Here is a 139473-nt window from a genome sequence, read left to right on the forward strand (position 1 = left end):
CCGGTCTTCGGGGCTTTTCCTTGGGGCCCGTGCGCCCGCCTCCCTCCCGGGCTTCCCCGAGGGCAAGCTATCTCGGGCTCCCCCCACTGCCACCCCCCCTCAGGCCACCTCCGGGCCGTGTCCTAGCGCTGCCCTCGGGCCGGGGGAGGGGCTGCGGGGGGGGGGCGGGGAGGACGCGCGCGTCCCGGCGGCGGCGGGGCTCCCTCCCTCCCTCCCTCCCTCCTTCCCGGTACCCGCTCCGGCGGCCGCCCGCCCTTCTTCCCCTCCCCCGGCCCAGCCGGCCGCCCCCTCCCCCCGACACTCACGCCCCGCCTGGCAGCTGGCGCCCCGGGCCTGGGGCCGCGGCGGCGAGAGGGGTTTGCAGGGAGGGCGGGAGCGAGCGAGCGAGCAAGGGAGGGAGGCCGCCCCCCGCGCCCCTCCTCCTCGCCCTCCTCCGCGGCCGCCGGTCCCTCCTCCCGCCGCCTCCCTCCTCCCTCCGCCCTCCCTCGCTAAGACATCCCCGCACGGCCCGGCCGCCGCGGCCACCTTCCCTGCCCGAGCTGCAGATGTGGCGGAGCGGCCGGGCGCCGGGCGGCCGTGCCAGGGGAGCCCGCGCCCCGTGAGCCTCGCGCCCCGGCCCCGCCCGCCCCGGCCCCTCCCCCGCTCGCCCCCTGCCGCCCCCTGCCGCCCCCTGACCGCCGGAGCCCGCGAGCCGGAGCCCCACCGCCCCGCCACCGAGGTAGGAAGCCCCCGGGGTGTCGCGCCGTGGGGACCGGGACCGGGCAAGGGGCTCACCCGCCTGCCGCGCGGGGACTGCGGGGCCGGTGTGGCCCCGAGGGTCGCCTCCCCCTCCCGCGTCCGCGCCTCGCCCCGGGCCATTGTGAGCCCTCGCCGAGGCCCCTGCGTTCGCTCGCTCGCTGGCTCGCGCGCTCCCTCCCTCGCCGGTTCCCTGGCCCCGTCCCTCGATCGCTCGGTCTTTCTCCTCCCTTCTTCCCTTCCCTCGGTCCGGAGGCCGGGCCGAGCCGCGTCTGGGTCTGGGGCGGGCGCAAACTTCAGCGGGGAAGTTAGGCGGCCGTGGTGGGGGCGCGCTGCGAGGTGAGAAGAGGGCACCCGGAGCCTGGGCACGAAGTTGTCTGGGCACCAGGCAGCTGCCCCTCCCCGGCTGTTTCTAGGAAGAGGTTTGAAAGGTGCCTCCCTTGTCCCGAAACGTCTCCCCACTACTGCCCATAGCAAGCCCCGGGAAGGGCCGGGAAGCGGGGGCTGTCCTCGGGTCCAGGGTTTGGTCCTCTCCTACCAGTCTGGATGGAAGCAGGTGAGGGGCCCGGCAGGCTGGGAAGGCGAGGATATCTAAAGGCGCCCGAGGGTGGGTCTTGTGGAGGCGGAGGAGGGGGCCAGGCAGGTGCATCCCCGGGGAGGGAGATGCCAGCGCCTGCTTCTCAAGGCCCCCTGGGATGGGGCTGGAATCCAGGCTGGCACCTGGAGGCCTTGGCACACTGCCCTGCCCAGCAGGGTACTCAGGCTACAGCAGGGCAGCATGCCGCCTGTCTGCCTGTCCAAGAGGGCCCGCCCAGCCCAGCCAGAGGGTGGCCGGGAAGCAATGGTTGCAGGGAGTTGCCCAGCCCTGCCCCGGGGCCTGGGAAGCTGGAAAGGATACTGGGAGGAGCCCTGGGCCCCCAGCCATCACAGCCCAGGATCTTGGCTATGGAGGGAACGCCTGACACCAAGGGGGCAGCCAGGCCAGCCAGGGACCTGGCCAACGCCTGAGCTCCCGTGGGTCTCTGTCTGGGCCAGGGTCAGGGCCTGCGTGGTGTGGTTCTTGGAGGCTGGCACCCTGAGTAGTAAGCAGTCATCCTGTTCTCCTGGCATCCTGGAAGGGAGGCGGGGCTGAGCTGGTAGCTGGGAAAGACAGCTGTGCTCCTTGCTGGTCTTCCAAAGCCCCCAGGCTCAGGGAATGGGAAAGTGGCCCCTTCAGACCGCCCACTCCTCTCCAGGCCTCACTTCCATGGCATAGCCCCACAGCTGTCCCAGCCCAGCCCACACATCCCTCCCTGGTGACCTCGAAGCCCTCCCCCAGCTCCTTCTTCTCTTGGGGCCCAGGGTGGGCCTCCCAGCTGGCCCTGGCCTGCACTGGGGGAGGGGCTGCACCTGGGAAGCCCCTCCCAGGACACCCCTTGCAGAGCTCCAGCCCAGCCCATTTCTCAACCCACCCGCAGCCAGTCTTGGCTCTGTCTGCAGCCAGCCAAGCAGGAGGCAGTGGCACTGGATTGGAATGGTGGTTTTTTGGGGTGGAGACCCCTTGGAAGCCTCTCTGTTTTCTTAGCCTTTTCCCCTCCCCCTCCTTTCCGGAGCTGCCATTAGCGCTGACCCCTTGACCCCCTATGCTTGCCTGCCCTTCCCTGTCTGTGACCTTTGACCTTTGGTTCTAAATCCCTCCAGCTGGGGCTCTTTGGCCCCTGAGTGACCCAGGCCCAGGTCCCCTGGGGGGGGGGTGGCCTCTCCCTGCTCCTGGCTCTCTGCACAGGGACACCTGCCAGTCCCTCTGTCACCGATAGGGAGGGGGTACCCTGGGAAGCCAGACAGTGAGTCACCTCACTTCCAGGCACCACTGCTTTTGGGGTCAGTGGTTTTGGGGATTTGCTGGAACCAGGCCACAGTCTGTAGGGTGAATGCAAAAAGTCCCTGGCCTGGAATTCTGATGTCTTGGGTTCAAGTATTGGCACCGTCACCAAGGAGCCTTGGGTCTGCACCTCCTCCTTCCAGGTCTCACTTTCCTTATCTGTAAAACCCAGGGGCCAGACAAGGTGAGCTTCCTGAACTCTAGTCTCTGAAAAGACTAAACGACTGGGCTGGAGCTTGGGGGAGGGGGAGAGGGTAAGTCCTACAAAAGCCAACTCTCAATTATCCGTGGGTGGAGTCAGTATGAATAACTGGATGCCACAGACATCCCAAAACCTCATTTTAAACAATTGTGTGGACTGCGTCCCCCCAAAGCTTTTGTTTCTGAAAAGCCCAGCTGCAAACTGGTAGCCACAGCCGTTTCTTCTGTCCAGGCTCCCCTCAAAGGGAGCACAAGTGGGGGACCAGAAGCTGAATTGGCCGGTAGGAAAACAAAGGTCCCCCAGGGCCCTCTCCAGGGCCTGGAGAGAGGCTGGGCCCCACCTCTGCTGCCTGAAGCACCCTTCTGCCCTCATTTGCTGGCTGGCCTTGGCCCTGGGTGGTGGGAGGGTCTTTGGGCCACCAAATCCTTCCAGGATCTGTGCTGGCTTCCGTGTGGAGGGAAAAATATGTTTTCCTGAGACATTTTCCCATGTGCATTTCCATCCCCAGCTGGACTCGACTAGAATCTGAATTTCCCACTTGGGCCAGGGGTTGGAATCTGTGCTGGGCAGTGTTTGGGGCAATCCCAGGATCAGGGAGGAGGGCAGCAGCTGTGGCTGGGGGACCAGATGTTAGGGCCTGGGTTTGCAGCTCTGTGCTTTGGGAGGTATTTGGGATGGGGCTCATCAGGAGTCATGCTGGGGGCTGGCTCCCCCAGTCCCACTCACCTCTTCAGGTTCCTGCATCCCAGGGAAGGCCAAGGAGGCCCCTCGCCCAAGTGGGAAATTTGGATTCCAGCAGAGAGGCCCCAAGCAGGGTGGAATGAAGGGGGGGTGCACTGCCTTTTCTGAGGCTGCAGAGTGCCCCCCAAAACCTTTCTATGAGGCTATGATTGTGATTTTGTTTCACAGTAGACAATAGAGGTCAGAAGGGACCCTTGCAAGGTACTGGGGTGGGGGGGTCTACCCTTATGTAAGTGCCTTTCTCAGGGGCAGGGGGCAGCCCTGGCTGGCAAGGCTATGTATTGAGCAATGAAGGCCCCTCTCCCCAGCTGGTAAGAGGGTCTCTGGGACCAGCCAGAAAGATGGGCTCTCTCCTAGTTTCTTCCTCTCCCAGGGGCTGTGAAGGGTCCCCAGGGATGGGCTAGGGCTCCAGCCAAGTGGGGGTGATATACCCATCCCTGTCCCTGCCTGCTACCAGCCCTAGGTGCAGGGACCATGGTCCTGGCAAGATTCTTGGGACATAGTTGCAGACTCAGTTGTTTCTTAGGTGTCACCCTGGTGACTTCTAATTCAGGTGTGGCTGAGGTCAAGGACTGGGCATTTCAACAAGCACCAGTAGTGGCCAGAATTGGACCACTGCTTTGATCCCAGAGACAGGAAAGGACCTGCTGGTGCTGGTTATGGTGGTGTTGGTAGGGACACCTCCTACAAAGGACCCTTTGTAACAATCCAGTCAACACAAATGCCTTCCACCTCAGGGGTCATACCCCTCACCAATGCCAGGTGATCTTGTGAAAGAAACCCAATTATCCCTGTTTGACAAGTGGGGAAACTGAGGCTCAGAATGGAAGGGGGCCAATGGACACTTGGGCCTGCTGTGGCAGGTGGCCTATTGGCCAGTTTCCCAGCCTGGGAGCAGCAGGGGACTCTGTCCTTGGGGTGCTGTGTGCCCTGAGCGCTCTCACCCATCCTTCCTCTGGAGCTGTCTCCCTCTCCTCCACCACCCCCAACTCAGCTCCAGGCCTCCCCATGGGGGTTGAGAGGTGGGAGGTGAAGCCTGGCCCCTCCTTTCCATTCTTGCTTGGAGCTCAGAGACCCTCCCAGGATACCTTCAGGAGCTTCTTTAATAGCCAGTCCCCAGGGAGTCCAGAGGTCCAACCTGGGTGACCCTTATCCTGACATTCCACCTGGGACACCTCTTATACACGTCCCCAGGCTGGGAAGGCACAGAGGTCTTGGCTCTGGCTTTTCACTCCCTACCCTCAGGGTTGAGGGAGGCTGGGAGGGGCTTGAGGGGCTTAAGCTGGGAAGTGATTCTGATTGAGGAGGGGGGCTTTCCTTCTGCTCCAGAAGCTCTGGTGGGGGATGGTGTGGCTGGCGTCTGGCGGCCTGGACTTACTACACCCTCTGTCTTTGCTGCCTAGAGGCCAGGTAGTACCCGCCACAGGGAAGCACCCAGCCTTCCATATTGACCTGTTCGTGCATACACTCCAGCCTTGGCAGATGGCCACTGAGGATGGGACTCACACCCAGCCCCTGGTCCCTTCCTCCAGTCATAGCCAAGGGCGGGTAGGAAGCCAGCAGAGGCCCCAGGAGACTGCTGAGTCTACTGAGTCAGCCCCAGCTGGGAACCTCCAGGAAAACAGTCCGTCCATCAGATAGGGTCTCCAGACCAGCATCCCACTGGGACCCTGAGGGGGGCTGGTGTGGGAAACTGAGGCTCCGGAAGATTTAGGGGCTTGGCCTGAGGTCACTTGGAGTTGGGAGGGACAGAGGGGATCCGGCCTCTAGGACTGTCTGGCCCTGGTCCCTGAAATTTCATTTTAGCCTAGAATCCATCTAACTCCATTGTTGCCCACCACACACTGTAGCTGGTTTTTGTGGGGGCATGTGTATCTGGAGGAAGCCTCTCTCCCTTGCTGCCGTTGTCCCCAGATCTAGCTGACAAGTCTCAGCCTGCTTGGATTAGTTCTCCCCTGGGCCATCCTCTCCTTCATCTAGAGCCCCTACCGTCTCCTCCCATACTTAGAGCACAGTGACTCCAGCTGGGGTGCCCCCTTCACCCAAGGTTGCTGGGTCCTCAGTCAACTTCCTTGCCATTCTCCCAGTTCCCATGCCCCTCCACCCCAATACTGCTGGCCTTCAGCCTGGCAGCTCTGCCCTCCTACAGGCCATGCCCCAAGGACAACCCACTGGTCACCCTGCTGGGTCCTTATGGACCCTGGGCCCCCAGGGCCTAGAATATGCTGGGCCTGCTCCTTGGCTATTTCCCTTGGGAAGGAAGAGGACAAGGATGGGTTTGGAGGCTGCCCTGGCTTCCAGATTCACTTTGCTGTCCAGAGTGGGTGAGGAGGGGAAGACAGGAGGGGAGGCCAGAGTTGTGTGGTATCCTTGCAGTGCTTGGTCTTGCCGAGCTGTCTGGGGCTTTGGGCCTGCTGAGGGTGGAGTGGCAGGAGATGAAGCTGGGAGCTAGGCCCTTGTAGTCATCCCAGCTGACCAGAAGGGGCCATAGCACTCCCCCAGTTCCCCTGGCCCTTGTCCAGGTCTGTATCTGGGTTCCTTGCCCCGTACAGGAGGAAGAGACATCTTGTGTTGGGGGATTAGGCCCTGCTTCTGACCTTGACCTTGGGACTTCACTTCCCTCTTTAGCCCTCAAATTCTCCCATAACTACCCATTTCACTTGGATAGTGGACACAAGAAAATTTCATTCATTCATTTATTCACTCACTCAAACACCCACTGAAGATCAAGTGTTTGGGAGAAGTGAAGGACATGGGGTAGCTCCAATTCCACTCTAGCCCCATCCTTTCACAATAGGGAAAATGAGGCCCAGGACCTTGCCCCATGTTAAGTTGGGTTAGACCTAGTTTTATGACCCCTGGGTCCTGGGTACTTCACGTTGCTGCTCCCTTCACTCTGGTGGGAAGGATGCGGTAGGAGCAGCGGTTTGCTCTATGCTGTTCCCTTTTTTATCCCCAGTGGCTTGGAGCTGCAAGGCTCCAGTCCCTGCCCACTTCAGGCTTCCTTGGAAGGAAGCTCCCAGTGCTGGGAGAATGCCTGGGTCCGAAGGTCATCAGCCAGTGCTGTAGAACACTGCAAGAGCCAGCCAGCCATAGCATGCTCAAGAGATGGTGACGGGGGAGATGGTTGGGGCAATTTAACCATTGTTCAGTGTAAGGCTATTGGGAATTGGCATAATGAATCCCCCCTGTACAATGAATATATGCTAATAAAAGAGGAAAAGAAAAAAAGGGATAGTGACATTGTAGCATTAGTGATGAATTAGGGAGGACTTGGACCCAGGGCTGCTGTTGAGTGAGGCACCTTACCTTCAGTATGGGGAAGGAGGCAGATCCTTGCTCAAATAGCTCTCAGGCACCTGGAAGGACATAGCTGGAGGAAGGGGCTGCAGAAGAATACCGAGGTGGGGGTGGAGAAGCTTGTGAAGCATGAGCTGGTGTCTGAGAAGTGAGCCTCAGGTTCTAGGGAGACAAGGATGCTGAGAAAGGGAGAGCCCCTAAGGACTGAAGTCTGGACGCTCTGGGCTGAAAAGGCAGGTGGCACTCTTCTGTGTAGAGCACTCTGTGATTCCCCAGTGTCCTCCAAGTTGTAGCCTAGAACCCTCCTCCTCCCCTTGGGCCTCTTCCTCTACTCAATAACAGGCACACTCACTTCAGGCCTATGCAGCCTTGGGCTCAAGAGGACTGTGCTTTGGGGAGAGGAGGTGAATCCCAGCTGAGCTGCTTATGAGCTCTGTGACCTTGGCCTTCATCTGGAAAATGGGGAGAATAGCGCCCTCATTCACAGGGTGAGCCATGATGGTATGTAGGAGGCATGTCAGCTGGTCCTAGACCTTGGAGGACCCCATACTCCCTCTGCCCAAGACTTTTCCCTATGCCTATGTGGCTGACTTGATTTGCCCCCAGTCCTCAGCACACTAACACTGCCCGTGTGTCTGGGCACCCTTAGGGTCCTGTTCCATCTGAGTTACCCGTGAGCCCCCTGGAACCCAATGGAGGGCCTGGTGTTGGAATGCATGACTGAGACTGGGAGGGAGGGAAGGACCAAAGTCCAGAGCCTGCCTCCCCCTGCTCTCTCCTTTGGCAGGTGCAGTTGTTCACAGTGCCCTGGCGCCTGCTCCAGGGGAGTGTGTGTGTGTGTGTGTGTGTGTGTGTGTGTGTGTGTGTGTGTGTGGTGACACACAGGCATAGACCCCCCTAGACTCCAGAGGTACCCAAGGGGTCCATGGCCAGCTGGAGGCTTGGTTTGGGAAGCACAGTTTCCTTCCCTTTGAGGACAGGACCACCCCAAGCAGAGGCTCCTGAGTCTTGGATCCTCACACTAAATTAAAAAGGATGACCTTCGTGTCCTGTGTATGTCATGTTTGTACACAGGTGTGACATGTGCTTATATATCTGGAGGTAGTCACCTCCACATTCTTTGGGACAGTGGCCAATGCCTGTACTGGCCCCAGAGAGCTCTGCTGAGTGCCCAGCCCTCTTGCCTCTCTGAGAATGGCAGTGCTGCCTGTGCCTGGTCTTGCTGGGTGTGTGTCCCTGTCTGGCTCTCACTGATGTGGACTCCTCCCAGGGATTTGGGCGGCCTGGCCCAGCCCTGAGTCTCTCCCTTCCAGCCAGGCAGGCGGTGTGGGGGCTGCTTGGCGGGTTCGCCTCTGGCTGAGGCCCAGGTGCAGGCAGTGTTCATGGCCCCATGCACCGCCCCCCCCACAAAGCTGGGCAGACAGGAAAATACCAGACATAGTTGTGCAAAGGTGGCTGCAGGCCGGCAGGCAGCTGGGGGTGGGGGCCACCGATGGGGGCCTGGAGTCACCAGGACATGGGGAGGCCTCTGTGCCAGGCCGGCCCTGCAGCTGGACAACCATGTATGTGTATGAATGTACATGTACACCTGGGATCCCTGGATCCTGTGTCATCCTCCCTGCTGACTGGGACTAGGAAGTGCATCTGGTGGGGGCTGTTGAAGAGTGTGGGGGGAGCCAGCTTTCCTGCCTTCCCAGTTTCATCTCTGCCTGAACTGTCTGGGTGACCTTGACCAGATCAAGTTACTTCATGAGGTACCCCCAGCCTGGGCTGGAAATGGGAATCCTCAGGGCTACCAGTTGCTGGCAGGCACTGAGCCAGGGCTCTTCTGCAGGATGTCTTGAATCCCTGGGGCCATTATCACAGTGCCTGAGGAAGCCAAGGCTCAGAGAAAACGACAAGAACCTGAATGAGGCCAGGGTTGATACAATAGGCTGAAAACAAGTAGCCTGACTCTGGTCTTGCACCATGAACTTGGCTGTATCTCAGGTGCTGCCCAGCTGGGGACTTTCCCGAGGCCCACATGGCAGACAACGGAGTTCATACCTGGCTGGGTCACCTGGGGACACTTGTGTTCCCACTGGGGTATTGTGTTGGTTGGGTGTCCCTCTTAGGATGGGGAGGGGCTGTCTGCCTAGACAGAGATTCCCAGGGAAGACAAACCCCAGGCCCCTCTCCTGGGCCCTTCTCGGCCCAGGCCTCTCGATAGGCCTTTCCCCCTAGGCCTGGGGGAGCCTCTGCTTCCTTCTTACAACGCCTCTGAGTGCTCAGTCAGGCTCTGCAGGGTGGCTGGGGTCCACTGTGGTCACTCTGTAGGATAGCAGAGGCCCATGGCTCTCTGGTGGGTACAGGGCAGCCTGTAGTCTTGGCAAAGCCAAAGTTCTCCTGGTTTGGGGTAAGACAAAGGCTGGGGACTCAGCAGTTTTTACTAAGTTTTACTAAGCACTGACTATGTGTGCATGCCCGGCTCTGTTTTAGATGTCGAGTATAATGTACTGATGGGAAGCACTAAGTAGTGACTGGATGTGAGCACTGCATTGATTTCTCACCAAGACTCCACTGGGGTCTTCCTCCACCATCCCACTTTAGAGGCGAGGATGATGAGGCCCAGGTGACATGGGCAGAAGGCTGCAGAGCAGGGTTGAGGCCTCAGGTGGTTGACCCATGTCTGGAGCCCTGTTCTACTGCCTGGTTAGGAATGGGGCCCCCAGAGGCCCTGCCCCTGCCCTCCAGCCCCCCTTGCTGTGTGGCCAAGGAGGGTGGAGCTCTTGGCCAGAGCAGGGAGCTGCAGCCAGTTCCCAGGAATGTGGGGCTGTGGGCCGTTTGCTTTGGCAGCAGCTCTGCCCTCAGCTCTCCAAGCCTCCTGGTGGGCCCCCCACCTCAGTCAGCCCCTCCAGCGCCCACCCACTGCCTGCCCTGCAAGCCCCAGAGTGAGGAGGTGGTGCCCAGCCTAAGCCCTTTGTCTGCCTCTTCTAATGTCCAAGGGCACAGGAAGGACTAAGAAGCTCTGCTCTGCCACAGACAAACCCTGTGGTCCTGTGTCTCAGTCTCCAAGTCTGTAAAATGGGAATGAAACAGCACCTGACTTCACAGGTGTTAGATTTATCAACAATTGACTGTGGATACTGTCATCGTGACATGTACCCATTACCTCCTGTCCTGGGTTTGCCATCCACCCACTTATGCAAGTGGCCCTTAGTTTCCCTGTCTGCAAGAGCAGAGACTGATGGTCCAAGTCACCAGACTTGGAGACATCCACAGAGAAGGGCCCAGTGGACAGGTACACGAACTTGTTTCCCCTTTTGTTCAATAAGAAGACCATATGAATTTCTGAGAGTGCATCTTGGGCCTTGTCCCCAGATCCTAGACTGGACTTGACACAGCAAGTCAAAGGGGCAGTTTCAGGACTACCCCAGGAATACAGGGTCCCTCAGTTTCCCCTTGGCTGGCACTGGTACAATGGTGGCTAATGGCCTGGCCCCATACTGCCATGGGGTGGGCAGGGATGCAGCCCCCCCATCTTATAGAGGGCCTGTCCTCTTTGCTCCTGCCAAGGACACTAAGTCCCAGTGTCCAGCAAACAGCCCCCAACCACTCTGTTCCTCTACTCCTCCCTCAAGTAGGAACTCTAGCTGGCTTCTAGTAGCCTGGTGATCTTGAGCCTCAGTTTCCCCTATTGGGCTGCAGGAGGGCAGGGGGTGGAGGCAGCCCTGCCCAGACCCTCCCATGGGGGAGGAGGTAGCTAGTAGGTCTTCTGGGCCGCAGGCGCTGCAGCTGGGGGCCGGCTGTGCATGGCCGGGGGCACACAATAGCTGCCATTGTTTCAGCCTTGCCAGCGGGTGTGGGGGGGTGCCCAGCCCACCCTCTGTGTGACCCCCACCCCGGGGTAGGGGAGGGATTAGGGGAGGGCCTTCAGCAGGCAGCCCCCGCCAACCCGGTGGTCCCCGCAGCCACCCCCGCGTGCTTCCTCCCTCACTGCCACTGCTTCCTCCAACTCCCTCTGTTCTAATTAGTTCCTTTTGCAGCTGAAGGAGCCGCTGGGCCCTGGCAGCGCGACCACCACGGTGGGCCCTCGAGGTGGGAACACTGCGCATCCCAGCTAGCAGCTCCATGTGAGCCCTGCTCCTAGACGCAGCCTTTGGTTGCTGATCACAGCTGTACTAGCGACAGGCAGGAGCGAGCTAATACCACTAATCCAACTATCAGGGAAAATGAGTGAGGCATGGGGGGTTCCAGTTGCAAGGTTCAAAGGAAGCGATGTCGTTGGAGGCTCATTCTGTTCCCTCAACCCCATGGCATTGCACCCAGGTGCACTGGGCTGGGGGCAGGGCTCCTGCATCCATGAACAGAGCACACCAGGGACTGAGGGTCTGGAGTCCAGCTCAATGAGCAGGACCTCTCAGAGCAATTAGGCTTCTCCCTCCTGAGGGTCACCATACCCCTCCCTTGTCCTGAGCCTTAAATCTGGTTATGGTGTGCTTGGCCTGGGAGGGGCTGGGCCTCACGCTTTGAGGAGAGCTGGAACCTGGCTCTCCCCAGCCCTCTTCACCCAACCCAGGAACAAAGTGCCAAGCTGAGCCTAGGCTGGCTGCTGCCGGCTGGGGATAGGAGCAGGGAGGGGACAGTTTGAGGTTTGCCAAGGTCAGAGCATGAGTGGCGCCACAGGCCATCTTTTCCCTGGGGGACTGCTGCAGAGGAAAACCAGGCAGGGACCGAGTGGAGATGCTGGGAGGTATGGGCTTTGGGGTGGTTCTTTTCTCCTCCTTTCCCAGGAGGGGGAGGCAGCACCTGGGTTAGGCTCTGGCTTCTGTGGAATGAACCCATCTCCCTGGGCAGAACCAGAGGCAGGAAGTGGGGGTGGGGTGGGGGGGGTCCCTGGGGATCTCGCCTGCTGATGAGTGTGTGTGTGTGTGGGGGGGGACTGGAGTCCTTCCTCCTGCTTTGGAGATGTGCCTGGCTCTAACTGGGGTGATAGGCTCCTGCTGTAACCCTCCCCAGTCCTAGGGAGAGGCAGTGTCCCCTGCAAGTCTCTAAGAACAAGGTGATCCAGGACCATGGCCCTGCTCCAGCTGTGTCTGGTGTGTGTGGGAATGGAATGAGTAGTTGGGCAGGTATTGAAAGATGTTGCTTGGGCAGCACTGCTGGTAAGAGTCGGTGTCCACAAATTCTCAGCTCTGGATCCATCCTGCCTTGTGGTCCTCTTCTCCAGAAAGTCGGGGTGGGGGCGCGGGATGAGGGTTAGAGAAAGGCTGTGGGGAGGCCTGTGGCCCTAGGCCAGCAGAGGGACCAGGCCACCAGCCCTTCCTGGCTCCTGAATTCTTAATCAGCATAAATATTTACTTCCTTCCTCCCCTTCCAGGCTCCCAGCACAGAAGAGCTTCAGGGATGTTGGACTGAGCCTGTGTCTAAAAATAAACAGGTGGAAGGACAGGCAGACAGACAGACATGATTGGGGGTGGGGGGTCAGGCAGAGGGCAGCTCCCTGCCCAGAGGAATGGAAGCATAGACCCAAGGTCACCCATCACTGTCACTATGCCCTGTTATCCACTCACCTGCCAGCCAGGGTATGAGACTACTAAGGAGAGAGTGGCACTCTGGTCCCCATTCCCTTTGCATTGCTGGAAGCCTCTGGTTCAGGCATGGCCTGAGGGAGCACATCCAAACAGATGTGACAGCTCCAACAGGGACAAATCCAAGACCTGGATCCCACAGCCAAGAGTAGCCGCCATGCACCAATGACCTGGTTCTGCAAGGGTGGGCAGCTTCCCTGTTCTAGAGAGTCCCTATACCCATGGGTGGGTAGAGCCTGGCCATGTGTCCCAACAAGCAGAATGGCTCAAGTCAGCGAGGGGATGATCTTGTTTCCAGTGTGCTTGGGAAGTCTTGTAGAAGTTTGGAGTTTTGGGGGGTGCAGGGGAAGGGATGAGTGAGGATGCAGCAGCTGTCCTCCCTGCCCCCCTCTTGGGCAGCTCTGGATCCCAAGGCCATACCCAAAGGCTACACTTGCCGAAATGTCCCACATACTTTCTAGGCACTCTGTCCACCCTTTTGTCTTAAATACAGAGAATCTCGAAGTGTGATTTGGTTGGCAGAAATTTTCAAGGTGTGATGTGACCATGACCATGACCAGAGGCCAAGTGGTTGGGGGTGTTTCCTGCATATGCAGAGGTTGCTTCTGGAAGTGCAAGTTTGGGGGAAGAGCCGATGTTTTTCTTGGGTCAGTGGGTTCCTGTGAGTCCATTTATATGTGAAGAAAACTTCTTAGGAAACAGAATAATTCTGAGAAGGATGAACACTACAGCATGGAACTCGTAATAGCACATTATCACCAGTAAATACGATTATATGTAAGTTTGTAGCTGGTCTACTCCTACAACCTTGCCCAGCTGGCCTGGCCACAGACCCCACTGCCCCCTGGTGGCAGCCCAGAGCCCTGTTTCCTGGTGACTTATGGATACCTCTTGTCCCTCACCTGCAGATGGGGTTCCCCTGCCTGTGCCCCCACTCCTTCGTAGTGAAGCTTCCTACTTACAGATGAGTGCTGGGCACAGCGAACACTTAGCAGTGGGTCACTGAGGAATACTAAGGGCCACCTTGGAGGACACTTGTTCTGGTTTGCTTCTGGGTCTTCATACTCAGACTAGCAGGCTTCCCACGCATGGCTGCCCATCCCATCAGAACCGATTGTCAGAACTTGGCTAGGCAGCTCCTGGGAAAAGACCTGGCCTTGAATGGGTGCTCTGCTACATCCTAGCTCTCTAAATTGAGGCAGCCTCAAAAATAGTTTCAGGGTTGGAGATATGGCTTAAGCCATAGAGCGCCTGCCTTGAAAGTTTGAATGCCTGAGTTCTGCAAAGAAAATCAAACCAAACTAAACCAAAAAAGCCTCTCAGTTTCAGTTGTGTATGGTGGTGCATGCTTATAATCCCAACATCAGGTGGCTGAGGTAGGAGGATTGTGAGTTCAAAGCCAGCCTAAACTACATAGTGAGATTCTGCCTCAAAAAACCCCCAAAAAACTACCACCCAGTTTCATGGCAAAACAGAGACATGAGCTTTGCCTTCCCAAAAATCTCATGGTAAGTGAATGTAGAACCTCTGAGTAGGTGGTCGGCTACTTTTTGTGATACCTCCTGGTCTCACTACCCACTCCTCTCTGCTCCTGTAGATATTAGTGGGGTCACACTGTTACAGCACAACTCCTGTTCCTCCCCAGGTTCCTGCCTGAAGATCCGCTGGGCACTACCTTCTGCCTGCTTCGCCTTCCCACAGCAGCCCCCATCACCATGCATTCTTTGGACGAACCGCTCGACCTGAAGCTGAGCATCACCAAGCTCCGGGCGGCGAGAGAGAAGCGGGAAAGGACACTAGGTGTGGTCCGGCACCGTGCCCTGCACAGGGAGCTAGGCCTAGTGGATGACAGCCCTACACCTGGCTCCCCGGACTCCCCACCCTCAGGTACCACACCAGGCAGGAATGGGACTTAGACTGAGCCATGAGAATAGGAGTAGCCAGGGTGTGTCCACCAGCATGTAGCCTGAGCCCCAAGTTTCCACCCCAACACTTGTCCATTCCTTCATTCTCCTAGCAGGGAAGGAGGGAGCTGAGACCTGCCTGGTCAGTGTAGCTGGTACACACTGCCAGGATTCAGAAGTCCTCTGGAATTGAAGAGGGGTGTGGAAGGGTCCAAAAGTAAGCAAAAGTCCTACACCTCACCTCCTGAGCTTTGAGGTGGTGCAGCCGGTCAACCAGAGTGGTAGAGATTGGGGATCAAGCCCAGCAAGTGCATCTCAAGGGGTCTTGTCACTCAGGCCCAGTGGCAGTCACTCATGTGTTCTGCCTCCAAGGGGACCCTGAAAACAGGATTTACCACATCAAGGTGGGAGGCTCTGGCAGCAGCTCAGCCCAAACCTCCCATTTTACAGAAGGAGGGAGCCTGGGCAAAGTGTGAAAGGTCCCCACGCCTGCTCAAGCTTATAATCCTAGTTACTTTGGAGACAGAGATCAGAAGGATTATCATTCAAAGCCAACCAAGGCAAAAAATTAGCGAAATCCTATCTCAGCAAACGGCTGGACATGTGGCACATGCCTGTCATCTCAGCTATGTGGACAGCATGAATAGGATTGCAGTCCAGGATGGCCTGGGCATAAAATAACCAACACAAAAAGGGGTGGCAGAGTGGCTGAAGTGATACAGCGCCTGCCTAGCAAGTGAGAAGCCCCGAGTTCAACTCCCAGTACCGCCAACAACAAAAAAAGGGAAGGTCCCCTCCTGCCAGTCTGACAGGGAGCCAGGAGTCCTCTGTTCAAGTTCCTGTCTGCTATTTCCCTGTATGCCAAACCAGTCCCATTTGTAAGGTAGGGGAGTCCCACTTCTTACCTTGCACCGTGGCCGAGTTCTCAGGGTGGTATAAGGGTCAAACAAGATTCTGTCACATTGTCAGCTGCTTATTAGATATCGGGGTCCCAAGATTTTCAGGGGGAGGGGAGAACATGGCTCATTTCTGTGTCTAGGCTGATAGTGGGGACCCTGAGGTGGTAGGACCAGGTTTCACTGGGACTTCTGGGTCTAGCTCCTCCCCCCAGTAATGACATTCCCTTAGGCTTTCTGCTGAACCCCAAGTTCCCAGAGAAGATAGATGGACGCTTTTCTTCGGCCCCTCTGGTAGACCTCAGCTTGTCACCACCATCTGGACTGGACTCACCTAATGGCAGCAGCTCACTGTCCCCTGAGCGCCAGGGCAACGGGGATCTGCCTCCAGTGCCCTCTGCCCCGGTAAGGAGCGGGTAAGGGTTTTTGAGCAGAGGTGCGGGGGTTTCCTGGGCTCTATAACAAACTGCCACAAAACTGTGTGACTTAAAGCAGAACCCAGCTGGAAGCATGGCTCAAGCAGTAAAGTACCTGTCTGGCAAGCTCAGTACCACCCCAAAAACAACCCCCCTACCCAAACATGTATTCTCTCACTGTCTGGAAGCTAAAGTCTGAAGTCAAGAGGTTGATAGGACCACAGTCCCTCAAAGGCTCCGGGAGAGTCCTTTCTTGCCTCTCTTAGCCTCTGGAGGTTCCAGCTGTTCCTTGGTGTCCTTGTCTGGTAACCACACCCCTCTAATCTCTGCTGGCACTGTCACCTGGCTTCCTCCCATTGTGTGAATATGTCCAAACCTTCTCCTTTCTCCCATAAAGACACTGGTCGTTGGATTTAGGGCCACCCTAATCCAGTAGGATCACATCTTAACTAATTATGTTTGCAAAGACTGTTTCCAAACAGGTTACATGCTCAGGTACCAGGGATTAAGAGTATCTTTTTGGGGGGACACCCTTCAACCTACTCCAGAAGGGGGATAGGATCTAGGTGTACCTGGCAGGGCACTGACCAGCTGTCACCCTAACCCTTGCCCCCAGGACTTCCAGCCACTACGCTATTTGGATGGTGTTCCTAGCTCCTTCCAGTTCTTCCTGCCCCTGGGCTCTGGGGGGGCCCTGCACCTGCCCACTTCCTCCTTCCTCACCCCACCCAAGGACAAGTGCCTCTCGCCAGAGCTGCCCCTGCCCAAGCAGCTGGTGTGTCGCTGGGCCAAGGTGAGTGGGGGCCAGGAAGAGTGGTGGGGGCCTGGGGCAGGCACCCTGCATGGGCTCAGAACCCTGCCTGGCCCCACAGTGTAACCAGCTCTTTGAGCTCCTGCAAGACCTGGTGGACCATGTCAACGACTACCACGTCAAGCCTGAGAAGGATGCGGGGTACTGCTGCCACTGGGAGGGCTGTGCTCGTCATGGCCGGGGCTTCAACGCCAGGTGAGGGAGCAGGGCGAGGCCAGGAGGGAGGGGCCAGGTGTCCAGCAAGCTGAGTGTGCCCCCTCTGTCCTCCCTGGAGCAGGTACAAAATGCTCATCCACATCCGCACGCACACCAATGAGAAGCCGCACCGCTGCCCTACCTGCAACAAAAGCTTCTCCCGCCTGGAGAACCTGAAGATCCATAACCGGTCCCACACAGGTGAGCCTTGGTCCATAGAGGGCTGGGCAGGTCCCAGGGGGCAGGGGACTCTTAATGAAGGACTGGGCCTTAGAGATAAGGGACAAGTCTCATTGTTCATGCACCCCCAGCCCTTTTTTTTTCTTTGTAGTACTGTGTTTAAACTCAGGTCCTTGCACTTGCTAGGCAGGCACTCTGCCCCTTGAGCCATGGCCTCAGCTCTCATGGCCTCTCTTTGAAGGCCACTGGCTAAAGAAGCTCTTCCACTAGTTTGATTAATATGACCTCAGGGATGGCAGAGTCTGGGTCTGCTTTGCTTTTCTCTGCATCTTGAGCCCACAATGCAGTCAACTTTGGCTACCAGAGCCAAAGACCTAATTGTAAATCCCCTAATCACTGCATTAAAAAGAGCAAAAATCAGGTCAGGCACAGTGGCTCACACCTGTAATACCAGCCCCTCAGAAGGTAGAGATCAGGGGGATTGCTGATTGAGGCCAGCCAGGGCAGAAAGTTAGTGAGATCCTATCTGAATTAAGTTGGGCCTGGTGGTTAAGCACCTGTAATCAAAGCTACATGGAGGCACAGGTAGGCCAGCCCAGACAAAATGTGAGACCCTGTCCAGAAAATTAACTAAAGCAAAATACGACTGGAGATGTGGTTTGAAGTGGCATAGCACTTCCCACTTAAAGCTTGAGGCCCTGAGTTCAAACACCCCGGATAATCCCTCTCCCCCAACAGATGAAATTAATTATAATTATATAGTTATATATTATATATTTATTTCATCTGTCTCCCAAAGTGTCACTTCCATGTTTAAAGAAACATAATATTAGGGAGACACTGAAGGCCCCTATTTCAGTCTTTGAACTCTGGTGTGTATTTTTTCTGATGTGTTTTTTACCTTCAGAGCACATCTCCATTTGAAAGGCCACAGGTGGCCCCTGTCCTGGCCAGTGCCAGCCAGCACTCACTGTGGGCCAGGCCTATCTATATGAGGTGCTTCATGTAATTACAAACTGTCCAAGGTAGTATTTTGCCCACTGAAGTTCACATAGTCTGTGGTAAAGGAACCTGAGAGGTGTACACCAAGGCCACAACAGAGCTGCGGCCTGACAGGCTGAGTTCTGCCTGCTGCCTCCACTTGGATCAGATTTCATGTCAAGTGCTTGGGGACACCCCCCAAATCAGAGTCCATGCTCTCTGGGCCTGGGAGATGCTGAGGGGATGGGTAGGGAGACCTGGGGGGAGGGGTCAATACCCCTCACAAGGCCCACCTCGGCAGGTGAGAAGCCCTATGTCTGCCCCTACGAGGGCTGCAACAAGCGCTACTCCAACTCGAGTGACCGCTTCAAGCACACTCGCACCCACTACGTGGACAAGCCCTACTACTGCAAGATGCCTGGCTGCCACAAGCGCTACACGGACCCCAGCTCTCTGCGCAAGCACATCAAGGCCCACGGGCACTTTGTCTCCCATGAGCAGCAGGAACTCCTGCAGCTGCGCCCACCTCCCAAACCGCCACTGCCTGCCCCTGATGGCAGCCCCTATGTCAGTGGGGCCCAGATCATCATCCCCAACCCTGCTGCACTGTTTGGAGGCCCCAGCCTGCCTGGTCTGCCCCTGCCTCTGCCCCCTGGCCCCCTTGACCTCAGTGCCCTGGCCTGTGGCAATGGGGGTGGTATTGGAGGAGGGGGTAGCATAGGTCCAGGGCTGCCAGGCCCTGTCCTGCCCCTCAACCTAGCCAAGAATCCGCTCTTGCCCTCACCCTTTGGGGCTGGTGGACTGGGCCTGCCTGTGGTCTCCCTCCTCGCTGGCTCCGCTGGCGGCAAGGCTGAGGGGGAGAAGGGGCGTGGGTCAGTGCCCTCCAAGGCCCTGGGCACAGAGGGCCGCAAGACTCCCCTTGAAAGGACAGAGAGCAGCCGCTCTCGGCCAAGCCCAGATGGACTCCCCTTGCTGCCAGGCACTGTGCTAGATCTGTCCACGGGTGTCAACTCAGCGGCCAGCAGTCCAGAGGCACTAACCCCCAGCTGGGTGGTCATTCCACCAGGCTCTGTGCTGCTCAAACCAGCTGTGGTGAACTGAACCACCTACCTACCAGCTACAGCAACCCAGCCAGCAGCTGTGGGCCCCATCCCTGACGAACAGAAACTCTTCTGCGAATAGCAATAATCTCCTACTGCCATGGGGACTGGGCGTCTGTGCTCCCCTGGCAACTGCAGCCCCAGATGACTTGGGCAGCAAGGATGGTGCTAGAAGGTCATTGCTGGCTTCCCGGCTTCTGAGTGAGACTTGGCTTGGAGAGCTGTGCTTCTGGGTGCTAAGGCCTCACTCACTCCCATCTCCCTGCCCCGTAACTTCTGTAAGGTCCTCTGTCCTCCACCAGACCCTCAGTCTTGCTTGGCATCCTGCCTTGGAGCCTCCCCCATCTATGGCTAACCTGGGCAGGCTGCCCTCCTTCCCTCCCTACTTTCCTCATGTGATCCCCAGGGATCAGAGGCTCTACCCCCTTCCCCTTGCCTAGGTTTGTCTAGCCTCTTTTCTGAGGCTACTTAGACCCTCTTCCTTCTGACCCACCTGCAAGTTATGCAGGTCTTGGCTAAACTACAGGAAGAAGTGTGTTCACCCTGGCTACCCCTATGACAAGGTGCCTCCCTACTTGGTGAAGTGAGGTCCCGCTCTGTCAGCTGCCCCCATCCCTCATCCATTCTGAATCAGAGCACTGCTGGAGGATCAGCAACACTGCAAAGCAAAGGGATGGCTGACCAGTCACCTGCCCCTCCAACCATGGGAATGTGTAGTAGAGACCCAAAAGATCCCTGTGCTATGAACAGGTGCCAGATAGGCAGCCCTGGTGCTAGGATTCTCAAGTGACCCAGGCCTCTGGTCCAGCCCAGGCTCAGGGAATAGGGAGAGTTGGGTTCGGACCAAACTCTATCCTCCTTACTCCAGCTGGGTCCAACCTGGTTAGTACCACCTTACAGAGGCCTGTAAGGGCATCAGTCTTGCCCAGGAGGTGGGAGATTGGCTGGGGATGTCCCAGGCTGTTGGGCAGCTCCTGGCATAGGGCTAACCAGGTCACAGCATTTTGGGAGGGCCTAGGCTGTGGACTGAAGGCCCTGAGCTTGGCGGGATGAAGGGAGGCAGGGCAGGGAGGGGACACAGCCACTCTGCTTGGAAAAAGCTGGCTGGAGGAAGGAACCTGAACTTGTGACAAGGTTACTTCTGGCTTTTCCCAGCTGAGCCCTTCTAGAAGCATGTTTCCTTCACCCCCACTCCCAGCCAACTCCCCCAGGGCCTATGCTACTCAGAACAGGGACTAGTTCTTTTGCTAGAGCCAGAATAAGCCAAGGACGCTGGAGACCTACATGCTCCACAGCCCCACCACGAAATCCCAGGAAACTGGGCTCTCCACCCAAGCCCTACCCCTCCACCCCACCCCTAGGCCTCTCACTGCTCCCTTCTCTGCCAGCAGCTTCTAGGCCAGCTGTCACTAGGCTGCAGCCCCCTCCACCCCATCTCCCCATCTGTAGAACAAACGGGCTATCAGATGGCAGCAGGGTCTTTGGCCCTACAGTTCCTCTGAGCAGCTCTGCTGACCCCCACCCTTTCCTGGACTGCCCTTCTGTCAAAGAGGGGTGACCTTGACTCTGACCTGGCCCACCCTGCTGCTGGGTTCAGGACCCTGGCCCTGACAGGACCCAGCTGTGCTGGCTCTGCCCCTTGAAGGGGCTGTGAGCAAGGTAGAAGGGAGCTGGTCTCCTTTCTTTGGGCCCACCCAGGACCCAAGCACCCCACCCCTTGCCCCATTAGGGCCCTAGGCCTTAAGTCCCTGGCTTGGGGGTTTTGGGTTTGAGACTCAAGCCCAGGAGCAGAGGAACAGGGCACTGGAAAGTGACATTAGCTCAGCATGTGACTTGGTGATAGACCAGGCTTAGAAGGGCCGGTATACTTGTTGTCAGTTTGTTCTTGCACATTCCAGGATGTCAGTATTTTAACAGGTTCTAAGTGCCTTTCTATTGTAGCTTATGTTTTTCCTCCTCTTGGCTCCATTGCTGTTAGCATAGAATTTTTAAAGAAAGAGATAAGCTAATGACTATAACAATATATTCCTCCATGTGAGAGGAAATTTATAAAGAAACAATAAAAGTTGAGTTGCAAAGATGGTTTCTGTGTGGTGGACATGCCAGAAGCTGGGCTGCCTTACCTTAGGCTACCCCTCCCTATGCCTGGCACCTAAAGGTCCTGATCCAGGACTTTTCTCCTCAGCCCTGCGGGGAACTGAAAGAGGATGGGAAGGGTAGGTACGGAGGGGAGCGAGTGGAGATGAAGATTCTGGACCAAGCATCAGAAAGTTCAGGTCTGAGATCAGCCGCTGCCTGCTGTGTCTGGTGAGTGTACCTGGGTTCAGTTAAAGGCTGACCAAGGCTTCTCCCAGCTGCACACAGGAGCCTTCTGCTCAGCTCACCAAGATGCCAGATCCAATTCCATCCAGGGAGCTCTGGAGCTAGGGACCCTTCACCCTGAGGGAGGGCAGGGGCAGACCTGCAAGTTTCTGGCATTTCTGTCCAGCAGGACACACAGGAAGGAGCAGGAGCAGCTGTGTGACAAACCCCAGCACAGGGTTGCTCACCAACCCATCCATCCCCCTACAACCCTCAGGCTTCAAAGGCTATTACTTCCCCTTCCCCACAACAACTCTACAATGGGCAGGAAGGCAAGCCTACCTCTGGAATTGGGATTCATGCACAGGAGAAATGCGGAAAAGACATTTATTAGCAAGCTATAAATTATGAGGTGGCGGGTGGGGGTAGAGAGAGCTGAGCAGTCATGTTTTAGGCGGCTGCCCTTTCTCTCTGTCCTCCTGGGCCTGGATTCTGAGTTCCTCATCTAGACGCTCCTTTGCACGGACCACCTGGGGAGAGTGGGAAGATCAGGCCCTGGCAGAGCCTCTGCCCTTTGCTCCTTGCCTGCACAGAAAGACCTCTTCCTGTCCCAGGCCCAGACTGCCTCTCTGGAGGGCAGTGGGCAGGCAGAGGATCCTGGAGGAGGCCCATCTTCCACGCTAGCCCAGCCCAGACATCTATACTGGGGTCAGAGCACAGCACCACCAAGTGCTCCTGTTCCTTCAAAGTCCTTGCTGTTGAACTGGGGCAGCCAGAGGAATGGCAATTTGGAAGGAAAGCCCTCCCTGAGGGTGGACACCAGGGGAAAGCCTGCCACAACTTTCTACCTGCCAGCTGCCCTCCAATGAGGAGAGGAGATTCACAGCTTATCCTCCTCACAGAACCAAAGAATACTCACCTTTGATTGCAGGTAGAAGGAGCCGCCCACAGATTTATCATTCACCTTAAATAGGTGTTCATAGTTCTGCAGGGGAGAAAGAGTTTGCAGTTTTTGAGAGAGGTATCAGGATTAGCAGACAGGGAAGCGAAGCTAAAGGGCTTGACCTCTGACTCGCATGCCATGTTGGGCAATACAGGAGGCTACTGTAATCACTGAGGTACAGGACAGTACAGGTGCCACAGAAGGACAGCTCATATGCTGTGGCCACCTGCCTGCTGGGAGCCTAAAACTTCACAAGCAACAGTGGCTCCTCGAGTGTGAGTTAGGCTGACTGCAGCCAGAGCTTCCTTCCCTTTCTGCCAGGCCTCCCCACTCCCACCTTCCAGGAGTGTCTGGTGGCCTCACCTTCTGTACCTCCTCGGGACTCAGCTTAGAGATGTTCAGAATCTGCTGGGCTTCCTGGAGGCTGAGGCCAGAGAGGTTGGATGCAGCTGCAGACTGGTGCCCTGCACGTCCCCGGGCATCAGCTGCTGCCCGGCTGGCTGTGTGGACATGTGGGTGATCGCTCAGCCCTCGGTGGCCCAGAACTCCCTCTGGGCCTTCCAAGTGGGTGGCTCACCCCTGCCAGGTGGCACAGAAGAGACACAGGAACAAAGGTGGCCAGAAGTAACTTCTTTTTTGGGGGATGGAGTGGTGGACAGACATGTCTCATCACTGGAGGATAAACGCAGGGTCTAGCCATCATATCTGGCTACTGGTCCCCAACCTAGACCATGATGACTTTACCCTCCACCCCCCCACATTCCTTTTTTTGCAGGGGCAAATTAGAGAGCTTTAGGCTACTCTGAGGAACAAAAGGAAGCACCAGGCACAGTAGGAGCAACAGCTCTGCCAGGACCTGGCTGCCCAGCTAGTGCTCAGACCACTAAAGCAAGCTACCATGAGTGACCACTTTCCTTTCAATGACCAGGACTTTTCCTTAAAGGATCAGGGAGTAAATATTTTAACTTTGCAGCCAATTAATCTGTGTTGGAATTATACAGTTCTCTTTTTTTTTGCAGTGCTGGGGTTTGAACTCAGGGCCTTCACCTTGAGCCACTCCATCAGTCCTATTTTTGTGAAAGGTTTTTCGAGATAGGGTCTCACAAAGTATTTGCCTGGGCTGGCTTCGAACCATGATACTCCTGATCTCTGCCTCCGAAGTAGCTACTGGTGCCCTGCAAAAAACTATGATTTATTTTTTTGGGTGGGTACTGGGGCTTGCTAGGTAGGCACTCTACCACTTGAGCCACTCTATCAGCCCTTACTTAGCTCTTCTTGAAAGCACTCAGAGATGTGGCTGTGATTCAGTAAAACTTCATTTAAAAAACAGGTGGTGAGCTGGGCATTGGTGGCTCACACCTGTAATGCTAGCTACTTAGGAGGCAGAGATTAGGAGGATTGTGGTTTGAAGCCAGCCTGGGAATAATAGTTCGTGAGACTCTATCTCAAAAAAACCAAAAACCCCCAAAAAAACCATCACACAAAAGGGCTGGTGGAATGGCTCAAAGTGAAGGCCCTGAGTTCAAGCCCCAGTACTGCCAAAAAAAAAAAAAAAAAAAAAAAAAAAAACCAACCCAGGTGGGCCAGTTTGCCAGTTCCTGTCCTGTACACTCATGTTAATCAGGTCTTACTGGAGTAACCCTCTCCCTTACATAGATAGGAAGGTCCCAAAGTCTGGCACTGCCCCCTACCATGGAAAAATACCCCAGGCTGCCCATGCTGCAGAACCCAGCCCACAGGATCCCTGAATTCACAATTGGCATGATCCATGGGCAAAATGTAACCTGGGAAAACATGATGTGGCCAGGCCAGGGGGAGGGCAGGGGTCCATGCTTACCTGCAAACTCCTGCCGCAGGGCCCGAGCAAAGGCTCTGCCCACCACCTGCACACCCATCACAATGATCTGGGCCAGGTACTTAGCCTGTGGGCAGAGCAGGCACCTGGTCACCAGGGTGCATCACCAGAGCCTGCAGATGTGGGACCCTGGAGATGGCTGCTGAGTGACAGGCTGCTGGGGAACTGAGGGCATGGTGCAGAGCTGCAGCCACAGGCCACCTCCTCCAAAGTGCCTTGCTTTGGGTGGCTTCACTCAGTGAAGTACCCAGAGGCAGACTTGTCCTTCCTTGGTCTTCAGAAGGGCACAGAGAAGCCAAGGCACTGACTTTAGGAACAAACACTGTGGCCTGGGAGCCAGAATATCCCTGCCCTCAGAGCTGACCCCATGCTGACCCATCAGCCTGGCAGGGAAATGAACTCTAGCACAGCAAAGCTATGCAGACCCTAGACTGTATGATTCAATGCTCTGGAGACGTGACCAGAAACACAGAGTCAACAGAGGAGCACTCAGGAATGGCATGAAAATTCTAGAAGATGCTATTTCTCTTGGGCTGGGTCCTGAAGGGTAGGTAGAATTAAGGCTTTCTAGCCAGAGGGGAGGAGAGAAAGCCTAAGGGATGTCCTGGGAGCAGTCTGTGGCTTATGCTGGCTGGAGGTAAGGCTAGGAAGGCAGATGGAAGGAAAAATGTCATTGAGATTACATGTAGATAACGTGTAAAATCAACTGCACATTTGTGCAATGATACAGAGTCGGGGGACATGTGCTAAAAGGGTGCTCCCTGTGGGTTAGTAGTGTAGTAGTGCTCACAGGGCAATTTGCCCTTTCTTCTTGGGGTTTGGTAACTGTCTGGTACTTGGGAGAAGGCGGCAGAGAACAGAGAGCTACAGCGCTGTTTGCCAAGGCATCTATCTCACAGAGGATCCCAGGGTCCAGAAGAGGAAGACAGCAAGCTGACTAGTATCAGTAACCCAATCCAGGCCCAGGAGAGGCTATGATTCCAGTGGAAACCAGACTGGAGAACTGGCCCTATTTGGCTTCCAAGGACCTGCCCTTCCCTGACAGCCAGGACAAGACATGAGTATGACCCATTAGGGAATTAAGTAAACAGAAGTGAGTTTGCCTTACGAAAGTAGGTGAAAATTTCATAAGCCTTGGATTTCATACCATAAAGGAAGCTCAGAGAAGACCCTCCTGTGATCCAAGTCATAGCTGGCTGCAGCCAGCTGTAACAGAGTGTTTGCTGACTAGGTAATCTCACCTGACTTCTGCCCTCCTTGTCTAAAGCTACTGCCAAGCGTGACAGAAGGCTGTTCTGTCTGACATGCCAGTCAGTGACTCCAGAGGATTCCCTCAGCCTACAACATTCCAAGTGACTTCATCCACATGGAAAGCTGCTGTCCCTCTACTGCCACACCCATCAAATGGCTTTCTAATCATGGGTTAATTTTTCTACTGAGGCTAATGACTAGTGGTACATAATGTACATTAAGAACCGAGCTTGTAAAAGATGTGAAAGACCTCTACAAGGAAAACTATACACTTCTGAAGAAAGAGATTGAGGAAGACTATAGAAAGTGAAGAGATCTCCCATGCTCAACATAGTAAAAATGTCGATACTCCCCAAAGTAATCTACATGTTTGATGCAATTCCCATCAAAATTCCAATGACATTCATTAAAGAGATTGAAAAATCTACTGTTAAATTTATATGGAAACACAAGAGGCCACGAATAGCCAAGGCAATACTCAGTCAAAAGAACAATGCAGGAGGTATCACAATACCTGACTTCAAACTATATTACAAAGCAATAACAATAAAAACAGCATGGTACTGGCACAAAAACAGACATGAAGACCAGTGGAACAGAACAGAGGACCCAGATATGAAGCCACAAAACTATAACCAATTTATCTTTGACAAAGGAGCTAAAAATATACGATGGAGAAATAGCAGCCTCTTCAACAAAAACTGTTGGGAAAACTGGTTAGCAGTCTGCAAAAAACTGAAACTAGATCCATGTATATCACCCTATACCAAGATTAACTCAAAATGGATCAAGGATCTTAATATCAGACCCCAAACTCTTAAGTTGATACAGGAAAGAGTAGGAAATACTCTGGAGTTAGTAGGTATAGGTAAGAAGTTTCTCAATGAAACCCCAGCAGCACAGCAACTAAGAGATAGCATAGATAAATGGGACCTCATAAAGCTAAAAAGCTTCTGTTCATCAAAAGAAATGGTCTCTAAACTGAAGAGAACACCCACAGAGTGGGAGAAAATATTTGCCAACTATACATCAGACAAAGGACTGATAACCAGAATATATAGGGAACTTAAAAAACTAAATTCTCCCAAAACTAATGAACCAATAAAGAAATGGGCACGTGAACTTAACAGAATTTTCTCAAAAGAAGAAATTCAAATGGCCAGAAAACACATGAAAAAATGCTCACCATCTCTAGCAATAAAGGAAATGCAAATTAAAACCACACTGAGATTCCACCTCACCCCTGTTAGAATAGCCATCATCAGCAACACCACCAACAACAGGAGTTGGCGAGGATGCGGGGGAAAAAGGAACCCTCTTACACTGGTGGTGGGAACGTAGACTAGTACAACCACTCTGGAAAAAAATTTGGAGGCTACTTAAAAAGCTAGACATGGATCTACCATTTGATCCAGTAATACCACTCTTGGGGATATACCCAAAAGACTGTGACACAGGTTACTCCAGAGGCACCTGCATATCCATGTTTATTGCGGCACTATTCACAATAGCCAAGTTATGGAAACAGCCAAGATGCCCCACCACTGACGAATGGATTAAGAAAATGTGGTATCTATACACAATGGAATTTTATGCAGCCATGAAGAAGAACGAAATGTTATCATTCGCTGGTAAATGGATGGAATTGGAGAACATCATTCTGAGTGAGATTAGCCTGGCCCAAAAGACCAAAAATCGTATGTTCTCCCTCATATGTAGACATTAGATCAAGGGCAAACACAACAAGGGAATTGGACTATGAGCACATGATAAAAGCGAGAGCACACAAGGAAGGGGTGAGGATAGGCAAGACACCTAAAAAACTAGCTAGCATTTGTTGCCCTTAACACAGAGAAACTAAAGCAGATACCTTAAAGCAACTGAGGTCAATAGGAAAAGGGGAACAGGTACTAGAGAAAAGGTTAGATCAAAAAGAATTAACCTAGAAGGTAACACCCACGCACAGGAAATCAATGTGAGTCAATGCCCTGTATAGCTATCCTTATCTCAACCAGCAAAAACCCTTGTTCCTTCCTATTATTGCTTATACTCTCTCTACAACAAAATTAGAAATAAGGGCAAAATAGTTTCTGCTGGGTATTGAGGGGGGAGGAGAGGGAGGGGGCGGAGTGGGTGGTAAGGGAGGGGGTGGGGGCAGGGGGGAGAAATGAACCAAGCCTTGTATGCACATATGAATAATAAAAGAAAAAAAAAAAAAAGAACCGAGGTTGTGGGCTGTGGGTATAGCTCAATAGTACAGCACTTGCACAAGGCCCTAAAAAAAGGTCCGCAAAAAAAAAAAAAGGAACCCTCAACAGAAAAAGGAGGTGGCTGTAGCTGGGAACTTCCCCAACCATTCCCTCCACACTTCAAAGTGACAGGTAGCCTGTAGTTCCACTGTCCAGAGCTCCATGGTTACAGGGAAGGCAGGACTGGCCTGTAAAGTTTTAGCAGCTACCCAGGCTGGCCAACTCAGGCTACCAAAGTTCCTTCAGGAGGACTGGGAAAGTTCTAGCAGCTACCCAGGCTGGCCAACTCGGGCTACCAAAGTTCCTTTAGGGAAGACAAAATGGTGCAGTCTTTGGGATCCGTCAGCAAATCCCGGCTGCGTGACTCTGCACAAGTTCTCAATCCCTGTGAGCCTTAGTTTCCTCATCTATTAAATGTGGACAATAACATGGCTGTCATAGAGATCAAATAAGATAATGCCTACAAGTTGACTGGCTGATTCAGTAGAGGATAAATGAATGTTGGTTTCTACTCCCAGTTTCACAAAAACTTGGCAGTGGGTAAGCAATAAGGAGTAACAAGCTTCTTCCAATACAGGTCCTTTGATTCCTCAGTATTCTCTCAGGGAGCTGAAGGAGCAAGGGAAAGGAGCAAGAGTGATGCTGGCTGGGACTGGAATCTTAGCTTTGCTTCTATCTAATTGGGTGGCCTTGGACAAATTACTCAACCTCTCAGAACCTGTTTTCTTATCTGCAAAATGAAGAGAAAAATATCCTCCTTACAGCAGGGTTGTGAGGCCCTCAGTAGGCAATGTATGTAAAACCAAGTGGAAAGACAGACAGTGCCAGGTTCAGAGCAGGAAATGAGCAACAGTTTTGTTTCCAGACTACATCCTACTTGTTGTTAGTAGTCTTGTAGCCAGGTGGAGCAGCAAAGCCTCTCATCCACCTATTGAATGAAACCCAAACATTCCCTGAGCACTGGCTATGGCCAGGCCATACTCACAGTGAGGAGTCCTGGGGAGCAGAGCTTTGCCAGCTACAGCCACCACGGGTGATCCAAATAGTCCCTAGCAGAAGGCCTCACAACCATGCCATAGTCCACTCACTGATACTCAGGACAAGAACAAACAACCCATATGGTACCTAACTCCAGATCAAGCAGTGGACAAAGAGCAGAGGTCAGAAGCACAGGAGCCCAATCCTGGGACCCGCTATGGGCAGCACAACTGCTTTCTTAACTGCTTTCTCATCTTGGAAGCAACACGGCACAATGTGGGTCCAAAGCCCTGCAGTTGGGGCAAGGACCAAGACAAGTTGGGAGTGAGGAGGGAGGATTTCCAGGAACGAGGCTTGTCTCATGGACGTTCACAAAGAAAGGAGCCTGGATTCCAGAGAGCACTGTGGGCAGTGCTCCTCAAGGGCCCAGTGGGCAGGCTCTTGGGGTGTGGGAGGAATGCCACTGAAACAAGAAGGGGCTCTGCTCACCCAGAGCTCTGCAGAGAGCTACTGACATAACAATTCCTGGGGCCCTGGCAGCAACCCACATGGTAGGTGCCCAATGTGTATTTGAATGAGTGTACAAAGTGGCTGTCTAGGTACCCACATTTAAACCAGGCCAAACTCAGTGATGCTTTGGTCCAGGCTCTATAGTCTTTCAGAAAGTTTCCAAATACCTCCTAACTCCTCAGATGAGAGAGAAAGCTGGGCGTCCCCCAGTACCCACACATTTCACTACCACCTGCAAGTTCACTCCACTCCCCAGCTTGGCACTTACATCTCTTCTTGCAGTCTCAACTTAGTTCTCTGTTTCCCCACTACCAGGTCAACTCTACTCTTAGGTCAATTCTCACTTTTTTTTTTTTTGGCATTACTGGGGTTTGAACTCAGCACCTCATTCACGCTTGCTAGGCAGACGCTCTACTACTTGAGCCACTCTGACAGCCCCAACTCTCACACTTCTTTACTCCTCAATGTCTGTGCTGCTGAGTTCAACTATGGAATGTCCTCCTTCCTGTCCTGATACTGTCAAAAATCACCATCCTTCAGGACTTGGCTCCACACATCACACCCCGTTTCCGGTGTGAAGCTTTCCCCATTTAGACCTTCCCGCAGCACTTTCTCTTTCTAGTAATATACTGTCATATTGTTTTAGTTTACGAACTTGACTGATTTCTTCTTTCGGATACAAACTTCTCCAGGACCACATTCTATTTGGCCTTAAGGGACGCTCAGAGAGAATGTACGTTAAGGATTCAGTTCAGGATCATTGCAGTAATCCTTAATAAATGGCAACGACCATTATAAGGCAGGGATTATGTGGCAAAAACCTATCTTAGCACACAGAAGGAGCTGGGCTCAAACCTGATCTCTCTGACTTCTGTGGGAAGGATGACCCATAAGGATCAAGGATGAGCTTTAGATCTCTGAGGTGTAAAATGGGACAAGGACAGGATGATTTCCTAAGAATTAAGTGGGAATTTACGTAAGGCCTCAGCCTGGCACTTGTAAGCAGTTAGCTGCTCCCTTATCCGTAAGAGGCTCCCAACTGGCCGCGTGGGACTCACTTGAGGAATACATAGGACTTCCAGTGACAGAGGTCAAGAACCCAACTTCTTAAAGGTTTCCCAGGTGACCTGCTGGGTCAAAGGTCTGAGGACTGAGCTGGGTGCCAATGGTTACGTCAGAAGCGCCGCTTTCCCCGTCTCCATCCCTAGTTCAAGTCCCAGGCCGGCGACTTCCTTGAGTCAGCCGCCGAACGGGGATAATGACCGGACGATCCCATCGACGTCGCGGAGCCGCAGGGCTCGGGGGGCCGGCTCGGCCCCACCGGGGCTGCCCACGGCTGCTCGCTCACGTGCGGCTGGGCACGCGGTGACCGGACTTGCCGGGCACTTCCCTTCGGCCAGGACAGCTCTGCCTTCCAGCCGAGCGGCGACTCCCGGCCCCGAGGCCGCCGCCGCCGCTACCACGCACGGTACTCGCCGGTCCCGGACACCCGGCGCGACGCCCCAGAACCTGCTTCCTGCCGGGCGCACGGGACCAACAGCCCGGCCGAAGCTCGCCACCCCGCTCCGACCTGACCTCCCCTCCCCGGCTACAGCCCGCCTTGGGCCTCACCATGGCGGCCGCTCTACCTCAGAGGTGCCGGCTCCGGCTCTCTGGCCCCGCGGGCCGCGCGCAAGGGAGGCCGGCAGGTCAGAGGTCAAAGGATGTAGACAGCGCGTGCGCGAAGCCACTCTGGGCATGCGCGTTACCGCGGTCCCGAGGGCGGAGCCACGCCGTGACGCACACGGACGGGGTGGGCCAGAAGGCGGAGCTTGCTTGGGCGGAGCCTGCCTCAGGTCAGAGAGGGGAATTTGGGGGTGGGGGAGGGGAATGGAGGGGCTCAGTCCCTCGCTGGCCCTCCAGCTGCCCACGCTGGTCGTGGTGCTGTTTCCTCCGTTGATTTGACCAAAATATTTAGGACAAAAACATTATGTAAAATAAACTAACATAATACAGAGTGGGTACCAAGTTCTTGGGAAGAAAACGGAGAACATCAAAATAGGTTTCATTCCAGATTCCTTCTGCCTGGCAAGCTCTTTCGCAGACACCTGAGAGGCTCATTTCCGTATTTTTCAAATCTGTGCTCAAATGCTACCTTTTTCAATGAGGCCCACTCCAACCCCCTACTACACGGCGGTATGCCCTCCATTTTGGGTGGTGGGGTGGGAAGGGGAACAGAGTTAAACAACACACATTTATTTTCTGATGGTTTTTAAGTCTTAGAACTCCAAGGTCATTGTGTTGGTAGGTTGAGCTGCCCGAGGCCTCTCCCCTTGGCTTGGAAGCCTGTCATTTTGCTGAGTCCTCACATGGTCTTCCCTGGCCTGTCTTGTATTTTAAATAACAGGCTCTATTGAGATTACATTCACACACCATACAGCTCACACTTTTAAAGTGAACAACTCAGTGCCTTATAGTATATTCACAGAGCCACCATCTAGTTCCAGAGCCTTCTCGCGTCTCATCAGCAGTCACTCTCCCTGCTGCCTTTCCCAGCCCTGGCACCCATGAACCTGCATTCTATCCCTTTGGAGTTCCCTGTTCTGAACGTTCCATAGAAATGGAAGTCGTACTACATGTGGCCTTTTGTGTCTGGCTTATCACTCCACTCTTGACACCCCTCTATTTTTTCTAAAGCTCTTATCCTGTACCATATTATATAATTCCTTTAATGTTACTGTTTATAGCCTGTTCCCTCCCCAGGAGCAAGGCTTTTATCTCTTTTCTCCACTCTTGCGTATCAAGCAACTGAATCGAGGTGACTGATCTAGGGCAACAGGTCCTAGGCACGGGAATGCTTAATATCCAAGAGTGGCAGGCACTCAGGAATCTTAGGTGAATGGAAGAAAGTTGGGCTGCCTTGGACAATGCTCTTGACCACTGCCTGCCTTCCTTCCTTTCCTCTAACTTTCCAAAGTCCTCCTTCCTTCAGCACCATGCTGAACTTCCACTGGTCAAACATTCTTATCCTGGCTCTCTGTGGTAGGCTCCTTCAGGTTAAATGAGAGCTCCCTTCTCAGCACCCTGGACACCTTTGCCCATGCACCCATCACCTCCTTTCTTCCTAGTACTAGGGTTTGAACTCAGGGCCTACACCTTGAGCCACTCCACCAGCCCTTTTTTGTGATTGCTTTTTTGAGAGAGGGTCTGAGGAACTATTTCCCCAGGCTGGTTTCGAACTGTGATTCTCCTGATCTCTGCCTCCTGAGTAGCTAGGATTACAGGCGTGAGCCACCGGCACGCAGCCAATCTCTTCCTTTCATATAGCTTATCTTCTCAATGGCTCTCTTCACAGTCTGCTTGCTCTGGTGCACACAGTCTGGTTCCTTTGTACAACAAAGAGAATATAAGCTGAAGCTCCTTTTATAAAAGGCCTTGTCTTTCCTGCTCAATACAGTATCTGACCATCTAGAGTTCTGCTGGGCAGCTTGCAGCACTAGAGATATTAGGAGCCAAGTGAGGTAGGGACAAAGAGGAACCCAGGGCCTAACCACTGTCACTCATATTCCTATCCCCTTCTTTCCAGCTTCCCAGAGATCAGAGCAGCATGAGACGTGGCCAGCTTAGAAAAGTTTAATTGCTCAGAACCCCACAGTATGTGCAGGCTGGTCCTTGCAGGACTCACACTGCCCTAATCAGGTCATCAGCTTGGTGAGACCCCTACTCTTGCTGTCAAGCCTGGGAAGCAGGGCAACTATTGTTAGACCCCTGAGGCTGGAGCTGCCCCAAATGGCTTGGTGGGGGGCCAGCCCCCAACACCCTTGACCAGAACTGGGGCAGCAGGCAAGATGGGTTGGCATGTAGTAACTGAGGTGTTAGACGAAGCCAGCCCAGGCTGGAACTGGTCAAAGTCAGCAAAAAAAAATAGGGGAGACATTTGGAAGCCCAGGGCCTGCCCAGGGACATGCTACTGACCCTCTGCCCCACACCCCTTGGTTCCACATGCTAGCAGGTAGCTCAGGAGAAGCAGCCAGTCCCAGAGAAAGCAGAAGTGCAGACGATCCCTGGAGTTGCAGTGGGCCCAGCAGCCAGGAAAGTGCCCAAGGCCAGGACTTCTGGGAGGGATGTACCAGTGCCAGGACCACATCTTCCAGTTTGAAGAGATGTCAGGTGGTCAGGGGCACTAGGTGCCTCTAGGAGGTGACAGCAGCAGCTGAGGCCAGGGATACCCGGTGGGCAGGCTAGTCCTGGGGTGAGAAACCAAGAGGTGGGAGGGAGTTAAGAGAGCCTGGGACAGGAGTGGGTATGCTGCAGTGTACTTGCAAGGAATGGTGTCTGCCAATCCTGGTGGCTGGGCCTACTCATCACTTACCCACTCATCCTCGTCCACCCCTTCAAAAGAGTCCTGGGGTAGTGGGTCCTCGCGGTTTCCCAGCTTTGCCACCATGGCATTCAGCAGCTGTGAGTGGACAGAAGTGTTGAAAGGACTGGGATCCTTGACCTCTAGAACATCAGATTCTATGGTTCTAATCTCAACAATGTCGGGAAAAGAACCACTTCGATTAGAGTCCTAGCAAACTGGAGGGTTTTGTGTGTGTGTGTGGTGCTTGGGATGAAACCCAGAGCCTTGTGGATGCTAGGCAAGCACTCCACCACTGAGCTGCAGCTCTTGCCCGTGTTTTTTTGAGACAGACCATGCTGGCACTGAATTTTCAATCCTCCTCTTCAGCCTCTTGAGTGCTGGCATTATAGGCACATACTACCACATCCAACTTGTTGATGGGTTTGCATTAAAAAAGATACAAAGACAGAGCCAAGACAGAGATACAGAGACTGTGGCATATGGCACCTGTTACAGTTGCTCCTGCCTCTGTATATTGCCTCAAAGGCTCAAAGGCACATCAGGGTCCCAAATGAACTTGAGGCGCCAACCTGAGGCTTTGCTTCAGTTAGGCCTAACCAGGATGATGCCCTTCACTGCCCCCAGCTTCCGACACCCTAGAGGCAGCAGCAGGGGCCCAATGGTCTCCCCACCAAACTCTGGTATGGAGGCGGTGTGACACCCTGTCCTCTTCCTGTCTGAGTTGGGGCTGGAGACCTGGAGAATAACCAAGCACAGCCAGGACTGCCCCCCACACCCCGGTTTGTTCCCCATGGCCAGCCCTCCCCCTTGCCTACCTCTTCTTTCTTTTGCTGGTCTGACTTCTCTTCCAGGTATTGTGCTGAGGATGGCGCCCGCCGGGCAGGAGCTTCACGGGGGGCTTGGCTCACTGAAGTGGGGCAAGGACAGGCATCAGAGAGTCCCCTGGATGGGGCTGCTTGGTGCCGGCCCCCAGGGAATTTCCTGGCAGAGATCCAAGAAGTGGCATAAACAGTTACCTAAGGCTCTTTTCACAAGGCCTGCCCAGGGCACCAGGGTGTGCATGTGTATGTACATATATATTGAGGGCGGGATATGAGGGCAGGCCCTGCCCTCCTAAGGCTTCAGGAGGGGTCTGGCCTGGGTCTGCCTTCTGGGGCTCGGGAAGTTAGACCTGGAGATACGGCTACTCCATCCTTAGGAGAGCCCCAGGTCTCTGGCAGTATGGATAAAGTACTAGACTTGGGCATTCTGCCCCTTCCTCCAGCCCCTGCTCAGCCTTCCCTGCTTCCTCACCCAACCTGGGCCCTTAACTCACCTGGGGTCATGCCTGGGGGCTGCAGGCTGAGTAGTCGAGGCTGCCCATTAGCACCTGCCAGCCAGGCCTTGGCACTGAGCACTGGCTCCCAGCTCATGGCTGTGTTTGGGAACACATCATCCTGGAAGAACTCTTTCTGCAGGTGAAGAAGGAGCTGTTCTGAGACACTGACTAGAAGCCCAAGGCACACCAGCATTGAGACCTGCACTCCTCACACCCCCCACCTTGTACTGGGGTTTCCATGAGTTCCAGAATTTCAGCAGAATAAGGAAGCAGGTGTACCCAAAGAGCAGAAGAGTAGGGATATCTGAGGGCAGAACCAGACAAGAATTGAAGTCCTTGCCAGTGTCAGGAAGGGGTGCTGGTGCTGGAGTTCTTGGACTCAGCCTCACCCGGACTCGGGGCAGCCGGAAAGCCACAGGCTCCAGGGAGGTTTGGCGCAGCCTCAGGCATCGGGCAAACTCCACTTCCCTCACATCACACTCGGTCTTGGGCAGGAGGACAAAGCCCTGGAGGATGAGGAAGGGGGAACTGAGCCAAGAGCCCCTGGCTGAGCACCTAGGACCTCCAGGGTGGAGCATTCTCCCACTAGGACCACAGCCTGCCCCTGGACAGTGGTGTGCTGGTAATGTAAGCAGCTGTCTCTCTGGAGGGAAATCTTGATGTGTAGTGTTGGCCTGTTTCCTCAGAAGGCAAACTTCCACCATAGTCCATTTCAGGCCACCAGCTTGACTCACTGAATGCACAGTTGAGCAGAGATGTATGGTAGTCATCCTGGGGCACCTCCCCCACACAGATCCAATGGGTATGCACGGTCTCAGTGAGATAATCAGGAAATGGTCAAACGGCAGACTGATTTCCATTTTTTTTTGGTGGTGCTGAGGATTGAACTCGGCCTCAAGTTTGTTAGGCAGGTGCTCTCTCTACCACTTAAGCACATCTTCAGCCCTTTTTGCTTTAGGTTGTTTTTCAGATATGGTCTCCTGTTTTTTTTTTTTTTACTTTCTGATGGTATTGGAGTTTAAACTCAGGTCCTCACACTTGCTAAGCAGGCACTCTAACACTTGAACCATGTCCCTAGCCTGGTTCTCCCATTTTTGCCAGGGCCAGCCTCAGATCACAATCCTCCTCCAGTGTAGCTGGAATTACAGATGTGTGCCATCACCACCCGGCTTGTTTGTTGAGATGGGGGGGTCTTGCTAACTGTTTGCCAGAGCTAACCTAAACCCATGATCTTTCTGATCTAGGCCTCTCAAGTAGCTGGATTATACATGTGAATCACCATGTCTGGCCTCATTACCTTGGTTTTGAATAAATTTGTAGGTTTATATAACTTAACTTCATATAGTTTAATTTTTAATAATGGCTGAGTAGTTAACAGCCAGCTCTCCCAGGGGACAGGCACAACTCAAGGCATTCTGACCCCACTACCCCACGTGCTCCTGAACTTCTCCGCATGGCCACAAGGGGGCGGGGAAGCTCTGTGGTCCCAATTGTTGGCAGAAGGATGAGCAGAAGGGGAGTGCAAGCTCACCTTGTGTGGGTCAGCTGACGTGAAGCTGTTGCACTCCAGGAAGAAAGGGGCCTCCGGGAGCAGCTCATACAGGAACACACGGGTGTCGCCCTGAGGGGCAGAGAGTGGGGAGGTGACAGTAAAGTGGCCAACTACACCAGCTCCTGCCCCCACCCCATCCCCCATCTAGCCCACCTTGCCCGTGAGGAGCACCAGGCCGGTGTCAGGGTCATAGCTGGGCAGCAGAGTGGAGGGAGCCACGTCAAGGCTCAGCACTGCAGAGGCACCACTCGCCAGGGCATCAGCTGCATACAGCAGCAGCTGGCGCTCACTTCGGCTGCCAGGGGGCAGGGACAGAAACACGTCCTTAGGGCTGGAGAGGTCTGGAGTGGGCAGTCACCCAAAGCAACTCTCACCCTTTCTGGGCTAAGGAACCTGAGGGCCAGCAGGCATCGGAGAAACAAGTCTAGCCCTCAGAACTGGCCTAGTTGGGGCAGCAGAGTCCCAACCCACTGCTCCCTGCCTCCCTCGTCCTCCCCAGTCCCTGCAGCCTCCCAAGTCAGGACTTCTCCCATCATCCTACTTGTCATTCTCTGCTCCATCAGGGCTGGGCAGCTTCCTGGCCTTTCCACCAAGTCTTGAATGCCCTCTCCTGCAGGTCTTGGTCAGCACCTTGGATAATCCATCCCTTGGGAGGCCTACCCTGATCCATCCTCCAAGGTGCCAGGTGCCCATCTCTCAGGTCTCTCTTGTTGGCCTCGTTCTGTGCTTCCTGAGCATCACCTGTCTTTAGCAGGCTCCTGGGCCTGGCTTTGTCCCCTAGCATCTGACAGCTCATATTCTCATTTTCCCTCCTACTCACCTATCCACAGGCCTATCTGTCTGGTTACCTATCACTTCACCACTCATCTATTCATCTACTCATTTACCCTGCCCCCATTCATCCACCCATCCCGTCACCCATCCCATTATTGAGGAGGGGTGGCAACAGTTTCTGTAGGCCTGAAAGGTGTCTACGACTGTGGAGAAAAGGCACTGAGGAGCTGCATAAATAAGCCCGGGAATGGGGTCCTTGAGTCCTCACCTGTCAAAGCCAGATACCAGCAGACAGCGACCACCACACACCCAGGCAATGCGGGCACCACGGCCTCCTTCAGGTCCTGGACCTTCCTGTTGAGATACAGCACTTGAGGTCCAGCCAAAGTCCCCCCAAATGGGTCTGAGGGCCCATACCCGGTCTATGTGTGCTCACCTGCAAGGGCTCAGGGCCACTCCGGGGCTCATAGACTCTCACATGCCCATCCTTGCACACAGTGGCCAGTTGCTGCCCATCGGGACTCCAGGCCAGACCAAAAATCTGGTGATAGGTGGGGATATGAGAGGCAGCCTTCGGCCGCATGGCTAGGACTCTGTCCTGGCAGATGACCTACCTGATCCTGGTGGCCCTGCAGCCTCAGCTGCTCGGCTCCTGCTTGGAGGTCCCAGATGCGAATGGTGAGGTCATAGGAAGAAGAAGCCAGCACATCAGCTGCCAGTGGGTGGAAGCGCAGAGAGTAGATTTTCTCTGTGTGGCCTGGGGAGGACCATTGGGTGATGCTGAGCCCCTTGGGAGCCACAGCCCACCTAGCCCCACCTCCAGTTCCCCCTGACCTGTGAGCACAGTCTCAGGTGTAGTCAGCACATCCTCTAGGCCCCCTGGGGGCACCCGCCAAAGTCGAATCCGAGCATCCTCCCCAGCTGCAGAGAGAGCAGTAGCTCCTCAGTGCTGGGCCCCAGAGCCCTGTCTGCCCTGCCCCCTCAGGATCCAGGGTCCCCCTCAAGCCTGGGGGCCCAGCCTCCTTACCCACAGCAAGGCGGTGGGGGTCAAAAGGGTCCCAAGCCAGATCAGTCGTAGCCACCCCATTCTGCAGCGTGGGCAGCGCTGTGTCGGGCAGGCGACCAGGCTTCCGCAGCTGGGGAGGCACCCCACCCACAGCCCATCAGCATCAGCACAAGACCAGTCTCGGGCTGTACAACAACACTGTGCCTGGGCCCCCACCCTCTACAGCAGCCCCCTGTGCTCTGAGTCCCAGGTGCCAAAGTGAGGCCCCAGAAAGTGAGGGGGCGGCAGCGTGGAGTGGTGCAAAGAGCTCATCTTGGGCTCGGGTAGCCTGGATGCAAACTCAGCTCCACTTACATAGCCGTGTGACTGGGACAGGTCACTAAACCTTTTTGTGCCTCTTCACTCTCATCTGTAAAATGGGAATAAGAAGAGCGCCCACCACATACAGCAGCTGGGAGGATTATGGGATGTGCCAGGCAGCTGCCTGACACAGTTTGGACTCAGTGAGCTCTGAACATCCTTGCCAACCGCAGGGGACCTGAGGGGCACCCCTGGCAGGGTGGGGGTCCCTCACCTCAAGCACAGCCACCTGCCCACCGCTGCTGAGTAGGGGCACAGCCACACGCAGCCGGTTAGCACAGAAGCCGTCGCACTCCCCAGGTGTGGTAAGGTTGAGCCCTTTGAGGTTGGTGATGTGGCTATCTCGGTGCAGTACAGTGCCTTGAGCATGGCGGAACTTGGAACTGGGGCCTGGAGGGGACAGAGAGCCACATGTAAGGATGCTGTGCCTGTGTACCCTGCATGCTGAATCCCGGCTGCCTGCTACCTTTGCCATGGGAAGATACCAGGCCAGGCCTCTCACAGGCAGTACACATAGTTCACCAGGGACGCTCACCCTTGCTCCTCTGATGGAGACTGAGGTATCTTGGTGTAACCCCAGGGCTCCAGGGACCACTGCAATGGTTCAGGCTACTCTCTGTTTTTACAGATGACCTCAGCAACCCACAGGATGAACGACTGCCAGAAGCCCAAGTCTGGGTGAGTGGGGATGCCCACTCCATGAGGACTTCCTCAGGACAGGGAGACAGAGGACGACAACTGGGACTGGGGCTGTCCTGATCAGCTTACCCAGCAGGCTCTGCAGCGACCTCTGGCTGGGGCTGGTACCAATGCCGCTGGTGCTGGAGAGCGAGGGCCCCAGGCTGGAGGGCGTGGAGGGTGAGGTCAGCGAGCTGGGAGGGGAGGAGAAGCCCTCCTGGGGAGAAGGATCTGGTCAGCCAGCAGGTCCCTGGGTGTGCTGGCCAGCAAGAGCAGGGACAGCTGGCCAACTCCAAGACCACTGCTCTGGACCCCTCTGGGCTATGGATACTGGGTCAGGCATGAGCCCTGCTGTGTAGATGTGGCAAGGGGAGAACGAGCTTTAGGTCATGGGGCAGGTCCTGGCTCCCAACTTTGTGGGTACAGCACTAGTGAGTTACAGCTACCAGTATTTGTAGAGAAGCCAAAAATTTAGTCTATGTGAAGTGCTGCTGGTGGACAACAGAGTTTAGAACACACTACTAGCTGGATGTGGTAGAGCACATCTGTGATCCCAGCTACTCAAGAAGCAGAAGCAGAAACAGAAGCAGGATTGTGAGTTTCAGGCCAGCCTGAGCAGCTGGTGAGACTCTATCTCAAAAACAAAATACAGGCTGGGTACGGTGGCAGCTCATGCCTGTTTTCCCGCTACTGAGGAGACAGAAATCAAAAAGATTATGGTTCAAGGCCAGCCCAAGCAAACAGCAGCAAGACCTCATCTCAATAAAAAGCCAGGTGTAGTGGTTCACTCCTGTCATCCCAGCAAGGACAGGAGGCATAAATAGGAAGATCAAGTCTGAAGCTGTGATCTTCACAGTCTGAAGCTGGACCTGGGCAAAAACATGAGACCCTATATGAAAAGAAAACTAAAGTAAAAATAGCAAAGGGTATGGCTCAAGTGATAGAGCATCTGCCTAGTAAGAGTGAGGCCCTGGGTTCAAACCTAAGGACCACCAAAACAAAACAAACAAAAAAACATAAAAACAATTGGGCAGGTGGCATAACACACCTACTGCTCATTTCACCTCAAAACCTGCTGCTGTGTCACAGTAGCAATGAGAGTGTGTGTGGACTGGTACTTACACTTGGGTCTGTATCAGTCCCAGGTGTCTCCACAGGCTGGGTCATGTCAGAGGAAGGCTCCATGGGGGGAACCAGACAGGAAGTGAAGCTGGGATGGGGCCGATGGGCGGGATTGAGGCTGATCTTCTGCACCTGTGGGGAGGCTAGTGGTTGAGGCTGCCAGTGTGGGCACACATGGGGAAGGAACCCCTGGAAGGGTAGACTAGATGGGGGTGAGGAACAGCAGGCCCAACTAAGTTAGTACACAGCTGGACTGAATGGAACCAGGTGGGAGTGAGAACCAGGCTTGGCCCTACCTGCTGGTTGCTTCCAGTCCACCAGGTGTGGACATCAGAAGCAGGCACACAGCCAGCGGTGTCTGGAAACAGGTCCTCATGGAACTCCACAGCCTGGTGGCAGACAGGCAAGTGGTTAGTGACGTCTAAGTCTCCCAGGCCTCCAGCTCCTTGCCCAGATCCCCTTACCTTTCGGGGCACATGGTGGCTGATGGGTATGATAGCTGTATCACTCAGCTGCAGGACACGGAGTACCTCACAGCCCATGACAGTTAGTGCCCGCCGGGGAATGAGGGCTGCTCCCCGAAGCACACTCTCCAGCACGCACTGGGTCACTGTCAGGAACACCATGGGGAACAGTAAGGAGGGAGGAGAACCAGAGGGAAGAGGTACGGGGGAGCAGGGGCTCACCTGGGCTCAGTGCTGGCTGCTGCAGGGTCACCTCATAGCAGTACAGCTGACTCTCGCCCTGAAACAAGCCCAATCTGAGTTCCACCCATCGACCTCGCCCTGGTGACCTTGGTCTGGCACCAGATCCTATTCCTCCCCAGAACCACTAGCCACAGAACCATGGTGGCCATCTAGGAGCAGTGACTCTGCACCTGTGGCAAACTTCCCCTCACTTGCTCACTAGCACCTCATGCGGTGAGCACTGGGAGTACACATTAGTAGTTACATGTTCTCAGCCTTGTGCTCCTGCCTTCTAGGAGTCACATCACCACATCTTGGTTGCCCAGGTGAAGATGTCCCCAGCAGCAGGGAAGCTCTCAGGCTTGGCCTACACTGTTCTCGTTCCTCCTCTTTAGGGGGACAACAAGGAGGGTGCCAGCATGAGGGCCTCTGAACTTGCTCACCTTTCCTGCCAGGACCAGGAGCCCAGAATCTGGATCCAGCAGGGGCATCAGAGACCTGGGGAGAGGGTCAGGGAGCAGGATGATGAATAAGGGGCAGCAAGAAGGCCATGCATTATGTGACCTCAGGTCAGGGGCCTGGAAAGCACCAGAAGTCACTCAGTTCTTCCAGCCGTGTCCAGCCTGTCTCCAAGGAGCCTCCAACTCCTCTCCTAGCACTGTCCACACACAAAGCCCAACCCCATATCCACCTGCTTCCCTGCAGGACCCGTGTTGGGGCCCGAGGACTGGAGACCTCAGGCCTGACCTCCACACTTCCACACCAGGCTCTTCTGAGAAGACCTCATATACGTTTTGTCCTGTTCCTCCTCAGCCAGTGTAGACATCAGGTTGGCATGGCCAGAAGGGTGAGGAGAGGGCAATGCTAGAAGCAGGAATGCTCCATCTCCACCCAGTGCTATCTGAGGACACCTACCCCAGCTGTTTCAGGTCTGTACCGAAAGTAGCACCACCTGCTCCGTCACCCCACATGCTATGGGCCACAGCATGTCCTAAAGACTCGCTGTCCCTCCAAGTAGCCTCCAAGTGACACTGGGGAGAAGCGCTGCTGGACTTCCATCTCCAGGGCAGCAGACCAGACTTAGTGGGCAGGATGCTCTCATCCCATCCCTGAGGTGGTAGTTATGGCAGAAAGGGATAATGGCTGGGAATGTGGAGGGTAGGCAGGGATTCCCCAGGCCCTTGCCACCCTATGCTGGGCTACCCTCTACCAACTGCATGTGTGACCAGGGATTTGACCTGGGCAGGGATTCATACCTTCCTTCCCTGGGCCTCTGAAGGCCCCTTACTGTCTGCTAGGCCAGTGAGCACTGCCTTTTGATTCCAGCATTTGGGGAGGGGCATCTGGGAGAATTTAGAAGGGAGCTTTTTTCTGTTCCTGCTATTGTTTCAGTGTCTTGTCCCTGGGAACCCTGGGCCTGTACCTCCACCTGTACTCACCTTTATACATTACCCTACCTCTCCAATCATCCAGATGTGGTGGCTGACTTTACCCAGGAGACAAGGGGCCCAGCCTCCCCCTCCCTGCCCACCAGTCTTCTGCCAGCACCAGAGTGGGTGGAGAGCTGGGTGGGGTCCTGTGTCTCCACAACTTCCTGGAGGGCCCTGGGCTGGCCACCTGTGAGTAACACAGGCCTAATTACCTAGGGCCAACAGGGTAAGCCAGGCTCAGCACTGCCCTTCTTAACCCATCCTGACCACCGCCTACCACAGTAGAGGGGACGAGAGGTAGAGTGTGGCCTGGGGATGCTCCATGCTGAGGCACCATTCATTACTTTATGATTGTTCCTTGCCTTGGCCATTAGTCTGCATCTAGCCTGGCATGCTGGTATGACCAGAGGTGAGTACAACAAACACCATCCCCGTCCTCAAGACGCTCACAGCCTGGTACAAGAGGCAGAGACAACTCTATTCTCTGAGGATGTACAGCAAGGGGCAGGGTGATGGGACCTTGGCTGGGCCACTGTGGAAGAGTCTGTTTCCTACAATCCCAATGTTAGGGAGAAATCAAACATGCCATAGGGAGAGTTCTAGAGAGAACAGCATATACAAAGGCCCTGTGGCAGGTGGGTGCAAGGCCCTTTGAAGATGGGAAGGGCAATATACCCGGTACTCTGAACAGTGAGGTGATGGGTAAAGACTTGGACAGGGGTGGGCAGAGTCAGCTGGAATGGGGCCTGGTACATCAGGAGGGGAGTTCTGTCTCCAGTGGGTAATAAGCAACAAAAGGCTGGTGGTGTGTTTGCTTGTTTGTTTTGTGGTGCTGAGGACTGACCCCAAGGCCTTGTGCATGTTAGATAAACACACTCTTACCTCTAAGCTATCAGCCCCTGATGGTGCATTTTAAGCAAAGGCAGGGTAAGAGCAAGTTGGCACTGAGCAGGAGTCATGCTGTATAGGGACAGGCCAGAAGCAGTGGGAACAAGGAGTAAAACAGGACTCAGGGCCAAGGCTGAGAGCAAGTGGACTGGGTAGGGGCCCATGTGGCCCTCTGCTGCCTGGGTAAGAACAAAACAAGAGTCTTGTGGGTTCTACTGTGGCACTAATGACTTCCCTGCCCTCTAAACCCACCTCCTGAAAAAGCCTGGACTGGCCTCCTCTCATGGTGCTGCATCAGCTTCTGTCCACTGACTCAGGTGCTCAGGCAAGGTATGGGGGCAGGAAGTCACAATGGGCAGGGCTAGCTCCTCAGACAGGTCAGGCCAGTCCTCCTCGCCTCAGGCAGAGCCATCTGGGCAGCTCTGCCAAGCAGGAGCATTCTGCTGTCCATGGCACAGCATGTGTCAGGAAATGGGGTCACAACACGCAGTACCAAGAGTTGCAAAAGATGGCACGGGCCTGACCCTGGGCCTTGTGAAGAGGTATGGGTCTGGAATGCAGAAGGTGTGCCCTGAACTGGCTGAGAGTCAGAGGTGGTAAGAGGCGGTGCTCATGCCCCCCCCACTGCCATGGCTTCTGGGCCTGCCACCTCCAATGGCTCTGACCCAGGTCCAGTGTCAGTCATAGAAGGTTAAGAGCCCAGATCTGTCCCTACCCTCCATCCCAGGACAGAGGACAATGGTGGCACCAACTGGCTCAGGAGAGTGGGCTTTGGCCCCTGATAATGTCACCAGTTCTTCCAACTCTCCTGCCATGAGCAGGCAGTAGAGGGACCAAGGTGTGCTTCTGGGAAAAGCAGTCAAACTCTTCCAGTTCTCCTCAACCCCAGACATCTTGAGCCAAAGCAGTCCAGGTCCCTTGGATCTGTCCCTGTCACCCAGGTTGGGTGGTCAAGGCCCTTGGGTCAAGGCTGCCCCATTCTCCCTGCCCCTCCTTCCTTGCAGGATTTCTGAGGGGGTTAGTAGCTTGAGAGCAACAGGAAAGACTGGGCAAGCTGGTGAGGTCCCTGGTAGCTGCTGAGAGCCTCTGGGTGGATAGAGACCCACATGACCCCAGAGCCTTGATTAGGGCAGGGGTAGACATCTTACTCAGTAGGTGCATGCATTTGAGCAAGAACTGACCACATAAGCAAAGGGCTTGGAGGCCACCAGGAAGTCCTGTTCTTGTGAAATACCGGGATGGAGTTGCTGTGACACTACCCCTGGTGGGGCATCTGTGGATATTCCCAAGGGCCTCTGAGAACTTAAGGGCTAATAGAAGAGGCTTAGGGATAGTCTGACCAGAAGTCACACAGCGCTGATTACAGACACAAATGCTTCTGGGTCAGGCAAGAAACTCCAGAGAGTGAAGAGCCTGGAGACACAACAGGGGTTGGTGGGGACTGGGGTGACCTGTGAGAGATTTGGCCAGAAGGGCAGCTTCTACTCAGCTCTAGCAGAGACTTCCTGTTCAAGGCAAGCTGGGAAGTCCCTTTATAGTATGAAACCACCTGATTTTTTTCAAGGCTGGCAATGGCTTCAAAGTTTAAAACCTGCCCTATGGGCCACACGAAATACACCCGGGGGTCAGCTCTGCCCAAGAGAAGGGATTTCCCAGGTCACGTCCCACATCCACAACACGAGAACGTGTGTAGTAAGGAGCCTCATCGGTCCTGCCAAAAGGACCCTATGGAGGCCAAGGAGCAGAGAGATGTCTGGAAGTTCCAAGCAGACCCTGCTTAGCCCCTCATAACAACTGAGACCACTGTCCCTTCTGGAGGCAGAGTCACCCAGAGACTATACAAGTCCCTAGCTGATGTGGTCCAACCTCCAGGACAAGCCCCACGTCCCCCAAAGACTCAAACTGCCCAGCCAAAGGCCTTGGCTGCAAACCAGGCAGGAGGGGGGTACGATGTCCGGAAGCTGGGAGCTTAACTGGGTCCCCAAAGACTCTGAGGCATAACTCTAACCACAAACATGGGAGGGAAGAGGGCAGAGCATTTTCCTGGAATCCTCCAAGTCAGGGGATTTTTCTGGACTAGTCCAGCCCTTGTCATTTGCCCCTCCTGCTCAATCAAGGGCCACTGTCAACTGAAGCCCAAGTCCCACCTACTGTTGGTGAGGTTCCCACCCACCCCCATCCCCCCAAGCATATTCTGGACTTGAAGCTGCCAGTAGCTGTGAGGCCTTAGGCAGAGAGCCACTTCCCTTCCTGTGTCTCAGTCCTTCACTTAAAAGGTGGAGAAGGGGCCCAGGAATGCTCCCTGCCATGAGGCTGTGATAACTGCAAGAACCCCAAATTCACTATTAGAGTCTGTACTTAGGAGGCTCTAGGAAGGACTTTGTATGGCCTTCCCATGAGTTTTGAAATTGGGATTAGCTACCAACAATGCCACATTGAGAAACTGCACCTAAAATATCTGGATTTTGAGTTCTCTTGAAAAGTCCTGAGCTCTGACAGGCCGTGCTGGTCATGGGAACTGACCCCTTACCCCAGTGCCCTACTGTTTACCTCTGCCTTTCAGGTCTCCAAAGGCCCTGGGGTTCCCTTCTTGCATTTATGTTACCTGTCTAGGGTCTCACAGGCATCTGTGTCTGACTCTTTTTCGCAGTACTAGGGTTTGAACTCAGGGCCTCAACTTGCTAGGCAGGCGTTCTACTGATTGAGCCACTCTGGCAGCCATTTCTTGCGATTTTTTTTTTTTTTAAGCTTTTTAGAGAGGGTCTCACAAACTATTTGCCTGGGGCTAGCTTTAAACTGCAATCTTCCTTATCTCTGCCTCCCGGATAGCTAGGATTATAGGCATGGGCCACTGGTGCCCTGCTCTGTGTCATGAATCTTAGAGGCATTTAGTATTTTTTTTTTTTCCTTCTTTCCTTCCTTCCTTCTTTTTTTGGCAGTAATGGGGTTTGAACTTAGGGCTTCGCACTTTACCACTTGAGACGTTCCACCAGCCCTTTTAGTGTAGGTATTTTCAAGGTACGGTCTCACTAACAAACTATTTCCCCAACTGGCCTCAAATGGCAATCCTTTTGATCTCTGCCTCCTGGATAGCTAGGATTGTAGACATGAGCCAGTGGTGCCCTGCTCTGTGATATGCCTCTTGGCTCATTCAATATTTGCTTTCTTTTTTTTTGGCAGCCCTGGAGTTTGAACTCAGGACTTCACACTTGTTAGGCAAGTGTTCTACCATCTGAGCCACTCCACCAGTCCTTTTTTTGTGTTAGGTATTTTTGAGGTAGGGTCTTCCCAAACTATTTGCTAGGGCTGGCCTTGAACCGCAATCCTCCATATCTCTGCCTTCCAAGTAGCTAGGCTTACCCGGCCCCCTATTAGGTTTGAACATGCTAGGCAGGCACCCTATCACTTGAGCCACGCCTCTAGCCCTATTTGCTTTTCACACTAAGAAAAGCAGGAATCTACTCACTGTCACACAATAAACTAGGGACAGACGTGTTCTCGAGTGTACTGACTTCCTATGAAGCAGGGTAGTCTTTCCTTGCACAGGTCGCGAGTGGTGGGTTGAAGACCTGGCCAACCCGGTTGGATAATCACCTCCCCTCCCCCAACACACACACACACACACACACACACACACACACACACACACACACAGACCCCCCACCCACGACGGACTACCGCCCGACCACACACACACACACACACACACACACACACACACACACACACACACACACACACACACACACACACACACACACACACACACACACACACACACACACACACACACACACACACACACACACACACACACACACACACACACACACACACACAGACCCCCCCACCCACGACGGACTACCGCCCGACCAATGGGGAGAGGTCCCGCCCCCTACCACAATGGCCCCGCCTCCTACCCTTAAAGACGGACCTGCCTCTGGCGGGCAGACTCCGGAGCCTGAGCCCGGAGCGGCGAAACGCGGACGCGGCTGCCTCGGGACCCCGGGACCCAGGACCCCCTAGGGCCTGGCCGGCCGCGAAGGACTAAGGCCGCGGCCCGCCTGGCTCCATCGGCCCTGCTGTCTCTCGGTGAGTGTCGGCCGGGCTGGGGGAATTGGGGCGGGAACGGGGGGCGCCAGGAGAGCTGCGTACACTCGCCGTGCACGCGCGCGGACCCACGCCGCGCGCACACGCACTGTCCGGCGGGACGGCGGCCCCCAGCCTCGCACTGCTAGTTACCTGGGGAGATTACTTTTCCCCAACCCGCCGGGCGTGCCGGGGCGCCGCCAGCCCTTGGCTGGCCAGGGCGCGCGTGTGTATATGGTTCACCGGCCGGCTAGGCTGCGAGCAGACAAAATAAACACCCGCTCCCTCGCTTCCTCCTCCCACGGCTGGGCCCTCTGGCATGACCAGTTTTATGAATCAAACCCCTTTCAGGGGATGGCTCAGCAGTAGTCTTTGGTTACTTTTCCCTCCCCGGTAATACAGTCCAGTGGCCCCATGCAGACCGTCTGCCTGGAGTCCTCTGGGCCTTGTCATACATGGCAGAGCTGGGGGTCACTTATGTGCAGCCCTGGGGAAGAACGGGGTGTGGCTAATAGGTAACCCCCCCCCCCACCACCACCACCGTAAGGGATGGATCTTGGCTGGCCACAACTCTGAAGTGTTCCAGGTAGCAGAGTGCCCCACCCTCTGCCTGTGCCAGGAAAGAGACTTTGGGCTGCAAACCCAATGGCCTATAACCAGCCTTGTCCGTTGTGTCCCTGGACTGGTAGTGCTGTGACCTGAAGACTGCTGAAGTTCCCTGTGGTCACTGGCAAATCATCTGATTGGTGCCAGCCATTCTACTTCACCCCATTTACTCTTACACCAGAGTCCCTGACAGCTTCTCTGCTGGAGCCCAGGGGTGGGGCCTGCAGCGTGGAAGAGGCCCTGAGGGTCCAGGTGTCCTGTACTTGTTTTTGCACCACGGGCAGGTGAAGCTCCAGAGAGAGGCACCAGCACCTAGATCCTACCTCCCCAGGCCAAGAACTGGACTAACTCCTAAAGGTTCCTTTCTGCTAGGCTGGACTTTGAATGTTGAGGGCATAGAGGTGTGGCTGGGCTGGTGCCCTCCAAGTGGGCTCCATTAGTTGGCCCAGCGGGCAGTGAAGTCCAGTATGGGCCCAGCTGTTGATAAAGCCCAACAGAGCTTGGGCAGGCGGGTTGGGGGGATGGAAGAGCAGTCCCTTGAGTTTACTGTCTTCTCCTGGGGGAATCAGCCCCTGGAGCTTCTGTAAACAGAGTGTCAGAGGCAGGAAGAGGGCTCTGGTAATGAGCAGCCCAGCTGGATTCCCTCCAGACCATTATCTAGTCTCTTGGTTCAGGGAGGGAAAGGACACAGGAGAATGCGTGCCAGCCTGGGGGCCTGTCCCCACCTCCCTCAGCCTAGTGGAACTGCACATTGGAACCACCACCCGAGACCTGTGGTTGGGAGTGAGGTAGTGGGGATGGTGTCCCAGGGCATTTGTACAGTGACACCATTCTACATACTCTGGAAATGGGAGAGGGGGTTCTGCAAGGAGCCCCTCAGACACTATGCAGGCCCGTGCTGTCTCTGGAGAGGTCCCTCTGTCAGGCAGTCTGGAGCCAGACTGGCTCCAGAGATGCTGGGCAGGAGGTGATACACAGTTCTAGCTTCTATTACCGACACCTCCACTTAAAGCCATGAGGGAGCTAGGACAAATCCCAGGGAGAGTTAAAGTCCTTGGGGATTATAAGTGGACCCCACCTCTGGGCTGCACAGCTCCTGGGAAGAAGATAGTGGGGCCCCCGCTGGGCCCAGGAGGCAGCTTCCACCTCAGCAGCCCAGCCAGACAGTCCCCCTTGGTTAGCAGAAAGGCTGCCCACAGAGGCATCCTTGACCATTGGCAGGTACTGAGCTCATGGGAAGAGGGTTAGTGATCCCTCCCAGAGCCCCCTCAGCTCTCCTCAGAGCCCCTCCCTGGGCTGGGGAACCCAATGCTCTGTGTTGCCAAGAAAACCAGTTCCCCTCATTGCTATGGAATTTGCGTGAGTTCTTGGAGAAGAGGGAGGGAGGGAGGGAGTGTGAGTGTATGAATGTGTGTGTGTGTGTGGGTGTGCGTCTGGTGTGGGCGTGTGTCTGTGCGCGTGACTGCAGCGGGGGCTGTGTTTGGTGCGGGCAGGGGTGCTTCAGGGAGTCAGTGTGCAGGGGAGGGGCCCAGCCTGGGCTCAGCCTCCTTCCTTTTATCGGTTTCCACATTCCAGAGTCAGCCGGCTTGCTTTCCCCAACCCCTCAGCCTGCTGTCCAGGCCCGCAGGCCTCCCCCGCTTTTCCTCATTCCAGCCTCCCTGGGTGTGAGGAGGCTGGAGGAGGTTCCTTCAGGCCACCATGGTTTTGGTGGGGGGGGGGGAGGGCATGCAAAGGACCAATTCTTCTCTAAGGCTGGGGATAGCTACCCCACCATATTCTTCCTGGGGAAATGCAATAAGGGTCTGGCATTCCTAGAGGCTGCCTGAGAGATTTCATTAAGGAGGGAGGAGGGAGGAGGGAGCTGGCCTGCACTGACATGGAGCTGGGGCGGGCTAGAGCCCTACTGGCTCTGGCCCCAGTGGCTAGGCAGCAGTGACAGCTATGAGGGGGAGAGTTGAGGCCCAGTGACCAGGTCCCACCTACTCAATGACCAGCTCACAGGCCCCAAGAAGGCCACTTGTGCTATAGAGTGGCCAGTAGGACATGGCATGGTGGGTGTGAGACGGGTAAGACTCCTCTGGGGCCACTCCTTTCCCAGACTCCTGGACCCAGGCAGCAGCAGGCTGGGGGCCTTCTCTGGTGACTAAGATATTCTTCTGGCAAGTTCAGGGTTAATTGTAGGGTTGGAGCCTTACTAGATGGATGTTTGGTCCTGGGTGGGGACAGGGCCCAGCCCCAGTGGCATCATACATGCCGCGTGCCGACAGTGGCGTCTGGACTGGCCCATTTCTAGTTGGGCCACAGCCACCACATAGCTCCTGGGGCCACAGCCATCCTTGCCCAACAGGTGGCCCCTCTCCTGGCTGAGATGACACGTCCTGCCACCCTGAGGGCTCACTTGGGCTGGGGAATGGTCTTAGTCACTGGTCTCCCTGCCCTGGGCTGACAGGTCTGGCAGTAGCCAGGTCACCCACAGTGCCACTGAAGACACTCACCTGGGGCCAGGCCAGCCTCCTAGGAGGGAGAAGGAGGGCCCAGCTGACAGCTCCTTTACTCCTGCTCTAGGATCTTGTACCCCTTCCCTGGAAGACAAGCTGATGTCCTGGTTGTTCCTTTCGCCACCCTCTGGGTGTGTGGAGGACTCAGAAGAGCTTTCCGAAAATATAACTCTGCCTGGCCCTCATGGAAGTTCTTATTTAATTGGTCTTCTTATTGGGTAGAACCCAGGGCATTAGGATTTTAACAAGCTTTCTGCAGCTGAGGTGGAAAATCCCCTAAGGGTTACAGAAGTGCACAAGGGCAGGAAGCTGGGATGAGGTCACAAAGCTGGCAAAATGAACAGAGCCCGCCTGGGGACCCCTTGGCTTAATCCTCCTGGGTTACAGACCCCACCTGGAGAACAGGCCCAACCAAAGCAGCCTCCAATGCCCTTTGTGTGAGTACCTAGGACAGAGACCCTGACCTCTCTGCCCTGCTGGACCAGGGGCTGCTTTTGTCCCAGGGAAGGCGAGATGAGGTGGACCCAACCAGGGCGCCTTGAGCCTCCTCAGACACGTCAGCAAAACCAGAGCCAGCATTCTGGCCGCCGGCACGGTCTCGCCTGCCTGGGGGTGTGGGGGGAGATTGGCAGGCTCCTGGGTCTGGGCTGCTGCCAGGCCTGGCCGGCAGTGTAGAGCCCAGGCAGGCTAGCACCAGGAGGCAGAGGCCTGGAGCCAGACCTGAAGGGTCCAACCCTCACATGTACTCTGCAGTGACTGGCACAGGAGGGGGTTGTAGGCTCTGTCTATCTAAGCTCTCTTCCACTCAGCTGGGCACATGCTCTTCCCCAACAGCAGGGAGATGCACCAGTCCCAGGGCTGATGTGGTCACCCAAATGCCTGGCTTCTACCCTACCCACTCTCCTGTCCCTGTCTGACCCAGGGCATGTGTGTGAGTGGGTACCCACAAGTGTGTAGCATACTTGGGGTAGGGGCTCTCCGGGTCCCCCTGGGAGCTGAGATGACGAATTCTCTTAGTCTTCCTTACTCACACAGTCCCTCCCAGAGGTCATATGTTGCAGGCCAAAGGACAACTCACCCACTTTCTAAGGGTATCCCACCTCTCACTTCCCCACCATCCTGAGTGTGGAGGGCAATCTTGGCATGAGTCCTTGACCATGGGCCCAGGGCTCTCCTGTGGGTGTGAAGGTGGTGCCCAGTCCCTTTCCCAGGTGGCTTCCTTCCCTGGAAGCAGGCAGGGCTCGGAGTTTACGGGTAACACCCTCAATAGCTAATGTTTACCCACTACTTGGCAAGTGCTCTGAGTACAAACTAAAACACCCTGGAAGCAGGCACTGTGACCAGCCTCCACATCACAGATGGGAGTTGAGGTGGGCGTTGTGGCTGCAGCCGGCTGAGAAGCCTGGCAGTCAGACCTAGATACCCCGTCCTGTGCACTGGAGAACCCAGACCTATGCATCCTGCTTCTGTCCACCATCTCACAGTAGGGCCAGGTCAAGGTGAAACCTGAGTAGTTCAGGGGTTGGGGAGAGGCCTGAACCCAGTTACCGCCCCCCCCCCCAAAAAAAAGCCCAGGGCTGCTCCATAACTCTCCCCACACCCTTCACAGAGGACAAGATCTCCCTTCCCTGGCTGAGTTCAGGGATCAGATATCAAAGCGAAGGTCCTGGTCCTGTCAGAGCCCTGTAATCACTGCGCAGCACAGGGCAGCTGTGATTTCAATGAGACACCCCCGATGCATACATGCACACACACCAGGCCTGGTGCTCCCCTCAGGCCCCAGGCAGGCAGAACATTCTTCCAGAACTTGTTAAAAACTCTGTGCTTAAAAACAAACAGAACAACAAAACAACTGCAGAGAATGAAGTGGGCAGAGCTGCTCATACCAGCTCTGCAGACGAGAGGCTGAGGCCCACAGTCAAAGAGCTTGGGAATCTATACAGCAGCAGAACTTGGGCCTGAACTCAGGCCTCTTGTCTCCTGTTGCTCCACACCAGTCTGTCCCCTTCATGGTCAGTGTTCATCCTATCCAGGTTCCCTCCAGGGACTGCCTAATCTACTCTTGGTGCCACAAATCCTATGGAAGAGCCTCCTAGCCACCAGACTGCAGCTTATAAACTCAAGTTTTTCAGAGCCCTAGTACCAACTCCTGCCTCAGTCTCCCCTTGCAGGGTAAGGTAGAGCTAAGTAGAGGAGCTCACCCTGCATCTTGGGGGATGGGAAGCAGGTTAGCTGCTGCCTGCCAGGTCTCCTTCACCCAGGACCCTGGTCCCTCCTAGCCTGACCCAGCCCCATTTCCCACCAACTCAGATGCACATTCCATAGGGTATTACCTGCCAGCCAGGTGGCCATCCTATGGCCAGACAGACCCACAGTGTTTTCTCCCTTCCCCCTTAATGACCACTGATTAAAGGCCCAACAGATTAGGAAGCCCAGAGCCCACAGTGGGTCCTCCTCCTCCCCAGCACATGTCCTAAGCCTGAGGGCCTGGCTGGACACTTGATGCTAAGTATTTTACATGCACTCTGCCCCATAGCCCTGAGATGTACTGAGTGTACAGGAAGTGGTAAGAGTCACTGTCTTGTGTCCTCACAGCTTGGACACCTCTGAGGACAGAGCCGTCTGCCTGGATCCAGCGCTCTTAACCATGACCTTATATGAGGCCCACGGGAGCTAAAGCAGCAGTGTGGCCAGGCCAGCCACGCGTAAGGTCCCCTCCCACCTGACCCTGGCTTGGCCCTGCTGAGAGGGCTGATCCAGAAAAAGGCACGCCACCTCCACAAGGACATGGGGTGGGTGGGGGTCACTTAGAAGCCCACATCTGGAGGCCATGTTCCACCCACTGCCCTCTGAGTCAGTGAGGGTGGAACAGGTCCTGTGGGATGAGGAGGCTGGGGGTGTAGCTCATGGAGCCTTAGGTCATCAGACAAAGAACCCTCATGGGACAGGCACCAGCAGGGCTAAGGACACCAGAAGCCCTCCAGATTCTGGTATCTGCTTTATCTACTGCTCAGTGCAAGGCCCAGGCAGTTCACTCCATGGGCACTGGAGACCACAGAGCCAAGACAGATGGGGTCTCCACCTCATGGAGGTACCCAGCACAGTCAGGTTATTAGAAAGTACTCATCAGGAGTCCACCCATAGGGTGAGAGAAGACCAAGGGCGTCCAGGCCAGAGGTTCCTGGGGGAGACAACCTCCCTGGCAGAGGAAAACTTTACATAGGCAGAGTATGGGCCCAACCTTGGCAATGGACCTCCCCTTTTATCTAGAGCTGGCCCAAGACCCCAGGAACCTAACTTGTCTGTCCTGGGACCCCCTGCTTCTCTTCCTCCTCACATTCCCTGTAACTGGGGGCCGGGGGAGGGTGAAGGGAACCTCATGGACTGAGCAGGGGGTAGAGGGAGGCTGGGTAGGGGTCGTGTTACCTGCTGTGGCCATGTGGGGGAGGGGAGGACTGAGCTCCAGCACAAAAGGCCCTTGTGTGAGCAGCAGGCATCTGGAGAGGGAGGGGATGCTAGCCACTGGGCTGGACTACCTGCCTGGGGACAGGCTGCTGTCCCCTACAAGGTCAGGGAACTCCTGGGGCACCCAGAGTGAGAGCTGTGCAGGGGTATGGCCTCCAGGCTCTCCTAGGAGTCTGAGTGAAAGGGTAAACTGTGGACCTGTCTTGTCTTAGGCAGTTTCAGCTAGGAATGGGAACCCCTAACACCTGGCAGATCGTCGAAATGTGGGGCCCTGCATCTGAAGGGTATGGACACTGTCCCAGGGGCAGAGGGCAGACCCTGCCACAGTGGTTATAGCTAAGGCCCTGGGCTCCAGCTCAGACTCTTTGGCACTATTCCTCTGTTACCTGGGAGTAGTAAGAGCAGCTTCCCCCTAAAATGGTTGCTGGGGGACTAACAGATGGCTGCATGCTGAACAGCACAGGCTTGTGGGAAGGACAGGTCACCGTCACTGCTGAGGAGACAGCTGCTGCACATCTTTCTCAATGCCTGTGGGGCTTGTCCTATCTAGCACTCCCTCCAGCTACCACCACATACCAATATCCCCTGCCTGAGCCCCAGAGGCCCCTCACCTCTAGTTCTATTGTAATGCTTTTAGGGGCTAGAGGCATGTCTCAAGTGGTAGAGTACCTACCTAGCAAGAACAGGGCCCTGAGTTCATATTCCAATAGCACCAAAACCAAACTAACCCACTATATCATCATGCTTTGAGAATTCTGAAGAGGCAAGCTTTTCCCCTTCCTAAGACAGGGGCACCTGCCAAGAGCTGCAGTCAGCCTCTGCCCCTCCTTCAGCACTCTTGCTGCTGGCCACATCCTGGTGGCCCATAGCCTCCATCCACCCTAGGCAGGTCTGGTCTGACTGCACAAGTGGAAAAACACAGATCCCATAGTTTCCACGTGAAGTCTTCCCTGCTGCGGTCTCTCTTCACTGCAAGGAGGGAGGAGAGAGATGCAGAGCATGGTGCAAGGGCCAGCAGCCCAGGGCAGCCAGCTTCTCTGCTTACGCGCCCGGGCCGCCTGCCCGTCCTGTCTCTCCAGACACTACAGGGAGGGGCTGCCACTACTGGACCCATGATTCTTCTACTCCCCTGTCCACCACAGTTGGGTCAGAGGAACTGGTGTAGGCAGAGACAGGAGGTCCTGGGTTCAGCAAGAGGAGGCTGTATATGGCCTCTGAATACTCAGAGGCTGTCGTCAGTCCCTATGCTAGTCTCTGTTGGTACCTATACACAGCTCACTGCATGTTCACGTTAGCCGACATCATAATGATAAGATCACATGGTGATGGAGTGACAGGAATGGGCCAGGAACCAGGCAGGGGGCACTGGGGACCTGACTCATAAATGCTGGGCTCTGATGCATCTGGGGGTGGGGAGTGGTGAATTCCCTTCTGCTCTTCCTGGTGTGGCTGCCCTCCTGGCCCTGACTCACAGCCTCTTTGTTCTCAGGGATAGAAGATGCACTCTAGGAGCCACCTGCCACCGTCCCTACTGCTATTCCTGTCACTGGCCTTGGGACCCAGGGTGCAGGGTTGCCCATCCGGCTGCCAGTGCAACCAGCCACAGACAGTCTTCTGCACTGCCCGTCAGGGGACCACGGTGCCCCGAGACGTGCCGCCTGATACAGTGGGCCTGTACATCTTTGAGAACGGCATTACCACGCTTGACTCAGGCAGCTTTGCTGGCCTGCCTGGCCTGCAGCTCCTGGATCTATCACAGAACCAGATCACTAGTCTTCCTGGCAGCATCTTCCAGCCACTGGTCAACCTCAGCAACCTGGACTTGACTGCCAACAAGCTGCGTGAGATCACCAATGAGACCTTCCATGGTCTGCGGTGCCTTGAGCGCCTCTACCTGGGTAAAAACCGCATACGCCACATCCAGCCTGGTGCCTTTGATGCACTTGACCGCCTCCTGGAGCTCAAGCTGCAGGACAATGAACTGCGGACGCTGCCCCCATTACACCTACCCCGCCTTCTGCTGCTCGACCTCAGCCACAACAGCCTCTCAGCTCTGGAGCCCGGTATCCTGGACACCGCCAATATGGAGGCACTGCGGCTGGCTGGCCTGGGGCTGCGGCAGCTAGATGAGGGGCTCTTTGGCCGCCTGCGCAATCTCCATGACCTGGATGTGTCTGACAACCAGCTGGAGCGCCTGCCACCTGTGATCCAAGGCCTGCGGGGCCTGACACGCCTGCGGCTGGCTGGTAACACCCGCATTGCTCAGCTGCGGCCCGAAGACCTGGTTGGCCTGGCCACCCTGCAGGAGCTGGACCTGAGCAACCTGAGCCTGCAGGCCCTGCCCAGTGACCTCTCAGCCCTCTTCCCCCGCCTGCGCCTCTTGGCAGCTGCCCGCAATCCCTTCAACTGTGTGTGCCCCTTGAGCTGGTTCGGGCCTTGGGTGCGAGAGAGCCATATTACGCTGGCCAGTCCTGAGGAGACACGATGCCACTTCCCACCAAAAAATGCCGGTCGACTGCTCCTGGAGCTGGACTACGCTGACTTTGGCTGCCCAGCCACTACCACAGCTATGGTGCCCACCATGAGGCCCACAGCAGGGGAGCCCACACTCTCCCCTTCCAGTCCAGCTCTCACCTGGCTCAGCCCCACAGAACCAACCACTGAGGCCCCCAGCCTACCATCCACTGCCCCGCCAACCATGGGGTCTGCTCCCCGGCTCCAGGACTGTCCAGCATCCACCTGCCTCAATGGGGGCACCTGCCGCCTGGGGGTGAGGCATCACCTGGAGTGCCTGTGCCCCGAGGGTGTCACGGGCCTGTACTGTGAGAGTCAAGTGGGGCAAGGGATGGGGCCCAGCCCCACACCACCAGCCACACCAGTGCCCCCACGGCCCCTGCCTCTGGGCATTGAGCCCGTGAGCCCCACCTCTCTTCGTGTGGGGCTGCAGCGCTACCTGCAGGGCAGCACTGTGCAGCTCAGGAGCCTCCGCCTCACCTACCGAAACCTGTCAGGTCCTGACAAACGGCTGGTGACCCTGCGGCTGCCTGCCTCACTCACAGAGTACACAGTCACCCAGCTGCGGCCAAATGCCACCTACTCCATCTGCGTCACACCCTTGGGGGTCGGACGAGTGCCTGAAGGTCAGGAGGCCTGTGGGGAGGCTCGCACACCCCCAGCTGTCCGCTCCAACCATGCCCCAGTTACCCAGGCCCGTGAGGGCAACCTGCCACTCCTCATTGCACCTGCCCTGGCAGCTGTGCTCCTGGCTGCATTGGCTGCTGCAGGGGCAGCCTACTGTGTACGGCGAGGCCGAGCAGCAGCCACAGCTCAGGACAAAGGACAGGTGGGACCAGGGGCTGGGCCCCTGGAGCTAGAGGGAGTGAAGGCCCACTTAGAACCAGGCCCCAAGGCTACTGAGGGCAGTGGGGAGACCCTGCCAGGTGGACCTGAGTGTGAAGTGCCACTCATGGGCTATGTGGGGCCCAGCCTCCAAGGGGCTCTCCCTGCTAAGCACTACATCTAAGCCAGGAGTAATGGAATAGCCAAGGGGCTGGGCTGTTAACCAGCACAGTTCTGCCACAAAGGAAGTTCTCAGTGTGTACCACCAGGACACATGCAGGATGGGCTGTGTGACTGCAGTCAGCCCCTACCCCTTTCTGGGTTTGGTTGCCTCATATGGGAGCTGCTACAGCCCAGGTGATGAGCTCCTGTAGCCCCCAGCCTGAGCACGTACAGGATGGTTTTCTTCAGAGTGCAATCCCAGCACACATGGGCCCTGCCGTGTGCTGGTAACGCGGCCAGGATCCTGCTGGGCTCCCCTAGCCAGCCACGGAGACTGGAGGCCAGTGAAGGAAGCCCCCAGAAAGAGCAGTGGGTTAGGCCCTATGGCTCTGACCTCAGCCCTAAGAAGCACAGAAAACTGGAAGGGAAGGTGCTCTGGGCATGTGAGGATTTGCTTCTGTTGTTTCATTTTTTTAAATATATTTATAAGAGATCCTTTCCCATTTATGCTGGGAAAATGATTTTCAAGCTCAGTGACAAAGTGGTTTTTGTAAGACAAATGATGATATGAAGGCCTTTTGTAAGAAAATAAAGGATAAAATGGAATGAGTCTCTTGGGCTCAGCCTGAGGTGCATGGACTGGGTGCAAGGAGGGTATGAAGAGCTGGAGCCCCTCTCCCCCAAAAGGCATTAGGCCTGGGCTTGGCAGGGCTTCTGCTGAGGGCCTGTCCAGAAGGGCAATCCTCCCAGGGGTCCTGACTCAGGGTGAGGGTAAGACCTGGGCAGGGAAGTAAGGGGGTCTAGTTAGGCAGCCTCACCCACTCTAAGCCCAGTCTTCTGCCAGCAGGAGCCGCAGGAGCCACAGTGCCTGTGGACAAGCTGGGAGAGGCTCATGGCAGACAAGGGAGGTCAGAGCCTCCTTAGGTGGGCCTGACGTGCAACTCGCTACCTGCCTTCCTTTAAAGAGGGGTGTCTTGAACCCCCTGTCATTACAGGGCATCACGGCTGGTCCTGGGATCAGGTGGCCTCCAGAATCTTCTGCAGAGTCCTATGCTAGCTAGGTGGTATGTGTGGCCCCAGCTCCTCTTTGCTGTTCCACTGCCCCTGGCATAGACTCAGCCTGGAAATACCACTTGTCTCTGCCCCAGCTGTGAAGAAGGGCTGTGGGGGCAATAACCCTGATGAACAGGAAGGAGGGTAGAGGCAAAGCTATCAGCAGCAGGCTGAGGGCTGAGTGTGGTTTGCAGATGGTGTCAGGCTTGGTGGCCCTACATTGTCCCTTTACCACCTGCAGTGGGGATGTGCCCAGCTATTCTAGGACCCCCAGAAGTGGGAGTGTTTTCCAAGAAGGCTGTAAGCTGTGTTGGGGAGGTAGCTAGGGATGTGGAAAACAGTTGTGGCCTGGACTGGGAGTGGGGAGCTTCAGACAGTGACAGATACATAGCTTTTTCCTCTTACTCTTGGGGGATGAGAGTGGAGTCGGGCTGTGGGCAGTGGAGAAGTCCATGAGCCTCCCAGAGGCCTCAGGTCAGTGTCCTCCTGTTGTTCATGGCACCAACCCCCAGCATCACTCCTGACGGGAAGGAGGTGTCCCAGTCAGGCATGGTGAGCAGGCCCTGCAGCTCAGGGTGTTGATGTCAGCACCAAGTCAGCCCCGGCCACGCGAAGCTCTGGATTCAATTAGCGGCTGCTGAGGGCTCCGGCTCAAGGAGGCAGTGGTGGGTCACGCGGGCAGTGGGTGGTGGCAGTGGGCCTGGGTGGGGCCCCTTCCTCCTGAGGCGGTAGCAGTGGTGGCGGCAGCCCAGGTGGATTTCCTGTAGGCCTGGGTCTTATTAGGGCAACAGCCATGGCGAGGCCTGCCCCCCAGGCAGCCCTGTCAAAAGATCCTTTGTGAGCCTGTGGGCTGCTGCCGAAGACTGCGGCTCCTGAGTAAATGTTTTCACTGCAAAGTAAACCTGGCCTAGAGGGATGGCAGGACCCAGAGAAAGGGGCCTTCAAGAAAGGTATTTGAAGTATACCATTCCCAAAGAGGACCAAGCCAATATGCAGCCCTCCCAGCTCCAGGGCATTTCCCCAGGATTGAGGCAGCTGTGGAGAAGTTCTAGCCCCTAATTAACGGGTCCCTCCCACCACAGGCCTCAAACCATTCAGGTTGCACAAGCTCTCGTTCCATGCCCAACAACCCACTTTACAGAAGAGGAAAAGTACTCCTGCAAGAGGGATGTGACCCCAACACTTGCTCCAGGATGGGGTGGCCAGCCCAGCAATGCTGCTACAGGGAGCAGGACATACAGTGCACTCACATTCACACTCCCCTCTCAATTCACGCCCAGGAGCACAGCACCTAAGACAGGTGTGCCTCTACATCTCCTGGACTACAGTATGTGCTGCTCTTTTAGCAGCGTACTCTGCTGGTCCCTTGTGTTATCCCCCCACCTCCAGTGAAGAACACAGAGCCTGGCACACAGGAAGTGCTAAGCTGCCATCCACACAGGGCAGCCTGAGCCTTCTGGATGGCCTGCAGCTGCCCTGGCTCCCAATCCCCACTGTTCCCACTATAGCACACTTCCTTTTAGACACTCCACAAATGACAAGGACAGAACAGAAATGGGACCCACAACAGACCCCAGGAGAGGATGAGGAGGAGGATGGGGCATGTGCCTGACCTCTTGCCCCTATAGTTCTTAAGAATACACATGTTCAAACCTCAGTACCACCAAACACACACACACACACACACACACACACTGTTCTGACCAAACACACACACACACACACACACACACACACACACACACACACACACACACACACACACACACACACACTGTTCTGACCAAACCAAGATGGAAAATCTGTAAAACAAGAAACCAAGGGTGGCTGGCTGAGTCCAGCTGCCAACCTCCCCCGCAGCTGTGCCCACAGTTGATGCCCTGTATTTTCCATCTTCAGTATTGGGAATTCTGGCTTCTAGGGGACCCACTACCTCTCAGAACAGCCTGGAGGCTGGCATGCATCCTTGACATCCACTAGCTTCATGGGGGGGGAGGTGGGAGAGTCCCAGCTCCTTTGCCAAAGAGCCGGCCAGGCATAGCTGGAGGACAGAGGGGCAGGACACTGGCCTGGTCACCCATCTGGGAGTGATTTGACAAATTCCAGTACTCACTGGCCCTTCAAAGCTATTCTTAACTGCTATAATTACAGGGTCAGTCTTGGCCAGTGGCACCATGGGGTCTGGCATCATTAACTCTTCCAGGGACCATGTTGGAGCCATGCAAAGTATGCTCTGTAGGAGAAAGGAGGCTGTCACCATCACTGAGTAGAGCCTGGAAAGCAGGAAGTAGTGGGCAGAAGAGCACTAGAGTTCTGGTGCCCTGTGCCTTCACACCCACAGTGTCCCACACGGCCTCTGCTGGGGGCCTGTAGGAAAGGGGCCATCTGGTATGGAGGATCTTGAGGACAAGATGTCAGAGTGGCACCAGGGTTGGGGTTGCAGCATGGGATGATGCTGACTGTGGAGCCCCAAGGCCCACAAGCTGCAACAACTCCAGCACTGGGCAGCCACACTAACCCCACTCCCGAGCCCTAGGCCAGCACAGGCAGGAGGATGGTAGCAACCAGCCTTGGCCTCTGGCCTGACGTGTAGTTTCAAGGAAGGCCCTAACTCTTACCCAGCCCTGCGTTCTCATCTATGCCATGGGCATCACCAGCATCCCAGCCACTCTCTGGGTGAGAGGATGGGACAAGGGTCTTTGTTCCCCTGCCTATTCCCCTCCACTAAAAGTTCTCTTAGCCAGGGATCCAAGGACAGGGACTCTTCCTGTAGCCTTCCCCACCTGATACACTACCCTGCTGCTTCTGGCGCTTGGACAGGCCCCCGTTCCTCTGTGACTCAATTTGCTCAGCTGTGAAATGCATGAAAAGGGGGCTGGACAAGATAGCCAAGACCCAGGTCCATTTCCTGGCTCCAGCATTCCCTGATCCCCTTGCCCAGTCGGTCCCTTTATCAGTGACGGCTGAGACAGGCTGAGGCTTTAGAACAGGGACCACATATATCCCCTGTCTCTTCCCTCAACAGCCCCACCTGGCTATTCCACCTTGTGGAACCTCAGTTCCTCAGCTGTAATGCAAATGATCATGCAGACAGAATGGTCCCTTGGAAGTGCTCACTGTGGGCCTCCTGGCTGGATCCTGAGCTACTGTGGACCAAAGCCATATCTGTACAGAGCTGTTGGGCCAGGCCAGGAGCCCTGCCACAATTCCTCCTTCACACACTTTCAGGGAGTGGGCGTAGAAGGATGAGGTGCACATGGACCATTTATGTTGCATGGGCACTAACCTCACTTGGAGACAACCATGGACAGTCATGTGGCAGGTGCTGAGTGAGCCCTTTATATTTATCTCAGTGGGGCCCGGCACCAGTGGCTCACACCTGTAATCCTAGCTACTCAGAGGGCAGAGATCAGAAGGATCATGGTTCAAAGCCAGCCCAGGCAAATAGTTCGAAAGAACCTATCTCAAAAAAACCCAGCACAAAACAGGGCAAATGGAATGGCTCAAGTGGTAGACAGCCTGCCTAGCAGGTGTGAAGCCCTGAATTCAAACCCCAGTACCACAAAAAAAAAAATCTCAGTGGGGTCTGATGCCATCCCCATGTGCCACAGCCACCTCCATACCTACCTGTCTGTCCCCATGATATCCCATGTCCATCCCACTTCCTTCTTCCTATCACAACCTTGGGTATCTTGGGCCCTCAACCCTATGAAAACATTCACAGCAAAACTGAAATCTCTATTGCTCCAAATGCCACATCTGCCAGGTGACACACAGTCCCTTCCCCAAATGCCAAAATACCTGCATGAGTCTCAGACCATGAAACTGCCTTGTACCGACTGCCACTGTGCTGCCAGGGGCCCAAGGGAACAAAGGGAGTCCTGCTTATCTGCCAGCTCAGGGCTACCTCAGCGCCCCCTGCTGGTGAGGTTAGGAGCTTCTGGAGGGCAGGGGCAGAGTTCCTTGGCCAACTCTGGTACCCGCCACACACTTCCATGATCAGACCAACTCACTGACAGGCTCGATAGGGGCTCTCATCAGTGGCACCTGTGCTCCAGGCCTGGACTCAGGACATCATCTGGGCTCTGGGCCCCAACCCCCAAATATGCCATAGCTCCTACCTGGGTGACGTGTCCAGGGTGAGGGAAGCCAGGGCACTGGAGAAGAACCGGGTATCCCAGAGCTTTACTTCTCGCTCACGCATCTGCGGAGAGGGCCGCAGAGAAGTTCAGAAGGGCCTGTTGCTCAGCCCAATCCCAGGGCATCTAGAACCCAGTGCCTGGGGATTCAGACTGGCAACAGGCACCTGCCCCAGAGCAGCAGGGGAGTTATGCCAGGAAGGGAGAGTTTGGGTTTTCATGTCCTGCCCCTTTAAGATCCTTTAAGGTGACAAGGGACAAGGGGCGGTTCCCTCCATGGACTTTGGTCCCTGTGGGGCCACCACTGCTCAGAGGGTCATGCTTAGCTATTGCAAATGGAATCTGCTGGTTTTCCACAGCCATCAATCCCCTGGGGCCCTGCGACCCAGCTGCATAGCCAGGCCGTATATGGACAGGTCTGGAACTGGCCATCAGCACCCCTACTTCCCAATGGCCTCGCCCTATCCTCTTAAGAGTAGGCAGCTGAAGGGCTAGACACATGCTTGCCTGACAGTGCCCTGCACATGCTGGAGGAGCCACTACCTGGTTGAATCCAGTTGACACTAGGTGCTCCTGGATGCCTGTCCATGCCAGCTGGCTGTCTCTGCTGTTCTCGTGGGCCTGTGTGCTCTGCAGAAGGCAAGAGATAGTACTGAGCTCCCAGGGCCCCCTTACTGTGGGCAAGAATCTCTTGGAGTGGCCTGGAGCTGGGGAACTTGGCTGCCCATCTGCCTGAGCATCCACAGAGAGCAGGAGGAGCCAGGCCAGTTTTCCCCACAGAGGCCTCAGGTGCACACATGAAGAACTCTGTGCCTCTACCCTACAGGCAGCTCTGCACCTAGAGGTGACCAGTCTCACTCTTCCTGAGAAGACTGGAAAGGAGACCTTCCTCAGTGCCAGGGGCCAAAGACAGCAGCACGTTCTTGCTTTGACAGGCTCCAGGAGGAAGTACTTGGCTGGGATCTCCATCTCTGGGCTCTAGTGCTTGCCCCTGCCCCAAGGACCCCATATTCTCTTGGAACTCATTTTTCTTGCTTGTGAACTGGGCCCACAGAGCCCATGCCACCCACTCCCTGGGGCTGTCTTGAGGATCAACGGAGAGTACACATGGAAGGACTGGGCCTTTACAAAGCAAAGCAAAGTGCCGTGCAAATCACAGGATTAGGAGGATTACCGCTGCCTCCTGTTGCTGCCAGTGGGCAGTAGGGAAGGCCTGGGGCCAAGCTCTGGGGAAGGTCCTAGGGGGGGCAGAACAGGGCCCTCAGGCCCTTCCGTGGTGCTGGAGCTGTGGCAAGAAGGCTCACAGCTCCAAGAAGGAAAGGGAAGTTCACATCCCAGGCCTGGCCTAGTGGCCCTGTCCCCCTGGGCCCTGGCAAGGGGGAGCTGAGGAGGCCAAAGGAAATGCAAACAGCTCCCTCCCTGTCACCCTGGCCCCTGGAGCCTGAGACAAGGACCCTGTTACCAAAAATAGCTCACCCCAAACTGGTCAGCCTCCTCCAAGCTTCCCACGATCTCCTTGGGAATGAATGAGGGAGGGAAGCAGCTTCGAGATGCTGGCTCCAGGCCCCCTCCCCAGCGAAGAGGCCGCCCCCAGCGTGGGAGACGGCTGGAAACGCTCCACTGTGTTCTTCAAGGGGCTTTTCTCACTGCTCCCTTCCCACCCAGCGGCAGCAGCACAGGAAATTGGGGCTGGAGCCTGAGAACCAGGGCCCCACACTCCTCTCTCCACCTAAAAGGGGCTGCAGGATCAGACCTAGGGTCAGGTCATTGGCCAGCCCCACCTGATACCCCAGTGTGGGTCAGAAGTATCATGTGGGCTCTTGTCCTCTGGTCAGTGTGCAAATACCCTTGTGTAAGCAGCAAATCAGATGCCTCCCAAATGGTCTATATAACATTCATACTGTCAAGGAACACGTGAGGCCTCCCATGGGCCAAAGGCTGTGCTAGGAGCTGGCAGTGGGGTCAGACAGTTCTCAAATAGACTATTAAGAATGTCCTCATTCATTCGTTTTCATAATATGAATGTTCAAGTGCACACAATGCTAGGCACTGGAGTCATGGTGAACAGAGCAAACAAGGTCCCCAAGTCTTTTTATACACATCAGGGAGGCCAACTCATCACTAAGGCCTCTAAGTGCCACAGAGGAGCAAAGAGGAGGTTATAGGAGCAAGCTTTGAGTCATGACTGCCTGGGTGGAAACTCAGCCCTACCCCCAATGCCCCTGTCCCAGGATGAGTTATGCAATGTCCTTCTGCCTCAGTTTCCTTGTCTGTAAAAAACACTGTAACAGGACCTCCTCTGGATGACTGTCTGTAAGGAAGAGATGTTAACACTTACTAAGGCCAGGCGCTAATGGCTCATGCCTGTAATCCTAGCTAGTTGGGAGGCTGAGATCAGGAGAATTGCAGTTTCAGGCCAGCCCAGGCAAATAGTTCTTGAGACCCCATCTCCAAAATAACTAGAGCAAAAGACTGGAGGTGTGGCTCAAGTGGTAGAGCGCCTGGTTTGCAAGCGTGAAACCCTGAGTTCAAATACCAGTCCCACCAAATAAAAACTTACTACTGGTGCCAGTGGCTCACGCCTGTAATCCTAGCTACTCAGGAGGCAGAAAGCAAGAGGACTGCAGTTCAAAGTCAGCCCAGGCAAAAAAACCCATCACAAAAAAAGTGCTGGTAGAGTGGCTCAAGGTGTAGGCCCTGAGTTCAAACCCCAGTACGCAAAACAAAAACAAAAACGAAAACTTGCTAAGTGTTTAGCACCATATCTGGTGCATGTCAAACATGCATTTTTTTCCTTCTTTTTGAGACAGGGTCTCATTATGCTACTCAGGCTGGCCTTGAACAACTCAGGATCCTCTTGCTTCAGTCTCCCAAGTGATGGGATTACAGCTGTGTAACACCATGCCTGGCTATAAATGTGAGTTTTTTACAGGATGACAACAGGGTGTGATCGAGTGTTTAACTAAAGTCACCTTAAGGTCATATTTGAGCTAGGATGGAGAATCAGCATAGAATTCGCTCTGCACATGGAGACTGGAAAGAGAGACTGTGTAGTCACAGATGGGGGTAAGGGAGAGCTTTCAGGCTGGAGTACAGGAGCTGCTATTGAGTCATTTTCCTTCAGAGGCACAGGATGGGGTGGAATGTACCTACATTCCTACTTTCTGTTCACATGTGGAGAAACCAGGGGTCTGGACAGAAGAAGCATCTGCCCCAAGTCGCCCATGTTGCAGCTGTAGGCTACCTGAGCCTCTAGGCCCTGGCAGTTGAGTCAATTATTATCTGTCTGCACAGGGGGTCCTGAGGCACTGCAGTGAGAAGGCAGTGGAGAAAGGACCAGGAAGAGGCCAGGACCACCACTGCACCAGCAGCCCTCAGGTTTTCAGAAAACATTCTTGTGCTAGCTCACACTGAAGGAAGCACCAGGCAGCTAAGCAGAGAGGGGTCTGGCCTGCTCAGGAAAGTTATCTGGGAAGACATTCCCACCACGGGTACACCTAGCTATCTGTGAGGGGACTATAGGAAGCCCCGGTGCTGTGGTTGGGGGTCAGCAGCTACCTCCTACCCTCTCCTAACCCTAAATCACTGGAGCAATTTTTAGTTTCAAAACTGACTTTAATCTGGGCACCAGTACTCATGCCTGTAATCCTAGCTACTTGGGAGGTTGAGATCAGGAGGATCAAAGTTGGAGCCAGCTAGGGATAATAGTTTGAGACTTCCTCTCCAAAACCAGAACAAAATAGACTGAAGGTGTGGCTCAAGCAGTGGAGCTTCTGCTTTGTAAGACTGAAGCCCTAAGTTCAAACCCCAGTTCCACCAAACAAAAAACCAACCAAACAAACAAACAAAAAAACCCCACAAAAAACTGACTTCACTGAGGGAGAAGTCCTTCCTTCAGTTCTCAGATTCTCAATCTTCTGGGTCCTGGGAAGGCTGTAGCTGGGACCCAAGCAAGCTGCTACCCAAAAGCCCCAGCTTCCCCAAGAGGTTCCTGGGGAAGTCACTGGAGGTCAGGCTGGGGGGTTTCCTGCCCAGAGGCAAGACTGGCTATAAGCAGGTACTTCTGGGGTGGCCTTTGTCCCCACATGGAGAAGCCCCAAGAGGGCTTTGCAGCCCTCAGTCCCCAGAATGAGTCACCTATACCTGGCCAGGGAAACAACCGGAGGGACTGTGGCCAGGGAGTGCCAGCTCTGCTGTGACCAGAAGGGGAGGTGCATACCCAGCATTCCAGCCAAATCCCCTTTCCATTGCCATGGCAACACATCCTGTGTGGGGCAAGACTACTCTAGGGGCAGCCCTGGGCTCCTTCCTAGGGTAAGGGGCTCTTCTTCAAGAGAAAGAACCCCATCACCCACCCATGCCCCTCCTCAGCCAGGTTCGGTGCTGGGCTCTGAATGCTAGGAACCTCCCTCCCCCCAGAACCTGACACTCATGGGAGGGGATATGTGTGTCAGAAGCTACTGGCTGGCCTGCCCAAGAGAAAGGAGAAAGGATTGTCCCTGGGCCCCCTCTTGTCCCTAACATACCCCAGCATCTCCCCAGCTTCAGGGCTGCTGCTTCCCTGGAAGAGCCAAGGCCTCGTCCACACTGGCAGCCACTTTGGGGACTGGTTCAGTGAAGGAACAGCAGAAATACAGCTCAACCGGGCACTGGTGGCTCACGCCTGTAATCCCAGCTACGCAGGAGGCAGAGATCAGGAGGATTGAGGTTCAAAGCCAGCCCAGGCAAATAGTTCTTGAGACCCTATCTTGAGAAACTCCGTCATAAATAAAGGGCTGGTGGAGTGGCTCAAGGTGTAGACCCTGAGTTCAAGCCCCAACCAGTACCACAAAAATAAATAAATAAAATAAATTCCAATTGTAAGCCACAACCATAAAAAAAAAAAAAAAAGAAAGAAATACAGCTCAGCTCTGCCACTCTGCTGTGTGGCTCTGGGTGTCCTGGCCTTGACAACAGAAAGAACCAAAGGGCTGGGAGGAAGTCATACAGAAGTACATGAGACATAATAAATGGTCATAAATGCAACAGAAAAACAAAGTAGGGAGCAAAGCACAGTGCCTCGTGCTGGTGATCCCAGCTACTAAGAGATCACTTGAACCCAGGAGTTTAAGCCTGGACAACATAGTAAGACCTACTTCAAAAAATAAGCCAATAAAAATTAAAAATTTAAACAAAATAGAGTGTGAACAGGAGGGGGCCACTCAAGAGTCCCCTGCTCCAAGTAGGGCCCCAAAGAAGACAGTGAAGGGAGGAATTTACGCTCCATGAGCAGCCTCAGGGCTCTGGGGACAGTGGAGCTCCCATAAGGTGAGACTGAGAGGGCAGCAAGCACATCACACACACACACACACACACACACACAGCAACACACACACACACACACACACACACACACAGTGGAGCTCCCATAAGGTGAGACTGAGAGGGCAGCAAGCACATCACACACACACACACACACACACACACACACACAGCAACACACACACACACACACACACCCCGCCATGCAACACACACACACACACACACACACACACACACACACACACACACACACACACACACACACACACACACACACACCCCGCCATGCCCCACACCAGGTAGGAAGGGAGACCTCGGAGAAGGCACTCCCCCAAGGCCTCTCCTCAGCCCCATGGCTTACACCACCCCAGCCGCCAGCAGTGGTTCTCTTAATAGAAGCCAGGTGTGGACCAGATGCCCTGGGCGGAAGTGGGGGCAGGGCCAAGTGGAGGGCAGCATTCCAGGCCTGCTGCGGCCCCCGCCTCACAGTGCAGTTCAGCAGCAAGGCCAAGCCCTGGCACCATCCCAGCAGCTGGGGGAGCCACCCACACTCTTCCCAGGTCTCTTGCCCAAGCCCCTCCAAGGGGCTCCTCCAGACCCAGATTCTCGCTGCTCTTCAAGAACTTGGAGCCCCTTGGCCGACAGCCATTCCAGCTCCAGCTCCACCTCAGCCTCAGGCGCTGCCTGCCCTTGTAGGAAGAGGAAGAGGAGGAGGAGGAGGAGGAGGAGGAGGAGGAGGCAGGCTGGGAACAGGCCACAGAGGAAGGAGTAGGAGGAAGAAAACACAGGACGTTGGCCCAGTCTGATGCCCGGTGGCACCAGTGCAGCACCCTGGACCAGGGCAAAATCTGGGACACCTTTCTGGGCAAATGCTTGGAGATCAATAGGTGAGGCCTATTGTGCACACCACACCAATACAAATGACCCCACAGAACAAGGCCAGTCGGCCTCACCAAGACGCACCACCAGGCTATGGCAAACTGCCTGCCCAGCTTGATGGGGCCTCCTTTCAGTCTTCAGCTAGACTGAGCGAAGTGGCTGCACCAATAAGGTGCTCCACACAGAGGAGTTTCTGAGTATGGAGGGGGACCACAACAGAGCTCCCAGGCTACCAGATTTGGGCTGGTTAACTTTACCGTTGAACCCCATCCCCCCACAGGGAATCAGTCCTAGAAATGGGGAGAGGAGCTATGTGATGGACCTGGGTTTTTTGCACTCTATCTCCCTGGGGGAAGCAGGCTTAGCTTCTAGAAAATTCTTTTGAGAAATGTAAATCCACTCATCTTGCTTCCTGCTTAACTCTGCAGTGGCTTACCACAGCCCAGGAGATAGGCCTTTTTGTGGCTTGCCTCCTCCTTGTACCCCTTAGCAGACTTCTGAAACAAGCCCTCTCCACCTCAGGCCATCTGTGTGTGTCCTCTGGTGAAAGTCTGGGCCTCAGCTCCAGCATTAGTTGCTTGGAGAAGCACTAAACCTTCCCAGCAAGAGAAGCCCCTCCCCCTGGGGGGACAGCGGGGAGAGGTGGCCCAAACAGTGTATATACATATGAATAAACATAAAAACAATTTAAAAAAAAGAGAGAAGCCCCCCCCAGCAACCACTGGGATAGGGCCATGTGTCTGGCTCATTGGCTGCTGCGTACACAGCCTCTGTTGGAAAAATGATACCCCAGTGCCTCTGCCTGCTGCATAAACCCAGGTCCCAGCTCCCTCACTCAGAACTTGTGGCCACATGCTCTGTGCACCCAAACAAAAACCAACAGCCCCTGGGGCCTGTGAGGCCGGTTGGTCCACCCATACCAGGGTCCACTGCAAGATCTGAGGGGCACAGGGGGCCAAGTGGGAGTTCTTTCTGGCTCCTCTGCAGCTGGTGTCTGCAGGCAGTACCAGGGAAGGAGAGTGGGGTCTCAAAGGAGGAGAAGTTGGAATCTCAAATTACGTTCCTGAAGCCATAGGACACTTCCACTCCATGGCCTGTGGACAGCCTGGCTGTACCCCACCCTATGATCAAAGCCAGATCCTTCCAGGACCCAGAATTCATCCCCCAGAAAGAGTTTCCAGCAGCAGCAACATCAGCAGCCTGCCTCCCAAGAGCTGTGCAAGAGGCCTGAGTCTATCCTTCCTCCCTGCTGCTGGAGCCACAGTGTCCTCATCCTGCACACAGGCTTCTCCCCACCCTGCTGCCTACACAACTCACCTGAAAGGCCTCAGCCCTTGCCCTGGGGTCAAAGATCCGAAGCTGCTTGTCCTGGAAAAGCAGGAGAGAAAAACAGAGCCAGAAATTAGAACCAACTCTATCTCCCCCACCCCAGACTCTGATAAGCCTGTGCGCTAGTACACAGGGCTGGCATCATGCACCAGGGGACCCTTCCCTAGCCAGGTTCCTCCTTCTTGCCCCACAGCAGGTCCCTTTCTATCCAGCCTTTCAGAAGACTACACTCTGCCACAACAATTCACCTTTCTGAGCGAGTACTATGTGCCAGGCACATCACATGCATATCCTCTCCTCATCTTTCCAACGACCTTATGAAGCAGCATCATTACCATGACTCCTTCAGAGAAAAACAAAGCCCAGAAGAAACTCAGGACTACTGGCTATTTCCTATCTGTCCAGCCCTGGACATCACATGAGCCCAGCCTGGCTCAAGTGATGATGTCATTTCTGCACTTTTAACCAGGAACCAGTTCTTTTAATCAAGAAGTTTTAATAGGAAAACAAGCTAACACTTTCCAACCATCCATTTAGTGCAGTTATTAATCCAGATTACCCCAGGGCCAGGAAAGAAGCAGACAAAACAAACAACAAATGTACTGAAATAAAATGCCCATACCCTTAAGGGTCCTTTGCTGTAGAATAATTCATGTGTTTTTGTACACAAGTGTACCACATAAAGAGCTAAGACAGGAGCCTAGGGTGCAGCACTGTGGTAGAGCACTTGCCTAGCATATGTGAGACCCTGGGCTCAATCCCCAGCATGGCCTCTCCTCCCTCAAAAAAAGAACTGGGCAGAGACAGGGCAGAGTCTGTATCCACTATTTGTAGGTTTTGCCATAATTGGCTGTAATAAACTGTTACATGCAAAAAGGAAGTTGCAGAATAACATGGCATGGTGACTCTACTATAGTCAAAGTAAACAAAAACCTATTTGTGTGACGATGTTCCTGAACATTTTGGGAATTTGCTGAGCAAGGAGACAGGTCTTGGCCAGCAGAGTCCAGTGTGTTAATGCTGGGTACTGTAGGTGGGGAAGAGGAGCACAGCTCTACTTTGTTTCAATTAGCACAGATGACTATTTCCACATTTTGAAAAATAACAATTGGACTTGGAAATTAAAAACATTACCATTTTTGTCAGCACCAAAAAACTGAAATGCTTAGTTATAAATCTTACAAAACATTTATCAAGAAAATGAGGAAAATTCTGATGAAAGAAATCAAAGATCCAGATAAATGGACACATACCCATTTTCATGGATATGAAGACTTAACATTGTTGAGATGTTAGTTCTTCCCAAGTTGATCTACAGATTCCACACAATCCTAACCAAGAGTCCAGTAAGTTATCTTGTGAATATTGATAAAATGATTCTAAAGCCTATAGGAAGAAGCAAGCTGAGCCAAGCCTGGTGGCCCATTCCTATAATCGGAGCATTTGGGAAGCTGAGGCAGGAGGATTGGAAGTTCTAGACCACACTGGGCTACATAATGAGACCCTGTCTCAAGAGAAAAAAAAAAAGGAGCTGAGCACCAGTGGCTCATGCCTGTAATCCTAGCTACTCAGGAGGCAGAGATAAGGAGGATCACAGTTCAAAGTCAATCTGGGCATATATTTCCCAGACCTTATCTCAAAAAAACTTAACACAAAAAAGGGCTAGTGGAGTGGCTCAAGGTGTAGCTCGAGTTCAAGTCCCAGTACCACAAAAAAAAAAAAAAAAAAAAAAAAAGGCTTGTGGCACGGCTCAAGTGGTACAGTGCCTGCCTAGCAGGTACAAGGCTCTGAGTTCAAACTCTAGTACCAAAAAATAAAAATAAGAACAACAACAACAACAAAAAAGAATAATCAACTTATATTGAAGCATGAATCAGAGGGCTAAACCTGATTTTATCAAAAAGTCATAGTAATCCAGGTGGTGGTACTGGCAAAACAATAAACAACAAGGCTGGTGGAGTGGCTCAAGTGATAGAGTGCCCACCTAACAACTGTAAGGCCCTGAGTTCAAACCCCAGTACTGCCAAAAAGAAAAAAAAATAGACAAACAAATCAGTGAAATAGAATAGGGGGCCCAGAAAAGACACACAAATATAGTCAACTGAGCTTTGACACAGGAGCAAAGGCAACACAATGGAGAAATGTAGTCTTTTCAAGAAATGGTGCTGGAATAACTGGATATCACATACCAAAAAAGAAAAAAGAAGAATCTCAACACACACTGTGCTGTTTAATCTTGAGAGCCTGTTTGGAGGTTCTAGCAGGGGAGCAAAGCTACTCGTATACCACTGAACAAAGAACTGTCCTCCTCGATTGGGCAAGTTTATCTTCTACCAGCTACACAGTTTTGGGAGGGATACACATGGAGTGGTGAGGGACAAAGAGGGACAGCTGCCAGTCAGCCAGGTCAGTCACATCAACCCTGGTGATCAAGGCAATGATTGCCCTCATCTCATGACTGGAATGAGAAAAGCCTACCAGATTAGTAAACCATACCTCTAGGTGTATCTCTGGGTGTTTTCAGAGAGGATTAGATCATGAGGGCTCAGGCTTAATCAATGGTTTAATCCATCAGTTGTTTCAAAATGTGAATAGACTACTGGGAGAAGGTAGGGCCTGGCTGGAGGAAGCAGGTCACGGGGATGTCTTTGAAGGGTGTATCTAGCCCTGGCCTCTTCCTGTCTCACTCTGCTTCCAGGCCACCATGAGGTAAGCAGCTCTGCCCTACCATGCCCTCCCCACAATGATGTTCTGTTTTACCACAGGCCTAAAAGTAGTGGAGCCAGACATGGACTGAAAACTCTGAAACCATAAGCCAAAATAAATTCTTCCTCCATTAAACTGCTTCTCCCAAGTATTTGTCACAGTGATGAAAAGTTTGTCACGTAGACCTTACTCACCCCTTACACAAAAATTTAACTCAAAAATAGATCAATAGATCATAGAACTAAATGTAAAACACAAAACTACAAAACATACAGGAAAGTCAGGTGCCGGTGGCTCACACCTGTAATCCTAGCTACTCAGGAGGCAGAGATTAGGAGAATTGAGGTTTGAAGCCAGTCTGAGGCAAATAGTTTGTGAGACCCTATCTCAAAAAGAATCCATCACAAAAAAGGACTGGTGGAGTGGCTAAAGGTGTAGGCCCTGAGTTCAAACCCTAGTACTGCTAAGAAAAAAAAAAAAATGAGGACTGGCAGAGTGGCTTGAGTGGTAAAGCGCCTGCCTAGCAAGCCTAAGGCCCTGCATTCAAACCCCAGTACCACAGGAAAAAAGAGAACAAGACAGGTGCTAGGGGTGGCTCACAACTATAATCCTAGCTACTTGGGAGGCTAAGATCTGGTGGATCACAGTTCAAAACCAGCCAAGACAAACAGTTCAAAAGACCCCACCATTTCTTGAACTGCAGCAAAATAAATTGGAGGTATGGCTCAAGTGGCAAAGTGTCTGCTTTGCAAGTTCAAAGCCATGAGTTCAAACCCTATTTTGAAAAAAGAAAAAAAATTGGAAACTTCTGCTTTGTGAAAGACCCTGTTAAGAGAATGAAAAGTCAAAGTCACAGAGTAGAAGAGAGTATTTTCAAAACACTTGTCAAACATAAGATTTATATGTATAACACACAAAGAACACTTAGGGGCTCAGCATGGTGGTACATGCCTATAATCTCAGCTAGTTGGGAGGCAGAGGTAGAAAGACCCTGACCCAAGGCCAGCCCAGGCAAAGGTCAGTACAAGACCCTATCTTAAAAACAAACTAAAGACAAAAGGACTGAGAGTGTTGCTCAAGTGGTAGAGTGCTTGCTTAGCAAGTATGAGGTACTGAGTTCAATCCCCAGTACGGAAAAGAAAGGAAAGGAAGAAAGAAAAGAAGAAAGAGACTACTTAAGACTTAAACTAAAAAATAAGAAACAACCCAATTGAAAAATGGGCAACAGACACCAAAAAAAAAAAAAAAGAGAGAGAGAGAGAGCTAGGCAGAGGGAAAAATGAGCAGAAGAAAACAGCCCACATCAAATGTTCTCGAGAACTGTAAATTAACACAGCAATGGGACACATTGCACGCCTACTAGAATGACTGGAACTAAAGAACTGACAACACAAAATACTGGGAAGGACATAGAACAAGAATTCTCATTCATGGCTGATGAGAACACAAAACAGGATAGCTATGGGAACTACTAAAATGGTTTAGCAGCTTCTTACAAAGTTAAAATACTCAGGTTTTGGTTTTTTTATTTTTTGGGGGATACAGGGGCATGAACTCAGGGCCTCATGCTTGCTAGGCAGGCACTCTACCACTTGAGCCACTCTGTCAGCCCCCATTTTTTTTTTTTTTTGATGGAACTGGAGTTTGAATTCAGGGGTTTGCACTTACAAACCAGGTGCTCTACTGCTTGAGCCACTACTCCAGCCTCAGATTTTTTTAAAAAAACTTTTCGTTTTTTGTTTTTTATTGAGACAGGGCCTCACCACAGGCTCCAGACTAGCCTCAAACTTGCAATCTCAGCCGGGTGCTGGTGGCTCACATCTGTAATCCTAGCTACTTCGGAGGCAGAGCTCAGGAAGATCACAGTTCAAAGCCAGTCTGGGCAAAAGTTCACAAGCCTATCTTGAAAAAACTCTTCACACAAAAAGGCTGGGGCGTGGCACGAGGTGTAGGCCCTGAGTTCAAACCCCAGTACTGAAAAAAAAAAAAAAACCAACTTGCAATCCTCCTGCCTCCAAATCCCAGTACCTCCAAAGTACTGGGATTACTGGTATGTACCACCATACCCAGCTTGCTAAAATACTCTTTAAGATCCAAAAATTGTACTCATAAAGATTTACTCAAATGAATTAAAAAACTATGTCCACATAAATGTTTATAGCAGCTTTTATTCATAATTGCAAAAGCCAAAAGCAATCAGGACTGTCCCTCAAAAAGAACATACCCCTCAATAGGTGACTAGATAAATTCTGGTACACTCATACAATGGAATATTACTCTGTGAAAAAAAAGAAATAGCTAAAATGTCAAATTACAAAACTCCCAAAAGAAATCATACGGGAAAAGGCTCTTGACATTGGACCCAGCAATGACTTCTTAGATGTGATACCAAAGGCAACAAAAGCAAAAAGACAAACAGAGCTAAACATCAAACTTAAAAAAAAAAAAGGCAAAACCCTTTTGTTTTGTTTTGGTGGAATTGTAAAATGATGCAACTGGGAGAAAGTATGGAAATTCCTCAAAACTTTTAAAGAGCTGGTCATGGTTATGTAAGGCTGTAATCCCAGCTGCGGGAGCAGAGGCAGGAGGACCATGACAAGCAAGTCCAGGCAAAGGTAGCAGTGAGACTGTTTCAAAACCAAACGTGGGCTGGAGGAGTGGCTCAAGGGGAAAGCGCCTGCCTAGCAAGCACAAGGCCCTGGGTTCAATCACCAGCACCACAAACATAAAACTAAAACTAAAAGTACCATATAATCTGACAACCCTGCTCTGGACATACATCCTGAAGAATTGCAAGCAGGGTCATGAAGAGTTATATGCACAGCCACATTCACAGCAACACTAATCACAGTAGCCAAGGGGTAGAAGCAACCCAAGAATGTACAGATGAATGAATAAACAAACTGTGGTATGTACATACAATGGAATACTATGCAGCCTTAAAAGGGAAGGAAATCCTACCATATACTATAACATGGAAGGACTTGAGGTTTAGCATTTTATTGTGCTAAGTGGAATAAGCCAGTACATGGGTTCTGCTTCTCTAAGGCATCTAAAAGTAATCAGATTCACAGATATGGAACACAGAATGTTAGTTACCAGGGAGGGGGAAGGAAAAAAGGGGTGTAGAGTTTCAGTTCTCCAAGATGTAAAAGTTCTGGAGTTCTGTTTCATACCCACGTGGCTAGGCTTACTACTGAACTTAAACGAAAAAATAGTTAAGATGAGAAATTTTATGACATCTATTTTTTTTACCACAATTTAAAAAAAGTACCTGGCTGTCTACTAAAAGCCTTGGGTGAGCCTTAAGTGAAAGAAGCCAATCTGGAAAGGCTGCATATTGCTTGATTCCATCTCTTGACACTCTGGAAAAGGCAAATCTATAGAGATGGCAAAGGGGTCAGTGCTCGCCAGGTGTTGAGGGGCAGGGGATGAAACATGGGCATGTAGGGGACTTTTAGGGCAGTGAAACTATTCTGAAAGATACTGCAATGGTGGATACAGGATAACATGCATTTGTCCAAACTTTTAAGAATGGACAAAATATGGGCTGGAGGCATGGCTCAAGCAGTAGAGTACCTGCCTAGCAAGCATGAAGTATGAACTCCAGTATGCCAAAAAAAATTTTTTTTAAATGACAGGCAAGAGAAAATAGCTCTCCATTCTGCATACAGAGGAGACTTCTTGTCTGGGCTGAAATGCCAAACTCACCACTGACAAGCCTCGAGTCCACTGAATGATGATGAGGATGAAGACAGCAACCATTTCAGTCAAGGATCTAGGTTAGGGGAAACTTAAAAGTTCTTGGCACACAACAAATTCCATCAAGGTTGCTGAACCACTGAGTGCAATCATTTAAGGCTGGGTGAAAAATCACGGTTCACACTGGGCCCTGAGGCTGTTCTGGACTGGGCAGACAGATGGAACTGGGGTGTGCTGACCCTGTCCTCGATGGGCTCACTAGGTGGAACCCAGGGCAGTGGACAGCATGCACAGCTGGCCAAGCCTAGTTATCCATGAGGCAGGTGCGCCCCCTAGTGGCCACCTGTCCCTTCTCTGCCACAGGGAGGCCCCTTTCCTCAGAAAAAAGAGCAAGGAGAGAAATAGAAGAGGCTCGGTGGTCTTGGGAGGCTGAGCTGCTCCCCACGGCAGCAGAAGGATGGAGTGGGAACCAAGGACAGGGAGGTGTACGGGTCAAGAGAGACAGGTGCATAATAGGCTTTGATGACAAACAGAGCATCCCCACATCCACCCCATCCCTTTAGCTCAGACAGCAACAATACACAAACCCACAGCCCAGCCCAGTGACACTGGCAAAGAGGAGCTCTGACTCCTCCTGCCATGGCAAAGGCCCACCCCCCAGTTCCAGCCACACGCACTGGGAAAAGGCCTCACCCTCTGCAATCCATGGGCATCTCCACCTGACTTGTCAGTGTACTGGCCTGGGTAAAATAGCTGGGTCCAGGAAGCAGGGGTTGCTCTACAACATCATTCCCACATCTGCTTGGTAAATCTGTGCTTTTTGTCCCCAGCTTTAGGCTCTGAGTCTAGCAGGAAATGTTTTACCTAGGAAGACAGCATGAGTGCCCTGCACTTGGACCTCTACCTCTGTCTTATAAGACACCAGGAGGCAAGGAATGGTGTAGCCAGGCTGCCGGAGTTGGTAAGACAGCCATGACCCACTGGGCTGCTCCTTGCCTTCTCTGCCCAATTACAAAGGCAAATGGGGTTCAGACAGGAAAGGAAGGAGGGACTGGACCACCACAGCAGTGATGCACAGGCAGGGGGTTCTCTCACAGGAAGAAGAGGCTGTCCTTGAATCTTGCCAAGATATTGTCAGGGTTGGCCCCTGCCTGGGACACTTGTCCCTTCCCCCTAAGTTGGGCCTCATCCTCAAAGACCAGCCTCAAGCTCACTGGCTCTGGGAAACTATCCCCACCAGGATTAAACCTGAGCAAGTCTACCATGGGCCTTTGAGGGCCATTATCCCCAGCTTATTACTTCTCCATATCCAGAGCCAGTGTATGGAACCTTCCAGATGATGAACAACAATGGAGAAAGTAATTGATGAAGATTGGGATATGCAGGGGATGGGGAGAAGGGGGAGTAATGACCAAATCATTGGATGCACATATGAATAAAGGAAAAAAAATGATTGGGATATGCATCTTCCAAAAAGGCACAGAGATGAGAACATGGGAAATAAAGTCCCTCTGAGTGTGCAGGCGCATGGGCCTGCAGACACCCGGGGCTGGTGGTCTCACTGCTTCAGAAGACCCCTATCTCTCCCCAGCTCCATCAGACCCCTCATTCTTTTTTTTTTTTTTTGCAGTACTGGGGTTTGAACTCAGGGCCTATACTTCAAGCTACTCCACCAACCCTTTTTTGTGATTGTTTTTTCAATACAAGGTCTCACAATCTATTTGCCCCGGCTGGCTGGCTTCAAACTGCGATCCTCCTGATCTCTGCCTACTGAGTAGCTAGGATTACAGGACTTAGCCACTGGCACCTGGCAGCCACCTCATTCTTCATTAGTGTTCTCAGGCCCAGAATACCACCATAAAGATCCCACACCCCTAAAGGCTCCCATTGTCCAATCCCAGTCTTCCTAGACTTTGTGGTACAAAGCCCCCTGGGGAACATTCCAGCCTGGGTCCCAGGCTCCACCCTGTATTGCTTTCTTTCCACCTTTTTTTTTATAGAATTATGTTCCTCCCTCCTGGGGACATTGAGCACAAACCTCACCCACCTATTCAGCTCAGACTGTTCAGGGCCCTACCAGGTCCACAGATTCAGAGGGCACTCCAACTGGGATGTTACCAGGTACCCCAGCTCAACACACCTACAACCACTCAAGTGCCCCTCAAGCCCCCATGACCAGCCGCATGTGCCAGTTTCAATGTGGTTCTCTCCTCCTGGGACCCTGGAACCAGCCTCATGACCACCACTCCTCACACCCAGTCTACCACCACACGTTGGCTCTCTCCTCCTGAGGTCCACGGTCTCTGTTTCCACCACCCTGGCCAAGAATGGTCCTTCCCCTTCCCTCAAGGCTGTCCCACATCTGATTTTAGACATTGCCCACCCTTGCCACTCTCCCCATGTGCCATGGGAGCACTCCAAATGCACAATCTGTTAATCTCAAGTCACCACCTGCTCTCCTCTGGCTTTTAATACTTTGCTGCTTGCCAGTTGCCCCTTGGCACATCTCTAGGTATCTGGCAGGTGCCTGTGCCAGCAGCTCCATCTACCCAGGATGCCTGCTATACCCGCCCTGCCTTCACAATTCAGGTTCTGCTCCGGAGACGCTGGCTGATGCCAAGCTCCCCAGACCTCTCTGACAAGCTCAAAGTCCCCAAGTCCCCTTTAACAACTAACCTCTTATCTGTACTGCTCTTGATGTGAATTGACTGCTCCACTAGCATGGGGCTGGTACAATGCTCTGTGTAAAGATGCTGCTGAATACCAGTCTCAGAGGGTGGAAGGCTGTGTGCACAACCCAGACAGGCAGTGGGTGATACTGTGTGAAGGTGGGGATGGTGCCAAATGGCACAGACCAGAGATGAGCAGGAAGCAGCACGAGGCTCTCCTCAAATCCCATCCTGATCTTGGTGCTCTTTGGCCCCATACACACTGCAGAGCCTGCAAGGTACAGCAAAGGACAAATGGCCCCACTAGCCTTGAACAGAGCCCCACAGGTGCTCATTGCCCACTTACCTTACATGCTGTGGCCACAAGGACTCCATTCCGGCTCCAGACAGCACTCTGTACCAGGTCCCCATGGGCTGCCAGTTCTGTGGAGAAGCAGTCATAGTCAGGTCTGCGGTGATGAGGACACCAGAGAAGTAAGTGGGGACAGAACTGGCTTAGTGTAATGCCCAAAGCAAAGGCAGTGGCAACAAGGGTCCCTTTCAGGCAGGAGGGGTCCTTTCCTGGGTGCTATACCTGCACCCAGGGCCTTGTTCCTTAACCCTGCCTTAATCAGGCCATGTACCACTCGACAATCTTTCGAGGCTCCCTACTTCTTGGCTTGGATCTTGCTTTCCATCCAGGCTCATTTTCACTCATTATGCCACTCTGCCCCATCAGTCCCTCCCATCCTGAGTCTCTGCTCCTGCCATCTCCATTCTCTTCCCCTAGTTTGAAATATATCCACACACTCTTTAAAATGCTTCCTGTTATGGGTTGAATTGTGCTGTCTCCCAAAATATTGAAACCTTAACTCCAGCACCTATGAATGAGATCTTATTTGAAAATATGTTCTGTGGGGCTGAGGCTATAGCTCAAAGGCAGACAGCATGCTCAGCATGGGTGAGGCTCTGAGTTCAATCCTCAACACCAAGGGAAGAAGGGAGGGAAGAAGGAAGGAAAGAGCCAGCGTTGGTGGCTCCCACCTGTAATCTTAGCTACGAAGGAGGCAGAGATCAGGAGGATTGTGGTTCAAAGCCAGACCAGGCAAATAGTTCACGAGACCCTAGCTTGAAAAAAAATCCATCACAAAAAAGGGCTGGCAGAGTAGCTCAAGCAGTAAAAGTACCTGCCTAGCAAGCATGAGGCCTTGAAATCAAACCCCAGTGCTGCCAAAAAAAAAAAAAAGGGGTGGTGGGGAGAGGAAGTTCTTTGTAATCTAATATGACTGTTTCCCTTCTGAAAAGGGGAAATTAAAAAAAAAATTGGCAGTACTGGAATTTGAACTCAGGGCCTTGCACTTGCTAGGCAGGCGCTCTACCACTTAAGCTACAATTCCCAGCCCTGAAAAGGCTGGGAACATGGCTCAAGTGGTAGAGCACCTGCCTAAACACAGAGACAGATGTACATAGAGAGAAGACAACGTGAAGGCCACCCACAAGCCATGGAGTGCCTGAGGCTACAGAAGCTGAGAGACACCTGGGTCAGAGGAACCAGCCCTGCTCACAACTTGATTGTTCAAAGATAAAGTCCTGTTGTTTTATGCCACCAGTTTATATCCTCTACAACAGCAGCCTAGGAAACCAAAACATGTGTAGTCTTGAGTAAGAGCAGGACTTCATGACTTGCTGACACTCTCTGGCAGAAGTGAAGGTGTGCAGAAAGTCAGGTCACAAAATGCACTGTCTCTCCTCTCAAGTTGTTCACTGTAGGGGAAGTCAGCTGACAGGTGAGGGTACTCGAGTAGACATGAGGAGACCCACAAAGGGAGAAACTGAAGCCACTGCTCAGGGACAGCACCTGGTAAGTGAGTCACCTCAGAAGCAGCTCCCTTCAGCCCAGCCCCAGTCAATCTCCTGAGAGCCCCCAAGTCAGTACGAGTCAGTACCACCAGGCTGAGATGCTCCCATGTTCCTGCACCTCAGATGCCATAAGATAATAAACTTTTCTCAGAGAAACTAAAGCAGATACCTTAAAAGCAACTGAGGCCGATAGGAGAAGGGGACCAGGAACTAGAGAAAAGGTTAGATCAAGAAGAATTAACCTAGAAGGTAACACATGCACAGGAAATCAATGTGAGTCAACTCCCTGTATAGCTATCCTTATCTCAACCAGCAAAACCCTTGTTCCTTCCTATTATTGCTTATACTCTCTCTACAACAAAATCAGAGATAAGGGCAAAATAGTTTCTGCTGGGTATTGAGGGGGTGCGGGGGAGAGGGATGGGGTGGAGTGGGTGTTAAGGGAGGGGGTGGGGGCAGGGGGGAGAAATGACCCAAGCCTTGTATGCACATATGAATAATAAAAAAATTAAAAAAAAAAAAGATAATAAACTTTTATGGCCCAAGCATGTCCCAAGCACCAGCTAACCACTACACTAAGGTCTCCATCTCCTGGGACTAATTCCAGCTCTGCCACCTACTCACGCCATGGCCTTGGCAAGCTATTTAAGCCTCGTAAGCCTCATCTGTACCATGGGAACTGTGACCCCTCCAAGTGCAGCTGCTGTGCAGACAGATGTGCCAATAAGCCATGAAGCAGGGTGCAGGCACAGAGGAAAAGCCTGAGCAGTGGTAGCTATGGGTGGGTCAGTCCCTAAAGACAGACAGGAGGCCTATTTGCCTTCGTCTCTGCTTCTAGGGTTAGGCTGATTGCCTAGGCCCTCAAGAGAAAGGCCTGCACCTTCTGTTTCATGTTGCCCATTCCCCATGGCATAAGATGACTCCATGGTGGCCACTGGCTGAGTTTTCAGTAACTGATGCTATCAGGACAGAGTCCCTAGGACACTGGCTATGCTGACGGCCCTCTATGAGCAGGACACAGACAGACCCCTCATTCCTTGTCCACCCCCAACACTGGGGCAGGTGTGTCTCTCAACTCTCTAGGCATCCATGTCTTTATCTCTGAAATGGGGATAAGCAAGTCAGGGATGACCTTCTGTAGAGAGCATGGTATGACATCAACACGGGACACCACAAAGCCCAGCTGTAAGACACATGTACACCATCACAATCTTTCACACCCGAGGAATCTGACCCTGTCCTGTGACTCTACAGGGAGACAATGGGAGAAAAAGCAAGCAAGCGTGGGAGGGGTGCTCCAGGGAGCCAAATCCTCATCTTCCTGGGCAGGAAGGGTTTGTTTTCAAAACTGAAAACAGTTTCAATTAATTACAGTGTAAGGAAGTTATTTAGAAAAATGGAGGAAAGCTAGGCATGGTGACACGTGCCTGTAATCCCAGCCTCATGGAATATGTAGGTAGGAAGGGTCATTGTTGGAGGTCAGCCACAGGCAAAAAGCTTAAGATTCAGACTAGAGGTATGTGGCTCAAGTGATAGAATGTCTGACTCATAAGCACAAAGCCCTGAGTTAAAACCTATCTGAGAAAAAGAACCAGGGGTACGGCTCAGGCGGCAGAGTGCAAGGCCCTGGGTTCAAAACCCACTACTCCGTGCTACAAAAGGAAAAAGAAAAAGAAAAAAACAAGTAAAAATGGAGAGAAACAACAAAAATTAAAACAGCTAATAGAGACAAAAACAGATGCCTGCGGGGAGTGGAGAGGGATGGACCTTCATTGCAAGGCTTGTAGAATTTACACCACGTACATATTAAATTTTGATACTTTCTTTTCTGGAGGGGGGTGGGTGCTAGGGTCAGACTGGGGGCCTTGTATGTGCTAAATAAGTGACTATCACTGAGATATATACCCAGGCCTCATACCTATTTTTTTTTTTTTTTTACTGAAGTAGAATTTTTTTTCCCTTTTATTATTCATATGTGCATATGAGGCTTGGGTCATTTCTCCCCCCTGCCCCCACCCCCTCCCTTAACACCCACTCTGCCCCCTCCCTTTCCCCCGCACCCCCTCAATACCCAGCAGAAACTATTTTGCCCTTATCTCTGATTTTGTTGTAGACAGAGTATAAGCAATAATAGGAAGGAACAAGGGTTTTTGCTGGTTGAGATAAGGATAGCTATACAGAACATTGACTCACATTGATTTCCTGTGTGTGTGTGTTACCCTCTAGGTTAATTCTTTTTGATCTCAACTTTTCTCTAGTTCCTGGTCCCCTTTTCCTATTGGCCTCAGTTGCTTTTATGGTATCTGCTTTAGTTTCTCTGTGTTAAGGGCAACAAATGCTAGCTAGTTTTTTAGGTGTCTTACCTATCCTCACCCCTCCCTTGTGTGCTCTCGCCTTTATCATGTGCTCAAAGTCCAATCCCATTGTTGTGTTTGCCCTTGATCTAATGTCCACATATGAGGGAGAACATACGATTTTTGGTCTTTTGGGTCAGGCTAACCTCACTCAGAATGATGTTCTCCAATTCCATCCATTTACCAGCGAATGATAACATTTCGTTCTTCTTCATGGCTGCATAAAATTCCATTGTGTATAGATACCACATTTTCTTAATCCCTTCGTCAGTGGTGGGGCATCTTGGCTGTTTCCATAACTTGGCTATTCTAAATAGTGCTGCAATAATAAACATGGGTGTGCAGGTGCCTCTGGAGTAACCTCTGTCACAGTCTTTTGGGTATATCCCCAAGAGTGGTATTGCTGGATCAAATGGTAGATCAATGTCTAGCTTAAGTAGCCTCCAAATTTTTTTCCAGAGTGGTTGTATTAGTTTACATTCCCACCAACAGTGTAAGAGGGTTCCTTTTTCCCCGCATCCTCAACAACACCTGTTGTTGGTGGTGTTGCTGATGAGGCTATTCTAACAGGGGTGAGGTGGAATCTTAGCGTGGTTTTAATTTGCATTTCCTTTATTGCTAGAGATGGTGAGCATTTTTTTCATGTGTTTTTTGGCCATTTGAATTTCTTCTTTTGAGAAAGTTCTGTTTAGTTCACTTGCCCATTTCTTTATTGGTTCATTAGTTTTGGGAGAATTTAGTTTTTTAAGTTCCCTATATATTCTGGTTATCAGTCCTTTGTCTGATGTATAGCTGGCAAATATTTTCTCCCACTCTGTGGGTGTTCTTTTCAGTTTAGAGACCATTTCTTTTGATGAACAGAAGCTTTTTAGTTTTATGAGGTCCCATTTATCTATGCTATCTCTTAGTTGCTGTGCTGCTAGGGTTTCGTGGAGAAAGTTCTTACCTATACCTACTAATTCCAGAGTAGTTCCTACTCTTTCCTGTACCAACTTTAGAGTTTGTGGTCTGATATTAAGATCCTTGATCCATTTTGAGTTAATCTTGGTATAGGGTGATATACATGGATCTAGTTTTAGTTTTTTGCAGACTGCTAACCAGTTTTCCCAGCAGTTTTTGTTGAAGAGGCTGCTATTTCTCCATCGTATATTTTTAGCTCCTTTGTCAAAGACAAGTTGGTTATAGTTTTGTGGCTTCATATCTGGGTCCTCTATTCTGTTCCACTGGTCTTCATGCCTGTTTTTGTGCCAGTACCATGCTGTTTTTATTGTTATTGCTTTGTAATATAGTTTGAAGTCAGGTATTGTGATACCTCCTGCATTGTTCTTTTGACTGAGTATTGCCTTGGCTATTCGTGGCTTCCTGTGTTTCCATATAAATTTCACGGTAGATTTTTCAATCTCTTTAATGAATGTCATTGGAATTTTGATGGGAATTGCATTAAACATGCAGATTACTTTTGGGAGTATCGACATTTTTACTATGTTGATTCTACCAATCCATGAGCATGGGAGATCTCTCCACTTTCTATAGTCTTCCTCAATCTCTTTCTTCAGAAGTGTATAGTTTTCCTTGTAGAGGTCTTTCACATCTTTTGTTAGGTTTACACCTAGGTATTTGATTTTGTTTGAGGCTATTGTAAATGGAATTATTTTCATGTATTCTTTTTCAGTTTGCTCATTATTATTCAGTGTATAGAAATGCTAATGATTTTTCTGTTGATTTTATATCCTGCTACTTTGCTATAGCTATTGATGATGTCTAGAAGCTTCTGGGTAGAGTTTTTTGGGTCTTTAAGGTATAGGATCATGTCATCTGAAATAGGGATATTTTGACAGTTTCTTTACCTATTTGTATTCCTTTTATTCCTTCTTCTTGCCTAATTGCTCTGGCTAGGAATTCCAGTACCATGTTGAATAGGAGTGGAGATAGTGGGCATTCTTGTCTGGTTCCTGATTTTAGAGGGAATGGTTTCAGTTTTTCTCCGTTAAGTATAATGCTGGCTGTAGGTTTGTCATATATAGCTTTTATAATGTTGAGGTACTTTCCTTCTATTCCTAGTTTTCTTAGAGCTTTTATCATGAAATGGTGTTGGATCTTATCAAAGGCTTTTTCTGCATCTATTGAGAAGATCAAGTGGTTTTTGTCTTTGCTTCTGTTAATGTGGTTTATTACGTTTATTGATTTTCGTATGTTGAACCACCCCTGCATCCCTGGGATGAAGCCTACTTGGTCGTGGTGAATAATCTTTTTGATGTGTTGTTGAATTCGGTTTGCCATTATTTTGTTGAGGATTTTTGCATCAGTGTTCATTAAGGAGATTGGCCTACAGTTCTTCTTTTTGGAGGTGTCTTTGCCTGGTTTTGGGATAAGTGTAACACTGGCTTCATAAAATGTGTTAGGCAGTTTTCCTTCCCTTTCCATTTCGCAGAACAGTTTAAGGAGGGTTGGTATCAGTTCTTCTTTAAAGGTCTGATAGAATTCAGCAAAGAATCCATCAGGTCCTGGACTTTTTTCTTTTTGGGGAGACTCTTGATTGCTGCTTCAATTTCATTTTGTGTTATAGATCTATTCAGGTGATTAATTCCTCTTGGTTCAGTTTTGGATGGTCACATGTATCTAGAAATCTGTCTATTTCTTTAAGATTTTCAAATTTATTTGAATATAGGTTCTCAAAGTAGTCTCTGATGATTTCCTGGACTTCCATGGTGTTTGTTGTTATCTCCTCTTTTGCATTCCTGATTCTACTAATTTGGGTGTTTTCTCTCATTTTAGTCAGGTTTGCCAGGGGTCTATCGATCTTGTTTATTTTTTCAAAGAACCAACTTTTTGTTTCATTAATTCTTTGTATGGTTTTTTGGTTTCTATTTCGTTGATTTCAGCTCTTATTTTTATTATTTCTCTCCTTCTATGTTTTGGGATTTGCTTGTTCTTGTTTTTCTAGGAGTTTGAGATGTATCATTAGGTCATTGATTTGGGATCTTTCAGTCTTTTTAATATATGCACTCATGGCTATAAACTTTCCTCTCAGGACTGCCTTAGCTGTGTCCCATAGGTTCTGGTAGGTTGTGTTTTCATTTTCATTGACTTCCAGGAACTTTTTAATTTCCTCTTTTATTTCATCGATGATCCATTCTTCATTAAGTAATGAGTTATTTAGTTTCCAGCTATTTGCATATTTTTTGTCTTTACTTTTGTTGTTGAGTTCTACTTTTACTGCATTGTGATCAGACAGTATGCACGGTATAATTTCTATTTTCTTATATTTGCTGAGACTTGCTTTGTGCCCTAGGATATGATCTATTTTGGAGAAGGTTCATGGGCTGCTGAGAAGAATGTATATTGTGTAGAAGTTGGATGAAATGTTCTGTAGGCATCTAGGTCCATTTGATCTATTGCATATTTTAGATCTTGCATTTCTTCATTGATTTTTTTGTTTGGATGACCTATCTATTGATAATAATGGGGTGTTAAAGTCTCCCACAACCACTGTGTTTCATACCTATTTTTTAATTCAAGTTACTAAAAACACCAACAAGGAAAGGGCAGTCAGTGTGACCATACCTGTCAGGGGCTGCTGCTTGGCTGCATCCCAGACCTTCACAGCTCTGCCTGCTGCACTCACCAGAACACCATCTACAGTGGGGTGGAACTGCAGTACTTCCACTGGCAGCTCCTCGGGGCCCAGCACAATGCCAGGCAACAAGGGCAGGGCCTGGCCAGGGCTGGGCAGCCGCCAAAGCTTCACCTGTGGGAAAGACCAAGGTCATCACACAGGACTGAAAGCTTCGCTGCCTCCAGCCAGCTGTGCCCAGGGCTGTCGCACCCTGTGAGGTCCCATAGTGGAACACGGCAGATCCACAAGGACAACACCCCCCAAGCTGGGGGCACTTAACCTGCCCCAGCATCTTAGGCTGGGGAGCTGCATATACTGCATCATGGAGAGGAGGGAGGGACCCAGCTCAGAGGCCACAGGGTGTGGTGAGAGGCTGGTAAGAAAGACAGTGAGTAGGGGCAAGGGCTCTGCTGTCCCCTCCAGTCTCCCACCGGCACTGTGGGGTCACCAGGGCAGGGCTCAGAAGACCCCAGGATAGGGTGAATGGGATACGAATAGCTTCTCCATCTGGCCCCACTCACCGTCCTGTCTGCTGAGCCTGTGGCCAGGAGAAAGTCATCAAAAGGAGAGAAGTCCAAGTCGGTGACCAGGTCTGTGAGAGAGGAGTGGTTGGAACTACTGGACGTTCTGTTTCCAACCTAGTGGGACCCTCCTCGGGCAGGAACAAAGTCCAGGAGGGTCTGGGACGGGATACCATCTGCTCAGACAGAGGCAGCTGAAAGTCTACAAAGGCCAGGACCCCGCTAGACACCACAGAGGCAAACAACCTAGACCCCCTCCTGTGACACATGTCCCTTAGAGCCCTGCTAACCAGGGTGGCTGAGGGCCCTGGCATCAGAGGGTTGGCAGGAAACAAGCCAGAAGTTCCTTGGACTCCAGGCACCTGCTTGGCTGCAGCTCCCGGGATGGCACCTCCTAAGGCAGTACATCCAGCTGTGCCTCCAGCTGTGAAAGGTCCCCAGAAATCGTCCCCAAAAATCCCTTTTTGGTTTGAGCAGCTGAAGTTGTCTCAGTGCTTTGTGGGGAGGGGAATGTGGGAGCACAGAGCAAGCCATAGCCTAGAGGGGAAATGGGAGTGATGGTATGGTGTGGAGATGCCAGGTGGAGGGTAGCAGTAGAGGGCTGGGATGTGCACAGGAGTACAGGCCAGCATCACCAGAGCCAGGAGCACAGCCACTGTCCCCTCTGCCTGCCTCCCCCAAGTTGGCTAAGGAGATAGGAAAAAGGGTGGATGTGGACAGACTCCCTCTGCAATGGTTACAGCCTGGACTCCCAGCCAGGAGAACCATTAACAGTCCTGGGCCTGGAGCCTCAGAACCCCTGGAGAGGCAGTCCCCCAGTCCTGGGCCAGGTGTAGCGGGCAGCTCAGGCAGCCTGGCATTTCCCAAACTAATGAGATGTGCTGATGAAATTGAGTAACTTGAGTACACCTGCTCTGTATCCTTGTGAGCAGAAATCTCCCCAACTCCTCACAACAGCCCAGCAGGTGGCATCACCCCAACTGGAGGATGAAGACACCAAAACCCAGAAAAAGAAAATAACTTGCTCAGAGGCACAGAGCTAAGAAGGGGCAGGCTGTGAGTTAGGCCCAGGCAATTTTAGAAAGAGTGCTCGTCAACCTGATGCCATGCTGCCCTTCCCCAGGAGTAGGAGCGGTCTGTGCACCACTCCACCACCCATACACCAGACTGCTCCAGGTGCCCCCATTGCTCTGCTCCTCTGGCTGAGGGGCTGAAGTCAGGAGTGACCCTAAGATGAGAGTCTGGAAGAGGTCCCTGAAGGCAGGAAGCTCCCAAAGGAAAGGCAGCAGCCTTATCCCAGCCTGCCGCAGTCTCTCCCACACTGGCACCTATGTGGGTAGAATACTTGATGCCTCCAGGGCAGGTTCTAAGGGAGTGGGAGCTCAGCTACCCCCAAGAGCAACTTCCTGGCAGGGCTCCTGCAGGGAGAGGTTCTGAAGAGTTGCACAACCCACCCACACAGGACCAGTCCAGCTTCTACTCAGAGAGTGCTATATCAAGTATCACCAACTTGGGATGGCTCTTCCATGTGTAAAAAGCATCAAGAAGCCATGGGCCGGGCACCAATGGTTCAAGCCTATAATCCTAGCTACTCAGGAGACAGAGATCAGGAGGATCAAGGTTTGAAGCCAGCCCAGTCAAATAGTTCAAGAGACCTGGTCTTGAAAAAAATCCATCACAAAAAAGGGCTGGAGTGGCTCAAGGTGTAGTACCAGTACTGTCAAAAGAAAAAAAAAAAAAAGGAGCCAAGATGGGCTAGGTATAGTGGTACATAATTGTAATTCCAGCACTTGAAAGGATGAGGCAGGTGGATTGTGAGTTAAGTGCAGCCTGGGCTACATAGTTAGACTGTCTCAAAAAAAAAAAAAAAAAAAAGAGCAAAAATTGGGTCAGGTGGACAGGGTTCTGATTCTGGCTCTGAGCCTCAGACTTCTTTACTGAAAAATGGGTTACCTTAAAACCTGCTTCAAAAAGTTTAAAATTAGATGAAGAAAACAAACTTACACATCTACAAGAGGTGGATCTCTAAGTGAAAGAAGCAAAATTTGAGACTCTGTATTGTGTGATTCCATTCATGTGTCACGCCCACAAAAGGGCAGTCTGCAGAGCAGAGCCAACAAGCACTTCCTGCTAAGGGCGAGGCAGTACCTACTTTAGGATTCCAGGACCATACAGTCTCTGCCACAACTACTCAACTCTGGGCAGGAGTGAAGCTCAGAGGTAAAGCGTGCACTTAGCATGCATGATGCCCTGGGTTCCAATCCTGACATCAAGAGAAAAGATAAAAAAAAAAAAAAAAAAGAAAAAGAACCCTACTCAACATAGGAAGCAACATAGACTATATACCAGTAAATGGTGGGGTTGTGTTCCAATAAAAGTATTTGTAAAAAGGGAAGCTGGCTGGATGTGGCGATGACAATAGCATGCACATCTCTGCTTCAGAGGCAAAAAGCAGACAGACAGCTGCCTGAGGCTGTAATGCTCCAAGTCAAGTGAAATTAATTGTAAAGGGATCTTCTGGGGAAGGCAGAAATGTTCTGAAACTGGATGGTGTGCATACAACTCTACAACTTTAATAAAAATCAAGGAATCAGGGCTGGTGGAGTGGCTTAAGTTGTAGAGTGCCTGCCTAGCAAGTGTGATGCCTCAGTTCAAACCCCAATACCATCAAAACATTTTATATATATATATACACACACATTATATATATTCACTCATACACACATACATTTATCAAGCAGTCAACTAAGCACTGGTGGCTCACATCTGCAATCCTAGATACTTTGGAAGCTGAGATCAGGAGAATGGACGTTTGAGGCCAGCCTGGGAGTACAAGACCCCATCTCAACCAATAGCTGGACAAAGTGGTACATGCCTGTCATCCCAGCTATGTTAGATGCTGAGATCGGGAGTATCATGGTTCAGAAAAAGTTCATGAGATCTCATCTCAACAAACAAAAGCTGGGCATGGTGGTCTGCAACTGTCATCCCAGCTACAGAAGGAAGCAAAAAATAAAAGGATCACTGTCCAGGCTGGCCTGGGTGAAAAACCAGAACCTATTTCAAAAATAACCAGAGGAAAAAAGGGCTGGAGGCATGGCTCCGGTACTATAGCACCTACCCAATAAGCACAAAGCCCTGTATTCAAACTCCACTATAAAAAAAAAAAAAGAAGTAGTCACAAGCAATGTTTATAGTATACAAATGATGCCTCAATAAGTCTTTTTATAAGTGAAGATCAGAAAACCCAGACAACAGAACTTAACAGAGTGCGCTAGATAGATTTTGTCACCATCATCAGAATCCATACACTGATCAAAGGACCTCCCAACCAAAGGACCAAGGATCTACCCCCTTCCCTTCCAACAGTCGGCCAGACAGCCTGGGCCCACAGCTGCTACAGCTGGACAGGGGAGATGCCACCAGCCAAGTTGGTGCTGCCTCAGCTAGAGAAGGGCGAACGTTCTTCAAAGTGGGCAGATTGCCACGTGGGAGGCTGAGCACTTCCAGGAGCAGCTGGGGCAAACAAAAGCCCTTTGTGAGGGCCCATCTCCAGCCCTGCTACCCACCCCTGCCGCCTCTTTGGAGGGCTCTGAGCAGCCTGGCTGGGGAGGGTGCCTGGTGGTGAGGGCTAGCCTGCTGCACTCCAGGAGAGGATGCAGGGCTAAGAGGTGAGTCCTGAGCAGTGTCAGAAGCCAGCCTCAGCCTGGAGCCGGGGACTAGAGCTGTACATCCCCCACCTCCCAGCTTGACATCCTGGAGCAATCCCGAGTCTCTCCTCTCTGCCCAGATCCAAATTTTAAACCAGGTATAGCCTTCTGAGCCCAAGTACCTTGCGAACTACACAGTACAGATGATAAACCATGGGCAGTTGGATCAAGTGTCTATGAATCCCTGGTCCCAGGAGGTAGGCAAGCTCCAGGTTTCCCCTAATAAGCACCCAACTCACCTGAATGGCAGCCCAGGTAGGCCACATGTCTTTTGTCCTCTCCATGGCTTTCCAGAGGTGTGATACCCAACACACCTGTTAAACAAACATAGGGGCTCTGACTTGGGGTCTAATGGGAACAGCTTACCTCCCAGCCTAGAGCCCCCAGAGAAGGCCAAACTCAAAAGCTTAGCCTGCCAGGCACCAGTGGCTCACGCCTATAATCCTAGGTACTCAGGAGGCAGAGATCAGGAAGATCACAGTTTGAAGCCAGCCTGGGCAAATGGTTCATGAGACCCAATCTCAAAACAATCCATCACAAAAATAGGGCTGGTAGAGTGGCTCAAGATGAAGGCCCTGAGCTCAAGCCCCAATACCACAAAAAAAAAAAAAAAAAAGCTTAGACTGGGACCTCCCAGGGTTAGGTTCTTCCCCAGGCAAGAACCATCCCTGCGTGAGATGTACAGAAGCCACTGGAAAAAGAGGTTTTCTTTTTCTCACATGGTAGATCAGATGAAAGGCCAGCTTGGAGGCTGTGGCTTTCACTTCTCCTACCTTTACCTGAGAAAGAAGTCAACATCCCAAGGCAGCAGAGATAAGAGACCAAGAGAGAGGTTGGAGTTGATACCATATGTGAACCTTTGGATACAACTCTTCCTGAAGCCCCTGATTTCTTAGATAAGCAAAAAGATAATATATATTTTTTGCTTAAATTGGTTGAGGGTTATATTATAGTAAGCAGCCAAAAGAGTCCCAACTGACATAAGGGCTTTTTTCTTTTTCTGTTTTTATTTCTTTTTTTAGATTTTTTGAGACAGGGTCTTATTATGTAGCCCAGGCTGTCCTGGAACTCAAGAACCTCCTGCCTTGGCCTCCCAAGTGCTGAAACTACAGACATGCGCCACCATGCCCAGCTTGTTTTATAACAGGGTAACTTTTGCCCAGAATGACCTTGAACTGCAATCCTCACACACAGCTGGGATTACAAGAGTATACCACCACACCCAGCATGAGAGCTTTTCAAATCTTTGAGTTCCTATTAACCCCAGCCACCCTGGAGAAGAGAGGGGGATACCAGCGAGAATGACTGAAAACAGAAGTGTCAGTCTCCTTCCTGCCCTCCTAGGCATGTTCTTGAAGATGACAGCCATTGTGGTTTATACATAAGGACACTCTAGTCAAAATTGATCTGATTACTACATGTTAATCACTTTGTAAGGATCTAAGGTCACGTGTGGTGCTCGCCTCTGAGGCACCCCCACCCAGGCCACTCCCTACTCATGTCCACCACACACACACACACACACACACACACACACACCTGGACGATCAGAATTGAAGGCTATCAAACTGCAGCTTGATTTGATATGGTTCCCACATGAGGAAGTGGTTCCCACACGAATGTCATTGATCCAGGCCTGGAAATAAAGAATAAGAAGCATGTGGTAAGGAGGTAAGGATTTCTGCTCATGCTTAAAAGTAGGGGCCGTAATCCAGGGAACTGTTTTTTTTTTTTTTTTTTTTGGTGTAACTGGGGTTTCAACTCAGGGTTTCATCCGGGTTTCACACTTGCAAAGCAGGCACTTTACAACTTGAGCCATACCTCCAGTCCACTTTGTTCTGGTTACTTTGGAGATGGGAGTCTCTCAAACTCTTTGCCTGGGCTGGCCTCGAACCACAAGCCTCTGGATCTCAGCCTCCCAAGTAGCTAAGATTACAGTTGTAAACCAGCAGTACCTGGCTCAGGGAACTATTTTTTTCTTTTTGCAGCACTGGGGTTTGAACTCAGGGCTTCACATTTGCTAGGCAGGTACTCTTGCCACTTGAGGCACTCCACTAGCTCTAAGGGAATTCTATCTTAAAGGTGCACTATTAGAAACACAATCCTTTGGATCAAACCCTGTTCCCAATCACAGTCCCTTGAAAATGAAAAACGTTCTCAAAATAACCTAAGGGGTGATTTTGCTTAGCAAGTCAGTTCCCTAATTTGGGGGGAGGAGCTGTCAGGAGGAAGTATGAGTAGAGGGAGGCTTGTTTCTGTTAAGAAAGAGGGAGGGAGGCAAAGGAAGGAGGAGTGAGCACCTAAGACAGAAGACAGGTTCATTTTCCCCAGCTGCTGTGCTGAGGGTTACCCCAGGACCCTCTCCAAGAACCAGGAGAAAAATGCCCACACTCAGAAGGGGAGTATAAAGGCCTGGCCTCCTCAGAACATGCCCTTCTACCAAGTCCTCTAGATGAGTGAGCCCTCACTCCACAAGGTGGATTAACACCCCCACATGTGGGAGGCAGAGGAACACTTTTTGTGAAACAGATCAGCAAGATCTCCTATTTCCTGTTGGTGTCAAAGCACTGCTTCTCCTTCCTGCCACAAAGAAAGAGCACCCACACTTTACAATCCATACCCCTGCAGCATCACCACCTAAATTTCCTGTCCACCGGTAGACCATCAGACCTCTGCATTACATTACCTGCTGATTCGTGTTTGCACAGTATCTCTGAAAAGAACAGATCTGCTCTCCCACTTCCCTAACATAAACTGTTTTAAGCTCTCCCTACAGCTCATGGTTCCATGGGCCTGTTTACCTTGCAGGACAGAGGCCCACTCAACAGCAAGCACCAACCCCTCAAGGAATACTTATTGTACTTGGAGCGATGGCCTTTTTACCTTTTTGTTTTGTTTTGGTGGCACTGAGGGTTTGAACTCAAGGTCTCATGCTTGCTAGGCAGGTGCTCTTATTGCTTGAGCCACTCTACTCTGTTTAGTGTTGGGTATTTTTGAGTCTCATGAACTATTTGCTCAGGCTGGTTTCAAACTTCGATCCTCCTGATCTATGCCTCCTATGTAGCTAGAATTATAGGCATGAGCTACTGGTGCCCCGCATCTTTTTACTTTTCTTTTCTAATTCCCCTCATTCAATACCAGTAATGGACTTAATGCAAATCTAAACATTAAATACCTTCCCTCAACTTTCCAACGGCTCCCCACTGCGCTCAGAATAAACCCAACTTTTTCCCTCAGGCTCTACAGGCCTGTCCTGGACTCAGCTGTCACCACACTTCCCAGGTCACTACCATCTACCCACTTTGCTCCACTTTATGTTTCTCTACCAGGCTCTTTCCCACTTCTCAGCCCTCTGGCCTCAGCTGAAATGTCACTTCCTCCAGGCAACTTTCTCCACCACCCTAAGATTAACCCTTACCTCCCCATTCTCCACCCCAACCCCTCATGTTCTTCGATGCATTTATTAAAACTTGCAACACCCTTACATATCTCTCTGCTTGCTGGCTATCTCCCTCATGAAGTTGTAAGTGCCATAGGGGAAGGAAAATGATGTCACATTGTCCAGTGTATTTCCAGAAGCTGAGGAAAGCACATTGTAGGTGCAGAGGAAATATTTTCCAAGGAATAAAAATGGAGCCAATGCACCTGACCTGCTTTGGGCCGTTGACAGGGTCACTAGAGGTTGGATTCTAAGCCCAATCATCTGAGTACACTCCCAGGTCTTTCAAATAACACAGGGGGTGGCAGACGAGAGCTGGCACCATCTTCTGAAGCACACCCCTCATCAAGTCTGCTGCCCTTTGGGGATCGCTGGTGCCTCCCAGCACCTGGCTCAGCTCTTCTTGGCACTCCACCACCTCTGGCTTACCCCTGGCCACACCCAACCGCTGGAAGCATCACCTCGAGTAAGAGAAGAGCTTGCGCCAGCAGCGAGAGGAAGCCAGGGCGGAAACCGAGGGAGGGGCGCGCGCCTGGCCCCGGGTCCCCTCTGCAGCGAACACGCGCGGAGTCGCCAAGGCCAGGGGAGACAGGGACATCTCTTCTACAGCCCAGCCCCGGGTGGGGACGATCCGGGGCGGCACGGAGGAGGAGCTGGGCGCCAGCAGCGCCCTAGCAAGGCCGACCGGAAGCAGGGAAGGCAGGCAGCCTCGCAGGCCTCAGGCCCGGCCCCGGCCGGGGTTGCGGTGCCTTCGGGGTCCCCGGGTGGGGGGCGGGCGGGGCGGGCCACTCGGATCACTGATGTGCCGGAGCGCGTCATCGGAACCCTGGACTCTGCTCTCCCGGCAACAACGACTAGCCTAGACGCCTGGGCTGGGGCCAGAAGGGGGCGCCCGGGAGGAGAAGGCTCGGGGGGCTCGGCGGCCCGCGAGGTCCACTGCCGGGCCGGCGCAGGGGAGGGAGGGAGCGCAGCCGGCCGGGGCCAGGAGAGAGGGTGCGGGGCCCGCGGGCTGGGCTCACCTCGCGGCGTGGCGGCCGGGCCTCTGTGTGCCGGAATTTGGACACCTTGAAGCGGCTCATGGCGGAAGGGACCGTGCGGGCGCAGCCTGGAAGACCAGAGGCGTCGGCTCTCAGGTGCAAGAGGAGCAGCAGCGCGCTACTCCCGCTGCCTACGGCTCCACCCGCGGGAGGCCGCCCGAGGCCACGCCCCGAGACGGCCCCAACCAATCGCAGCCGCCTGCGCCCCTCCTGCCGCGCCCCCTGCCTGTCTCCTTCCGCGTGCACGCGCCGCCAGCTCCGCCTCCCGGCCAATGGCCACACTCCCGCCCCAGGAGGCCACGCCCTGATCCCCAAGGGACTACTGGGTGGGTGGGCGATCACGTGCCCCGCGGCTGTCCACCCACTGCCCTGGGGGGTGTGCATGGGGACAGCGCTCCACAGTCGCGATTCTGCGTGCAGAATTTACTCCTGAGGCTTTTTCAGTAGGCTGTGTGCGCCCTCGCTCAGTGGCTACCTCCTCAATTAGGACACAAATTGGAAATTAAGTAGCTCCATTTCGGAGGCAAGAAACCCGGCTGAAGAGGACGAAGACTGGGGTGTAGATCAGTGTACAATGCATGCGAGACTTTGCTTTCCAGACTCAGCACCGGTGGGGATGGAGAGGGAGAGGGAAGAGAAGAGGGGAGGGGAGGGGAAGGGAAGGGAAGAGAATTTAGCTCAGGATAAACCGTTGGCCTTAAAGTCACGCATAAGTGGCCGAGGGGGGATCTGAAACCCAGGTCTTTTGCAAATCCCTTTTCTCAGGGTGTACTCAGAAGCCTTTGCATTCCCCACCCTATTTAGACCAGAGGGCCAGGGTCTTCAGCATCCCGGATTAGAGCATGCTAAGGCTGGTCCCCACCAGGATTTGGGTGTGGTTGGAGCAAGACTCCCCGCAGGAAATCACTGAAGTCACTTACAGAGAAACAGAAGGGGCAAGAGCGCAAGATAAGGACGACAGGGAATCTGAAATAGTCATGTGCTCATAGGCGCTGCCTAGTTTAGTTCCCCAGCAACTCTGGAGAAGAGTGCATTTTTTGTTCCATCTGCTACCATGTCTCTTCGCTTTGAAAACTGACTCCATGATTCCAGTGTGCTTTCTGCTTGAGAACCGGCAGAGCATCTGCTCAGACATGTCTGTAAAAGGGACTTTGATCTGAGAAATGTGACTTTGTAGTGGTCAGCTGGTTTGAAAGTTCCCTTCTGCAGCCTGATGCAAGATGACAGCCTCATAGGAGACAGGAAAGGACGCAGGTTCTCTCCTCAGTTCTCACAGGTAAAATGTGAAGACTAAAAGGCTACTTTACCAGTACTCTTTGATTTCCATGAAATAAAAATAGGATGTCAGTAGAGTTGAATGACACCTAGAGTTTGCTGTTCTAAACATCTGGCAGATGCAGGTGTGTGGTGTTCCGTGGCCACACCCACCAAATTGGAATTCCAGCAGCGTTTTAAAAGGCACACCGGCACACTCTTTTTTTTTAAAACCTCATTATTAGTATAGAATAGTTTTACATGGGGTTTGTTGTGATATTTCCTTCTATGTGTACAATGTACCCCAGTTTGGTTCATCCCCTTATTGTTCTCCCTCTTCCCCCCCTTCTTAAAATAACTTCACAGGTTTCAATGTTCCATATTCATACATGTATAGAAACTACAGGCTTCCAGTAGCCAGCTAGTATAGAAGTTATGGCTAAACATAGTGCAGATTTGATCCTCTGCTGCAAGCAGGCTGGTGTTGCCATCCAAAGACTGGGTGAAAACTGCGATTGCAAGTGCATGTTCTGTGACCCGTATGTGCATCCCTGCACTCTGAGGGATGGTTGTCCAAAGATCGCCGATTTGGGGAGCTCTAAGATCTTTTCTATGAACGTGAAGGAAAAATACGAATCCAAGAAGAGGTGATTGGTGGGTAGTCCCTTCCTCCCCCCATCAAGCTGCTGCAGCTGCCAGAAAAGACGTCTACTACTGCCAGCAGAAAGGGAGTGGAGCACCCCCAGAGCTGCATGCTAGTGTATTGGTACCTTTCCACTCTTTCCTTCCCTTGCCCAGACAGGTGGGGATAGAAAAGGATTCTTCAGAGAGCACTCTGGCAGACTGTAAATTTTATTGGTTAGTTCGTGGGAATAATATATTTTCAGTCTTTTGTCTGAGGAATTAACTATGAAGCTACCCCCAGGGAAAAGTGTGTTCTGGCAGTAGCTCTTATAGCAGTTGTCCTTGGTCACTTTCAAGGTGTGGCGGGGAGCCATCTGAACAATAAATGTGATGTGAGCATTTAGTCTTGGAGCGCTTACCAGGTGGTGCTAATTTCATGTTTTTTTTTTTTCTGAGAAACTGGAAACCTTTTCTGTTGCTATTGTTTTAATAAAGTTGATGTTTATTTTCTGGTAAAAAAATAGAAAATACATCCACCATTTTCACCCTCCTTTACCCTTCCCCTCCCATTAGTGCTCTCCCTTTAACATGATCTGCCTTATATTCCTGCCGTTCATTATTTAAGTGTCTGTTCATTCTTCAGTGGGGGGTTTTACCTTGGCATTTTACCTGTAAATATGTTGTACTTTAATCAGTCAACACTCCCCCATGACTCTTCCTTATCTTTTCTGTCTACCCTGTATTATCCAACAGTTTTCAGTGTGTTTTGTTGTGTCTTGTTCCTACACAGATGTGATGTGTTTCAATATTATTCAGTTTCTATCACACTCTTCTTCTTTTCCTCTCCCCTAATAGTCCCACTTTTGGAAACATGTTTTATATACACATACATATATATGTATATGTGATAATACTTGTATTTGTTATTTGGGTATATCTTCCACATATGAGAGAAAACATTCAACCTTTGTCTTTCTGAACCTGGGTAACTTCACTTAACACGTTCTCCAGTTCCATCCATTTGGCTGCACCAACACAGTCTTGAGTTCAATTGCTGTGTATGTTGCCTTTTAAAAAATTGCAGCAGCCAGGCATGGTGACACAGGGCTATAATACCAGCACTCAAGAAAGCTGAGGCAGAAAGTTCTCAAGTTGAAAGCCAGCCTGGGATACATAGTGAGACACTGTCTTAAAAAACCAAAGACTGGGGATATAGCTCAGTGGTAGAGCCCTTGGTTGGCATGTGTGAGGCCCTGGGTCAATTACCAGAACAAGAAAGAAAGAGAGAAAGAAGAGAGAAAGAGAGTGGGAGCAAGAGAGAAAGAGAGGAGAAAGAGAGAGCGAAGAGAGGAGGAGAGGAGAGGAGCGAGAGAGAGAGAAGAGAAAGAAAGGAGGAAAGGATGAAGGGAGGGAGGGAGGAAGGAAGGAAGGAAAGAAAGAGAAAGAAAGGAGGGAAGAGGGAGGGAGGGAAGGAGAAAGGAAAGAAAGAAATGTGTTAAGAAACTTATACAATGTACCAACCTACAACACCCCCATGGTGGATTGAACCCAGGACCTTATGCATCTCATGCATGTATGCTATGCCAGCGTTTTACCTCTGAGTTACATCCCCAGCCCTGGAGCATTTCTAGGTGTACAACTGGATGGTATCAAATCCATTCACAATGTTGTACAACATCACCACCGTTCATCTCTAGAACTTTTTCATTTTGGAAAACTGAAGCTCTATACCCCTTCACAATTGTTCCCTATCTCCCCTCCTAGCAGACCCTCATAATAATTATTCTGATTTTTTGTCTCTATGAGTTCAACAACTCCACACTTGATCTTAGCCAAAAGGCCAAGAAGCGATTGAATTTGACAACTCTAGGTACCTCATAAAAGTGGACTCATATGGTGATTGTCATTCCTGACTTTATTTCATTTAGCATAATGTACTCAAAGGTTCATCCCTACTGTGGTCTGTGACAGGATCGCCTTCCTTTTTAAAGTTGAATAATATAATGTTGTCCGTGTATACCACATTTTGGTTTTGCATTCGTCTGTTGATGGACACTTGGCTATTACAAATAACGATGTTATAAACATGCATGTACAAATGTCTCTTTGAGACCCTGCTTTCAAGTCTTTGAATGTATACCCAGAAATGGGATTGCTGGATCATATGATAGTTCTGTGTGCGTGTGTGCGTGTGTGTGTGTGTGTTCCTGGGGATTGAACTCAGGGTCTCATGCTTCATAGACAACTGCTGTACTACTTGAACCATGCTCCTAAGTCCTTTTTTGCTTTTAGCAAAAAAGCAGGGTCTTGAGCTAACTTCACTTGGGCTGGTCTTATCCTCCTACCTCCACCTTCTGAATAGCTAGGCCTGTGCTACCAAGCCCAGCTGATAGTTCTATTTTTAACTTTCTGTGGAGCCACCACAAAAAATACTACCTTGTTTTTTTGTTTTTTTTTTTTTCCAGTTCTGGGAATGGGACTCAGGGCCTGGAGCATTCAGGCAAGTGCTCTACCACTGAGCTATATCTGTAGCCCAAGATATTGCCTTTTAAATTATAATTACTAATATGTTAGTGCCATCCTTTAGTTACTGTTTACATCAACTGTATCTGGGCCAGGTGCCAGTGGCTCATGCCTGCAATCCTAGCTGCTCAGGAGGCAGAGATCAGCAGGCTTAAGGTTTGAAGCCAGCCTGGGGAGATAGTTCTCAAAACCCTATCTCAAAAAAACCCAACACAAAAAAGGGCTGGCAGAGTAACTCAATTGGTAGAGCACCTGCCTAGCAAGTATGAGGCTGAGTTCAAACCCCAGTACTGCGAAAAAGAAAAAAGGAAGAAAAAAAAATCAGTATTGGGCATAACTCTCTAGTTCAGACATTATGCAATATGGCTCAAATATTAATCAATCACATACTTATTACAAAGGTTCATATAAACCTTGCAAATTCACTTGGTGTCACTTCATGCTATCCCTAAATTACTTACAAATCTACCATATGTCAGATTACAGATAGAAACTCCACAGGCTACAGGACCAGAGCTGAATAGCACCTGTCTCCTTTAAAGCAAGCATTTTATTCATCCAGTTCCCCTGGTCCCTATCATCTTAAACGTGGACACTGTACCCTACCTCCCTCTTTTTCTCTCCCTTCTTCCCTTTCTCCTTTTCCTCCCTCCCTCCCTTCCTTCCCCTGGGTGACCTCAAATTCACCTTCCTCCTGCCTCAGCCTCCTGAGCAGCTGGGATTACAGCATCACTGACACTCAACTTTTCACTCATACTGTACCTGCCTGGTCCTTGCCCTGGTGCTAGCTGTCATGGACTATTTCGGGGCCTGGTGAGAGCAAATAGAATAATGACAGCTCTCCTATCCACATAGTGACCAAATCGAGTTCTGAAGACTGGGAGACAGAAGGGACAGAGAATTTGGGGGTTCATTATAGGGAAGCCCTCATTCTATAAAATTCACAAAAAACGTCATCCAACTGAATGTACATTAACAGAAAGACTAATAAGGAAGAAAAGGGAAAAGATTTGCATCACAGCATGAGTCTCATGATGTGAAAGACATTTCAAATATGGTCTCTACCTCGCTCCTTTCAGGAGCTGGCACTGGTACATGTAGTTATTTCAGAAATGAGCGATTTTAAAATAAATACTTTCAAAAACTGGGCAAAACAGCTATTATCCTTTCTGAGCATGACGGTGTTGCTTGCACTATTACTCTATTGATCACGAATAGAGATTTACCAATGTGTTCTTGGGGCTCTGAAGTTTTAACTACACCTTTGGTAATGACTTATTTTGATGTTTTTGCAAAAACATACACAGTATTTTCTCAGTGAAAAACATCAGTTTAGGCAGGTACCGGTGTCTCATGCCTATAATCCTAGCTACTCAGGAGGTAGCCCAGGCAAATAGTTCGAAAGACCCTATCTCGAAAAAAAAAATCACAAAAAAAGGGCTAGTGGAGTAGCTCCAGGTGTAGGCCCTGAGTTCAAACCCCTCTATTGCAAAAAAGAAAAATACCAATTTAACTTTTGGGGTGATAGTCACAACAAAATGGCATTTTCATAGCAAGGCCTATTCTCTAAGGGGATTTTTTTTACACATTGGAGTCTGTGATCACCAGAGATTCATAGCTTTATTATCTGCATCTGTGATTATCTTTTTCCTTAAAAAGTAATTATTGCCTGTAATCCTAGCTACTTGGGAGGATGAGATCAGGAAGAACAAGGTTCAAGGCCAGCCCGGAAAAACAGACCATGAGACATCATCTACAAAATAACCAGAGCAAATAGATTGAAGGTGTGGCTCAAGTGGCAGAGTGTTTTGCAAGCACCTGCTTTGCAAACACGAAGCCCTGGGTTCAAAACCCAGTCCTGAGATCAAGCCCCAGTACTACCAAGAAGAAAAAGAAAAATTGGAAAGACCCCATCTTAGGCAACATGCTGGGCACGTTGGTGTGCACCTGTGGTCCCAGCTACATAGAAGGTGTAGGTAGGCTGTACCTGAGCAAAATGTGAGACCCTATCTGAAAAATAACAAAACAAAAAAGGGCTGGGCTGTGGCTCAGGTAGTAAAACACCTGCCTAACAATTGATAGACCTTGAGTTCAAACTCCAGCACTACCAAAAAAACCCAAAACCCAAACAAATAAATAAATCTGTTCTTGCATTTCTCAACTTAAACATTGCTTCAATTTAATCCGAGTTTTGGCAAAGAACATTTAGCTTTGAGCCAAAGCCACCTGTGTTTTTTGTTTGTTTGCTTGTTTGTTGAGACAGGTCTCACTATGTAGCACTGGCTGGCCTTGAACTCTTGATCCTCCTGCTGGAATTACAGGTATGCATCGCCACACCTGGCTCCCACCTGTGGTTTATTTAAGAAGTCCTTAGGATTATGGTCCCATTGGAGAATACCCATGTGATCAAGGCAAAAACACATATGTCTGCAGGGAACTGTGCCCACCACAGACATGCCCTGGAACATCTGGACCACATATTCCACACCCCTTGAAGTTGTCCCATAATCTCTGAGGGAAGAAAGGAAATGCTACACATGGAAAGCCATGGGTTAACTTTTATAGCCTGCAGAGAGCCTGCCTCTCTGGAAGAGCTCCTAACTCACTGGGAGGGTGGAAGCCTTCTGATAGCCATAGACCTCGCCAGTCCCATGAAACCTCAAATGCCCAGTGGTTTCAGCAAGATTCACAGAGCAGAGCCTCTTAGCTCCCTTTGCCTTCAGCCCAGCAATCCAGAGTTTAACTGCTCAACTCCCTCTAAATGTCACAGATTTGCAGCTCAGGTGATCAGAAAAAGACCTAGTGGAATTGTTGCTCTAGTAAAATGAAAAATGCAGAGGGGGAAATGCCTGCAAACTTGTGTGCCTCCTACAGCAACATTTGTTTCTCCTTAAAGTTCAAGATTTGGGGGATTGGGACTGGAGAACACTGGAGACATGGAGGGGAGGCTTGTTCTGATTGCGAGTGTAGATAGGTGTGGTCGTGTGCTCAACCCAGTCTTTGGTAACGAACCTGGGATGGATCGTTTATGTCCTGTCACAGCTGAAGTGCATGAAAGGAAGGACAACAGTTTGTATGTGGGGTTGGCAATAAATATTTAGCCCATCTCCCTTTGAGTCGAGAAAAGCAAGTGAACTTAAAAGACAAGAAAGTATAAACTATCATGCATTATGTGACTGGGAGCTATTGATCACCATGATATGACAGGCCACATGGTTTAAAGGAAAGAGCTATGGTTCCATTGTTAGAAGACCTGGGTTTGGGTGTTGGGTCCCTCACTCTCTGGCTCTGTGGCTTTACACAAGTCTTCATCTTTCAGAGTTTTTTTGTGGGTGGTTTTGGGGTGCCTTGGAGAAAATGGGAGTAGTCTTTTCCTACATGCCTCATGGGGTTGTGATTGTATCAAAATAGAAAACATATTGGGGTACCAGTGACTCACTCCTATAATCCTAGCTACTTGGAAGGCTGAGATTGGCTAGCCAGAGCAAACAGCTGATGAGACCCCATTTCCAAAATGACCAGAACAAAATGAACTGAATACGTGACTCAAGAGGTAGAGTGCCTGCTTTGCATAGCATGAAGCCCTGAGTTCAAACCTAGTCCCATGAAAGAAAGAAAGAGAAAAAGAGAAAGAAAGAAAGAAAAAGAAAGAGGATAGGGAGTGTAGTTCAAGTGCAGAACACTTGCCAAATATGCACAAAGCCCTGATTTCAATCTCCAGCACAGGGGAAAAAAATAGAAAACGTAAGAAGGTTCTAGAAAGGAGTTGTTTTTAGCACAGTTAGAGCTTTCAGATCTTTCCTTAGCCATAGCACTGACTGCTGAAAGTTGGTCCCACAGACATCTCAAGTGCAACAGGCCCAACTAACAATAACTCATCTTTCTTCCCAAACCTGCTCCTTAACTGGGTCTTTTAGCTTGGCATCACTAGTAGTCGGGGAAACATTTAAAAAGTATATGCTTGGGGTTGGGGATTTAGCTCAGTGGAAGAGCGCTTGCCTGGCAAGTGCAAGGCCCTGAGTTCGGTCCCCAGCAACGAAAAAAAAAAAGTATATGCTTTATTCCCCAATGGTAGTTATCTCAGGGTGATTCAAAAAGTACAAGCCAAACCCTCCTAGAGGCAGAGAAAAAGACAGAATGCCATTTGGCTGTCACAGCATCAAGAGTCCTACAAGACTCTCAGATCCTCTTTAAGAAACAAGCTTCTAAGGTTACTCCAGAGGCACTTGCACACCCATGTTTATTGCAGCACTATTCACAATAGCCAAGTTATGGAAACAGCCAAGATGCCCCACTATTGATGATTGGATTAAGAAAATGTGGTATTTATACACAATGGAATTTTACTCAGCCATGAAGAAGAAAGAAATCTTATCATTTGCAAGTAAATGGATAGAACTGAAGAACATCATTCTGAGTGAGGTTAGCCAGGCTCAGAAGACCAAAAATCCTATGTTCTCCCTCATATGCAGACTTTAGATCTAGGGCAAATACAGTAATGTAGTTGAATTTGGGTCACATGAAAGGGGAAAGCACACATGGGAGGTATGGGGATAGGTAAGAAACCCAAAACATGATGTCCCCACTGCAAAGGAACTAATACAGGAACCTTAAAGCGACAGAGATCAATATGAGAAGGGGATCAGGAATTAGTGAAAAGGTCAGTTAGAGATGAATCAACTTGGGATGTACACGTTTGTACATGGAAGCAATGCTAGGAATCTCTCTGTGTAGCTATCCTTAACTCAACTAGCAAAAACGCTTTGTCTTTCTTATTATTGCTTATACTTTCTCTTCAACAAAATTAGAGATAAGGGCAGAACAGATTCTTCCTTCTGCAAGGGGGGTTGGGGAGAGAGGGAAAGGGTGGGGGATAGGGGAGAGGTAGGGGGGAGAAATGGCCCAAACAATGTATGCATATGTGAATAAACTAATTAAAAAAAAGAAGGAAACAAGCTTCCAATTTGTCAACCAGCCCTGGCTCTTAGAGAACCACACTGAGAAAGTGGCCTGCCACCTGTGCTCCGGATTAGACAGTAGTCACCTGCCTGCATATCAGGAAGGGATCTTGCTACAGGCAGAAGACATTGGGGGTCTGATTCCTGTCCCAGGCAGAGATGACCATAGGTGGCTTTTACCTGGGAAACTTCAGCTGCATCACGTGACAACCCAGGCTTGCTATGCACAAGCTTCTACAGACTGAGTCACTTCCCATTGCTAGAAGTCCAAACTCCTATCACAATAAGCTCTAAAGAAGGGTCACCTATCTTGGTCTACTTTGAGCCTAATACTCCCATGCCTTAGGCCTGCAGTATATGTTGCAACTTACATGTTTAGTAGGGTTTTCCTAGGTTTTTCTTTCTTCCAAGAGGTGGATCCCAGGGATATGAACTCCTTTCCATTAGTAACTACCATCACTCACTACATGCCTTTGGGGTTCTCTGTTTCCTAAGAGGAAATACGAGAAATACCCCCAAATCAGCCTTTCTGCTGCCCCCTAAATCAAGAACATACACACACTCCTTTGGTGTGGAGGATTATTACTGCTCAACCACTATGAGGAAATAGATGGGGGATAAATTAAAACATCAAAAAGGAGGAAGTTGCAGAGTAACTCACTCTTGAGGTAGTAGAAATATCTCTTTGACTCTGTTCTCAGCTTTTATTCCTGAAAGGTGTACTTCTCAACCCTCCCAGGTTTTAGGATCCCTGTGGGCAAGTAACTGTATCTGAGTTCTTCTTGGTATCCTAAGTGCTGAGTACAGAACGTAACACAAAATACTAACACACATTGAGCACTTGCTATGTGCCAAATACTGTAGGAAGCCTTTATATGGATTATCTCATTCACACCTCAAATGATCTTTGAGGTACTTACTATTATGTCTGCATTTTAGAGAAACTGGAACTGAGGCACAGGGAGGTGAAGTAAGTTGTTCCAGGACCCATGGCTGTAAGTAGTTGAGCTGGGATTCAGGCAGTCTGGCTCCAGCGCACAATATATGTCCAACATATTAAATGAACTCTTTTCCCCACCTCCTACTTCAAGCGAAACTGGAGTTTTGGACCCAAGGTCCAGACTCCTGAGATTCCATATGCCAGGTTGGGCTTAAATGCCAAATAAAGAGGCATGGTGAAGGGAGAGAAAGGAGATTTATTACACAGTTTGGGACATGCTGTGAGAAGAGGCAGAGTAAGCACACAGCTCATCCTCAGCCATCTTTGGGGTACAGATATGAGCTACAGTTTAAGTAGACAAAAGAACTGGGGGCAGGGGACAAAGGTATGCAAAGTTAAGCAGTCCCAGTCATAGGTGTGTTCTGGTTGACCATTATCTCAGTCCAAGGATTCCCAGAGGAGGTCCAGAGAAGATGTCATTGCTGTCATCACTTGAGGGGAGCAATCTGGTTCCCATTAGATGACTGCTCCTGCTCCAGAGTGCAGCCTCATCATTATAGGTACTTGTCCTCATTTGGCGGGGGGGGGAAGTATCTGTCCTGAAAATCTCTGCTGTTCCTTGCGGGAAGTTTCAGTCCCTTGTCATAAAGATGTTACCAGTCTTTCCTGGAATCCAAGGTGATTGCAAAGTGACTGCAAAGAGAATGGCTTAGAGCAAAGGCAAATGCAAAATGGAAGGAGGGATGCCAAGCTTCTCCTGTTTTTAGTTAATTCATGGTCAAGAGTCAGTGCTTTTCAGCAAAGGCAATTTGAGCACCTCTTACACAGCATTCTTTTCCTTATTTCTCCGAAATGTCCTTTGTTCACATTGGTTCTCTTCCTTCCTTAACCCAAACTCTCAGTTATTCATTTCATTTTATAATAGGTTGGTAACTATTCTTCACTGGTGGTTTTTAACCTTCTTTGAGTTTTAGAGCCCATCAAGAATTTGGTTGATAGCCAGGCACCAGTAGCTCACTCAGCTACTCATGAGGCAGAGCTCAGAAGGATCATGATTTGAAGCCAGCCTGGGCAAATAGTTCCAGAGACCCAATCTCGAAAAACCCTTCACAAAAATAGGGCTGGTGGAGTGGCTCAAGGCAAAGTCCCTTAATTCAAACCCTAGCACTGCAAAAAAAAAAAAAAAAAACCCAAAACACAAAAAATTAGTTTTTGAAGACTATGCTCATCTATTGAGATTAAAATCCACATACACAAAAATTTTGTGAACAATACTGAAGGGCAGGAGACAGGAGGAAACCCACTCATGAGCCCTCAGGTTTCCTTCCTAGTTTGGGGAAGTAGTGGTGGTGGGAGTGTCAACGTTGAAATTCCTTTGCAACTAAGCAGGCCAGATCTACTTTTCTAGTCTCTCTCGTTACACACCCTGAATTTAGGACTTTTGCAAACACCTTCACATCTCCAGACATCTGCTTTTGAAGTTCTTATACTGCTTAGAATACTTCATCCCTATCCGAGGGACTTGTCATCAGTCCAATTCGAACATTACCTCTCAGAAGTCTTTTAACGCTCCAATCCTCTCCCTACCTGTTTTAGAAACGGAATGACTCCCTCACCCCATGCTTGCAACTGTTTCCACCTATGACAACATTCAACACATTGTATTTTGCTAAGGAGTCTGTGTCCTCTGGAGGTTTGGGAGTACAGTAACATTCATCATTGTACTCCCAATATTCTAGAACGTGTTAAACACAAAAGTGTACGTGTATGACACATAGTGCTCACGAGGTTTATTTAATTCTTTTTTGGGTAGCTCGGCACTTATTCTGAACCAGCAAGTTCGCTATAGGTTTGGAAGAAGAAAGGTAAGCGATTATAGTCCTACTAAGCGGGAAACAGCCATAGGAAAAAGCAGTAACGCCAGGTATAAGAGCAGAGCTCGGGCGACTGAAACACGCAATGAGATGCAAGTCTTAAGGGTCAAAAGAGGCAGCCGCGCGCTGCCTGCTGGGATTCGGGAGACCGAGGTCGCATTGCCTACCGGGATTTGTAGTCCAGTCCCCAAATAGGCCCCTCAGGCCGGTTACAATCGCTACACTCAGCCACATCGTTCACAGGTAAGACTCAGGGTTTTCCTGTCCAACAGGGAACCACAAGAAGGATTCTCCAGAGCAAGAACACATGCTGACATCTGCAGAGCAAACCTGTTGTCATGCGAGGCCAGCAAGGCTGCGCGCGCGCAACGCTAACGCCTCTCGATCGCGCGGAGGCCCGCCTCCGGAAGCTCTGTCTGACTAGGCTTCCTGAAGGCGGGCGGCGCAGGCGCAGTGTCCCCGGGCCAAGATGGCGGCGCGGTGTTCCACACGCTGGTTGCTGGTGGCTGTGGGAACCCCCCGGCTGCCGGCTTCAGCGGGGAGAGGGACCCGGCCTATCTGGGAGGGCGGGGTGGGGGCGTTACTGGGTCGCAAGCTGAGCGTCGCCGCCTTCTCGCTTTTCCTGGGCGCTCGCGGCCCCCGGGCGCTGCTGACATTGAGACCAGGTGTCAGCTACACAGGTGAGGGCAGGCTCCAGCGCCCGAGTGGCTGCTCCGGGGCCTAGAAAGAATTTGACTCGCCTCGCTCAGGCTACTGGGGTAACGGGATGACGGTGTCTTCCGACTCGGGTTAGGAATTGGCTGGGGTCATAGGCAAGCAGGAGGCAGAGAGGCCCAGGTGGCGACTCAGAAGCCGTCAAGGGGAAAGAGCTGCACGGAGCTCGGGGCAGGGAAACGACCCGAAGGCCGTGAACCTTCACCTCTGTCAACAGTTGTCAGCCGCTGCTCCCTTGCTCTATTCCTTCCCCATCGCTCCACTTTCTACGTGGAGTGGAATCGGGAAGAGGCAGTTACCATTTGGTGAGTGCAAGGTGCAAATCATCATCCCTATTTTTGTAAGTGGTAGAGCGGCTGCCTAGCAAGCGTGAGGCCCTGAATTCAAAACGCAGTATCGCCAAAACAAAAGGTAAACGGAGGCATTAACAGGAATTAATCCGATCAAGGCCAGAAAGTTGAATGAGTTGTCATTTCATAGCTCATGCCCTTTCTACCATATGATATAAGTTGAAAGGCATAGTTAATGGTCTTTTTAAAGAAATCCTTAAGTTAGAGTCTAAGATTTATTGAACACTTAGTGGTGTACCAGGTGTGGTTTATATTACATCACCTTTCCATGTGATAGGCACTGTTACCATTCCATTTTACAGAAAAACTGACTTAGATGTTAAACAACATGTAGAATGTCACAAAGCTAAAAAGTACTAGAACCTTGATTTGAAATCTTCTCCCTTCCTTATTGCTGGAGGTGATACCAAATTGATATGTATTAGTAGTGCTTCACCATGACTTCAGTTTTAGTGAGAAGGAAGAAGGGAAACATGAAACAACCTACTGTGTTTCTGAACTGTGCTAGTTTGTGTCTGCTAGAATTTCTGCAAAGTGTTTTTTAAGCTATCTGTAAATTTATAAAGAAGATTAATAACTAAGGAACCCTGGTGAGCTTATTTATACAAGATAATTCCTTATTGGGGTTCAATTTTGTAATGATTACATAATAGGTAGCCTTTAAATTACCAGTAATTTGTGATTACTTTGTGCAGCATAGGTGAACAGACTTGCCTCCACCAGATTGTGTAATTTGTGAATTGTTAAATCCCATTGAACCTGCTCCCCCTTTTTTTGTGGTACTGGGGCTGTTCAGGGCCTCTTGCTAGGCAGGTGCTCTACTGCTTGAGCCACTCTTCCAGCCCTTCTTCGTACTGGGAATTTCTGGGATAGGGTCTCTCAAACTGTTTGCCCATGGCAGACTTCGAAGCATGATCCTTCTGATCTCTGCCTCCTGAGTAGCTGGGATTACAGGCATGAGCTACCAGTGCCCGGCCCATTGAGCCCCTCTTAACTGTCAACATTCATTTGATGGCATTGAGGCGTGTCCTATGCCAGCTACCATTGTAGGCATTGAGGCTAGCAGAACAGGGATGGGGGGGCTTTGGTTAAGGGAACATGTTTTTAAATTCCATTACTGCCATCTGTATTCCTCTTGGATGGAGCAGTGGTCTGTTTAGGTTTCCTCGGGATTATTTGGATAGAGGTCAGGCTGGCCATTTTTAGGACTTGCTAATATTTTCTAATATCAGGATTGCATTAAATAGGATTTGCTGCATCTTTTTGTTCATATATTCCTTGAGTAACATTCCTTTAAGCTAATTTTAAAATTCCTTTAAGCTAATTTTTTTTTGTGGTACTATGATTTGAACTCAGGGCTTCACACTTGCAAAGCAGATGCTCTACCACTTGAGTCACACCTCCAGTCCATTTTGCTCTGGTTATTTTGGAGATGAGATCTCATGAACTATTTGCCTAGAATGGCCTTGAACCATGATCAGCCTAATCTCAGCCTCCCAAGTAGCTAGGATTACAGGCGTGAATCACCAGTGCCCAGCTCTTGTTTAGTTTTTTGAGACACAGTCTCACCATGATGTACTCCAGGCTAGCCTGGAACTCACTACATACCCAGGCTGACCTCAAACTTGAGATCCTCCTGCTTCAGCCTCCCAAGTTTTGGGATTACAGGCATGTGCTACCACTTATTAAACTAAATTTATTACATCTGTACAAGTATGTGAAGCAACTTTTGTTCCTCTACATTATGGGGATTGAACCCAGGCCCTTATGAATGCTAAGCTAATGCTTTACCATTAAGCTACACTCCCAGGCCCAGAGCATTTTTATACTAGTGTCTGGGTATGTAAGAGACACAGACTGAGATAAGCACCAAGTCCTAAGCCTTCTGTAAGACTAAGGCCCTTACTAAGAAACTGCAGTCAGCTATCCTTTTCTATAAGCCAGCCCATACCCTTCAAGTGGTTATGTTTTACATTAAGTGCCATTCACTTGTGAGAGTTAGTATCCTTCAAGGTGTGCTCTGCTGTCACATCTTATAGTCATCATCTCAGCTCCCAAATATGAGTCTAATCTTGTCTAAAATCTGATAGAACAAGCAGACATAAAAACAACACTTTAAATATGACTTTTTTTTCCCAAGTAGAAGTCAGTTACTTGACACTGGTTTGACCATCCTTCAGATGACTTGGATTCTAAAGGGGCTAAACATTTACTGGTCATAACTTGGATAAAAAAAAAAGTTGAACAAACTCTTCCTAATCATTGGTAATCATTGATACCTTTGGATGTCAGAAGTCATCATATTTGTTAAATGTGATTTGTCTTTGTTCATTCAGTTTTTCACATTATTGTCTGCCATTCTAAATCAAGTCAAAGTTCTCTGCTAACAAAGTTGAAGCCACAGTTTCCAGAGCCTTTGCCACCACTAGCCTCAGCCTTCTGGCATTGGAATGATCCAGGAGAAAAGGCTAGTGAGGGTAATCCCTCACTTCCCTGTAAAGAGGAGGTTGAGTACAGGATTTCTAAAAAACTAATTCTAATGTCTCCCCAAGTCTGACTGAAGAAACACATAATGGTCTAACCTCCACTACTTCCACAGTCTGCCTTTCCTATTGCAGATGTATTGGGTATGCCAAAAACATAGATTTGCTTCCTGTTTCTGATCTTATTTTTACCATTCCTACTATTTCCTTGCTTAACCCTTATCTTGTCCCCTTTGTGGATATGCTCAATTCCTCTTGCTGCCCCTTTGTGTTTTCATTAACTTTAAATACTCTCCCAGTCCTCCTTAAAAAGCTCACTTGATCATTGCTTCTTGGCCTTTTGGCTAAGATCAAGTATAGTTATTATTATCTGTTCTTATCAAAAGCTAACTTGAGGGCTAGGATGTAGCTTAGTGGTAGAGCGCTTGCCTATAATGTGTGAAGCCCTGGGTCCAATCCCTAGCACCGGAAGGAAACAAACAAACAAAAAAAATGAATTTGTAGCTGGGCATTGGTGACTCATGCCTGTAATCCTAGCTACTTGGGAGGCTGAGAGTGGGAGGAATGTGATTTGAGGTCAGCCCAGACAAATAGTTTGCAAGAGTCCATCTCCAAAATAACCAGAGAAAAATGTACTGGAGCTGTGGCTCAAGCAATAAAGCATCTGCTTTATAAGTGCAAAGCCCTGAGTTCAAACGAAATCCTACCAAGAAAAGGAAAAAAGGTAATTTTATCAGTTTCCTGTTAACACTTGGCAATGGCTCCCTCTTGGCTTTGGGGTAAGATCCAGTCTTGAGTAGCTATAAGGCCCTTCTGCTTATCCCTAGGCCTCATCACCTCTAACTACCCATCTACTACCACATACACTCACAGTCTCTAATTTAGTTATGTCAGAGTAGTCACAATTACTACGTGCACATGTTACTTACCATATTTACTTTCATCTGAACTTCTGCAAACTGAAGTTGTAATTTAGCTTCCTGACCAAATAAGGCACTTTGAAAGTCAAAGGGGACACCAGCAAATTACCAGAACCACAGGTGTAAATCTGAATGGATTCAAACCTTTCCTTAGCCTGGCCAGTTTCTATAACTTAACAGCAGTTGCCCTAGAAATCCTTTTCTCAACTTCTTTTTATATTAGACTTTGCCACTGAGGTACCACTGCCCCCAGCCCTTCCACAACAATTTTTTTTTTTTTTTTGAGACATAGGCACAGATTCTGTGTTTCCCACTCTGGTCTCAAACTCCTCGACTCAAGTGATTCACACACACACACACACACACACACACACAAACTCCTCGACTCAAGTGATTCTCACACACACACACACACACACACACACACACACACACACACACAAACTCCTCGACTCAAGTGATTCACACACACACACACACACACACACACACACACACACCCGCACTTCCTGCCTCAGCCTCCCAAATAGCTGGGACTAAGTTTGTGCCACTTACCAGGCACATAACCTGAATTCCTTAGGTTTAGTCATTGATTTACAGAAAGAGACAAGTGTCCCTCACCCCCAACAGGCTAGTTGCCAGTGTCTGGAGGCACTGGTGTTGGTCAGCAATGTGGGTTGGGGAGATTGCTACTGTTATCCACGGAGTGGAGACCTTCAGAATTTCTGATTCATGTCTGGGATGGAGTTGCAAAGTTTGCATTTTCAACAATGCTGGTCCAGGGACCACACTCTGAAAAGCACTGCAAAAGCAGATCCCCAAGGTTACATTACAGAAGAAGGATGTCAGGAATTGTTAAAGAGTGAAACAGAAGCATACGGAAATATGGAACTGTAAGAAGAGGAGCCAAATCCCTTTTTCATCATCCCCAGATGCAGCCCATCTGGGGTGTTTATTACTCCTTTAGTGGTGTACGAGATCACACCAGTAGTAGTATAAGCCAGCAGAATCAGCCACCCAGTAAGAACTCTGATACTGTGTTTCGTTAATTGAGCACAGTGGCTTTGGTTGCCTTTTTTTCGGTAGGACTGGCATTTGAATTTAGGGCTTCATGGTTTCCAAACAGGTATCTACCACTTGAGCCATACCTCCAGTCCATTTTGCTCTGCTTATTTTGGAGATGGAGGTCTCATGAACTATTTGCCCTGGCTGGTCTCAAACCACAATCCTCTAATTTCAGCCTCCCAAATAGGATTACAGGTGTGAGCCACCAGTGCCCAGGGACTCTGGCCACTTCTGTTTTGTTTTTGTTTTTTTTGTGGTACTGGGGTTTGAACTTAGGGCCTACACCTTGAGCCACTTTACCAGCTCTTTGTTGTGAAGGGTTTTTTGAGATAGGGTCTCGCATGATCTATTTGCCTGGGCTGGCTTTGAACTGTGATCCTCCTGATCTCTGCCTCCTGAGCAGCTAGGATTACAGACATGAGCCACTAGTGCCTGGCACCTTTGGCACTTTTGAAGTACACTGAGTTTAGTCTCCAGTGAGCTTAGAGGGAAATAGACCCTATATCTGTGGCCCATTTGTTCCTTCGCTGGTATATCCTAGCTGGTCATTTACTCAAAATTTCCTTTGGTTGAGCACATTCCCAGAGTGATTTTCTTTTTTTTTCAGGAGCAAAAAGTTACCCTTTTGTTTGTACTGCTTCTTTCCACACGAGCACGTCTTTGGCCAAGGAAGATTATTACCAGATATTAGGAGTGCCCCGAAGTGCCAGCCAGAAAGAAATCAAGAAAGCCTATTACCAGGTGTGTATTGGATTTGGTGACAAGACTGTAGAAGGAATGCTGTTGATCTTGTCTGGTTCTGATTGGTACAAAGTTTCACCATACAGATGGGTCACTTGCAGTTGATAGATAGACTTTGCTGGACGCATTCTTCAGTGCATGATGCTAAAGCAGTTAATGCTTTAGAAAACAGAAAAGTCCAAACCAGAGAATTTAAAAAGGCCTTTTTCCAGGAGCTGGGTGGACAGCTCAGTAGTAGAGTGTATGCTTAGCATGCACAAGGCCTTGGGTTCAATCCTTAGCACCAAAACAAATCAATAAATAATGTTTTGTTTCCAGAGCTGATTTCATATGTAAATTTATTCTGTACCCTCTGTATTAAAAGACATGCTGGTCCAAGTTTTAAGTAATCATTCTTTGCATTCAGGTGAAAGTTTATGGACTTAGGAACTATTTCCTTTCTTAACCCAGAAAATGTGAAATTCCTGACATTGTGTCCCAGAATGTGTTAGGGCTAATTAAAGTGGTATTTGAAATGTCTAGACCAGTGAAACCTAGATCTATTCAGATTTTGAATCTGAATTCCTTCGCTTTGTTCAGAATTCATAAGTAAAAACCATTCCTCCTTCCTGTTCATCCACATCCCTCCTGTAGCAGTGTTACCAATTTACTATATATTTCCCCAAATAATTTGTATAGTAGATAAATGTGGTTATTTCTCTCCCCTTTTTATATAAATTTAGTATACCAGATACACTATTTTGCACTTTGCTTTCACAAAGTTACCCAAGTTCCAAAGAGATAGTTACTGATAGGTGCTGGTTGTACATGCCTGCAATCTAGCTACTCAGGAGGCAGAGATAAAGCAGGAGGATTGTGGTTCAAAACCAGCTGGGGCAAATAGTTCATGAAACCCTATCTCAAAATACCCAACATAAAACAGGGCTGGTGGAGTGGCTCAAGCAGTAGAGCACCTGCCTAGCTAGTGTGAGGCCCTGGGTTCAAAGCCTAGTGCCACCAAAAAACTTAATTTCTTCAAATGTGACATATGTACAAATTTTTCAACCACAACAGATCTCTAACAAACATAGTTCTAGTTTTGTGGGGCGGGGGGGTGGGGAAGAGCTTTCAACTCAGGGCCTCACACTTGCTAGTCAGGCATTCTACCACTTGACCCATTCCTCTAGCCTTTTTTCCTGTTGGGTATTTTTGAGTTAGGGTTTCTCAAATTACTTGTCCTGCTGGCTTCAAATCCTGCCCCGCTGTGTGGTTGGGATTACAGGCATGAGCCACTAGCACCCAGCTTATTTTAAAAGTTTAAAATTTATAAATCTTGTTTTAAGAATTGCTCTTTGTTACTGAGTCTTAAAGACAGACAAATGTTATAAAGAAAACATAACTGCAAGCCAGGCATGGTGGTACATGCCTGTAATCCAGCACTTGGGAGGCCAGCACAGGAGGATCATGAATTTAAGGCCAGCCTGGGTTACAGAGTAAGACCTGTATTAAGAGAAAAAGGAAAAAGAAAGCATGGTTGTGACTGGTATTTAGATTCTGTTTTAGTAACCATCCTATGTCTTTAACAATTTACTATTTTTTCCCTTAGCTTGCCAAGAAATATCACCCTGACACAAATAAGGATGATCCCAAAGCCAAGGAGAAGTTCTCCCAGCTGGCAGAAGCCTATGAGGTAATGTGATTGATGTGTACGTGGTCACTGCTGTTGAGCTGTGTGTGAATCAGCATTTGCTCCACTGAGCAGGATGGCTTGGCATGTCATATGGTCCAGTGTGAAGGTCATGTCCTTACACCAAATCACCTTGGTTTAAAAAAAAAGAAAAAAAATCTAAGGTCTATTGGAATCTCAAAAATGGTAAGGCTCCATTTTTCTCTTTTAATTAAGTTCCCCAGATAGTTCATTGTAGCTGGATTTGAGAACTCCCCATTGGATTAATTAATTCAACCCTTATTTTGTGACTTCCCTGTTTAAAGCATTGCTACCTTACGGTTGGTGGCTGTTATAAAAGTAGAAGACCATCATTGCCTTGGAAAACTTAAAATGTAATCAGAGCACAAAGCATACCTCTGTAGCCAAATGCTCCATCCCTGAGCTATACCCCCGCTCTTTGTGTGTGTGTGTGTGTGTGTGTGTGTGTGTGTGTGTGTGTGTGTGTGTGTGTGGTACTGGGGCTTGAACTCAGGGCCTTCACCTTGAGCCACTCCATGAGCCCAATTTTTTGTGGTAGGGTTTTTCAAGGTAGGGTCTTGTGAACTATTTGCCCACGCTGACTTCAAAATGTGATCTGATCTCTGCCTCCTGAGTAGCTAGGATCGAAGAAATGAGCCACCAGCACCTGGCTAAAAGAGTACTTATAACTGTTTGAAGTACTTATTGAAAAAATGGTTTTTTTTCCTAATCAGTTATTTTTAATAGTATTAAGTTCTCTAGAGAAGCAGACCCAATATAATATATATACGTAAAAGGGAATTTAGATTGGCTCATACAATAGCAGATAAATAGACCCACAGTGGTGGCCTGCAGGCTGGAGAGCTAGGGAAACTGGTAGCTGCTCAGTCTAAGAAACTGGAAGGTCCACTTCAGAATATGAGGCCAATGACATACCCCAGTGTGAGACCAAATGCCTAAAACCCTCCTCTTTTTTTTTTCATTTTTCTTTTATTATTCATATGTGCATACAAGGCTTGGTTCATTTCTCCCCTCTGCCTCCACCCCCTCCCTTACCACCCACTCTGCCTCCTCCCTCTCCCCCCCCCCCCAATACCCAGCAGAAACTATTTTGCCCTTATTTCTGGTTTTGTTGTAGAGAGAGTATAAGCAATAATAGGAAGGAACAAGGGTTTTTGCTGGTTGAGATAAGGATAGCTATACAGGACATTGACTCACATTGATTTCCTGTGCGTGGGTGTTACCTTCTAGGTTAATTCTTTTTGATCTAACCTTTTCTCTAGTACCTGGTCCCCTTTTCCTATTGGCCTCAGTTGCTTTAAGGTATCTGCTTTAGTTTCTCTGCATTAAGGGCAACAAATGCTAGCTAGTTTTTTAGGTGTCTTACCTATCCTCACCCCTCCCTTGTGTGCTCTCGCTTTTATCATGTGCTCATAGTATCCCCTTGTTGTGTTTGCCCTTGATCTAATGTCCACATATGAGGGAGAACATACGATTTTTGGTCTTTTGGGCCAGGCTAATCTCACTCAGAATGATGTTCTCCAACTCCATCCATTTACCAGCGAATGATAACATTTCGTTCTTCTTCATGGCTGCATAGAATTCCATTGTGTATAGATACCACATTTTCTTAATCCATTCGTCAGTGGTGGGGCATCTTGGCTGTTTCCATAACTTGGCTATTGTGAATAGTGCCGCAATAAACATGGATGTGCAGGTGCCTCTGGAGTAACCTGTGTCACAGTCTTTTGGGTATATCCCCAAGAGTGGTATTACTGGATCAAATGGTAGATCCATGTCTAGCTTTTTAAGTAGCCTCCAAATTTTTTTCCAGAGTGGTTGTACTAGTCTACATTCCCACCAACAGTGTGAGAGGGTTCCTTTTTCCCAGCATCCTCGCCAACACCTGTTGTTGGTGGTGTTGCTGATGATGGCTGTTCTAACGGGGGTGAGGTGGAATGTTAGCGTGGTTTTAATTTGCATTTCCTTTATTGCTAGAGATGGTGAGCATTTTTTCATGTGTTTTCTGGCCATTTGAATTTCTTCTTTTGAGAAAGTTCTGTTTTGTTCACTTGCCCATTTCTTTATTGGTTCATTAGTTTTGGGAGAATTTAGTTTTTTAAGTTCCCTATATATTCTGGTTATCAGTCCTTTGTCTGATGTATAGTTGGCAAATATTTTCTCCCACTCTGTGGGTGTTCTGTTCAGTTTAGAGACCATTTCTTTTGATGAACAGAAGCTTTTTAGCTTTATGAGGTCCCATTTATCTATGCTATCTCTTAGTTGCTGTGCTGCTGGGGTTTCATTGAGAAACTTCTTACCTATACCTACTAACTCCAGAGTATTTCCTACTCTTTCCTGTATCAACTTAAGAGTTTGTGGTCTGATATTAAGATCCTTGATCCATTTTGAGTTAATCTTGGTATAGGGTGATATACATGGATCTAGTTTCAGTTTTTTGCAGATGGCTAACCAGTTTTCCCAGCAGTAAAACCCTCCTCTTGAAGAACCTGAACGCTGTCCATGGGTGGCAGCAGCAGAAAAACACTGCTGGGGGGGTTGTGAACCATTTTGAGCTAGCTGCTTCTGCTTTAGATCCCACAGGGCCGTAGCCTGTTGGGTGCTGTCACTCATGCATGGAGAGGGCAGTCCCAGCTCACTCGGACCTACATGCCAGTCTTCTTTGGAAACCCTCGCAAATACACTCAGACATGTGCTGGGGATCAACTCAGTGCCTTGCACATGACTGGCAAGCACTTTGCCACTGAGCTATGCCCCCATTTCTGCTTTACCAATTTTCTAGACATCCCTCAATCCAATTAAGTTGATAATCAAAATTAACCATCACATAATGAAAGACATGTTTGGTTGTCTAACTTTTATATTTTCATCATGAAAATATTTTTCATTATGAAACGTGACTGCCCTGCTTGGTGTGAACTTTGTCAGTGTATCTGGACCTCAGAAGACACAGAAATGCCTAATTGTTCTCTTTCTTCATTGCAGGTATTGAGTGATGAAGTGAAGAGGAAGCAATATGATGCCTATGGCTCTGCTGGCTTTGATCCTGGGGCCAGCAGCTCTGGGCAGAGCTACTGGAGAGGAGGCCCCTCTGTTGACCCTGAGGAGCTATTTAGGAAGATCTTTGGGGAGTTCTCATCATCTTCCTTTGGCGATTTCCAGAGTGTGTTTGATCAGCCTCAGGAAGTAAGTTCCTTAGTTTGAAGAATCATTTAAATTTTAGACTAAGTGTGATACAGAGTTTTACCAGTTTCTGTTTCTCAGAAAGCATAGCAGCCCAAATGGGATGATCTGGAAGCAGCCATTTGGCAGAAAATATGTCCAACACTTGAAAAATTCTATAGTTAAAAAAAAAAAAAGAAAGAAATTCTATAGGTAATATTGAAAAATTCTACAGGTAATATCCATTTTGACTATATTCTTAATAGTCAGCACTTAACCCAGTGGCACCAAAGGCCCTCAGAGGCCATAATTCAGGTGAGTATTTATCTAGAGCCTGTCATATTATTCTAGGACAGTTCAGCCTATTATGGAGATGCTGCCAAGCCTCTCTTCTGTCTTTGTCTTTTTTTTTTTTTTTTTTTGGTGGTGCTAGGGTTTTACTCAGGGCCTTTCACTTGCTATGCAGGTGCTCTCCCACTTGAACCAAATCCCATGTATGTGTCTTTAAGGAGACTGAAATTGAGGAGGGTGGAGAGACGTTTTATGATCAGAGATATGATTATGGATCACTCAAATTTTTTGCAAGTGATGTGTTAGTTAGCTTTCTGTTACTTTAAAAAAAGATCTGAGATAACTTAAAAAGATGAAACGTTCATTTTGACTAATGATTTCAGAGGTTTCAATTTATGGTCTGTTGATCCCATTGTTTTTGGGCCTGTGGCAGTGCAGCAAATCACAGTGTGTGGTAGAGCAAAGTTGCTTACCTTATTGTAGGTATGAAGCAAAAAAGACAGAAAGAGACTGGCAACCTACAATTCGCTTTGAGGATATATTTCCAGTGATCTAAAACCTCCTACTAAACCCCATCTCTTAAAGGTTACATCACCTCTTAATAGCACCAAGTTGATGACCAAGCCTTTTACACATAGGCCTGTGGGAAACATCCCAGATCCAAACTATAGCAAGTGCCATACAGGTATTATCCATGAACATTTCATCTTGTTGAAAAGTAAACTTTCAGGGTTGGCATGGTAGTGTACTTGGGAAGTACACTAATCCTGGACTTGGAAGCAGAAGTAGGATGGTGGTGTGTTCAAGGATAGCCTGTGTATAATGAGACCCTGTCTCAAAAACAAACAAAAAAGTTAAAGGAAAGAAAGAAAAGTAAATTTGCATTTAAATAAAGATATAGTTCATTTGTTAAAAATTCTGAGGAACAGGGTAGGATCAGCTGAGTCCCAGCAAACCATTTTTACCAGGTAGACTGTACATAAGTACAGTAGTTAAAGAGTATCGACCAGTGCTGGCCATTGTCCTCCTGACCTTCTAAAAAGGAGCATCACTGTGGCCATTGTAAAGCAAAGGATGACCAGTCATGCTTTGGTTTCTTTAGTACATCATGGAGTTAACATTCAACCAAGCTGCCAAGGGCGTCAATAAGGAGTTCACTGTGAACATCATGGATACCTGTGAACGCTGTGATGGCAAGGGGAATGAGCCTGGCACCAAGGTGCAACACTGTCACTACTGTGGTGGCTCCGGCATGGTAAGGGTGTCTCCCCACCCCAGCCTTCCTACCTACCCGCCTGTCCTGCTACCACTATTCTTTTTTTCCTGTATTCCAGTGGATATTTTTTTAAGTGCTCCTAGGTTTTGAGGGTTTGTAGCTAGGTGGACTGTTTAACCTAGAACTTTTATGCTTTTCCAGTAGCATTTTGTCCTGGTCAACAGTACAGATGGAGGAAGGAAACTATTCTGTCTTCTCAAAAAAAGCACTTTGGGATATTGAGGGAATTTGAAAATCGGGAAAGACTCAGATTTTGCTTGACGTCTAATCAGTTTTTGATAACTTTTATATAATGCAAACTTACAGAATAGTGCAAAGAAAAGAATGAAGAACTAAGTCCCTCATTCCTTTTACTAATATTCACCCATTTTAAGCATTTTGTCCCATTTGCTTTGTCATGTATGGTGTGTACCTCCTCTTCTCCATTTGTGTGTCTGTGTATCACCCCTCCCCCACTGGAGGGCAAGTTGCAGGCATTATAGCACTTGATGCCTAAATATTTAAGTGTAGTATCTTAGTGTGCATTTTCTAAGAACACAAACATTCTTTTATGTAACCACAGTACAGTCTTTAAAACTAGGAAATTTGATGTTTTTAAAGTACCACTATGTTTTCAGTTGTTCCCTGTGTCTTATTTTTCTCTGGTACAAGACTCAATCTTAGCCAGGCTTACCTGTAATCCTAGCTACTCAGGAGGCAGAGATCAGGAGGATCATCGTTTGAAGCTAGCTTGGGCAAATAATTTGAGCCTATTTTGAAAATATCCAAGACGGAGTGGCTGAAGTGGTAAAGCGCCTGCCTAGCCTAGCAAGTGTGAGTTAAAAAAAAAATAAGGAGTTGGTTCTGCTGGAATACAACTCAGTTGGAGGAGTGTATGCTTATCGTGCATGAGGTTCTGGCTTCAGTCTCTAGCATGAAAACAAAAACAGTTGGTTACTGTGGGAGTCAGAGCGAGGGGGAAGTTAATAACATTTTCTTTATACTTCTGTGTTCTTTGATCTGCCACATCAAGCCTATATCTGATAACTTCTCACCCTTGACAAAGAAAAACCCAAAGAAGTTAAAGACATAACCAGTTTTCATACACTAAGTGAGGGTTAATGGGGGTGGCCCCGAACCATAAGGATTTGCTATCTCTGGGAAGGACTGGGAGGTGAGGGAGCTCCTAAAGGATGGGAGTAGTGAAGCTTAGATGTGAGGACTAAGGGAAAAGATGTTCTGGAGCATGGGTAGGAGGGCATATGTGTGCTCTGTGCACTGTCAGTTTAAATGCAGTACCTGTGCATTTGACCCCACAGTTAGTCTCTGATTGGCCTTCCTGTTCACTTCTGTTTTCAGCAGAACAGTCCCCACCAAGGACCCGTCCCAGCCCCTTTGAACCACAGATGCATTCAGTGCCCTTGTCCCCTTGCTTGGGAGGGACAGAATTAGGAGCCTTGTGAATTGAGCCAGGAGGATCAGGCTAGGGCACCAGTGCCTTCCTAGATTTGCAGGCTCAGCCATCAGCCTGGCAGTTCTTGGATCTGGAGAAGGGGAATTACATCCATTGTCATTTTCTTCTTTATTTTCCTGTGTTTTCCCAACTATCTCCTTATAACTAGAGTGGGAATAATTGTTTTAAATGTATTGCTCAGCTCCTGAGGTTTTCAGGTACTTGAATAGACAAGCCCACCTCATTTTTTAGCTCATATCAGCAGCTTGGTGAGCTGGAGTTCAGAAATCTGTGTTCTAAAAATTCAGATTAGCAGTATGAGGCCCTATATCTGTTTTCTTAGTCAGTGCATTTTAGGGCACATGTACACAAAAGACAAGCCTTTAATGAAACATTTTTTCTCACGCATTTTTCTCCTGCATACTTAATACTTACCATTTTTCTTCTCATTTTTATCAGGAGACCATCAATACGGGTCCTTTTGTGATGCGCTCCACATGTCGGAGATGTGGTGGCCGAGGCTCCATCATAACAAATCCTTGTGTGATCTGCAGAGGAGCAGGACAAGCCAAGCAGAAGAAACGAGTAGTGATCCCCGTGCCTGCAGGTGGGCCTCGGGCCCCGTGCTCAGGAGAAGGCCAGGACCATGGCGTCCTGTGTGGTCTGCATGTTGGCAGAAGCTCAGGTTGAGGCCCAGGAGACCCAGTTTATAGAAGGAACTAGAATCTCCTGGAATCTTTTTTTTTCAGCAGTTACTTCTAAAATATACCCGCTCTGCTCCTGCCCATCCGTGGTTTCCTCTCTTTTGTCCCCTTTGTCTTTATTTGATGAGGGCCAGCATTAACAAGGAACAGGAGTGAACAAGAAAGCCTCTGTCTTGTTCTGTGGATGTTGGGAAGAAAGTTCTGTGGGAGGTCCACCATAACTGCTCTCTTTGGAACTTTTATTCTAGGAGTTGAGGATGGCCAGACTGTGAGGATGCCTGTGGGAAAAAAAGAAATTTTCATCACATTCAGGGTAGGTGTTTGCTGCACAGATTGTGTTGTCCTTACTGTCTTGGAGTGGCTGAGGCTGCTCATTGGCACGAGGCAGGGGCTTCACAGTATACGTGTTGCTGTTTCTAGGGAAGAAGGGCCGCTTTGGTGTAGATGTTAATTATTTGTTGCTGTTGAGATTTTGTGCCTGGTATGAAGAGAATAAAGCTTCCTTGAGATGTTTACCAGTTAGAAACACAGGATACAAAAATACAAAAGAACTCTTCTTAATGTTACTATTCATTTATCAAATTGTTTATAGGAACAAGTTCTAATGGTATAGTATTTATTTATTTATTTTGCAGTAGTGGGGTTTGAACTCAGGACCTACACTTTGAGCCACTCCACCAGCCCTTTTTTTGTGATGGGTTTTTTTTAAGATAGGGTCTCGATAACTATTTTGCCCTAGCCGGCTTCAAACCACAATCCTCCTGATGTCTGTCTCCTGAGTAGCTAGGATTACAGGCATGAGTCACTGGCACCCAGTTGTTTTCTTTTCTTTTTATTTTATGGTGCCAAGGATTGAACCCAGGGCCTCTGCTTGCTAGGCAAGTGCTCTATTACTAAGCCACATCCCCAGCTCTACACTGCAGTTTTACATGCTATTAAATACATAGGAAAGCTGTGGTTTCTTTAGGTAAATGGAAACAGTAAAGAAAGTAATGTCTTTTACCACCAGTTACAGTACTAAATGTGACTTGAGACAAATCCACAAAAGTGGCCCTGTAGCAGGTGGCAGGCATAGGTATGGTTTTGACAACCCTGTTCACAATATGAAGACAATAACAACAACCTACTGTCTTTGAGTAAGAGACAACACCACTGTGTTGCAGAGTACTGCTGAGCCATCAGAAGGAAAGAACCAGAGCCATACATGTGAGCACAGATACCTTGTCACCAATGATGGGGAGAAAAGCAAGTCCTGAGAGGCTTTAGAGCACAGGGGACTTCCTACATAGAGTTGTCCAGCAAGTGAGGTGGATTGTGGTGGTTAGGGGTATGGAAATACACAACAAAAGTAATAAAGTAAGATTTTTTTGAAAAGATGTTCAAAAGCCAACTTATGTCTTCATTTCCCTTCACAATTGAATGGTGTGACGAAGGCTGAGAAGTCTAGATGTTGTTCCACTACAGTATGTAAACCTAGAGGTCATGCCCTCAGAGCTGTAGGGTGCAGTCTCACATTGGTGAAGTGGCGGTCTTGCTTTCAGTCTATGTTTTAGGCATAGAAGGGGTTAAAGTGTGTCAGTCCTCATGATCAGGCCAGGCGAGACATATGGCTGATATCTGGCCTCAGGCAGGACTTACCTAGCATCACACTAACCTTGTGTTTGGCCTTAGGTTCAGAAAAGCCCTGTGTTCCGGAGGGACGGTGCAGACATCCACTCCGAGCTATTTATTTCCATAGCTCAGGCTATCCTTGGGGGGACAGCAAGAGCCCAGGGCCTGTACGAGACAATCAATGTGACGGTAAGAGAGTGTGAGGACATCTTTGCCATCCTGGTATTTCATTGCTCTTTGTTGAATGGGAAATAGAATTTGTTAGTGTCTAGCTTGTTGGGGATTCTGAGGGAAGAGGTCTGGAGGTGGGGCGGGGCTAGTAGTTTTAAGTTGTTCCTTGGGTGAATAGCTTCCCAGTGCCTACCTGCACCTCTCACCCCTGCCTCAGACCCCCATCACTGTTTGCATGTACCTTGGGGCCTTCTCCAGCCTCTGGATGTGGGGACTTTGGGGTGACCTCCAGCTATAGAGACATGGTGCTGTGTGCATGCTCCTGCCTTCACCCAGAGGCTGTCTCTCCTCCATAGTTCATGGCATCCAGCTCCAGAGCAAACTCAGCCTGGGACTATGTCAGTTTTCTTTGCTCCCAGGTCTTACGCTTTACCCCTCACTTCTGCTTCCTGAATTCATGACTCCAGACAACTCTTACCCAAGTCCTAGTTGCAGGCTCTGGCCCAGGCAGATCCCAACTCAGTCATAGTTCACATGGTTGCTGGCAGGCTTGAGCCACACGCCCAAATATAAGTCCTGTTTTTTGAGGATCCCTTGCAAGGTCTTTTTTTTTTTTTTTTTTTTGTGGCACTGAGGTTTAAAATCAAGGTTTCATGCTTGCTAGGCAGGTGTTCTACTGCTTGAACCATGCTCCTTAGCCCTTCTTGCTTTTTGCTCTGGTTATTTGGAAGATAGGATCTCACTTTTTGCCCAGGCCCACCTGGACTGTGATCCTCCTATTTTGCGCTTCCCATTGTTGCTGGGATGACAAGCACACGCCATAATGCTTCAGCTTTTTTTAAGATGCCGTCTTGCGACTTTTTTTTTTTTTTTTGGCTGGGACTGACCTGGAACCTCATCAGCTTCCCAAGTAGTTAAGATTACAGGTACGAGCCATGGGCACCCAGCTTTAGGATAATCTCTATGTAGTGAAATGGGCAGTGGGAACCAGGGAACACACTGCTTTCTTTTCTCTATAGATCCCCCCTGGGATTCAAACAGACCAGAAGATTCGCTTGAGTGGGAAAGGCATTCCCAGGATTAACAGCTACGGCTACGGTGACCACTACATTCACATCAAGATCAGAGTTCCAAAGTAAGTGCCCACATGGGCCTTGGCCAAGCCTGCCAGACCCTGTATACTCTGGTCCACTGAGCAGGCTCTAGTCCAGTAGTTCATGGGCCCTGTGAGCTCTTGGCAGGTCCCTTCTCCTTAGGTCAGATGTGGCTAGCCTATGTTTCCCATCTGTGAAGTGGACATGACAGAGATCAGCGTCAATGAATGGAGGGAGAATGCTCAGCTAGTATGATGTTGCTCTGGGCAGAATGCTGTGGGCACCCAGGGCAGGTTGGCTTCTCGTGAGGCTAGTTTCCAGCACTTGTCCTTTTCATGAGATTAATTAGTTTCTCACTTGCTGCTTTGTACACGTGCTCGTGTGTCCTCCCCATCTCCCTCCCCTCCCCCAACTGTATCAAACACAGCCATGGTGACAATTGTTAAACATCTTGGGGTATTTCAGGAGCTTTGAGGGTGTGGCCCTCAGGTTCTCACCACTGGCTCCAGATGTGTCCCTGCTTGGGTTGGGAACTTAGCTGCATGTGTGTCCTTCAGATAGCTACCTGGGGAAGCGCTGAGCCAGAACTGTGCTTGGTCCATAGGAGGCTGACCAGCCGGCAACAGAGCCTGATTCTGAGTTACGCTGAGGATGAAACTGACGTGGAGGGTACGGTGAATGGTGTCACACAAACAAGCACTGGTAAGAGGTTTGGACATGACATGGCGGTATGAGGGGCCTCTGGGTCTTTTGGAGGGTGGACAATTTGGAGCATGTTTGAGTTTCCAGTCAGGTCTTCATGAAGCCCCTAAAAACCACTGTTGATAGGGGGAACTGTGGGCAGGAACAGCTGAAGTGGAGCCTCAGCCTCCAGTGAAAGCGTCTGTCCCTTTCTCTGCATGTGCTTCTGCCCTGACAGTTCTGTATCTCAAAGTGGGTGTTCTGAGTTCTAGCCTTGGTTCTGCCACTTGCCTTGTGACTTCAGGCACTTCCCTCCATGAGAGCTCCCTGTAACTGTAAGAAAGAGATGAATTGGATGGGTTTGTGTGTTCCCAACCCTAAATGCTTTCCCAGAATTCCAGAGTAAACAATAGTACCCATAGTGTAAAAACTGTATTGGAGGACTCTGACTGCCTTCTGTGTGCTGGGATTACAGGTGCATACCACTATGCCTGGCCTCAGTTGTTTAAAATCCTCTCTGATAGCTTAAGTTGAGAGTTATTGTCACCTTATGAGCATGCTTGGAACCATTGTTAATGTTTGTGGTTCTTTGTCCCAGTGGCCAGCTCCCTCACTCAACCAGGATTTATTGGGAGCCTCCTGTGTGCCAGACACCTTGTCAGCTCATCGTTTTTTGGTGTTTTTTTTTTTTTTTCTTCCCAGTACTGGGGTTTGAACTTGGGTTTTGTACTGTTGCACTTACTAGGCAGGCTCTCTACTGCTTGAACCATGCCCCCATCTCTTTTTGCTTTGGTTATTTTTGAGGTAGGATCTCACATTTATGCCCAGGCCAGTCTGGACCAAGATCCTCCTATTTACATTTCTTCTGTAGTTGGGGTGGCAGGTGTGTGTGCCACCATGCCCAGGCAGCTCTTCCTTTTGAAATTCTTTTTTTGCTTTTCTTTGCTATACTAGAGTTTAAACTTGAGTCTTGAGCTTGCTGAGCAGGCCCTGTACCACCACTTGGCCATTTCCCTACCTCTGTTTTTTCTTTTTTGATGGAAGTGGAGTTTGAACTCAGGGCCTTGCACTTGCAAAACAGGTACTCTACCAATTGAGCCCTGCCTCCAATACATTTTTGCTTTGGTTATTTTGGAGAGGGGGGTCTCGTGAATTATTTGCCTGGGCTGGCCTTGAACCACAGTGCTCCTAATTGCAGCCTCTCATGTAGCTAGAATTACAGGCATGAGCCACTGATGCCTGGCTAGCCCTGAAATTTATTTATTTATTTATTTTGGTGGTACTGGGATTTGAACTCATAGCCTCATGCTTGCTATACAGACACTCTACCATTTGAGCCACTCCACCAGCCCCTAAAATTCTTTTTTCTATTTCTTTTTGCAGTACTGGGGCTTGAACTCAGGGCCTACACTTTGAGCCACTCCACCAGCCCTATTTTTGTGAAGCGAACTATTTGCCCAGGCTGGCTTCGAACTTCAATCTTCCTGACTCTGCCTTCTGAGTAGCTAGGATTATAGGCGTGAGCCACCAGCACCTGGCTTCCCTGAAATTCTTTTTTTTTTTTCTTTTTTTTTTGGCTTTTTTTTTTTTCTTTTCCCTGAAATTCTTAATGACATAATTAATGATTATAGTTTAACCTTATTATATGCATTGGGTGATTCTCTGAAAAGTTGCTTATAATGTGAAAGGGGCATACCAAATTATACTTCCTACTCACTTCTGTCATTTTCACAATTACATTTCAGTGGGAAATTTGGCTTTCAGACATAATTTTATAAATGGCACTTAAGAATCTAAAGAGTTGGCTTTGAAGAATATGCAGTCTGCTACCTGGGTGTGGGTAAGCCTCTGTGCAGGCTATAAGAAAGTTACTTTTGCAATCCATGTAAAAATACTACACTGCATATAATTCCCATTTCCAGGCAGGATTTTTTTTTTTTTTTACCTTTTTTTTTCCATACTGAGTTTTGAACACCTTGAGCCATTCCACCAGCCCTTTTTTGTGATGGGTTTTTTTGAGATAGGGTCTCACGAACTATTTGCCCAGGCTGGCTTCCAACTGTGATCCTCCTGATCTCTGCCTCATAAGTAGCTAGGATTACAGGCATGAGCCACCAGTACCTGGCTTAGGTTTTATTTTTTTAAGTAGACCCTGAGTCTCCTTTATCTGAAGCATTCATCAGTTTTGCTAGAAGCAGTTTGCATTCGCTTAGCAGTGGTTCATGGAGGTAAAGATCTACTCTGTGTGTATGTATATATACTAGGGATCAACCATCTAAGCAAGAACCCTACTACTAAGCCACATCTCTATTCGTCATGTCACTTTTTTTTTTTTTTTTTTTTTTTTTTTGTGTGACTGGGGTTTGAATTTAGGGCTTTGTACTTACAAAGCAGGAGCTCTATCACTTGAGTTACATTTCCAGTCCAATTTTGTCTGGTTATTGTTAGAGATGGGGTCTCTTGAACTTCTTTACTGGGCTGGCCTTGAACCTCAGTCCTCTTGATCTCAGCCTCCCAAGTAGCTAGGATTACAGGTATGAGCCACCGGTGCCTGGCCTCATGTCACTTTTCAATAGCTTTCTAGGGGTGGGAATGTTGCTCAGTGGTAGAACATTTGCCTACTGTGCATGAAGCCCTTTTTGATTCCCAGCACTGTGCCTTCTAAGTACATGTGAGTTAGAGCATCATTAGCAACTGGTAAAAGCTGCTTGCAGGTACAGATGGATTCCTGAGTGTCTTTGAAGATGTGCTTTCATCACAGGAAAAGTGTATATGGAAGGCAATTGTAATATATACAGTATTTATAACTAAAGCCTAAACAAACAACCTAAAGCTTTTGTTTTAGTCTTGGTGGTGGCATTGAACCCAGGGTCTTCTGCACTGTAAGATGTGCTCTGTATACCCCCAACTTAAAGTTAGTGTTTTTGATTTTGTATTTTTATGGGGGGTGGTACTGGGGTTTGAACTCAGGGTTTCACATTTGTGAAGCAGGTGCTCTACCCTTGATCCATGCCACTAGCCTGTTTTTGTTTTTTTTTTAAGTTATTTATTTATTTATTGGCCTCACACTTGCCACTCCACCAGTCCTTTAAGTTATTTTTCAGATAAGGTCTCATGCTTTTACCCAAACTGGCTTCAGATAGCAGTCTTCCTACTTCCACCTCAGTGGAGCTGGAATTATAGGTCTGTACCACCACACCTGACTTGTTTTTGAGATAGTGTCTGACTAACTTTTTGCCCCAACTGGCCTTGAGCCAAATAGCTGGGATTATAGGTGTGTTTTTGCTGGGTTTAGTATCTCTTATTTATTTTTGTTTCCTAATGCAGCTGCTGAAAACCTTAGTAGCCAGCCTTAGTTATTTTCTTAGCCTGTGAGCAATAAAGACCATATAGGGTACTTGGGGGACTATTACCCCCCTCAGGTGTCACTGGTACATCTTCTGGCAAAAGACAGGGATTTGGGACAGTTTGCAGTTACTCGGTGACTTTTTGATTTAGGCTGAACAAGCATTGACAAAAGCTTCACCTGCAGATGAGTGTTTGACCTTTCCTCTGACAGTAGGAGCTATGTGTTATTGGAGAAAAACAGGGTCCTAAACACTGATGTAGATTCCTGAAATAGGTGTCATATTTGTTTTTTCTTCCCCTGATCACCTCATATGCAGCCATCCAACAGCTCTGATGTTGAAGCTCTGACCACAGTAAATTAGAACATAACCTCTTTGTGTCCCTGGTGCTTCACCCAGTGCCTGGCACAAGGCTGGCTCACAGTAACATCAGCTTAGTTTATTTGAATCTGTTTTCCTCACCAGAGGCTAGGAAGTGCTCTGAAGAATCCCTTATTCAGTAGGCCTTACATGGTCTTTTGGAAGGAGTTCTGGACCTTTAGCTTGTCCCCTGACTACGATTGGCTGAGCAGCTTCCCTCCTGGCTGTGCTTACTCTCTGAAGTAACAGAGCTTGGAAGCTCTGATGGTGCCCTGGAGCAGTTCCTGTTTATTCTGAAATCCATACAGTGTGCTCGAGCCTTATTTAAAGAAGCTTTGGGGCTGGGCACCAGTGGCTAATACCTGCAGTCCCAGCTACTCAGGAGGCAGAGATCAGGAGAATAGCAGTTCGAAGCCAGCCCAGGCAAATAGTTCAACAGATCCTATCTAAAAAACCCAACACAAAAAGGGCTGGCAGAGTGGCTCAAGTGGTAGAGCACTTGCTTTACAAGTGTGAGACTCTGAGTTCAAAACTTCAATTCTGTCTCCACCCCCTGCCAGGAAAAAACAAAAACAAAAACAGGAGCTTTGGAAGGCAGGTGCCCACATTGTGTGCCCAGGACATTCTACAAGAACTTCCTTCCTCTATCCAGCTGGTCCTCAGAAAGCAGGGTCTGAGAGAAAGTGGTATACTTACTGACCTGGTTATTTGTGCACAGGGCTTATAGCTGGTCACTGGTGTTTGGATCAGAATTTCAAAGTCAGTTCTTGGGGTCCTTTCAGGCCCCGCCATAAAACCCTGTTCCTATATGAGTCCACACTCCTTCAGCCACTATTTAAAATATAGACAGTTGAGACTGTTATTCTGGGGGTGGGAAATTTCTGGGTGCATATCTGGGGGTTTTTTTGTTTGGCAGTGCTAGGATTTGATTTCAGGGCCTTGCTCTTGCTTTACCACTTGAGCCTCACCTCCAGCTCTTTTTGCTTTAGTTTATTTTTCAGGTAGGGTCTCAAGCTTTTTGCCTGGGACCAGCTCTGTACAGCCATACTCCTACTTCTGCCAGCTTCATAGCTAGGATTATAGGTGTACATCATGGCACAAGCCACTATGTGCTATTTGTGTGATGATAATAGCAGAGTTAGAGGAAGAGGGAACAGCAGTTGCTGAGTGTTTTTGTGCTCTACCTAGAGGTTGGATTCTGATGCCAGATGTTTCATGTCCCAGTTCTGTCATCATTTGCTCTGAAGCCTTAGGCAAATTACCTCTCTGAACCTCAGTTTCATCACCCACAAATTGGGAACAATAGTAGTGCTACTTTATAGGATTTCTGTGCAATTAAATTTGATCATGGGGGTAAAGCTTACAGCACAGTGCTGGGCACGTTAGAAACCCATTAGTGATAATTTGTAATGCGACACTCCCACACACACACCAAATATTGCCCTGTCTTTACCAAAGACATAACAAAATACAATACTCTTGCTTGGGGGGAAGAGGGGGATAAAGGAGAAAGATGGAGGGGGTGAATCTAGTTAAGATACATTGTAATTTATGTAAATGTCACAACATATCCCCTATACAACTATAATACGTTAATAGAAGACAAAAGTATAATTACTAAAAATCAATCAATCAATCAATCAAACAAACAAATCCCAAAACTCTTGCCTTTCCTATTTTAGGAGGCCCACGGGTGATGAGAAACCTATGGTTTGTGGATTTGTTGTTAGGAGATTCCTTTTTGTTACTTAAGTCTTTACATAAGAAAAGAGGTTGCAAGAACTATAGGAGGGCACCCCAGCGTCTTAACCTCGAGGTAGAAAAGCACTGCTCATGAATGTTTTATGCAGCAGAGTTCCTTAGGTAGCTAGCTTGGGCCCTACCAAGCTAGGCTGTGCACAGTTAGCACAGCTAGCGTGGCTGTGCTTTACCTGGAGCAGTTAGGTTGGACACCAGATTCAGGGACATTGTAATATCATACACAGACATACACACACACACACACACACACACTCACACACATATGCTGACATGATAGATAAGACCAGTTGCACACAGCAGAGGATCCCACGCAGTAGTGACTCCATGCATATGCAGTGTGGAATGTGGTAGTGAACCTGGAAGTAGAATTTTTTTGTTGGAGTGCACTATGATGGTTAAGATCCTGAGCTTTGGAGTCAGGCTGCTTGGGTTGAACTAAGTTCTACCTTCTGCTGGTTGGCTCTAGGACCTTGGGGAAAACACCTAACCTCTCTGTCTATGTTGTGTTTTACCACATCTGTAAAATTTACCTGTAATGCTATCCTAAGGATTGGATCCGCTAATGTGTATAAGTCATGTGGCTTGGCCTGGAAGGCATCTGGCTCTTGGCTTCATTTTTTAATTTTGTTCAGATTTGAGATAGCTGATCACTGTGTTTCTTATCTCCTTACTGTGGCCATGATTCAAAGAGCCCTAGGGCTCTGTGGGCCCATTTGCCTCAGTGTGACAAGTGAGGCAGCACTTGCCAGCTTAGGAGTACCTCATTTTCTTCCTAGGGTAGCACTTGGTTGCTCCTTGAATGCTAATCTCTGGATAGCCAGATGTGGCAAGGTGGGGGCCTGGGATATGCCACATGGAGGTGTGTGCCCTTGACCCCAGTTCTTTCTGCTGTTTGTGCCCAGGTGGCAGGACCATGGATAGCTCCACAGGAAGCAAGGCTAGGCCTGAGGCTGGGGAGGACAAGGAGGGATTCCTTTCCAAACTTAAGAAAATGTTTACTTCCTGATATCCCAGCTGAGGTAGGAGAACCTGAAAGGTTTCTTCCCTTTGTTTCCGTCTGTGAACTAATCCTTTATTCTCTCACTTTAACCAACATTGAACCCCACTGTACCCCATGCCATGAGTTGGGAGAGGTGCCAATCAAAGGCATGAATCTTTTATCCTCTCAGTTGAAAGAAGCAGAGTGTGAGGCAGTCAGCCAGCACAGGGCCAACTACACCACAGTGGCCAGCCTCTTGGGTTTTAACTCTGTTCAAACTCCTTCCTAAAGAGATTATATTTTGGGGGCTGCCTCTCAACCCTCCTTATGCCAGTTCCCAATCCCACAGTATTGGGACCAGCTTGCCCATAGTTACAAAGGGCAAATTATGGCAGAGCCAGGCCTAGAACTCAGATCTCCTCCCCCTCCTGCCTATCCTGCCTGGGCAATGTGGTGCTATACAAACCTGGGGGCTACCATGAGGGTAGTTCTTGTGCACCATGGGGATAGTGTTTTTGCACTATGGTATCTTGTGATGAACTGTTGTATGTGCATGTCCCTGGTGCTGGGACTCTTAACCTTCATTCATTCATCTTAGCCACTCTCCAGAGATTAATGGAAGCTTTCCCACCGGGATGTGGGGCGGGGGGAGGGGGGGGTTGGGAAGTTTTCTTGTGTTATTTTTTTTTGATCTTGGTACTGGGGTTTGAACTTGGGGTTTCATGCTTACTAGGCAGGTGCTCTACCACTTGAGCCATGCCTCCAACATCCACCTTCCTTTGTTTTTGTTTGTTGGTTGATTGATTGGTTTGAATTTAGGGCCATGCACTGGCTAGGCAGGTACTCTACCTCTTGATCCACGCCACAACCCTGGGATATGTTTTGCTAGGATGAAACATAATCATCTTTCTCCTTGGCTCAGGAAAACGATCCACTGGAAACTAGGCCAGGAGCAGCAGCCCTTCCTTGTGGCCAGGACCTCAAGACAGGAGAATCTCAGAGCAGCAGCACTGAACCTCTGCCTATAGAGGCCTCTGACTGCTTGACAACAGCAAAACCATATGATGACACCTGTACATGGAGAAAGGTCACGGTGGACAGCTGTGGGCAGTCAAATGTAGCACCCAAATGTGGGTGGAAGTTTTCTGTCCACAGGTAGATGACTTGCCTATTCTGACTCAGGCAGGGTAAGACACTTGGACTCTCCTTGCAGTGCTAAACTCTAATTTGGAATCAAATATGGTGGACATCTTAGTTAAAGAATTAAAGACCATGCTTACAGCTTAAAAATGAAGCCTTAAGCTGCACCAAGTTGTGAAGTGATTAATGTTCCTCACAGTAAAACTCCAGAGACTCCAGAATAAGTCCTTCCTGACAGATGATCTTTAGGAGCCAGAAGCTACAAACCCCTCCAGCATCATCCTCCCCCCAGCAGGCTCTGTTAAGGCCTCAGTTGCTCCTCTTGTGTTTTTAGTTCCTCAAGGTACCAAACAGCTGGAAAGTGAGTGCTGGGGCCTGCGGAAGCATACCTGAAGGGTAGACAGTCCTTCTTATCCCACCTGAGATGGCTACTTGTCTGTCTGCTGAGTTCTGCTGTAGCAGCCTGGTGTGGCAGGGACTTCTACTCTTCTGTTGAGCTATTGCCACCATAGCCAGGCCAGGCAGACTTCAGCTGGTAGGGGTCCTAGAGCTGCTTCAATTGAGGGCTTTGTTCTCCCCACTTACACTGTTGACATCTATTTTCCAAAGTGTGTTTAGATTGCTCATTGCTAAGAATCATTGTCTTTTCCTGTGTTAATGTTTGTTTAAGTGAGGAAAGCACAGTGTAAGCTGGTAAAGGCTCCTCACTGTGCACCAGAGCAAATGGCCTATCCCCAGCCTCTGCTGATAGCATGTTGCAATGTCCATGTGTTTCAGGGTCCTTGAGCTAGCATAAGACAGGTTAATGAAGAATATTTCTTAGTAGTTCCTTTTTGTTTTCCTTTTCAATTTACAAAAGTAAAGCATTTATTAATGTCTGACTTAAGAATGTAAAATGATTCTGTATCAATGTAAATAAGATTATCTACTGCAAAAGATATTTAAAACCTTAATTGTGGTCATTTCTTTTTTGAAAAAATTCAAAAGTTCACCTTCTGCAGGTAGCTCTGCAGAGGGTGGCTGGAGAGTCAGCTGCCTTTACCCTCAAGGTCATGCCTACTCCCCCACCCCCTAGCTTGCTGAATCCAGGGCACTGACCCACACTGCATGCTCAGAGCAGGCAGGCAGTAAATATTTTATTGAACAAAACATTGGGGGAGTATTCCAAGTTTGCAGAATGTCACTGTTGAGCCTTTTTTATCCATCAGCTCTTTCCCAATCTTTTCTCCACCCAGTCCAGTGAACACTCTCTCACCTCTCCCTGCTCAGTCCAGAACACCAGGCAGGGTATGTGTAAGCCAGGCATCAGAGCTCTGCTTGGAGCCCAGACTAGTTAAGCTAAAATTTTAATGTAAAAAATGCAAAGACTCTGAAAATAATTCAGGAAGAAAAAAATATCAATAGAGGGCATAGTATGTGTAGATCCTAGTGAGCCCATGCTCATCTTATAGCAGGGAGGAGGATCAAAAGAAAACAGACGAGGCCTGAGTTCTGATAAAGTAGCAGGGAGGTAGGGATGGAAAACCAGGGAGATAAAACCTGAGGAATCTGAATGTGGAGAGGGTCACATAACACTTGGGAGGGGGAAAGTTACATAACACTAGGGTAAAGTAGCCTATAGAATTGAATATAACCATATATGGATTAGATCTTGCTTTTTGCTTCTGTAACCTGCTTGCAAGGTGAGACCCCTTCGTTCTCAGGGCTCAGTCTTTGGATACGAGTCTGCTGGGTCTGTGCCAGCACAATAAAATGTTGCTTCCTGCTAAACTGCCTCAGTGTCCCATATCTGAGGTAGATATTCCTGCAACAATCTCTTAGCACAGGCTCCCAAAGAAAGTCAGAGGTTCAGAGCATTTGCTCTCATCAGCATGCTGTCTTGACAGTGAGCACCCTGCTCTGGGAATGGCCACTAAACAGTGGGACTGAAACAGTGGAGCTGGACAGTCTCTTGGGAAAGAATAGGTCTCTTCCTGGAGAAGCCAACCAAGTGTCATTCCTGTCCTGTCCTTGGAAAGCAGAAGTCTAGGAAGATTTTGTAAGAGGAAGGTGGGTTTTCTGGTTAGAGAGATACCATAACTGCTATGTGGAGGCCACCTTCTCTCAGGTCATGGAAGTTGGCCATGCAGCATCTGCAGAATTAAGTGCTGCTTTCAGGCTTGGGTTTCGTTTACCTCCACATGTAACTCCTAAGGCATTTGTTTCTAGACTTCTTTGCAACCTCTGAGTGGGGGCTGGGGTATGAAATAATGTGTTTAAAATACAACAAAAGTGTCATTAGGCCCCTGAGCTTCTGGGGATTGTAAATAGGAGAAGGTAGATTTCAGTGCTTGCTGAAGTGTTAGAAGGATGGGCCAGGATCTGTGTAGTCATGGAGTGAACAAAGTGTAGACTCTTGGGAGCCTGCCATCATGAGCTCTAGCCCCCTCAGGCCTCTGCCATTTCTATCTCCAACTTGAGCCACCCTTTTCCCAGTCAGCCCTCTGGGTTCTGGTACACTGGCCTTTCCATCTTTCCCCGTCATCAAAACCCCTCAAGAGACAAAAATCCTCGCCATCTAGCATGGTGGTGTATACTTGTAATCCCAGGCTGAGGCAGAGGATCATAGTTTGAGGCCAGCTTGGGCTACATTTTGAAACCCTGTCTTTAAAAAAAAAGCCTAGTGCCATTGCTCATCCCTGCAATCCTAGCTACATAGGAGGCAAAGATCAGGAGGTTGTGGTTTGAAATCAGCCTAGGCAAATTGTTCTTGAGACCTTATCCTGAAAATAATCAACACAAAAAATGGCTGGCAGAGTGACTCAAGTGGTAGAGCGCCTTCCTAGCAAGTGTGAAGTCCTGAGTTCATACTCCAGTACCACAAAAGAAAAAAAAGAATCCAGTCCCACAAGCCCTCCAGCTGCCCTTGTGCTGGAACTGCCCTAGCCTTCACTGACCTGCAGTATCGGAGCCAGCACCGAAGGCAGATCACAGCAGCTCTAATGGCTTGCAGAGGCATGTTTAAGCACTCTTGCTTGTTAATAAACACGATTAAATCTGTGCTTTGTATCTTCTAGATACAAAGCTAGACTTCTTGGTTTTAAAGGGTCATAAGTGGGCTAGTCAGGAATTTTACATAAAAAATGTGCATTTACTTATGCACAGTTCATGGCTGAGGACATGGCCTACATCCTCTGTGTCCATAGTGAAGAATGGTGCAAACTGGCTGCCCCGTGGGGACACAGCCGTTCTTCCTCCAGCCAAGGGGCTTCTGGGGAGTCCAGACCCATTGCTGGCAAATCAGACTTTCCAGCAGCCAGGCACTGGGTTTTTACATGGGCTTTTAGTTACCTCATCTCCTTGGTAACAGCATTGTTATAATATTCACGTACTGTACAGTTCACCCATTTAACTATATAATCCAAAGGCTTTTAGTTCACAGTTGGGCAAACATCACAATCAATTTTAGAACTCTACAAAGAACCCTTCTGTGAGCATCCACTCCTCATTCCCGCCTCACCCCCACCCCCACCCCCACCAGCCCACCAGACTCTGGCAGCTGCTCATCTAGTAGATATTCCATACAAATGCAGTCATACACGTGACTTTTCATATGACTTCTTTCACTCATTTTGTTTTCCAGGTGCACCCACAATGCAGCCTGTATCAGAATTTTTTTGTCATTCATTTTTATGGCTGAATATCCATTGTATGGATACCTGTTTTTTAACCCATTCATCCAGTGATGGACATTCAGGTTGTTTCTACTTTGTGCTAGTATGGCTCATTTAAAATGCTGAATGTCACGTCTGAGACAAATTCATAGAAATGGAAAGTAGATGGGGCTGGGGATATAGCTAAGTGGTAGATTGACCATGGGTTCAATCCCCAGTGCTGCAAAAAATTTAAAAATAAATATAATAAAGTAGAATGGTAATCACCAGGGAGTAGGGGAGAGAGAACAAAGAGTTGTCTAGTGGGTGCAGTTTCACTTTTACAAGATCAGTTCTGGAAATGGTAGTGACGGTTACAACAATGTACACTTCATGTACTGAGCTGTGCACTTTTTTTTACAAAAGGGTGGAATGATACATTTTATCCTGCATATTTTATTTTACCACAATTTACTAGTAAATGTTGGCAGTTAACCAAATTTCAGACCAGGTAGGTATGGCCCTCCAGACTTGTGCTAGGATCTCCTTAATTAACAGCACCTTGTGGGGCTGGCTGTCCCTTTCTCATGGTGCTTGCCTTGTTTCCCACACCCTGCCTGGTGCCACCACAGAGGCTTTCTTGCTGTCATTTTGTGTGGTCAGTGCAGTAACACTGAGTCCAAGGTTACCAATGGCCAGCACAGGGCACTTTGATGTCACCACCCAGGAAAGGCCTGTCCCTTGTCACATTTAGTTATGGCCAGGAGACAGGAAAAGGAAGCAGGTGGACATGAATGTCTATTTTAGGTCAAATGGTTTGAAATGCAAGGCATGTTTTTTGGTGTTGCAGTGTGGTTAATTTGTGGCCCATTGAATAGCACAAGAGAACTCTGTCTGGTAGTCTCACTGCATTTGGGACTTAGACTGTTCCCACCATGGTCTGAGATGGGGGGTGGTCTGTAGGTGTCACCCTTTAGGAGGGATGCAAACTAAACTGAAGACTAGCAGAGCTCAGCCTTGTGTGGCTGGCAGGAAGAAAGTAATTTTCAGCATGTTAGACGCTGCTTTGCACTGTGTCCTCACAACACCTGCCAGGTGGGCAAAAATGAGCAAACACAACAGGGTCCCTGGGCCTGCTCTTGTGGGTGAAGAGCCTGCTGGGGCCCAGTGTCTGCTCTTCGAGGGCCTCTTCCCAGGTTTGAGTGGTGATGATCCTGGGCCAGGTCTAGGATGTCATAACAATGGAACTGTGAGATGAGTATCACATAGAGTCTTCCTGACCTAGATGGGCTCAGAAGCCCATGCTTGTCAACATCTTTCCCTTCTACCCTGCCTGGAAGGCTCCTGCCCCTCCCCATAGACCTCAGCGTTAAGGGCCACCTTCTGAGGCTCATCCATGTCCCCTTCTGAACTTTTTTTTTCGGTTTTGGGGACAGAGCTCAGGGTCTCATGCATCTGTGCTCTACCCAAGTAGTACCTTGTCTCCCACCCTACTTGCTACTTATCCCAAGAATTCTTCCATTCTTTGCAGCACTGATGTCAATTTTTTTGGGGGGACTCCTACTCAGTGCCTATACCTTGAGCCATTCCACCAGCCCTTTTTTGTGATGGGTTTTTATAGTCTCATGAACTATTTGTCCGGGCTGGCTTTAAACCAGCCTGATCTCTGCCTCCCGAGTAGCTAGGATTACAGGTGTGAGCCACTGGCACCGGGGTGATGCTGTTATTCTTACTAAGTAAACTCAAGGCAAAGGGTAGAACTTTTTTGTTGGCACCGTATTTCGGGCCCCCTGGCAAGTTGTCTAGGAAGTGAGTCCCTCAGTTAGTAGATCAATGGATGGAATGAATTTAGCAGAACTGCCACTCCTTTTACCCCTTTCGTGTCTGAGGGGTCAGAGGCCAGGTGGCATGTTATAAAGACAGTGTGATAGTGATTATACAAACCTATACACAGGTTAAAATTCACAGACCTGCCATGGAGTCTCGGTGGGTAACTTGTGTTCTCTAAAGGAGAGTTTTCAAGCAGAGTTGAAAAGTTGGTCCATCACAATATCCTTTGCTGTAGGCAGCATTGTCTTGCCTCCACAGTATCCTGTGGTCCTCTGCCA

General features: G+C 50.1%; 5 protein-coding genes across 17 annotated transcripts; 3 read left to right on the plus strand and 2 right to left on the minus strand.

Moving 5' to 3' along the window:
- Positions 1 to 646: 646 nt before the first annotated feature.
- Positions 647 to 20973, plus strand: Glis2 (GLIS family zinc finger 2). Of its 3 annotated transcripts, none has more exons than XM_074059241.1 (7): positions 647 to 718; positions 14055 to 14308; positions 15442 to 15614; positions 16242 to 16418; positions 16498 to 16631; positions 16714 to 16832; positions 18094 to 20973. In XM_074059241.1, the coding sequence occupies exons 2-7, from the start codon at positions 14125 to 14127 to the stop codon at positions 18891 to 18893; spliced, it is 1587 nt and encodes a 528-aa protein (XP_073915342.1). In that variant the 5' UTR covers positions 647 to 718; positions 14055 to 14124; the 3' UTR covers positions 18894 to 20973. The 3 variants fall into 3 exon arrangements, with proteins under 3 accessions (XP_073915342.1, XP_020012126.2, XP_073915343.1); XM_020156537.2 differs by having other exon boundaries at positions 14055 to 14296; XM_074059242.1 differs by lacking the exon at positions 647 to 718 and having other exon boundaries at positions 11749 to 14308.
- Positions 20974 to 21566: 593 nt separating this feature from the next.
- On the minus strand, positions 21567 to 30733 carry Pam16 (presequence translocase associated motor 16). 2 transcript variants are annotated; one of them, XM_074059243.1, is made up of 5 exons: positions 30608 to 30733; positions 23974 to 24058; positions 22500 to 22636; positions 22113 to 22178; positions 21567 to 21723 (listed from the first exon to the last, which is right to left on the minus strand). In XM_074059243.1, exons 1-5 carry the CDS (start codon positions 30716 to 30718, stop codon positions 21637 to 21639), a joined length of 486 nt encoding a protein of 161 aa, XP_073915344.1. In that variant the 5' UTR covers positions 30719 to 30733; the 3' UTR covers positions 21567 to 21636. The 2 variants fall into 2 exon arrangements, with proteins under 2 accessions (XP_073915344.1, XP_020012127.1); XM_020156538.2 differs by having other exon boundaries at positions 30591 to 30731.
- Positions 30734 to 30927: 194 nt separating this feature from the next.
- Positions 30928 to 95756, minus strand: Coro7 (coronin 7). Of its 8 annotated transcripts, XR_012443133.1 has the most exons (29): positions 95574 to 95755; positions 92655 to 92751; positions 91355 to 91429; positions 87406 to 87476; positions 86833 to 87016; positions 79422 to 79498; positions 69987 to 70037; positions 63030 to 63116; positions 62469 to 62551; positions 41261 to 41315; positions 40818 to 40875; positions 40596 to 40741; positions 40428 to 40520; positions 40132 to 40263; positions 39100 to 39226; positions 38546 to 38721; positions 37993 to 38101; positions 37800 to 37886; positions 37580 to 37722; positions 37402 to 37506; positions 37234 to 37319; positions 36345 to 36486; positions 36171 to 36260; positions 35029 to 35145; positions 34637 to 34772; positions 34137 to 34228; positions 33331 to 33417; positions 33089 to 33205; positions 30928 to 32344 (listed from the first exon to the last, which is right to left on the minus strand). XR_012443133.1 is itself a non-coding variant. In XM_020156533.2 (28 exons), the coding sequence occupies exons 1-28, from the start codon at positions 95631 to 95633 to the stop codon at positions 33200 to 33202; spliced, it is 2772 nt and encodes a 923-aa protein (XP_020012122.1). In that variant the 5' UTR covers positions 95634 to 95755; the 3' UTR covers positions 32578 to 33199. The 8 variants fall into 8 exon arrangements, 3 of the variants coding, with proteins under 3 accessions (XP_020012122.1, XP_073915341.1, XP_020012124.1); XM_020156533.2 differs by lacking the exon at positions 30928 to 32344 and having other exon boundaries at positions 32578 to 33205; XR_012443136.1 differs by lacking the exons at positions 30928 to 32344; positions 33089 to 33205; positions 33331 to 33417 and having other exon boundaries at positions 34980 to 35145; positions 95574 to 95756.
- Vasn (vasorin) lies at positions 47079 to 57906 on the plus strand. The gene is made up of 2 exons (XM_020156536.2): positions 47079 to 47227; positions 55283 to 57906. Exon 2 carries the CDS (start codon positions 55292 to 55294, stop codon positions 57314 to 57316), a length of 2025 nt encoding a protein of 674 aa, XP_020012125.2. The 5' UTR covers positions 47079 to 47227; positions 55283 to 55291; the 3' UTR covers positions 57317 to 57906.
- A 12461-nt stretch (positions 95757 to 108217) lies between the features above and the next one.
- Dnaja3 (DnaJ heat shock protein family (Hsp40) member A3) lies at positions 108218 to 135503 on the plus strand. Of its 3 annotated transcripts, XM_074059937.1 has the most exons (12): positions 108218 to 108444; positions 113904 to 114037; positions 115623 to 115706; positions 118710 to 118910; positions 120280 to 120432; positions 122345 to 122492; positions 122838 to 122902; positions 124261 to 124389; positions 125391 to 125506; positions 126070 to 126167; positions 132517 to 132633; positions 133516 to 135503. In XM_074059937.1, the coding sequence occupies exons 1-11, from the start codon at positions 108234 to 108236 to the stop codon at positions 132618 to 132620; spliced, it is 1443 nt and encodes a 480-aa protein (XP_073916038.1). In that variant the 5' UTR covers positions 108218 to 108233; the 3' UTR covers positions 132621 to 132633; positions 133516 to 135503. The 3 variants fall into 3 exon arrangements, with proteins under 3 accessions (XP_073916038.1, XP_073916039.1, XP_073916037.1); XM_074059938.1 differs by lacking the exon at positions 132517 to 132633; XM_074059936.1 differs by lacking the exons at positions 132517 to 132633; positions 133516 to 135503 and adding an exon at positions 127530 to 127712.
- The last annotated feature ends 3970 nt before the right edge of the window (positions 135504 to 139473 follow it).

This window comes from Castor canadensis, chromosome 17 (assembly GCF_047511655.1).
Source record: "Castor canadensis chromosome 17, mCasCan1.hap1v2, whole genome shotgun sequence".
In the NCBI taxonomy this organism is placed as follows: Eukaryota; Metazoa; Chordata; class Mammalia; order Rodentia; family Castoridae; genus Castor; species Castor canadensis.

Excerpts from the sequence above, each read along its gene's own strand:
- Pam16 (XM_074059243.1), bottom strand. The coding sequence starts at position 30,718 with ATGCCCAGAGTGGCTTCGCGCACGCGCTGTCTACATCCTTTGACCTCT. Across the intron at positions 22,179-22,499 it reads GTCCCGAGGAGGTACAGAAG|AACTATGAACACCTATTTAA; the intron begins GTGAGGCCACCA and ends TCTCCCCTGCAG. Across the intron at positions 21,724-22,112 it reads CCTTCTACCTGCAATCAAAG|GTGGTCCGTGCAAAGGAGCG; the intron begins GTGAGTATTCTT and ends CACTCTCCCCAG.
- Coro7 (XM_020156533.2), bottom strand. The coding sequence starts at position 95,633 with ATGAGCCGCTTCAAGGTGTCCAAATTCCGGCACACAGAGGCCCGGCCG. Across the intron at positions 87,477-91,354 it reads CTACCTGGGCTGCCATTCAG|ACCTGGTCACCGACTTGGAC; the intron begins GTGAGTTGGGTG and ends CCTCTCTCACAG. Across the intron at positions 40,876-41,260 it reads TCCTGGTCCTGGCAGGAAAG|GGCGAGAGTCAGCTGTACTG; the intron begins GTGAGCAAGTTC and ends GGCTTGTTTCAG.
- Vasn (XM_020156536.2), top strand. The coding sequence starts at position 55,292 with ATGCACTCTAGGAGCCACCTGCCACCGTCCCTACTGCTATTCCTGTCA.
- Glis2 (XM_074059241.1), top strand. The coding sequence starts at position 14,125 with ATGCATTCTTTGGACGAACCGCTCGACCTGAAGCTGAGCATCACCAAG. Across the intron at positions 14,309-15,441 it reads ACCCTCAGGTACCACACCAG|GCTTTCTGCTGAACCCCAAG; the intron begins GCAGGAATGGGA and ends ACATTCCCTTAG. Across the intron at positions 15,615-16,241 it reads CTCCAGTGCCCTCTGCCCCG|GACTTCCAGCCACTACGCTA; the intron begins GTAAGGAGCGGG and ends CCTTGCCCCCAG.
- Dnaja3 (XM_074059936.1), top strand. The coding sequence starts at position 108,234 with ATGGCGGCGCGGTGTTCCACACGCTGGTTGCTGGTGGCTGTGGGAACC. Across the intron at positions 115,707-118,709 it reads AGCTGGCAGAAGCCTATGAG|GTATTGAGTGATGAAGTGAA; the intron begins GTAATGTGATTG and ends TCTTCATTGCAG. Across the intron at positions 120,433-122,344 it reads ACTGTGGTGGCTCCGGCATG|GAGACCATCAATACGGGTCC; the intron begins GTAAGGGTGTCT and ends CATTTTTATCAG.